Here is a 102,374-nt window from a genome sequence, read left to right as displayed (position 1 = left end):
AAATTAAAAAAAAAATGTAGTGTGGATGTCTCTGCTGAAACTCCCCTTACTTCACAAATCTTGGATTTCTCTCTCCTGCATTCCTTTGTTGCCTTCTCTGGCCTTTGAGAGTTTTGCTTTATGATGAAGTGTGGAAAGAGCTGCATTCTGGTTTCTTGTATATTAGCAGAAGCACAGCATTATTCTACTGAGACTATAGTGGGACTTCAGATTCACTCATATAAACACAAGCGAAACAAAAAGTTGTCATGAAAAACTAGAAAATTTGTCTATTCATTGTCATTTCTCCCCAGTGACCTTACCAAGATCCATACTCCTTCCCTTTCTTTCTCACAGTTAAACACCTGTATCGTGCCTGCTTTATTATATAATCAGTACTGTGAAGGTTTAATTACTTTTGGTCATTCAGGTTATCGAAAAAAAACAAGGACATCCCAGTTATGAGTAATAGCGTTCTATATTATCCTTGTTAACATTTTGTCTGTAGTACAAAAATAAAGATTGACAAAAGAACCATCAGTGATCTCATTCAATTTCACACAAGGAGTTCCTCTCTCTGCTAATTTTTCCCCCATTCTATGTTAATTTGATACAGTCCTCAGGCTCTAACAAGTTAGCAGCACTGCCCTCATTAAGGAAAGTGAACAAATCACAAGGGAACTATATTATTAAATGAATGTGTGTAGCCTCATTTCTTAGGGTATAACATGATAGAAGAGCAAAAACCTACAGTTTTGAGAGGATGGTAGAAAACACCTCTGGCAAATCACCTTCTGGGGAAGCATTTGCAATTCAAGTTGTTACTTCTTGATAAGCTGCTCATGTTCCAAATATCATTCTTTTGTGCAGATTCTATTCCAAGTGAAAAACTCTCAGACTTAAATTTATCTTACACTGCGTATGAAAACTGGGAGGAGTCTTAACCAGAACAAACCTGCTCAGAAACACAGAATGTTCTCAGTGTGTTCCAGACAATTTTACAAACATAGTCTGGGGGCCTACTTCAGACAGAAAGAATTTTTCTAATTGAAAATCAAAGTATACTGAGCTGGTTTGGGGCTCCCTTTAGCCAACAAGCTGTTTGTATATGTGGTCTTGATAAGCTTTATCTCATTGCCCATGTCTTCTTTTGGCTTCATCTAGAGCTGGGTTTCCTTGACCGGGAATGTCTGGGATGTCCAGTTGTATCATACACAAAAACATCCATAAATGGATGGCCAAGGCTGCTTTGTTTTCATTACCACTAAGCTGAGAGGGGACAAATAATACGAGAAAAATACCAGGGGTTATGATTGGGCATCAGGATTAGTAAACTTGGGTACTCTTAATGACGATGTTGTCTAGAATGCATTTTATATTTCCTGTATCTGTCTTCCAACAAATCTGTATGATCCTAGTTGGTATAAAATATAAAGGATTAATATGATAACAACCTGTCATCACTTGCTCCTGCCTGCCAAATCTCACATGGTTTGTTTATGTGCATGGTAGGCATTCATACACCCACTTACTTTCTGCAAGCTGGCAAATAATATGAGTGCACTATTCAGAAGTGGCCAGCGGAAAGAGTAAGTGCAATGTCATCATCACACCTTTTCATTCACCTCAGTACTCTGAACTAAAGCACATCCCATCACAGCTGCACTCTGTTGTGTGGGAATGCCTCAAATGAAGGCAATGTCATTTAGGGAAAGGTGGTTAAGATTGCATAGTATCAACTGCAACAGAAAATCCCTAGAGGAGGGATAGCATTTGTGGAAATGTTGGATATTTATTGTCCTGACAAAGATGTAAGTACACTGGCTTTAGCCGTGGGAACGAGGAAATGAATAAGTCACAGACAGACTAATCGTGCCATTTTCCTAGCTTTAGCTTCTTCTGCATGAGTGTCTAGAAAAGACAGTAGTTGTTTTGAAAATGCAAACTCTTCCTATTCTCGCTTTACCTGGGAGAGTTCTGAGGAGGAAAAGGATTACTGATGAATGTTACTTATCTCTGATTAGCAAGGAACAGGGTGGAAGAAGGATAAAATTAATGAGGGAGACACTGAGCACAAGCAATAACCAGACAGCAAGGAACACACAAGTAGGTAACAAACTCTGTGATAATTAGGTGTAAAAGTCTATTTCCCAGAGACAGATAATAGAAGTTCCCATCCCGAGACTGCAGTGCAGGCCTTTATGTCATTTACTGCTTGTGTCAGGGCAGGTCAATCAACTGACTGCAGCAGGTATTCCCCATCCACTGCCATCACCTAACACACAAAAAATAAATGTATGTGTTTTATGTCTGTGTTCCTAGTTTCTAAACACAAAAGATAAATGCATGAATCTATTAAAAGGCCACTTTACTCCAAATTTTATCTTCTCATTTCAGTCACTATTTCTGCAAAGTCTTTAGATTTGCCTCTTGGGACTTTTTTCCCCCTGAACTACCCAGTTAAAAACAAATGAAAGAGATTTTTTTTTTACTCAGGTTTTGTGGGGGCTTATGCTTTAGCTTCCATTTGAAAAATGAGTCTTCACTTGGATTAACAATGTCCCTTGTGGCTGACCACTTGTGATACTGGAATTGTTTGTGAATTTGTTGGTGTTTCCTTCACCAGTTACTTGTGACATTGCTCTGAACCAATCACAGTGTGATTGTGAAAACACATCATTATCTAGGTGTAGAAATCTGGGAAAGCCAGGCAGTGTCAAACAGTTGACTAGGAAATATTCTTAAAGGGTCATACACAGGGAGAACAAACCATCCCACACCAGAAGAATATAATTCTAGTGGGGACATGATTGCATAAGACTGCACAGCCAAAATGCATTACTTGGCATTGCTCCCATCTCAGAGACAGGTATTAAGCTACTTGTGCATGGAAAAATCTATCCTGATGTATTTTGTCTGCTCTCCAGAAAATCCCATTCATTTCAGAAACTTGTTAGTGTCTTGAACTCCCAAAATATTATCCAAGGATATTCTTAGCATCCAAGCAACTGACAATCAATACCAGTCTTGAAGAGCAAGATGAGAATAAAGTTTAATAGCAGTTATTCATGGAAAGCAATCTAAACAATTTCTTCATATAATTTAGAGTGCCAAATTTACAGGATTCTTGAATACTAAGGCCATCTCCATCATGATGATCCTGTGTCTTATTGAGTAGGACCAGAGTATTTCTCACTTTTTTGTGACTTTTTGAGTTATCAAGGACATCCTGGGCAAACAGCCAAGGTAATACAAGTTCCATAACAATAATCCATACTGAAATTTAACATGATGGCTACTACATGATGGCTATGCCAGTTGGAGGAAGGCAAGACCTTCCAGCTCTGGTAACTGCTTGACTTAGTTTTTCTTTTAGTGCATAAGAAACTTTATAAAGTAAAGCATATATCTTGCAAGTGGGAGACAAGGTATGCAAGGTAATCAGTAAAGAAATGGGAAGCAGAATGATGAGGTGGAGAAGCAGTGAATCCAAAAGCAGTTTGGACACCTTTTTTAGGGGAAAAAAGTCAGTAAAACCCTTATGGCTTCATCTGCACATAGGACTGTCATTGTGTGTGCCAGCAGAACAAATCAAGAGATTGATAGGAGTCCTTTTCTATTTAAAGGACAGGGAAATGTGTGGAATCAAAGAAGTTAGAAATGGAAGACTATCTCCTAGGATTGCTCTTTGGGGTGGATTCCCAGGCACGGTTGTCTACTTGAGTCAATAAAGTCTCAAGCTTTCCTCTTCTGTGTTCTCCTTCAAACTGTGGAGTTGTATGTTTGCCCTTCAGTCTTCAACCTTTTCCAATGTGTCTGACTCCATTCAGCAGATACCGTTTTCGTATATATACTTGTTTTGTTCATTCTGCAAGGTTTACTTGTCTTAGTTACTTGTGTGGATCTCATGGACTTCCAAAGATCCAGGGTAGCCACTGGCTTCACCTATTGATTATCTTGTGACACACAGTGTCCCATGGATTAAAAATGAGTAAGTTCCAGGAACTGTCACTTCCATTAGACTGCATGGATAAGATGAATCATGAAGGGTTTTTTCAGTAGTAATACATAGGTTTTGTCCAGCCTACTAGCAACCTGATATTTATCTACTGTATGCTTTCTTTATAATATCAGCAGAAGACTGAGCTCTTCAACTATCTGCCAAGGAAAATCAGGAACTCCATTTGCATTCTCTTAACTAAGCTAGCTGTTGAGACAATGCTCATTCTAACCCTACACCTACTGGTGTAGGATCACTCAAATTGGGCAGTCTTGTCAGTCCCACTGATGTTATTCTTCAGTCCAGGTGAAGGTTGTCTTAGAGGATCTATGTTGATGCAAAAATAACCAGAAAAGAACAAGTTGATTATTTTCTGAATCAGCTAACATGGCAGTTTCCCATGCTGTAAACTTTCAGGGATAGACACCATTTATTTTACCTCCCTGTACATCAAGTATAACAACACCTACTGCAGAACTATTTTTGGATTCTATTTAAACAGTAAAAATATTCTTTTTATGGGACTTCAGTATTTCCACCAGTGAGGCCAACACAGTGAAGCCCACATGGCTACTGGAAGTGTTACTCTTAGTAGAGAGTGAGACTACTCAACAAGTACATGTGAACTGAAGGGAAAGAGATCCCGCTTACATAAGGTACCTGGCAAGATGGAGCACAGAGCACAGAACGGGCCCTACTCACAGCCCTGTATTCAAACTGAGACACAAAGTTTTAAAATGAAAAAGGGTTTCAAAGGAAAAGAAATTGTTTCCAAGCTCAGATCTACTCTGAAAATACATAGCATGCTAGAGCTAATCAATATTTTCTGCCTATCACATTTCTTCCACAAAGTATTTTCAGTAATGTAGTGCAAATTTCTCATTCTGCTTTTCTAAAGAAAAAACATGAAAAGTATTTAATAGAATATTTAACAGGTATTCCAGTGAAATACACTCTACTTAAAGATCACTTGATTTTTGAGAGACCTTCGATTTCTATATGCAATGCAGCAGGTTTTACTTGAAGGACTAAATCCAAATGTTGACATGGTACCATAGTATTCTTTGAAATTACTGACTCCACCTCTTTCTCAGCTTAAAACACACAAATACTTGAGAGAAACCCACCAGGAACATTACTATGATGCTGTGTCAGGAGGAGGCTGCAGTGAGTTAGAGGAGTTTTGATCTCACAGAAAGCCAGAGTGTCTCAGAGGACTCTTCACTAAAGAACAAGAACATTTTCTATACCAGAAGTGGAAACAGAAGATGCTTAAGAAGAAATCATCCTCTTTGTTGAGTAGTCATTTGTTCTAGATGCAAAGGAAGATAATTTGCAAAACTACAATGTACCTCCAAGGTGTAAGTATTGTAAATAAGTACTGTTTAATATGTTCAAGAAGAAAAGATAGCTGACTATAATTTAAAAGGCAATGTTAAATTTGCTGTACTGACTATTCCAAATTTAAGCTTGAAATTAGTCCAGCACACCAACAGTGTCTAAGAAATTTCTAAGGTTTCTGTCACCATGGTAGCTAAGTGGCAATGGGCTTAATCCTCCACTCATTGAGTCCATAGTCAGACTTCTCCTGGCCTTAGCAATGCTGGATCTGACCCTGTAAATCCTAACATACTTGAGACCACAGCTTGATTTCTGAAACCTTTTTTACCCACTTTCCCACGGCAAATTGGGTAGGGAATTCTGTGGAAACCATTCACTTGAAAGATGTCTGGGGGAGATCTCTTTCATTCAGCAACAAATCCCTGACTGATTAAAAGAACTATGTTGACAGCCCTGCAGGAAGCCGTGCCATCCACTCCTTGGGCAGCAGGCACTTTTGGCAACATGTGCCAATTTAGAGGACAGGGAACAGTAAGGGATGGGGATCAGGAGTCAGACAAGGTCCCTGGAAACTTCCAAGCTGTTTTAAAAAGAAGGGAATTATTGCCTTGGTTAGTGCAATTCCCAGTCTCTCACAGCCAACTAGACAAATCAACCATTATACTAAAACATTTATATTGTCCTTAGTGGATGATGATAAAATGTAATTATTAGATAATATGCAGGAGTACACATAATAACTCCTCAACAAAATCACCAGTTCTATGGTATAAAGATGCTTCTAAAAGCCCAGGGCCATAGACATAAACACTTAGATTCTAATCACCTTCTGGTTTTATCCTCTTTTCCTCAAGAAATAAGGCCAGAGAGATCATGCTGTCTATCTCTCAGCCTCTCCTTAATAACTCGTGAACCAGCTGGCTGCTTTGAGCCAAACTGGCAATGTGAAAGAGGTCACAAAAGCAAGGAGTCCTTGCAAGCTCCATAAGAAAAGGTGGCTGCATGAAGCACAAACCCCACGTTTGTGCCTTTAAGAGGGAAAGGGGTGCACACTGAGGTCAGTAATTAGGATTTGTTTGAAAAGAGTTGCGGGGGGGGCGTTCTTCAAGAGAAGAGCAGAGGAAATTGCTGGTGCCTTTTGGCTCACTTCTGATGGAGATTGAAGAGAAGTGGGTTACAGACTGTGTGTGGGCAGGGACACAATTTCTGAGAAAACTAGACTTCATTAATTCTGCTGCTTGGTTGTATTATTGTTTTCTGTAAAAATGATGAGGATTATTAGACATAGCTGGTAATTGCATTACCAACATGAAAAGGCCTTAACAAAGCCACAAGGGGATGATGAGAAAAGAAGCTCCAATACCGAGAAATCGTGCAAAATGTCATACAGAAGAAGAGCCAAGATCAACATATGACTTACACTGCATGTTGACTAAAGTAATGTATGTGCTGAAAGCCCTTAAAAATAGGAAAGAGCCTGCAGGGCATTTAGAGTAAGGGTGGCACCTTCATAAATTGATGTGTATTTCTGACATACCTGCGTTCAGCCAAAGGTTGTTCTGAGAGTTCTTTGATCCCTTGGGAAGTTGGACAAACTGAAAGACCTTATGCATTGCACTATGGCTTCCTGTGGAAGCGTTAACTCAGAGCTGACCATTGCATGCTGTAGAAAAACACTGTAACAAATTTCAGTTTTGCAGGAGTATGCTTAGAGCATCAGGATAAATGCTTAGAGATAAAGCAAGCATCAGCCCTAAGAAACCACATCCTTCAGACAGATCTGAGATGAGGCCTGTGAGAAATGAGGAAGCTACAAGCTATGGAGGAGCTGCCCTTATGGAAATGACTGAAGAGTCAGATTCTTCTCCCATTTGTGGTTTGAAAAGAAAGAGCAAGCCTGTAGAAATGATGGGCTTTTTTCCAATTTAAAGGCAATCTGGGAATAAAACCCAGTTTTTACAAGTTTAGCTCCTGCTGAAAAGACTGTCTCACTCTTCAGTTGTTAAACTGTGGCTTTTTAAAAAGGCAAGGCAAGGAGGGAATAATACAAAAAGGAATATCTCTTAAATATATATCCCATCTCTTCATCAGATGACAGGATGATAATTTGAACAACTTTTTCTGTTGTATAAGTGTCACAAGGCACAAGGGGACTACTGATTCTCTTTCCTACAATGACTCAGGCAAGGATTTCCCTTCTTGTTATTAGCCTAGTTGCTATTTTTCCTCCTACCCATTTTGTTGCTTAGGAGACTGCTAGTCATGAAAAAATCTCCGCAAAGAAAACAAAACTTAAAAACAAAGAAAAAAAAACAAAACAAAACAAAAAAAAACACCAAACAAACAAAAAACAACAAACAAACAAACAAAAACCCCCACCACCAAAACAAACAAACAAACACCAAAACAAAACCCCAAAACAAACCAAAACATAACAAAACCCAAACAATTCAAAAACCAGTAAGGCTCAGTCCTGCTATTGCTATCCCAACTTCTAGAATGCTGAATGTTCATGCCTCCTAGGATCTGCCTGCACAGAAGGAACATGCTGTATTAGTATGAATAGTTGCCAAGGAAGTAATTTTTCAGGCACGGATGCAGTTTGCTCTCCAAAAGTCAGGTATAGATTTCTTTTTTGTGTCTTTGGAGCAGTAACAGAAGTTTCTCCAGCTGAATCATGTAACTGGGCAGTGACTTCTGTGGTAGAGGGTTGGTTGGAAGACAGTCATAAAACAGAGCAGCAATTTCCCTGTCAATACAGTAGCACTGTGGAGTTCTATAATAATTATACTTAATTCCCTACGTAAATATAAGAACAAATTCTTTTCCCAGAGAGGTTGTTTAGTACACATTCTAGTTCAGTAGGATTATGAATCCCCACAATAACTTTTCTGCCATGTTCTCATCAGGAGATCTCAACCTGCTTTCTAAGAATGGTCATTATAATTTCCTTTTGAAACTGCAGCCATGAGCTCTGGTCAACAATAAGAGATGCTCAAAATTCCTGGATTCTGGTCCAGACTTCTACTGATTAGAGTCATGACTATCGCTCTAGAGAGAAATAAATCAGTGTAAAATGCTGTATAACACTTCACACATGGTAAAATATGAATCCTGCATTACAAGCCCTGTCTTTTGTTATTTTCTCATTTTTTAAAAGGACTAAATACATAATATCTTGCTAATGGGTTGAAACTCTTTAGATTTCAAATCTCTTGAAAACTCCGGCTCTAATTTTAGGTTTAAGAAATCAATGTCAGGCTCCTGTTCTTGAAATGCTAAAGGTGTGGATTTCTGGCACATGCATTTAAAAAAGGGTGTATTATAAATTGGCTTCCTAGGGCCTGAGGACTTTGGAAAAAGACTTATTAAAAGTTATGCAGCATTAGGAAGCAGAACACATTCAAAAACTTCTGCTGTACAAGATGACTCATAAGGTTATACCACTGATTTCACTAGTAGCACCAGAGGAAAATTATGTCCTAGATCAAAAACACCCAGATGTTGTGAACTTGTTCCTGGGGAAGGCATATGACACATTTCACCATGATTATTTCCTTAGCTGAATGAAGTGACTGAGAAAGCAGATAATATCAGCATATCCAATGCAAGCAGCAGGCAATGAGGGGATAAGTTCTTATGTCTTGATCTTGCTCTTATTTGTAGATGCTGACACATCTCCCTTGGACTTCAGGAAAGTAGGACTGACACCAATATAGCTGTTCTTAATTTCCTGCTTTCTTTTCCAAAGCATTCTTCCTATCTGTAGCTCCCTGTGACTTTTTTTAGATTCCCTCTCCAGGAAGCTTGTTCATGTCTTCCTATCTGTTTGCCTAAGCCAGTGTAGCTCTTCTCCTTTATATAACATTTGCTTATGATCCAGTGGTATCTTTGGAAGAGCTGGTACTTTCAGTGATCTGTCTGAAGCATGGACAAAATTATAAGACTGTTAATGCCCTTTCAAAATTACTGTCCTCCCATTGGCAGGGGAAAGGACATAGATGGTTGTATGTGAACCAAAATATATGATCAAGAAAAAAACAGGACTTTCCCAAAAGAAGAAAGTAGATGAGGTTACATTCAATATAGGTGTTCCATCGTGGAGTGACAACCTACAGTTGGAGCCACAGGGTCACGACCAGCCTTCCCTTCCTTTATTGTTAGGTGGGAGAATTTATGTATTAATTTCTATTTCTGTAGCTCTTAAGACCAAAACCAAGAGGTCAGGGCCATGCTATAAAAGGTATAGTGACATTTAAAACAAAGACAGTTCCTCTTCCCTATAGATAGCACATACCTTGCAACCTAGACAGTATGCAGCACAAGGAGAGTGACACATTGCAAATGGGAGACATATGGGGGGCAAAGCAAGAGCCAAGCCAGGGACACCAGAGCAGGCTTATTGCTCAGTCACAGGCAGCGGAAAACATCCTGATTGATGTCTGCTGCAAGCTAACTGGGTCATGCTAGTGGAGGGTGTGAAGCAAATTTCATTTTCATTGCCATCCTGCTTTGCTACAGGCAGCAGGAATAGCACAATGTGACTTCAGGAGCCCACAGATAGTTCCAGTCCATACTGCCTGGAACTGACAGAACAACCTCCTTGCCCCCATCACAGGCAGGGAATGTTCCTCAAGTATGGTCGCCTTAATTCCCCCCTCATTTTAATGTAAGCAAGAATAGCTGAGTCAGATTTGAAAGTCAGGTCTTCTGGCTCCAGCTCCTGGACTTTGAGCTCTCATCTGTCAGTTACCTCCCTCAGATGGGAGCTGCTCAGCTCAGCTGGGAACACTTCACATCCATTTTCTTTGCTGATTTCCTTTGTAAACCTGTTGTGCCTCAGTTCTTTAGATAATAAGTTCTTCAGTATCCTCATTGTAGTCTTTATGTACAGCACCAAGCATGACATGGCACCAGATCCCTTCTTAGGGTGTCCATAATCTACTAAAATCCAAACAGAGCTATAGGAAGTGCAGAGGAAAGAAAAACAACTCCAAGAGTCTATGGGGAGCATAAAAAGGAAAATAAATTATCAGTGTTCCATTACCTTCTGCCATGAGGAAAGGGGCAACAGCTGTTGAAGCAGCTACCAGGAATGTCTTTAGGGAGGGTGGGGGAGATGGTATTTGTGGTTGGTGGTAAACAACAGGAATCTGTGTATCTTACAACATCATTCCTCTTTTAATTCATTTAAACATCTCTTTTGACAGCCTCTACCTTTTTTTCCCCTTTATTTTAAACAAATAGAAGCAGTTGGAAGTGTGGCCACTTCTGAGTGCCCAAAGCTTTGTTTTGGGAAGCTGGAGAAATACAGTGTCACTTCCACCTTGTCTGAAAGGGATAGAAAACATCTCAGACCTTACAAAGACTACTGCTTCCTTGTTGATTGTTATTGTGAGGTTAAGCCCTGTTTTTAAAATGGAGGAAAACTTGTATGAAAAGTGCCTGGAGGTTTTTGAACTGTTTTATAAAAATAGCTGCTTGAAGGAAAAAAAAAAAGAGAAAAAGAGACATGAAAAACAAACTCAACACCAAATCGTTTCTAGTGTATCCATCTATTGCAACAAGTCTGATATTAATAGAACACACACCAGCAGGGAGTGGGAAAATAAACATATTTTCACTCACATAAAGGGACTGCCTAAATGACTCACATATGCAAAAATAAATAAATGGATCCCCATGATAATCTGAAACTATATTTTATCCACATAAACAACTCAGCTTCTTAACTGTAACCTAACATGTTAAATTCACTCAGTTTTATTTGAGGGCATGGACAGATTGAGTGATCAATCTCTATTACACTGAGCTTTTTTTTTTATCCCTTCCTTACAGTGCCATTTTTCTTCCCACTAGACATTTTAGTTCATTTCCCTGAGCCTTCTTCAGCTTAATAGCTGAATTTCAGACTTAGAGAAAAAAAAGCTATCAAACTTCCAGAGGGGGAATGAATGTAAGTGAATGTTGTGCATGAGAGGGAGAAATACAGCAAATAAAAACGGAGTAAAAAGACAATTGTTAGCATTGCATGTGCTGTACATAGAGGATAACAGTTATATATATTCCAGTTTCATAATGGCAATGTTCAGGGTCAACCAGGTGCTGGCTTCAGATGGCGTAAAATCAAGAGGAAGAGGGTTTTTTGTCTTGTAGAACTGGCAAACAGGTATTCCCCTAGAGAAATAGAATGAGGACACAGCAATTAACTCTCCCATTCCTGCAATCGGAGTGCTAATCACATCCTTAGCAACTGCATGGTCACTATGGTACCGACAACATCTTTTGCTCAAATCCTTTCTGACTCATTTTCCCGGTAACTTTGGCCGTGGTCAGAGCACTTGCTGACACTGGGCTGAATGGTTCCATCAATCTCCATTCTGCACTACTGGACGCTATTGCCAATGAGGATGAGCTCCAAGGATAGAAACGAAGCCAGTAAGTGTCCAGAGAAACGCTGCTGTTTGCTTTTCAGAAACATTGTGCAAATGACAAACACAATGCTTCAGTACAGCCTCTCTGCTCTAATCGTCTTAAATGTGAGGCTAATGAACTTTAGCTTTCAATACCATTGAACCTCATTATACTGTAAATACCCTTCGTGTAACATCTTTTTGTGACTCAGATACCAAAAACAATAATGAATCTATCAGAAAAGAAGGAAAGGAAAAAGATACAATCTTTAAAAAAAAGAAAAGCCAGTCAGATTCATCTTTCTACAGCAAGTATGTCCTGGGAAAAGCAGTTAAAAATATAAAGGTTGTGCTGGAAAAATACTGGATATTGAGACATTTATGGATGCTAACAAAATCAGAAAATAGCATACAGGAAATAGACTAACAATCTGTCCTTGATGGAGTTGCTTAGAGCGGTTGCTGAATCTCTCCTGTAGGAGGCTCTAAACCCCATGCACTGCAGACACAAACTGAAACCAGCTTTCATTCACTGAACATGAGGGGTTCACAGCTCTAGTCTGTAAGTGCTTTGAGTTCTCCAGTGACACAAAAGAACTGGAAGCCCAGCCCTCACTGTCTGAAGTGCTGCTCCCATTTAAAGTGGTGAAGGAGAATTTATACAAGACTCCAGCCCTTTATTTTCAAATCTCAACATTCTGGTACACAGGAAGACAAATCTTACCATCAGTCAAGCAGAGAGAAGGAAACAAGTGTTTTCAGGAAGAAAATGTATGTAATGTAATCAAAGTATATTAAGTCTATATCAGGACACTATGCAATTAAAAGGAATGGGAGGAAACATCCCATGGCAGTATATTTTCAATATCTCCCCAGATGCAGGACTATGTCCTGCGATAAAACTGGTACTGATCATTTTTGGAGGCAGAAGCAGCACATGCTTTGTGGACCTAGGGTGACAAACATCTATTTTCATATGTGGGAGATAACATTAAAATGGAAGGTATGGATACTAGGAGTCAACTGGAGTAGGAGTAGTACTGACTGAGAATAAGATTAATGCATAACTTAAAAAGGATTCACATAGTGGACATCTTCTAAGTCAGCATTTATTATATACTCCTAATTGGAGAACCCCAGTTCTCCATTTTCCTAATAGATACCTGGAACAAAGATGTCCTGAATGATGTATATACAACTCCCTGATTGGTGGGCAAACATTATTGGAGTGTCAATATTTGCTTTTTTTTCCTCATTGTTTGAGAGGGTATAAATCATTTTGGATAATGCTCTGCTTGAGCTGTATTAACTAACTCACAGACAAAAATCATCTTGTATGCCTACTTTGTGCTATTTTCATTGCATTTTACTTTGCAGTGAAAACAACTGCTAGTCATGTGATAAATCCAGAACCTGAGCAATAATTAGTGTTAGTGGAGCTGGAGATAAACCCATAATTGCAAGTTTGGTCAGCTTACCCAAAGCCCTTACCACAAACTTCATGAAAAACACTGCTCACTATTTGCATGAAGTTGCAGTACCCAGAGTATGGTAATTTGACAGGGTGACTGAGCTGCAGAGCTGTGCAATAATACTTCGGTTCATCCCATATATATAGGTAACTGTATTACATATAACAGTCCCCCAAGGCAGATGGAAGTTCAATATGATTTTTGGTAATAAAATGCCTGAGGAGTCTCCTGCTGCACTTGGAAAGAAGACAGAGGAAAAGTAGATTGCAAAATTGAAATACTATGGTATTGGCTCCCTGACACAGGTCAAGAATATGCTGTTTGGAAGTTGAACACATATCTCAGATCTAGAAATCCATGGCACAGCACCAGAAGTTTCGAAAGGACAGCTTTGTTACCCGTGGTTGCTTTCCTCACTTCAATGTTTTTCCTCTACCCTGCTCTATAATCAGGATACAGTTTGACCTTGCATACAAAAAACTGTGCCTTTCAGTAGATGTTTAAATTAATGATTATTCATATGAAAGTCAGTTGAGAAGGTGTTTAAGTCCACAATATGTCTTTTTACATCTGCAGAAATTTGGTTCCATGAACAGGAACTTCAAGCATCTGAAGTAGACAAAAATCTATGTTAAGAATCTGATAAGAAACTTTTGTGTGTTCTATTCTAGAGCTTACACTTCTAAGAAACATTACCAAGATCCTGCCATACAGGAATTTGCCTTGTCATTAAACTGTTTGGTAGCTGCTGGTCAGTGCAAGTCATGTTTTTCTTTGTGCATAGTCTGAAGAGAGCAAGAGCCTCTCACTGCTCCAGTTACACAGGATAGTTCAAATGTTAAAGCCTGTATGTTCAGCTCTCTGTACATTCTTGGGACATTTCCCAAAGGATCAGATATTTCAATAACACCACAAAGTTCCTTGCGTCCTCCTTTTTCACTTCTGATGAAACTTCCTCTATCAAAGACCAGAGCTAATGATCCAGATTTAATCAACAAAAGTATTTACATTTCAAAATAATGAGACCCTCTCAGCTGGTAACTTGTTAATTAGTTCCCAAGCATTCTCCTTTTATTCTCTCTTGATGCAGTGATGCAGCTGACAATCCTTCCAATATTAGGGGAAGTTATTTGAGAAGTGTTATCTCAGAGTCCTATCTTGTTCCAGGATCAATTTGCACCAATGTGTTGATTACAGGAGAACTACTGATTTACCTACAGGTAAATGTCTTTATGTATCAGACTGTCTTATCCTTCCTAACAAGTTTTTGCCTTGTATTTTTGCATGCTTAATGTCAGCAAAGCAATTAGGTATCTGAATTTAAGCCTCTCTGCCTGTTATCTCCCTGTTATCTTTTAACAATGCTATTCTTTCACTCTGGACCTCCTAATACTTGAGGTCAGATTCACATTTACAGAAAAGCTATTTATATCACTTTTTAATTCAGTGCATCTTTTTCCCTTAATTCTACATAAGGCTCTACTACCCAGCTACACAAAGGTATTAGAATGTAAATAAGAATCTGTCCATAAATATTTTTTCTAGCACCCCCACATTTCCAAGTATGGACGGACATAAAGAATGAGGATCTGTTCCCAATTTCTGTCCCAGTGCTAGTATAGTCTGAAATACACGTGCTGGGTTTCAGTCTTCTCCAGCAGCTCCCTCAGCAACTGGAAAACTCCATCAATTAGTCCTCAGTGCAGGATATGCTTCAGCTGACTTGCTGGTAATCAGTTGCTCCAGAGCCTAGATTGATTTTGCCCTGTGATTATCAATTCTCCCATCAGACAGAACAGTCAATCTCAAAAACAAGAAGACATTTCAAGAAATAAGATCAGGATGTTTTACTCAGCACACAATTTCCTCCTATAACCCAACTTTGCAAGGTACATAAGTGTGTGCTTATCTTCAAGCACAATTAATCACCTCTTCAGCAACAGGAAGTTTTTTCTCTGGAACTGGAGATTACTTCTTCTCTTCTGCAGTTCCATACTTGTGTGGTTGTGCATTCTTTTTCTTTTTCTTTCTTTTTATTTTTTTAAAATTAATATTTCCTCTATTCTTTTTTCCCAGTCATATGTAATGCAACTGTGCAAAGTTTTCTTTCCTAAAGATGGGTGGGCAAGGAGAAAATTATTTAAATTATATGGTGGGGGAATAAGTTATAAAAATAGCAGCATATTCCAAACTTTTTAACAGGAATTTTTATTTCTGAGACACTAAAAATTCTCTGGAGGCCTAAGGACTAAGTACACATAAGACTGAACCCGGCTTTTTAATTAATTGTTTATCTTCTATAAATTAATTACATAACTTTCTGAAAACCACAAATTATCACCAAGAAGCTGCAAAAATTGCAAGTAAAACAAAAGAAAAGAAGAAATAAAACTGCCGTGAAAAACTTTATCCTTCCCAAGTCTCTGGGACATCTTTCGAATACCCATCTAATTTTAAATGTTTATGATCATGGCAAAAATGCTGCCACATGTTGCAAATGTGGAAAATATTGCCAATATTTTAAAAATATTCGAATAGAAAATTCTCATCTCTTAATCAGACATTTAGAGACAGCCTGTGTTACCTGTAATGCCAATGCAATGCTTCTGATCTCCACAAAAACCGTGATCCAGCCCTAGCATTGACTGTAGTGGTGCTTTTTGGATCTGAGTTCTAGGGAACAAAATTCTAGAAATGTAATTCATGAACTGGAGGACTCCGTTTGGGTGTATTTCCCTTGCAATACTTGAAAGTAATCTAGTCTCTTCCATAAAGATAATCTCATGTTTTTTATAAGGGTTACTCATGAAGATTCATTTTATCACAAGGCTTCCAGCTTGTTTGTCCATAGGAGGAATAAATCTTGAAGACTATCAAGCTTTGATAGCCAAATTTCTGACAAGGAGTGAACTTAGTGCCTATGTATGCGAACACCACTCATCTGATGAACACACCCTGATTAAATAGATGGTTCACTAGAACAAAGAGAAGAAGTAAGAACTGGGGAGGGCGGTTAATGAATCAAGTGTTTTTTCAAGCTATTACTATTCTTTTCTTCCTGAGTCCTTTTCCTGCACTTTAAAAAAAATTTCATCCTAGAATAATCTATCAATAGCACAAGCATTCACAACAGAGTGGACTCTGATCCACTTTCACTGTTAAGATAAATCTTCTATTGACATCAGTGAGTTTGACCCTGAAATATGCTTTTCTCATTGACTGGTCAGAGACCAGCTTTGCTGTCCAATTCATGTGATGCACACCATGCACTTATTTATTTAGGATCCAGAATGAGAAGTGAGAGTGGCAGAAAATCTGTTCTGAACTACTGTAGTTTAATTTGGATATTTGTGGGATTCAGTGGAGAGCCAGCAAGACTAACCTAGTTATGGAATAAGAATGTCAGCCATTGTCCATTAGGCCCTGGCCACATAATCTTTCAAATACAAATAATCTCTGTTGTGACTACGAAAAAACAGGGTTGGGTTTTGGTTTGCCTTTTTTTTAAAAAAAACTTTTACATGACATTTGGACCTCTCTTCCTACAAAGAGCTTGTCCAATATTTGACCTTAAACTTTGTGGAGTAGCCTTCTACACCTCCCAGATTTAATTCCTTCATTTCAGTATGTGCAAGGTATGAGATTAAGCAGCTCAAGGATGCTTAATCATGGCATTCTGGTCTATCACCCACAGAGTGGTGTGGGAGTCTTCTGCAGATATCCACAGCAGCAAGAAAACAGCTGGATTACTGTCATAATAGTTTGTGTGAGGAAGATAAAAAGAGCACTAGCAGGAAGAAGACTATCTTAGAAAATATTGCAGTGTGAAGTTAGGGTATGTCATGGGAAGGTAGAGAAGCCATCATTAGAGTTTCATCTAGAGTTTAAAACCTACTGTATGTTATTTGTGACCACTATAAGTTACTCAGAAAAACTTCCTTGCTGAGCCTAAGGCTCTGAATATCCTCATTTGCAGTTCTATAGCTTGTTCACTAGCTTCTCCATTTGATTTTGTACTTTCATTAGAAAAATTCTTCCTTTATGAATTTGAATATTTGCAATTTGAATATTGCAATATTTGCAATATTTGAATATTTACTCTTTGGCATGCTTCTTACACAGAGGACGTTGCTCAGTAATGCTGTGGTCCCTTTTATTTACTCCTAACTTCAGTTGTTTCTGGTCAGCCATTAATAGATAAATATTTTATTATCTAGTTTTCTTCATCTACTATATAGAAGGGTCTGGCAGTTGCAGAGGCCTCTTCCTACCCTTCACTCCATGACCTAACATGCCCTCACTCCAGAGATTATACTGTTACAATATTCCCTTGTATTTTAACACTCCCTCATTCTTCAGGAACACCTATTACATCAAGTTCTCCTTTCATGGTCATACACTCTGCCTTCACCTGTTATTTTTAAGCTTGTGGTATGCAGACATCGATATTACTTATTTTTGGCCATCCACCTATTTTTAAACAACTCCTCTGCTTAGCTCCCTGCTTCAGAATATACCACTGTAATTTAAGTTTAGTTATCCTCAATGTCATCCATGTTCCCTCCTTGTAGAACTGGATACAGAGTTAAGATGCTAATGGGGGGGAAGATATGTGGAAATGGAGGCACTCTTTTACCCAAAGACATGACTACCCACATCCTACCCAGTGCAAACAATTCACTGCCTGATCCTGCATGTTGCAATGAGATCAGAGCTGTGTGGCCACAAACCCCTTTCCATAATTAGATAAGGGCTGCATTTTCCCTTGGAAAGGTCCCTATTTATCACCAAGACATTTCAAAGCTCAAAAGCTCATTTTTCTTTTTTTTTCCCTCCTTTTTTTTTAAAGCTATGGGACAGCTGATTTTTCCTAGCAATTCTTTCCCTGTCAGGAAAGTGATAATGAAAAACAATTTCTACTTTGAATTTTTTTCAGCTATTCCATTACTGAACCTTCCATTGGCTCACTGGAAACTGCGAGAGAGGGTTTGATTCTTTTCTGTGGAAAGAACATGGAAAAAACCTTACTAGGTTTTTTGTAGCACAAGAACAAATTTTTTTTCATCCAGGATTTCACTTCAGTTTTGTCTAACATTTCTTTGAAAATACATGTCCCAATTTCCTTTTAAACTCTTGATTCTGTTCTGCTGCTGAAAAGGCTGTAGATGGAAGGGGAGAACCAGGAACTCCCCATGTCAATCAGCTCTATTCATTCAATAGCTGTATTTATTAGTTTCATTAAAAACATATTGAGCAGGCCTGGTTCCTCACTTCTGCACGCCTACACAATCCTGACTCCCTTGCCATCCCCCTGTCAGTAAAGGCTCTATCCTGAGGCCTCTCTCAGCTTGAGATTCCACATGAAACATGAATTCAAGAGGATATCACATGCTTTTAGGTCTTGTTGGAAAGACTTCACACAGCTTAACAGGTGTGGAGGGAGTGGGGGACAGTTAGAGGAGGAAAAAATACGTACTTGAGATGAACTAATAATCCATTTTTTAAAAAAGAGAAAGAAAAAGTCTGTGTAAAGCTTGGAAAGCGTCTCCATTGCTACTGCCATCACTGAAATGAATGTACATGTAACATCTGACCAGCACATTGCTCATAAACTATGGTTTTGTTGGAAATAAAGCACTTTGGGCTGCCATAAGACAAGGGAGCAGTTCTTGGAGAAGGCTGCTAATTTGCTACATTTGTAATGCTGAGGCATGGGTCCCCTTCAGAAAATATTATGTTCTCTATATACCTCCTCCTGTTATTAAAATCAGAACTATGTGGAAGAGCAGAACCACAATAGGAGCCTGCTACTTATGGGGCAAGAAGAATGGGTGTCAACAGAAGTACTAAAACTACACTGGCTGTCTTTTAGCACTTTTGTTGGTGTCCTTTAAAAAAAAAATTTTTTTTTGCTGTATGGCAAAATACAAAACATTTTGTAGGAATCAAAAGATCTCCATACTCACAACTGAGGTTGCAGGTTAAGTGCTACTGAAGTTGAAAACCTCCCTAGTAGCTTTAGTGGTCTTTAGTTCAGACATCAGGCTAGAGATAACTTTTCAGAAAAAGAAATTTCTTTCTGTATTCAGCCCTGAAGAGTGATCTATAAAAATCTATCTGCTCAGCCACATCTGGAACTTAGCATCTTCATCTCTTTGGAAATTATCTCTCTTTCCATAACCATCAGATTAGATAACTGCTACCTAAATACTCTAACATCCCTTTTCTTAAATACATATGGACCACAAAAATCAACACCTGCACCCTTACAATTCTTCAACAAAGGAAGAGACTGGAGGTTGCACTAATGCCCTTAAGCACTCCCAAAGATGTATCATATACAATCTCTTCCATACATACCCTCTTATTTTTTTTTTCTTAAGTGGGTCATAGTGTATTAACCCACAGTGTGTTACATAACCATTGTACTTTTTTGTCTTTTATGGCAATAGGAATTCAAAGATACAGCAAAAAAAATCTGCTTTCTACCAAACATAAATAATTCTTAGTATTACTTGCCCTGTCCTCAAAGTGTTTAATCTGCACAGCCACCCTTGACAGAGAATTCTTAGCACTGCTTCCTTTCCAGATGATTGAGCAGAGGTGTACTGGCATCACAAAATACATATTAGTATCACATCAGCGTGGCCTCAGCCAAGACTGAATATATATGCATCCTGATATTTACACGTCTTTGTGTGACAAGAAGTTAGCCCTACTGAGACAGAGAGCTCACCCAGTTCACAAGCACGTGCTTGGCCCTTCCCAGGTTACACACAGCCCCTGAGTGATGCATCACACAGTTCCAACAAAGAACACTGCAGAGAGGAGAAAGGAGCGGGGGGCAGAGGGAAAGAACCACAGCAAGCCGTGCTTTCACCTACAGTATTAGTAGTTTGCCACAGCACACACCACAGCTGAGAAGCCACAATACACAGAGTATCACCATAAAATTTCAGAAGGCTTCAGGCATCTGCCCATAAAAAGTAACAACACTTCATAAGGCTGCAAGCATCTGCCCCTCTTGGTCCTTAGCCCACCCTTTTCTACCCCTCATGTTCATGCATTGCACCTGTGCCCTCTGTTCCCTGTGGTGATTGGTCAGTGCACCTGGGCACTCTGGCTCATTGCTGTCAATGCTGCTCACCTGCTTTTCACAGCTGTACCCACTGGGGCTGAGGCTCCGCCGCAGCCCCACTCCCAGTTACCACAAACTGTGTACCTACAGTACTTCACTTACCTGGTCTGCCACTAAAGGTATCACTTCAGCACTGTGGCAGTCAACTAAGGAGAACTTGATGTTTAACAGGATATAACTTGATTGAAGGCAATACAAACCAGGAATGACATGGTTTTGTAAACAGATTAGCAGACAGGTGAGACCAGGGGAATCAGTCTGTAGCCTCTGTCTCTTTGGAATCTGATAATTTCTTTAATGCAGGTACTCCTGTCTGGTAGAAGAATGCTATCATCCCTGGTTTGGGAAGTTAATGGGAGGCTAAAGACTCCAAATACCAATAAAGATATTTAGTTATTGAATTCTACTGTGAATTTGGACTAAAGTGACAGGTTTACAGAGGCACAGGAGTATCTGGCTTGACACACAAGGTTTCTTAACACCACACTTGTATTACACTCAGAGGAGCTTTGTTCCTCTCCTCTCTGACATTGCTTAACTATAGGAGTGGGGTAGGAGAATGTTAAGGATTGTGGTACCACCAGAAAGGTAAGGAGGGAACATAAAGACATTAAAACTTTCATATCCCATATCCTACCTGTGTCTGTACACACATATAAATACATATGCATGTATGTGGGTTCACACAGAAAGCAGTGATGATGCTGATGGGGACTAGCTGCTCACTCTGACAGTTGCCAGCACACAAAATACATGTCAGTCTGGTTCCTAATAGGTTTGTATTCCCTTGCACAGCTGGAGAAGTTTGGCATAGCTAAGAGCAGCTACAATCAATAAGCCTTAAATTTAAGTGGTACAGAAAGTGGTTTCAAATAGTTCAAATAGTTCTTCTGGGTCAGCTGTGGGGCATAATGCACATAAAGGAAGAATCATAAACATCCTTGACCTATCAAGTGTTTTCACCAGCCATAATTTTTCACCAAACAAAGCAAAACAAAAAACTTCCTAAGTATAAAGTAATTTTGGCATCAGACTCTCCTTGTTTGCAGTCAGATCACACTGTAAGACAATTGGCATCTTAGTCAGATTAATAAAAATTATGGCACAGTCTGAGGGTCCCATCCTTTTACTGGATTTTTCTGAAACCAGTTACAAATTCTTTTCAGAAAAATCAACACAAAGGAAAAATAAATTTCTCTGGGCCTTACTGAAAAATTAGTTGCTATACTTATAACAAAATATATTGTACCTATGGCTAGGTGGAAACCGTGGAATCGGTTTTGGTCAAGGAGAGATGCTGTTCCCAACTTGGTGTCAAAGTCAACTCAAGTCCCCTGCAGACTAGGCTGTAAATGTCTAGAAACTGGATTCAGCATACAATTCAGTAATTACCAAATGACAGTTCAAACCATCCTCTTGAGCTTGGCTACTGTCAGTAGAAGCTCTTTCCCCACTGCTTATTGTTAATGCCTGAAATTTTGTTAAGTGTACCATCTCTAGTCTCCCTGCGGAAAGAGGAAATCAGCATTAGGCTTTCATAGCAGAATCACCCAGGCAAAATGTCTACACAGATATTAATACCTTTTTGTGTGTCTACTAGAGCCATGGAGCAAGTGAATTCCATGGGCATTCTATACTTATGCTATTTATATTTACCTAAAATGTCTGCAGTGGCGTGGGTACAATCTGGCTCTTCCACATCCTCCTACAGTTCCTGACCATACAGCTCCTCATAACATCGTGCTCTACTCAAAATCAAACTTGAGCTGAAATTTTCTTTGAATGTTTTGTCTCCATTGTCCTCTTCCTCCCTTTCTCTTCTGTTAAAAAAAAAAAAAAAATCAATAAGGCATTTAAATCTGAGTGTATATTTCTCTATTAAATTGACACAAACATACAAGCAATTTTCTCAGAGCTGTTGACTATTTTTAATCTGTTTAAGCAGTTCCAAGAAAGTCTTTCCCTATGTGGGAAGTAGGGCACTTCTAAAAAGTGAAAGGTAATCAAAAGCTTTTTGACATAGTGACTCACTGACAGTGATTTCTGATTAATTAGGGGTACATTCTCCTCTTGATCCCTACCTATATAATATAACTCCACTAACGTCAAAAGAGAAAGCTGCCCTCCTTAAGGCAGCACCTACCCAGGGGGCTGGTCTTTTGCTCAGGGGCTGAACAGAATTGCTCAGCCTCTGGATGTTTCTTTCACCTGCCCGCTGCTGTGGGTCAGCTTCCTTCTGGAGCATGTGACTACCTCTTGCTGCCAGTACCAGCCAGTGCAGGCAGTGGCAGGGGAAGGAGGAAGCCTGCCCGGCCTGGTGGCCATCCCGGCTGCTGCTGGCACAGCTGACATCTGGAAGCACCAAGTTGGACATCTGAGGCACCAAGCTGAGGTGGCCCAGCTGTCGGGGGCTGCATTCAGAAAGCAGGGCAGCTACTTCTCATGCTGCAGATCCATTAATTTTGGTCAGTATCTGGTCACAATGACACAGTTTCTGTGATCTCCTGGCGCTCCCCTCACAGACAGCTGTGGTCATCAGGAGAGCCTGAGAGCAGCTGCTGGAGGGAATGGCACCATGTGGCAGAGTTGGCAGTGCTCATGTGGACATGGAAACACACCTGGAGCCTCCTGGGGCTGCTCCAGGAGCTCAGCACAGCTTGCAACTGACACCACTGAAATCTCTTATCTTTCCCCACACAATCTCCTAAAACAGCACCCATGTCTCTGCCTTTGAGCACCCACTGGTCCTCGCTGCCACCCAGGCAGGGCTGCAGCGGGTGTCTGACAGGGCCATACCAACAATTTAACAGTAGGGACAACCAGACTATGGCTCTGTGTTGAGTTTACAAATGAAAATGTGACTTGTGGATGTCTAGATGGCTGAGTTCAATCCATGGCTCAGGACAGCAGGCACCCAGCATCAGGAATGCTGATAGAAAAACAGACAAGAAGGTAACAGCAATGTCCATCACAAAGAACATGGCAGCATTTTATAATTCTTTGATTACATTTTATACTTCTTTGGTGAAAATAAACCCCCTCCTGGCTCTACAGAAAGCCTGGACAGCTTTGCAATGGGCAACCCCAAAAGAGTGAGGTAGGGGGTGGCAGAAGAGGTGCAACAGAATCACTGTGCAGGGAGAGGGCAGCATGGCTTCCGTGTACTGGGAAAGGACCCACCTGACGGGAGGACATGTCATCCTGTGCTTCCCTTCCACCTCAGTGCTCCTGCTGCTGATGGCACCACTCCCAGTTGCTGAGGCCCTGAGCAGGGCTGGCTCCCCAATGCCAGCAGGTGCCCGATGGGACAGGCCGGCTGTGCCGGGACACCTGAGGGGAGAAAGGCGCCGTTCTGAGGGCCCCGCGCTCTCCGCAGGGCCCAGCTGTGAGGCGCCTGAGGGGCCCCGCTGTGGGCCCTGCTCCCCACAGGGCTACAAAGGGAAGCTGTCATCTGGCAACAGGAAAATATGGAAAAGGAGAAAAATGAGGAGTGGGCTGAGATGATTTGGGGAAATGCTTGCAAAATAAGCATCAGAAAATAAAAGCAGAATGGAAACAGTTACAGTTTATTAATTACCATTACTTGGGATTGCAGGGTATTTGAGGTGATGCCTGGGTGCTCCTTATGTGACTTTACATGGAGACAAAGATCTATTCTGTGCCACAGCTCATGAACTGTATTTAGGCTACACGTTGGCAGCTTTCACTGTTTCCCAGAGGATCAGGTGTTGTTCTTTGATCATAAGGGCTGTGCCCTCCTTCCTATTCCAATTTATCTTCTTTCTAGTAGCTCCTTCTGCACCATATGCCAGCCACACTATTTCAGGGTCACAGAAAAGAGGTAGAAAGTAACATTTATTTTTGGGACCAAAATATTCACCTAAGAAGGCCAAGGTTCTCATTGCTGATTTTTAGGTACTTGTATTTATTTTGTAAGGGTAAAAAGCTATTGTTGAAGGGCAGGAAAGTTCCCATTTCTCAAAGATAAATATTCCAAAACACTTTTAAAATGGTATTGTCACTCAACTACACTTCTCTTTACTTCTGGGCTTAGTACTAGGTTTCATGACATCAGCTAGACGGAATCCTGAGAGGATAAGGGCCTCCTGATTACCTCAGTAAATTAGAAACACTAGATAAGATCTTCAAACGAGAAGGCAAACATTTACTTGGAGTGGGACTCTATTTCCCAGTTCCCATACTCTATGTTACTTGGGAATCTAAACTTGAATTCTTGTTCTATCTGTTTGAGATACTTTTGTTCCGTCTGCACCTCCAGAAAGCCCATCAGAAATTCAGCAGATAAAGGTAAATTTGACTGAGTTTGGAAGAGTATTCAAAGCCCTGAAGAATTTTAACCTCAAGATTAATTAGCTGCAGCATCTTTGTCTTGTTCAGTTTTATTGCCTCTCATCAGTGAACATTAAACTGACAGAACAGAAGCAGACAATAAATCTGAAACCATGCACAGGGGTACATGAGTAAGGCTCTGTGAAAATAGGATGTGGCTGTTATGATTTCAGACAAGAGATTTCCAGAAAAGTGAAGTCCATGGACAAGCCATGGACACAGAAGGCCCCTGGAAGTAATTGTTCCAATGACCTTCGTTAGCTCTCAGTACCACAGAGGCACATGATGAGGCACTGGAGCTCTCAGTCAGTGTATATGGCTTGTGACTAGGCCTTTGGAAAGACTTCCAGCCAGGTGGTCAGGAACTGTTAATGAAAAACTGTTTATTTCATCAAAACCAACATCCTAAAAAACCAATTAAACTCAGAAGTATTACAAATATTTGCAAAAAAGCAGTAAAATAACATGATTATGGTGGCAAACCTTTGCTTTCATTCACATTTAATATTTCTCTCCTTGTTTACTCTCATTAGAAAAAGGTGAGTAAAGCCAAAAATAAAAATCATTACTTAAAAAAAGAAAATTAAAAAAAAAGAAGGGAGAAAAACCTGGGAGAGCTGGGGTTGTTCAGCATGGAAAAGGCTTTGGGAGAGACCTCACTGCAGCCTTTTAGTACCTTAATAGGGCTCATAAAAAGCATGGTGGAACTTTTCATACAGGCAGATAGTGACAGGTCAAGGAGTAATGGTTTTAAACTAAAACTGAGCAGGCTTAGATTAGGTACTAGGAAGAAATTCTTTACTCAGAGGCTGGTGAAGCACTGGAACAGGTTGCCCTGGGAGGTCTGGATGCTCCATCCCTGGCAGTGTTCAAGACAGGCTGGATGAGGCTCTGAATAACCTGACCTAGTAGGTGACATCCTTTCCCATGACAGGGGAACTGGAACCAGATGAACTTTAAGATCCCTTTCAGCTCAACCTATTCTATGACTCTGTGTCTGAAAAGTTGTGCTAAGTTTGCATATGGTAAGTTTGCATCAGATGAGCTCAACAGAAGGCTCATATACAGTTTAATCCTAGAAGTAAATGAATTATTCTTTCTTCAGAAAATTGTACCCAATAGCAGGAGTTGCCCAAGGTGTGTGACTGTGTGCTACTGAAAAATTTCAAAGAGGAGGAGTTAATTCACCTTCTGTCCTTTCCTTGGCCTCCAGCCCAGGGAAGTGTCTGACAGCTACTCCTGCAGACTAATAACCTACTTGCTCCTAAGAGGACGTGAAAATTGCATTTTCTGAAACTTCCTGGAAAACAACCAGGTTAAATGCTTACCTGTAATTGATAATCATCTCTCCAGTTGGGTTTCACACTGTGCTGCTCTTCAAAAGGTCTTTGGATGTCCCTTTCACAGATGGAGAGCAAAGGACTAAATTACACAAGAAGTATCTTTGTCTAGATGTACAGACATATACAGCTGTCAGACTGATCAAGATGCTAAAAGCTTCCAGAAGTTTTCAAGGAAGAGAGAATGTAAAGGAACCTAGACCTTGTCTTTACAAGGAAAAAAGCTATAATGTGAAAATTCTATTTGCAGAAATAATTCTGTCAAACATAACTCCATTCATACCTACATCATACTAATTGATCCACAACAAAGAGACCATTTTTTCAGCTATGACAACTCAATCACTCAATCTCTGTGACACCAGGATACCACTGTCACACTGAAGCAGACAAACCATGATCCAGTTTTGACCATTTGTAACACAAGCTCAAAATTTGGACCTGTGCTGAGCCCTTTTCCAGTGCTCAAGAGCTGTTTCTTAACATACACTCAACCACTACAAATTACATCCATCATTAAATACCTGTTACAACTTGAGCGACCAAAGCAGCCATGGGCATCATTTCTTCACTGTCTTCCAATTTGACCATATGGTTTTTCAGAAATGCTTAACAATACCCCAGTTCCTTTTGCCTTCAACTCATCCCCTGGAGTGAGTTACCTGTGGATATGTCTCTCTTCATTAGCTACAGAGGGAGTATAAATGGGCAGGCTAGAGTGATCATCTGACTTCTAGATGCAGATGTCAGGAGGGGAATCCTACCCTCTGTCTGTCTGACATAAACAATCCTAGCAGGCTCCCTATCAGGGCAAGTGAGGCATGTTGTCCCAGAAATGAAACTCAGCCAGCTGGCATCAGATGGGCCCTATAGAATGTCCTGCTGCAATGCCCACTGAGGTTGCTGCAGTGTGTGAGCACAAGGCAGCAAAAACCTAAAGGGATATTGGCCTGTCTTGAAAAAGTAATTTCATTTTATGTCATGACACTGCGAAGTAATTGTACTCAAAATAACTGGTTTAACTGCCTAAATACGTTTTTAGTACTTGAGCATCCAGGTGGATTCAATTGTGCTTGCAATTTTGCAGACATTAACGAGGGAGACTAAATGACTGAGGCGGGGAAAGAGAACAATGCTGCACTCCTGTGAGACAGCCTGACACACGGACTAGAGCACAGCACAAGCTCTCAGGAGCCTCCAAGTCTAGACCCGTTTTGACCACTGACTGACATATGTTGTAAAGCTAAGCATGGAAAATAAAACACAACTGTTCTCTGTGTCTTTTACAAAAATAATACTGGCTGAAATCTTTAACAAGTGTAAGCTATCAAATAACAGAAATAACTGACTCCAAAAGAAGCAGAATTACAAGCCAAATTCGGTCAGCTTTTAAGAATAAGAACTTCCTTCCTGAGCATCTTTTCCAAAAGCAACATGTGACACAGCATGAATATAAGCAACACTTGAACTGTTACAAAATACATTAAAAATAAATTACTTAAATTCAGAAATATTATTCTGATGGGCTAAAGCAGACTTAGAAGATGTATTTTTATGTCAACAACTGTTTACAGAACACTAGCCTTAACTCCAAAAGCCATTTAACTCTTCACAGAAGTTTTCATGAAGAAATAATGTACAAGGCACACTGGACACTGTTGGGCCAAACACATTCTACAGTTTATTACACATATTACATTCTTAAATAAAAATGCGTCACATAACATTTTTGCATAGATATCTTACAATATACGAATTTAAAAAAGAATTATGAAACAGACCAGTAACAAAAATAAATTTTTTCTTCATTAATAATTTTGTAACATTAACATACCACCATCATATAATACAAATAATATTTTTAAATCTTAAGACTTTTTGTACAGCAAAAAAACTGACAAAGTAATATATTTATATATATATATATATATAAAAAGCTTAAAAAAAATAAAATGTCAAAAAAAGGCAGAACTGAGGGCTACAAGATTGGGTACTTCTGTGATATATTAGAAATACCAGAGTAGGCCTGAGAGAACGTGACCGAGGGCATCTCCGAAATGCACTTGTCAGACACATCTGGTAAAAGAAAAATTATAGTGCAAAATGAAAGTCCTTCAAGCAATGTTGTTTTTTGTTTGTTTGTTTATGTTTTTTTTTTTTTTTTTTTTTTTTTTTAATAGGGAGCATTAATACATTTTGTTGTTGTTGTTGTTTTTGTTAAACAAAAATCTCATGTGTGGTAGAGAGCAAGAAGTTTCAAAGAACAAAAGGGAAAAGCAAAAAAAAAACCAGAAAACAACAACAACAAAAAAAAAAAAACTCAGCCTGCATTATTATTTTTTTCAACTAGACGAGCAGACATGCCAAACTAAGGCCTTGTTTCTAAGAGAAAAGCTCTTATGGTTTATATGCAGTGATTTCAAAACCAGGTACTTAAACTGGTACAAGAACCTTCCTGTAGAGGTATCTTAATTAGTTGAAGCATTTCTTACACTTCAGCTTAACTGCATAGGATGCCAATGCAAACTTGATCCAGGCAATCACATAACAGGTGCAGCTACAAAGTGATTTAGCTAGACTGATTTTAATGTAGTACAGCTTCCCTGGTAGAGACATGGCCTTGGTAACAAAGTAGTGTTTAAACCAGTGTTTTGATCTACTTCCAGAATCTGACAGATTTAAATACAGAGTGATGGGTAAAACATATGTTGCAAAACATAAAGATCAGCCCTTCAGCCATCAGGCCTTCCAGGGACTGTATGTTAGCTTTTCATTTCCCCGAGAGCCCAACAATAAAGGCTAAAATTCCCATGTTTCCGTCCATTCTAGTTCCCTTTAGCGTGTACATGCGAAGCCCTTATCCCCCTCCCTTCCCACCTCCCCTCCCAATCCCCAAATTTGCAGCCTACTCATTCACAGTACACAGCAACATGTATTTCCCAGCACTGTTGAAAACTTTCCTACAGAAGCTGACATGATTCCTAAAATGCAGTGGCAACAGCAAGTGCCCTCCTTAAACGAAAGCAATAGGCACAGTTGGCTACTACAAACTGTAATTCAGTAGCTCAGTTTGCTCTTCTGTGTAGGTATATACAGTATACTGTCGTACATCCACACCCACACAGAGACAGGGTGGAGAACCTGTTTTCTGGCAGTATATAGAAATTAGGACCAAAGCACTTAAAAAAAAAAAGTCATCAAAGCTTTCATTTTAAAAATCGCAGATTCCAACTTCAATTATTACACCAAAAATTCCATCAACAAGCATTAAGGAAAACTATAAAACCCTGTTTCTAAAATGACGCCTGCATTTGAAAGTTTTCAGGTAGGGAAATTCATTTTGAGGTGATAAAGGCAGTCTACTCCCCATCTCAACATTTTAATGTATATAATTTATATATACAACTGTATCATTATATATATAACTTATATAGCACAAGTATTCTCAAGACTTCTTCCTCTAAGGGAGGACTCTAAGGGAGGAGGAAATTCTCAGCTTTACAACATAGATCTTAGTACCTGGTAGGCCAGATCCTACAGTCCTTACAATGCTAAATCTTGCCACTGAAGCCTGTGCAGAGCTGTGGAAGAGAAAGACTGCAGCAGCCATCCCTAAACTATTAATAAAAAGAGACACAAGTGTGACAAAAGAAAGAAAAATATCCAAGCTTGATCTGGAAAAGAACATTCATGAAGTTGTAGTTTAAATGCTAATGAAAGACAGGCAAGACTTGTCAATGTTGTAGTATCTTGGGAGAAAAGTATTTCTATTTTTTCAAGACAAAGTTAAATTGTTATTGTCAAGCATTGTTTTGTTTGGGTTTTTTTTTTGTTTTGTTTTGTTTTTTTTTGGTTTTTTTTTTTCTTGGTATGTAGATATCTTTACAAGTGCAATTCTATCTGAAATCAGCAAAAAGTAGTTTAGAAGTTCTGGGTTAGAGCATCGCCCATGATATGAAAGCTCAAAAACAGGCTTACTGGATGGAATGACAGAATGTGCCAAGTCCTGAATGAAATCAAGAGTAAAAGCCCTTGATCCACTGAGTGCTGGCCTTTTAACACTGAATTATTTACAAAATTTTCCTTTTTTAAATTTAAAGATTTTGACATATATTAAGAGAAGAGGAAGGGAAACACTTAAGGAAGTTGGACTTCATCAGCTTTGCCAAAAGTACCAATTACCACCTCTTTTGTATACAGACAAATAAATTGTGTTAAATAGGAAGAGCAACCTTTATATTAGATACAAACCCCAAATTGTCTAGGGTCAGATAAAAATGAGGGAGAAAGCCTGATTCTGCAGATATAAGAAAGCTCACAGCTAAGATTTACTCAGTCACTGCAACAAACATATTGATCAGCTCCATTTTAGCTATACATCCTAGTGATTAGTTAATTTTTTATGCCTGAAGTTAAAACAATTCTGAAAGCAAGGGCTGAGGGATGCTCTTGCATTGAGATTCTTCTTCCCATCTGTGTTTGGTCAGTGCTTCCCATGCATTAAGTGGAAATGTGCTACTCGAAGGAAAACAGCAATTCCAAAAAGTCTGAGGAAAATAAGTGAATGAAAAAAATGTTCACCTTAGTAGAAATATGTTGGCTTAGATTTCAGGTCCTGGAAACCATTTCTGAGACATCACATGGGTCTTCCAGTCTAGCAAACTTGTTTCCATAATATCTGGCTAGTCCCTGCAGCTGTGACACATATCAAGGTATGATATTGCTTCAAACTGGTTTGCTAAGGGTTTGGGTTCTTTTAAGATTTCTTCCTCTCTAGGTCTCCTTCATGAAGAAAACTTATAAAGTTTAACAAGGATGAAACTCTCAGAATTCGAGAAAAAACCTACAGATCAGCCCTACAGTCTGTTTCATCAGCACAAGACTATGAAGAAATAGAACCAGTACACACTTAATAAGTAAGAGCTGTGAAATGAATCACAGAAAAATTAGTATTGGAAGGTACTTCTGGAGGTCACCTAATCCAACATTCAACCCTTTGTTTAGTGAGATCAGACTGCTCAGGATCTCATCCAAGATATTGAAAGAATCTAGAATTTCACTTCAGTTGCTAGTTTAGCCAGGTAATGTAATTGTCTAGACTGAGTACTAGCTACTGAAAAAGAACAACTCAGAGATAATGAAAAATACTCTGGGTTCTGCCATCCACTTTTAGACCAATCTCTATAAAATATATCTGATATTTTATGTTGTTCTTTATCTCCTAAGGGGAAAACCAAACAGAATAAAGATGCACTGAAGTGCTGTTTTAGTGTAAGAAGTGACTAAAATACAGCATAATGTGTCTTCATATTTGATACAGTACACATTAAACAATATATCTTTTAGTTCAAAGTGAACCATCAATGATCATGTCAAAAAAACCCAAATTTTGCTAGCCAGGCCTCAAGCTGGTGGTACAGAAGTATATTTTTATAAGCATATTTTTATGCACAGATTTGACAAATTTGATTAGAAAACTATTTATAACAGTGCTTCCTAAATTATTTTTTATTAGTCAGTTTTCAAAATAGAATCTTGACTTTAAGTTGTCACAGATAATGGAAAAATCCAGAATAAATATATTTTATCAACACTGTCACATACAAAGCATATCTCAACCTGGAATATTCTGTCTCCTCAATCACGAAAATGATTGACATATGGGAGCAAGTCTAGCAGTGATTCACCATGAAGGTAGTGGAACACATGATGGATGAAAAGAGGCTGAGAGACATGATTCAGCCTTAGGAAGAGAAGGATAAGTGTAGATCTTATTGCTATCTCCAAATACCTAACCAAGACTGTAGAGAAGAAGCCAGACTCTTCTTGGAGGTGCACAGTGGAAGAGGCCTGAAAACAGGTTTGAACATGAAAAATTCCTACTTGACACACAGATTTTTGGTTGTTTTTTTTTTTTTTTTACCATGAAAATGGTTAAATATTGGAACAGCTTGGACAGAGAGGTTGCAGAATTTCCATTCGTGAGGATATTTAAAACAGCTGGATACAGCCGTGAGCAACGAGCTCTAGTTGGAGGTTGGCTACGATGGCCTCTGGAGGCCCCTTTCCACATGCATGGTTCTATGATTGACTGTTCCGATCCAAAATATTATTTAGCTAATCACAAAAACTCACATTTATTTTATTTGCTTTCTCTGTGTACACTATTTTGTGAGACTTTTAGCTCAATCTGTTTTCATCCTATAGTTCCATGACCTTGGAAACCACAATCTGACTTTCTTATAATGGCTTCTCTTTTGCAAATAGGTATAAATCTTGCATTGAAGGAAACAAGGTAAAGCTTCTCCTTTCTACAGCTGGATAACTCAGTCCTCAACTGTCACCAAATTTATGGGTTTGCTTTCAAGAAGCTTTACACAGAGCCTTTCCTCTTTAGTCTGATTCTACTCATAATTTACAGAGAGAGAACAACTGTACAACTTCAGCAAGGAGACACAGGCCCAAAAAGGAACTAACTATAACAGACTACACAAGTTTGAAGTGTACAGCTTAAAATATCCGCAAAGAAACAAACCTGTCATTGTAAAAAAACCAATCCTGGAATGTGTCACTAATTATGCCTTTCCAAAATGGAGACTCCTTCTATAAAATACCAAAGTTATGGTTCAAAATTTTAGTAATGACTAAGACACTTGCATATGAGCACCCAAAAACGGAAGTCAAGAGATTGACTGGGTACACCATATATACAGCTGAAAAACATCTTGCTTTTCAAACATAAGAGGTGGTTTCAAAGCTCAAATTTTGGCTTCAGAGTTCAAGACCTGCTACAAAGCCTGAGAAATTTGAAATCTGCCTTTTACCTCCTTTTTACTATGTTTTTTAGGCTATTTGGATCCAGGATTTAGATGTAGGCTTCCTTTTGAACAAAGTAAAAATATATTTCAGCATTTTTTTTTACCCTAGGGCCCTTGTTCTGGTATATTTAAATAAGATGACAACAAGACCATAAATGACAACTGGAACTAAAAGACAGTCTTACTTGACTTTTTCCAGTTTAAATAGAGTCTGGTGTTTAAACCATCACTTAGTAATTAAGGTTTCTATACTACTGATAGCATGTCTAAAGGCAGATGTGTTCAGAGGGCAATGGAAGATATTTATGCAGGTTCACAGCCAATGAATATTGTACTGGAGAATTTGAGAGCATAAATTTTAGGACACTACAGTAATGAAATTCTAGGATTCTCTTATACCTTTTAAAATCTAATGCATTCACAGGATGCTCTACAGTTTCACACAGCTGAGGTTTCAGTTCCCATTAGGTATCTTCCTGAGGAGCAGCAGAGGGGCAGCACCAGTCTCTGCTGTCTGGTGATCAGTGACAGGATCCAAGGTAATGGGATGGAGCTGTGTCAGGGGAGGTTCAGGATGGACATTAGGAAAAAGTTCTTCACCCAGAAGGTGGTCAGACACCTGAAAAGGCTCCCCAGTGAAGTGGTCACAGCCCCAAGCCAGCCAGAGCTCAAGGAGCATTTGGACAACACTCTCAGGCACATGGTGGGATTCTTGGGATGTCCTGTGCAGGGCCAGAAGCTGGACTTGATGATCCTTGTGGGTCCCTTACAACTCAGGACACTCTGTGATTCTGTGATCTGGCAGGATGCTCTATTTGTTCCAACACAAACTGGATTCTAGGGCCCTCAGTCCCAGTGAAACAGCTGGGTGGAATGGCCATAAGAAGTATGCAAATACAGAAGTAGAGAAATACGAGATTGTCAGCAAGCAGTGCTCTGCAATTTTTAAATGTATACATATATATATATATATATAAGCATATATATATACACATATAGAGTATAGTTAGTTTTAAATCTTTGGAATAAATTCAATTTTTTCTTCTCTCTCTCTTTCTTTCTGACTTTCTTTCACTCTCTCTCATGCTCTTATCATGAATATTACATCATTGCCCCTAAAAGATGGTTAGATTTTGGTCCATATTTCATACCATATGGGCCAGACATCGTATTTCCCCCCTGTCCCCAAAGTGTTCAGTTGACAGTCACAGTGTTTTGTGAAAACTGTGAGGAAAACCAGCATCTTTTGAATAAATTCAATCTCTCACTGGAACCAAAGGTTGCAAAATGCTGAGAATTCAAGTGCCAAGGATCCCGGTGACAGCTCTTAAAAACATCTATTGAGATTCTTGTTTGCTCTTTTTTTCCCCTTAGAGTACAATTTTACCTCCCAAAACATAAATTAAGGGAAATATTTAACAGTCAATGAGTCAAAACAGTCAAAGAAGGGCAGTTGGCTAATACATTATAAAAGAGCAGCAACCATTTGTGGACCACACGCTATTTTGTTTCATTTCTAGACACATCTTGTAGGGATGGTCCGAGAATATACAAAATATACAACCTAATGACCACCTGCCTGCTTGCATAGGCCATTTTCATGGTCCTAAATGCAGTCTTTGGAGTCAGGGCCAGTGCCAAATAGGCTCAAACACAAGTTATGGCAATACATTTTTTAGGTGGTTTTTTTTTTTTTCCCTTTTGTAATGAAGACTTTAATCCACTTTGAGCCAAAGAAATCAAATTATTATGACGGAAGGGTGAGCATGAGACTCCACTTCTCCTTGATGATTCACACTGTAGGCCAAAATGGACCTCTAGGTTAGTAATACTTTGGACCAATCATTTGGAAATGCCTCACTGCTGTATGTAAAATCCAATCCCTTCCTTCACCGCTCACATGGTTACAATTTTTCATATAGGTATGGGCTACAGCATCAACTTGATGAACAGAAAAGCAGGACTTTGATAAACAGGCTAATGCTGAATGAAGCCATTGTACTTGGAAAAGGTTCTTGATTTCCTACTCAGAGATTGGAGTAGGATTTTTGGCTTGGGATTTTTTTTTTGTGTGTAAGATGCTCAACAAACAGGTTTAAATTAAAACGTCTGCAGGTGCTCTTTACAGAAACAAAAGGCTAATGTTTTAAATTCGTTAATAGAAGAACTGCAAGAAAAAGCAACATAATTCACCACTGAATCACCGTGGGTTGTGGCTAATATGCTCACATGATGTAGAAGGAATCCTGTAGTCATGCCTGTGTGGCCAGTCCCAGACTGATATCCAGGTGAAGACAAGGAGTTCTGAAGATCACTTGTTTGTGGAGAAAAGAGAAAAAATGTTTAAGCTTCCAAACAAGCTTTTAAAGTTTTTTGTTCAAAAAATAAACAAGAAGTCCTAGCTATGGCAATAAGGTGAGGCTTACAGAGATATTAGGTGCTGTATCTCAGGGGTTTATCCCTTGGCTACTTAGCCATCACGGCAGCAGCTTCCAGAGTCCCTAGTGCATATGTTGTGCAATAGCCAAAAAAAAAAAAAAAAAAATTAAATAAAAACAACCAACAAAAATATAATCCTCCATGAAGTCTACATAAACTCAGGCCAAAAAGAGGATGTTTGTGTCACAAGTGTCACTCCACAGTCTACTGCCATTAAGGCCACTGGTATTGACTTAAAAGGATCTCAATAGCTCAGTTCTGGGAAGAAGAACCAAAACCAAGACAGGTCAAAGTGTCTGTGAGAAGTCTGATACACTGAACATTAGGAATTCTCAGAGAAAGAACAAAAAACCCAAGAGGTTAATTTTGGCTACCAAACTGGGATTTGGTTTTCTAGGTCATTGTTTTCCCCCCATCTATTTAAAAAGAAAGTTAGTGCTACAAATATGCAACTTCAAGACGACATATTCTTCTACTGAGTTGCACTGAGAAGCAAGTTAGATAAGCCCCTCCTACTGCTGTCCACTCGCAGGGAAGCCTCCTCTGTTTTCTTTGATTTCCACTGGCAAAAACAGGAAACAAATCCAAGAGGGATGAAGTACTGTAAGTAACTGTTCTTTTTCACTGACTTCACCTCTATATCATTTCCTCGCCTGCATCTTCTCCCATCCAGCCGGGGCAAGGCATAAAAGAACTGATGTAGGTATTGAAGTGTAACTAGGAGCATGACACTGTGAGCATGTGGTCCCTGTACAGAGGATTACACGGGATCAAGTTCTCTTCTCCTGTAAGGTAGCACGTTGTAACTTGAGTTGCACTTTCATCTCACAACACTTAGCCCAGATGACATCCATGCCAAGCTGACTGATATTTAGATGTGTCTCTTCATGTGGAGGGCGAGGTGATCCGACCTGGAAAAACACCTGCAACATAATGCAAGCAGGAAATAAGTATAGGATTTTGGAAAACACAGTTTCTGCTCCTTCCTTGTTATGTACAGGAGAAAATACATATCCCAGTTTAGAGACATTCCTTGAGCTATCCATGGATCACCACCAAAGCCTGTGTGAACAACCTCTGTGACCACAGATAGGCAACTACCCTGGCTCTTCAGCAGTTAAAGAGACAACTTATCCTTTCCCTGTTCCTCTCCATCTCTCTTCTTTCACTGAGTCAGACATCAGGGAAGAGTGCTCATATATGCATCTGGACTATAAAACCAAGTATTTAGTATGTGTGTGTTTGCATATTAAAAAATAAATAAAACAAATCAGTTTTATTCAGCAACACCATTTTTGAAAATACCAACTTTCTCAAGTGCCCACTCCTTACAAAAAGCACCAAAGAATGATGCTAGTTTTGAAAGCGAAATTCTCATTTCTAATTCCAAACTGGAAGGAAATCTGGCTCAGACTTTGGAGGCTGACAATCCATCAGGCTTCATATCTCTCCCTTCCTCTCAGCTGGGAATCTGGGTGGTAATATGTGGATTCTGATGAATATTATCTCCCTGAAGGATGTTGACAGAAGATATTATGCCTATTTTGTAAGAGTGACAACTGAAAGACAGAGAAGGCAAGGAAGTTGTAAATCACACAGGTGCGGTAAAACCAGGGGAAAAAAAAGAAAGCCAGGACTTGAGCTTCCAACTTCTGTTCTTTATCCACAAAGACTTTTCCATCTCATAAGAAATTATATTTATTTTTATTTTCATAAGAAAACAGTTTTTTGTCACCCTGAACATGTAGTTGGATCCTGATGAGATAGACTCGATACCTATTAGATATGGGATTGAAAGTACCAATCCATTACACCCACCATCACAGTGTCATCTAAGATATGTATGGCACTGGAAAGCAAACCACAGGAGAAGCAGGCAGTGGTTCTGGGTGCCTACCCCACAGCTCCAAAATGGAGCCTGTCACAGTGACAGGACCGAAGACACATTTAGAAATTAAACTTCTACTAGAAACTTCAGTAGAGCATTTAAAAACAGGAGGTTTTCAAGTTCCCTGCAAATTCTGGCTTACCTTCTTTCCACCTTAAGCCACAAGATACTGGCTTGTTTATTTTAAAAACATCTACTACAAATATCACACCAACCCCCACACACCTGTGGCTTTTGAGTAAACTGGTTCTGTAGGCTCCAAGAACACTAGGAAAAACTACTTACAGAACTGATTTGCCTGGCATGTCTTATCAGTGCTCTACAGAACTGGAGTATAAAGCAGCCACCAATAATGGTCTGAAGAATATCCAAATGGCTTATTGTGAGAATCAAGATAGCTCATATATGAGCGCTGAGTGTATTTTTAAAAAAGCAGTAGTTGAGTGTTTTGTGGTTTTCAGAAAGAAGAAGCAGAAGAAAAAACTGAACAACCCCCCCCCAAAAGCCAATGCTGATAGATAAAAAAAGAACAGTCAATCTAAATACCCGAAGGATAAACACCCTAAGCAGAGAAAGGCTGAGAAAGAGAAGAACTAAAAAAATGAAACTATTTCAAATAGTTAGGGGACTTTTTGTGTCCTGCTGAAGTATTCCACTGCACATAGGATCAATCAGCATCTACAAACAGAGATGAGTGATCAAGAGGTACATTTTTAAGACAAAGAAACCTTAAAACAAGACAACTTCCACAAGAAAAGTCATTTACTCATCTTCTGTAAATGAGCAACGAGCATAGCTCTGCTCAAGTCATCTCTTCTCTACTTGCAGGGCTTACAAGGTAGTAAATACCTTCAGATTGGCAAAAATGAGACTTCAAAATAGGATGGAGGAGGCACTCCTTCAAGGTCCTACATGAGGCACAGCAAGACACACGTGAATCTGACAATGGACACTGGACTTTCAACACAGCAGGCTCTGCACAGCTAGAATTTTCTAGCCCTAGAGTGACAAAATACATCCTTGGACCAACATCTCTCTCATCAGTCTTAAACTGAGAAAGCAGCATGCTCTGGCTACAAGGGCTGCCAAAACAAAACAACAGCTTGAGTGGCTGCCAAAAAGACATGCACCAGCTGGCACTTCAGTCTAGGACTAGTCATAAGACCCCCACCCGAGCACAGCTTTTCCTCTCCAGTTGTCTCTTTTACAGATGCAACCCAGGAAAGTGTATGCTGAGTCACACCATAGCCAGATCTGTTAAAATTATAGATTCAGTACATTGCTTCACATCAGTAACTATCATATTAGCACCCATAATATTTTTATAGGTAATAAAATGGTGCCATTTTTGATAGTTTATAGCTAATAAAGTACAATACTAATTCTTCACATTCTCCTGCTGCCTAATTTGGTTAGTTCTATCTCTTGGTAAAGCTGGTGGATGTGGATATTTATTTTCAACTGTAAAACAGTCCATACAAAATTTCTGCAGCTAAATCACACTGTCAAAAAGCCTATTGATTACTGGACACACTTCTTTTATTTTTTTTTTTTCTTTCTGGGACTAGAGGCAGCAGTGGAAGAGGCTCCACAGGATAAATTGCCAAAGGAAACTACTCTTCAAAAATCAAGGAACAGGGGCTTGCTGGTCTCTAGTCCTAGCCACGACATGAGACTTTGCTCTACACCTCTGGCTCTACACCTCTTTCAGTTCCAGGCCAGCTCTGCAGATCACACGTGGGCCCATCACAGCCTTCTCTGAGGGCTTCTCCCCCCCTCAGTCTAGCTCTTCCTAGAAAGAACACTTTATGCTAGAATAAGACACTCTAATTTTAAAACTCATACAGGAATATGTGATACACAAATTCCCTGCTCCCAGACATGATTCCTTCCTTTCTCTTTTTGCTGTATCTCCTTAGCAACACAATACTGCTTGGCACTGAAGCCTCTGAAGGAGAAAAAGGGAAGGTAAGTACAATGAGAGAGAATATATCACTCAGCCATCTTTCCTACCAACTGTGGATTTTCCACTGTGGGATGTGTTCATTCCAGCTAAGTGCACTCTCCACTTGCTATCAACAAAGAAACCATGAGCACGTGTACACATATGCAGAGAGGAACATGCATCCCAACAGTCTGGCAGTAAGCTGCTGTCTCCTAAACACCTATTTATCTAGAATCAGCAAGTGCCACTACCCTGTCAAACTCTTCTCCTTGAAGTGCTGAGGGCTTGCACTGTGTGAGGAACAACCCTAGTCTGCATTTCTGAAGAGCAAAATTCCTGGGGAATGCTAACAACGAGCATAACCCTGGCATCTGGAAGGCACTAAGGACTTTCCTGGGGTGCTTTCCACACCACTTTAGCTGATTCTCCTTTCTCTCCTGCTGCCACAAAGCTACACACCATTTTCAGTACATATGATGTTACTCAAAGCAGTGGTAGTTTGCCAGCAATGACTAACAATGTGATCTGTGGGCTGCATGGTTTTGGGATAGGGCTGGGAGAGCAGAAGAGAATCTCATCTCTTTTGTTATAAAATTTACTTTTACGCAGAGGACATTAATACTTCTTTGACATTGGTCGGAAGGTGAGAGACACAAGCACATCTAAAAGCAGTCTTGGAAGGGAACTGCAGCCAGACTGTGTGAACAACATCCCCTTCTACTATCTGAATCACCCCTTCCATGCTCTATTTGCCAAGATACAGCCTTCAGCTCTGAACAACAACAGGCATAGGACTTTTGCTACATCAGTGTTGTTAAAACAGGTCCAACCAGCTCCTTAAAACCTAACAAGCCAGCATCTCTGAGAGAGTGGCCACAGCTTCTGTCAATAATGGTGAGTGCAATAAAGGGTAGCAGTTCAAATACAGAGAAACTGTTCTCCAGCTGGAACCCTGGCTCAGGAAGGCACATCTTTAAAAGTCTGCCTCCATGGCTAAAGGCAGTTTTAGGCTCATGTTTCAGTGCTTGCTTGAGGTGACCTCTGCAGTAGGTGGTAGCAAAGAGGACTGAGAATGAGAGAAGAATGAAAAACAGTAGTATGGCAGAGGGGGGCAAAGGAACAGGCGCTGTTATTCTAAAAGCTTGCAACAATTAACTGGGGGAATAAGGACAAATCTGCCTCCTATCACACAGATAGTATGGGCATAGAGTTTAACAGTACACAATCCTCAGCACTCTGGATTTTATTAATAATGTTATTCCTTCATCGACAGATTCAGCAGAAGAGCAGAAAATGCATTCGATTATTACAGGAATATATCTCTTGACTGCAGTGACTGAGTTTGCTGCTAAAGAGAAAAGCTAGGTAGAAAGGGATAATATGTGGAGGGAGAATAACAAACACTTAACAAAGGGCTGAAAGAGACCAAGGAGTTGAAAATACCGGCTGTATTTCTCTAGATCTCTGCTAAAAATATTGTTTGTCCTGACACAGAAACCCTAGGGCATGTGTATGCTTGTGTATGTTTGTGGGGCCACTCGAGGAAAGAAAAGAGAAAGGCAATGACTTACATTTAAAACAGAGAACATAATTGTTCTCATTCACAGTTCTACTTAAACAAAAGCAGAACTGCAGAGGTCCCTACTTGGCTTATCCTGTCCCTCATTCTGAGCAAACAAAAGATGATCCAGGGATAAAACAAACGATAATCCAAGAGGAAACCCTCCGTGGGGGAAGGGGGACAGGAAGAGGGGAGACAAGGGCAGAAGAGCACTTAAGGAGATGAAGCTCTTGGAAAGGCAGGATGTGAAAATGATCAAATTTCCTTCCCATAAAAGGATGGGGTCCCTTGTTTATGTTCCACACATCCTCTCTCCACGCATATTCTCTGTTGGTCTGGTGTACCCACAGGCTTCCTAGAGGCTTTATTGTATTACAAAACGTTTCCTTATCACAGTCGAGAACCTTAGTGCTGCATTAAAAAGATGGGTAATTTTCTTAAGCCTCTTTTAAAAATATATATAAATAGGATTAGCTGGATAACATGTTCAGATGCAAGCACATTATTTGATTACTCAATGGTGGATCCAGGTTTCACCCAGGGCACTGCCAATCTTCAGCTGGGGGGGTGAGTGGGGGAGAAGGGCTCATTGTTCGATCCTGTCAGTGCTGTCAAGAGTCATTACAGGGGTAATTGCTTTTGCTCCACCCTGATTTCTTATCAATTGGGATCGGGGATGTGGAGAAGTGTGTTCTTTTGGTTTTGTTTCTAAATTGAAAGAACCCAGCTTTCAAAAACACTCAGCACCAAACAAGGATGACCAGATTTTTCAGAGAAGCTCAGTATTTACTGAAGCAGCTAAAGCAGCGAGGGCTGTACAAACGAACGGCGGTGAGAGCTGCAAGGGCGGCTCTCCCAGGGAGCTGCTTGGGTGCTCAGCTCAGCCTCAGCTCCGAGTCGTTTCGAGTCCCAGGGCACTGCTGCGTGACAGGAACCTCGGCCCTGCGCACCTGTCAGGCTTTCAAATCTGGGCCTTCACAGAATGAAGGTGAAGAGTATTTCCCACTTCAAACAGATGTCAAGAGATTTAAAACTGTATGAAAAGATTCACTAATTAGCAGGAATGTGCAGAGATCACTGATCTTGGACAAAACAACCCCATGAACTTAAACAGTAAAATGTGTCTAAATCACTCTTGGGCTTTTGAGAATGGTGCCCTTTGTTGTCTTTTCTTTAGGAGCCCTGGACTCAGTGCTAAGAGAAGACAACAATCATACAGAAATGCAATGCTTTTTCTCTAGAGGCTTCCTATAGATTTGGGCCACTTGTGGCACAGCAGCTACACACTCCCCATTCCTCCTGACATACACCAATGTTTTTATGAGGCCCACCCTGCCAAAATGCAAGTAGCCAAGAGTGGTGCTTGGGGTAGTCCTTGAAGCAGAGCAAATAGGGTGAGCTTTGCCTTTGTGAGCAAAACAAGCTTACAGGATCAGGAGACAGAAAGCTTGGGGAGATGCTTTGTGGAGAGGTCCATCACTGAAATGGTCTAAGGCCCTCTGGATGTCTTCTCTACTTTAAGAGTATTAACAAGACCTGCCCTATGAACTGAATCCTGTGCTCACAGTAGACACACCAGCAGGGCTCAGTCAGGCCTACACCTGGTCCCACATTTTGTTCTGTGACGTGGGATTAGACTGCTTAGGAAGAATTCCCCATCTGCCAGCCTGCCTGGCCACTAAGGCAGAGAGGACAGGAGCTGAGCAGAGGGTCCCTCCATGGTACAGGGATTCAGGCAGTGGGACAGAAGGGGCCTCTCTGCTGGGAGCCAGGTATCTTGTTTCTGGGAGCTGGCAGCTCCCTGCCAGTCACAAAAGTCCACAGGTTTCTTAAACACCACGTTAGGAGCTGCATTACCTGTCACAATGGTTGCATTTAAAGGGCTTTGCACCCGTGTGCTTTCTGTAATGCCTCGTGAGCTCGTCGCTCCGTGCAAAACGCCACTCGCACCCTTCCCACGAGCACTTGTAAGGCTTCTCACCTGCAGAGGGGAGGAGAGAACAGTCAGTGTGGCAGCAGCATTACTGAGCACTCAAAAGCCCCGTGTCCTCCCGCCCTGCCTCTAACCCATCCGAGTAGTTTAGCCCTTCATACAATTCAAGGTCAGCATGGGATGCAAATAACCTAGGGCTTGTGATGTATTGTACTGAGGATAGTTCCAGATTTTACCTCAGCTGAAATTCTCACACAACCTTATATCTTGTTTCTAACAAAACCATGCAACTGGCCTTTGAAGAAGCCTTAAGAATGCCCTCAAATGTCTAAGCAGCTGTGTGGCTGAAGCTTGATTTTCAAACAGCTTTTCAGCTCACTCTAACCTTGCCAGATGTATTACTGTGGTACTTGAGTGACTGTACTAACACCTGAACACTGTACAGGTGTGCACCACTCCTGAGTGACCACCACTACTGCATCACATGCTTTACCCTGATTCTATTTACTCTTTGTGTGGCCAGCCTCACATCTGCTCCCCTCAAGCATTCATGCCTGCTGCCCCCAAGGACTGCACCTTTTTTACTTGCTTCTACAATATCTACTCCTGGGACCAAGAAATTATGTGTCAGGTCATCGAGTGTGAGAGGATGCACTTTTACTTCTTTGAATCAGCTGGTCCTTCAGGCTTCTTGCACTATACCTTCATCAGCTGTTATTCTGCCCCAAAATATTCACAGTACCATTGAAGGCGATGAAATGGTGTAGTGGTAAGACAGGAGAGATTCTAGTCTGCTGGTAGGAGTTGGACTCAATGATTCTTGTGGGTCCCTTCCAACTCAGGATATTCTATGATTCTATGCTCACATCTATCTTCTAATGCACATCAGTCTCTGCAGATCAAAGTCTGCCATGGTGTAACATCTGTGGAGTCATTAACACCTTCTGATGAAGAATCCCAAATCATGACTCCCTTTTCCTTTTCAGTGCACATGCATTGGTGTGCATTCAAATTTAACATCTCCCTCCCACAACAAATGCTCCAGTGCATCTCCTCCTATAGTAACTCCATGTCACTCTTCACCATGCAGTCAGTTGAGATAAAATTCAGACAAGAAATCACCTTCACTACCAAGCTTCTAAGTGGATTATTACTTATTTATTTGTTCTTAAAATTGCTAAGAAGGTAACCTTAAAAACCCACCATGGGCCACACCGAGGCTACAGTCTGTAAGACCTCTCTAGGCCAGTCACATGAAACAATCATTTGACCACAGCAGACAATGCAGAGACACAGCTTCCTATATTTATTGTGTCTATTCAGCAACTAGAAGAGTAAGATCTGGATATGGAACACCTATGTATACCATGATGATGAACTGGAGACACAAAAAGAGCAAGAAAAGTGAAAAGGGAAAGAAAATTGCAGCAAAATACATGAAAAAAATGCTATTCTCTGGTTTGTGAGTTTCTGCAGACTTCTTGTTGCACAGGTAGCTCTGCTGAACAGTAGTCATCTGCCCCAGACAGAACAGTAGAATGGGCTGAGACTGTAACTGAAGTTGAGCCATTTTATTGGCCTTTGAGAAGTTTCTTTGGCTCAGTATTTCAATTAAAGGATTCACTGGGATGAAGATGTGAAGAGGGGGCAGCAGCTGGCAAGACTACACCAAAATATCCATTTATCCTACAGTCTTTGAATGAAGAAAGGCCAGCCTGGATGTCCCTGCTGTGAGTCACAGTCCCCCATGGGAAAATGCCCAACAGGACAATGGACTGAGCCAACAATAACCCACCCCACTTAGAATGTGCCTTCTTGGTCATCTCTGCAGATTAACCTCTTGTTCCTTTATTCTTTGGATGTCTTCAGGAAAATAAGAAGTTAGAATCTTCTTAGTGAAAAAGATGCTGGTGTTTTGTTTCTGGGCTGGTTATTCAACTGTACCTCAAACACTGTCACCAGTGCTGGCCCCTGGAGCTGCAGTTGCAGCAGTTGCAGCAATCTCCCCCCAGCCCTTTGCATCCTACCTGGCACACAGCATCTGCTCTCCTCAGAAAAAAGGGATTTCCCAGGCCTGATCCTGTGCCTGTGATGGAGCACCAGTTTGTCTGAACAGTTCATGCATTATTTTAAAAAGCTGTCAGTTAACAAGCCTCAATGATAATGCAGTTCCTTGGTTCTCTGACGCTCTCTAGTGCCTACCTTAGAGTGGAGACAGCCAGGCAGGGAAACTGCCTTGCAGCACATTTGCCACACACACTGCAAAGCAAATGCAGAAGACAAATCTGGCAGGTACAGCCAGTCTGAAGGATACAGTCATCCACAGAGCAGAAGGGTGAAGAAAAAGCATCTTGAGCTTTCTGTGAAACTATAGAGGCTACTAGGATTGAAGTGGAGTTTGGCTTGTTAAAATTTGTCAAGAGCTTTGAAAATATACAGTGCTACAAGAGACAGAAAAGCCAAGCACGATTACTGGTGAATCCAAGGAATGACACATATCTCTGCTACTTGCTGCAGGGGCTCCTCTCCCAAGTGTTCCAGCTTTGGCCTTCCACAGCCCTGAGCTGAGTTTTGTTTTTCCTTTGTAACCCAAGCCCTGTTCAGCAAAATGTCAGACAGTACCTCTCAGTGCTCCAGACTGCACACTGCCATACCAGGCTCCCAGTAGACAAGGTAAATGCAAAGGAGCACAGTGACCTTTAAAGCCATGCCAGACGGCTCCTTGACCCAGAGACCTCAAAGACATTAGATTTCCTCCCCTCCTGCAGACACTCAAAAACACAAGAGGGAAGGAGAAGAGAGATCTGCCTGTCCCTACATGTGAAGACTAAAAACAAACTGCTCCTTTAATGGCTGCTTTCACCTTACATGAAGATGAAATGGAAGTGTATCTTGCCAAGGTGCACATATGTAGAAAGCATGGGAACGAAAAAGGGGGGAGGATCCTCCTACCTCACTACTGGCAATAGGAGGGAGAAAAAATGGGAAGGATCCTTTCCATGTGTTAGGCTGCTCTTCTCTTGTTCAGAGGATTAGTGGACTAAAAAGATAGATGATGAAATCTTCTTCTGCTGAAGGCAATGGCAAAACTCCTACTCGCTTCTACAGGGCCAGGATCTCCCTCTTTTTAAGAAATTAATTAGGAGCTGCAAATCCAATTAAAAATAGGAACATCATGGAGTTGTGTCACACTGACTTTTTTTCTGATTTCTCAAATTAAAAACCACATTCAAAACTTGTGCCTGCAAGCCACTCCCAGGAAGGAGGCTCTACTCCTTAAGTCACCTTTATTTAACACAAGGATCTATGCAGTCCTTAAACAAATCCATAAATCCACATTTATACAAATGCACTCAATGGAGGAGCCAGTGCTCATCCAAAAGAAGCCAATACCTAGGAACATGTTAAATACTCAGTTCTTTCAGTTCAGAACTTACTCCACACCAAGGAGCTGGCTCGGATTCCACATACCCATAAATGTACCTAGGAAGCAGTGCAGATATATTCAAGCAGTGAATTATGCAATTTTCCTAGATGAGCTGTGTTTAAAAAATGTATCATTTGCTTAGGGAAAATCTGTAAGCAACATAGAAATACTGGCTTTCAGTTGTTTCTACTTTTTCCCTTGGGAGTCAGAGACACTACCCAGTGATTCCAAGCTTACTGACTTGTAGTTTCCATGGGCAGTGCAGCAGAGTGAAGGAGAGCTGCAGTGAGACAGTGGGTGCACAGGACCCAACACCCACACTGTGTGCATTGGAAGGGTGTTATTTCTGGCTGGCCACAGCCTTGTCCTGCGGCTGGAGCCAAGCCATAGGTAAAGTATGCCAGCTGTGCACTCACACAGCAGCTCCTGGGACAGGAAAAAATCCCCACATCTACACTCTGGCCAGGCTGAACCAAAGGCTCATCTCAAAAGAGGTCACTTTATCACCAGGAAACACTCACATCAGACACATCTGAGTTGCCTGGTGAGGGTCCTGGAGAAGCAGCCTGCACACAACTCCTTGTGCACAAAGCCATGTCCTGAAACCTACTGGTCTGGAAGGGCTGTATCACCAAAACAGTCCTACAGAAATGCTATTAGCCCTCCAGATATACTTTAGGGTTTCAGTCCATCATGACTGCACACTTCTGTGAAGCAGCCTCTCTTCACTGTGGCTGTGTCCTTTGGTCCATACCTCATTTTAACCTTTTTCATGTTCCTAGAGCACATTTTATACCCTGAAACTAGGATGCTTGGGGAGTAGACTCTCTGTTCTGCTTCTGCTTATGGCACATCACCCAACTGAGCTCTTCTTCCAAAGTATCCCCAAAGCACATTTCAGTACAGTCTGGCCCCCCATCCTCTATTTCATCCAGCCTGGTCCAATCTGGTAACTGGAGGACAGAGACCTTTGAAAATTTATGGGAAACATGCAATAGTGAAGCTAAAATTATAAGTCATAACAAAAAATCCATCAGACTTTGGCAGCCCTGAAATCAGGTCACTATTCCTTTTGTGACTAAGATGAATGCAAGACTAAATATTAGGCATCTAGTTGCAAAAATAAACAAATGATTGGTACAGCTTTCTCTTGAAAGCCAAAAATTTATCATTTGAAAGTATGAAAAGTCAAGCACACAATCTCATTTACAGTCCTGTGGTAAATACACACTAGATTTCCAGCAAAACATGATGGATATAGCTGGGTTGGTTCTGTATGACCACCACACTGGTCTTTGGAACTTCCTCCATTTCCAGCCTTGGGAATTCTTGGTGAGTTTCGTCTCATGCAGCTTTAGATATTGAAAGCCATCATCTGACACTGCCACCTATGGCATTCTTTTTCAAGTTATTAGGGAGGCAAAGGCAAGGGTGGACTGTGACACATCATACCCAGGCAGACTGGAATTGGAGGTGAATTTGTCTACTTTGATGGTGCAGGGGGCCAGGCAAGCAGCTTGCTGCACACACCTGTATCTTTGCTCTCCAGGCACAAACCAGAGAACATCAGGTTTTTGCTCCAACACACATTTAAATTGTAAACCCTGTACAAACCTTCACAAGCAAATATTTCCTCACAAAACACAACAATAGGGATGTTGTCTATTCTCAAGATACAGAGACCCCCTGTCCTTGCCACTTACATCCCACAGGCACCCTCAAGGTCCCAGACATATTTCTCTTGTCCAAGAAGTAAGGCAATGTTTGCTAAGACATCTCAGAGAGGCTGTTTCAGCAGAGTGATTAGTAGAAACATTAGGTTACAGGACACAGAGGTACCTACTCAAGATCAGCTGAGGACATGATCACAAAACTACAGCACACAATGGGCACATTATACTTCTTTTAGCTGCATTGTTTATTGCCAATCCCAAGGGTTAAAAAGTCATGAGTGCACTCTTCTACAGAAATAATGAGATTTTAAAGAAGAAAACAATAATATTCAGACATCATTTGCCTTTTGCTTTGTATATAACCTAGGGCCATGGTTTTAAACCTCTCTTTGCAGCCCTGCAGGCTAGGAACATTTAATTTGAAATACAGAGGAAGAAATTTGCTCTCTATTCCCCAGATTTCAACAGCAGGGACTTTAAGAAGAAAACCCTCCAGATTTAGGGATGTGCACAATAAGATCACAGAGTTCCAGTGTGATGGGGTGAAACCATGGCTCCATCCAAGTCATTAGGCTCAAGTTTCACCCTGTATCTTTATGGAATTGAAAGCAAAGATATTATGATTATCCATCCATCCATATCTATTTCCTTACCCCTCCCGGCACTCTCCTGCAGGGCACTTAGTAAAACAATCAAGTAGTTTAAGCTCCCAGTCCTGCAGCGAGCTTCAGAGGAGAATCACAGTCAAAAGCTTTGCTGATATTCTCTGTGCTAAAATGTGGTAGTGTTATGGGACTGCTTTAGTCCCTTGACAATCCTTTTTGATTCAGCCAAAAATGTTTAAAGAAACTGAGGGGAAACCCCCCAATTCTGCCTATATGCATATTTTGAAGGTTATTCAAAGCAAACATTAGTTGCACTATGTTTGAAGAGTTCCTTAATATTATCCTTATCCTTAATACACAGCTACACAAAGCTGTTGTTTTCTTAAACATGTGGAAGCATGTTTAAGAAAACAACAGAAAAAAACCAGCATGTGTTATAATCCACTGAGAATTTTTCTTATATAGTTTCAAAATCCTAGAAAAAGTTGACTGAAAGAAACACAAATATTTCCTTCCTTTTTATAATCTGTAATTTTAAAACAATTTAAAATGAAATTAGTTCTAAAAGTCTCAATTTCTAAAAGTATGTATTGAAAGACAGTTTCAGCTACACTTGTTTCAAGATTGATGTTCCCAGAGAACTAGACAAACTGCAAAATTACAACTGAAAAAAGGAATTAAATGCAAGATTTCTTGCATGTATTTTTCTTATATGGAAGTTCTGGGGGTCTGATATGTTTGAAGAATCAAGTAGTGTTTTTTAAGAGTGTTTTAATAACTTTCCTTGCTACCCTAAGTGTGTTTTAATGATTTTTCTTGCTCCCCTTCTTGAGAAATCCTTTTGGGACCTACTGTTCCTGGGCTGGTGAGTGGGACCATGCTGTTGCAGGAGCAGCAGTGTCACTGCAGGATGAACCCAGGCATCCTTCAGAGGTCAGTGCCTGTGCGGATGCTGCTGCTGCAGACACAAGTCCCTCAGAAGTGCCAGAAGCTGGTGTGGTTTTGGGGGGGAAGCAGCCCCAACAGCACCTCGCAGAGAAATGCCAGGCAGGCATTCCTAGTTGCTCTGCAGTTTATGATGAAAGTCTGCCTCAGCACAATGAGAAGCCTAATGTGGAACTTCACATTACCAATATTTTATATTTATGTAGCACTCTTCATCTCCAAGGGTCCCTGAGAGTTTTACAAGCTACATACATGGCATACCAATGAAGCCAAGCCATAATTCTTCTAATTAGCTGAACATCAGCACACAGCACATGGCAGAACAGAAAATGTTACTGGTCACTCCTCTCTTCCTATGTAAAGTGCTATATGAGACTTAATAGAAACATATCTCAGAAGGACGTTTGGGTTTAAGGACCACTGAAAAAAGAAATCTAACAAGACAGGTCTCCTTAACATCAGTGCCTGTCTTCCCTCATTACATATACACACTTTGTCAAATATGAGACACAGAAGAGGAGCTGCCCCAGACCCGCTCCCCACTTTAACACCAGATTCGGCATGTTACCATCACATGGCTCAGGCAGCTGTTCTGCTGGTGAAGTTACAAAAAAGCTGGTGAGCAGCTGCAGTCCAGATCTCAACAACATCAGCCTCTTTTTAAGATTAGTAAGTTCATTTCTTTAGCAAAAAGGAAGAGCAGGCTATTTAATACACACATCCTCTGGAGATCAATGCTAATATCTAAGCATATGTGCATGCAACCCATCAACCAGTAAAACTAATTACAAAAATCAATTTCAGATACTTTTCTGAGCCTTTCATTCCTCAATATACTCCTAATTGATTTTTGTTGGGGAATAGAACGCCTAATTAATATTTTTATTATTTAAAAGGAATGCAAAGGAGGGGGCAATGGTGAGTGCTTAACTGGTCCGCCAATGTTTTCTACACAAAAAAAGAGAAAAAAATTAAAATTGGCAGTTTTGCCACCTGCTGGAAAAATGGAAAAGCCTTTGAAAGGGTGACAAAGCACAAGAGAAAAGCTGGCAGAAGACAGTATGGGGCAGAAGAGGAATGTGACAGGACTGTGAAATACACAATGTGAGAAGGTTGTACCTATTTTTAGAAGGGCAGGGATGATCAAGTGTAAAAGCAGTACATTTCCATGAATGATGTACAGCTCCTTTCATCCAAAAAGGTCAGAAGTGCCCTTATAGAGAGGTGACTCTGATCATATTTATATTAGAGATGGGGGGAAAGAGGTTAAGAAGGAGACCCAATGTCCAATCAGTCCTTCTACAAACTTCAAAGCTCCGGATTAGTTCCTAAGGGCCTTGCCAAGGCTTGTCTACGAAGCCAGCAGCAGTCTTCAGCATGTAGCCATTCAGGACACAAAAAGAAACCTATTTTTGCAGCATTATGTCTTACGCACACACAAGCACCTAACATACATCCACAAAGCCCACTTGCCTAGCTGAAAAGCAGAGAAAAGCAAAGCATGTAGCAACATTCAAAGAAATGGAAATGTTTCATTTTCTACTCAAGAGGCTGCATTTAACAAGCGCGCATTGCCCTCCATACTGAGCCCTGAAGGAGGGGAGGAACGCCCGGCTTTATCTCCTTGGGTCTGTGCAAGACTCCCATTGAGAGTGATAAAGCCTTTGCAATGTGCTCCCCTTTCAAACCCCTCTCCACAGCTCCTCTTTGAAGGAAGCTCCTCGATGGTGGAGCGCAGGGCTGGGGGACAGATGCTGGTGCCGGTCTGAGCAAGCACACAAGCCCAGCTTCTGCCCTATTAATTGCCAGCACATCCTCCCCTGGGCCGGGCCCTGGGGACAGCAGCAGAGCGATAGGGACACGCGAGCACCCGGCAGCAACAGCACAGCAAAACTACCAATTTAGCCTCCAGAATAAGTGAGTGTGGAGGGGGGAGGAAAATTTTAACAAATAAAAAAGAAGAAAAGGAGAGGGAAGGGGAAGGGGAAGGGGAAGGGGAAGGGAAGGGGAAGGGGAAGGGGAAGGGGAAGGGGAAGGGGAAGGGGAAGGGGAAGGGGAAGGGGAAGGGAAGGGAAGGGAAGGAAGGGGAAGGGGGGGAGGGGGGAAGGAGAGAAGGAGGAAAAGGAGGAAAAGGAGGAAAAGGAGGAAAAGGAAAAGGAAAAGGAAAAGGAAAAGGAAAAGGAAAAGGAAAAGGAAAAGGAAAAGGAAAAGGAAAAGGAAAAGGAAAAGGAAAAGGAAAAGGAAAAGGAAAAGGAAGGAAAGGAAAAGGAAAAGGAAAAGGAATGGAGTTGCTTGGCAACAGGCGGGCAGAAGCAGCTGTGCAGCAGTTCGGGCTGGCCGGCCGGCGGGGCTGGCCCATTAGCACCCCACATCTCATGCATTTCGTGCCGGGGTCTCCTAGTAACAGCCTGTGCACGCCGGGCTGTTGCGCTTCCCCTCCTCTCCTCCTGTTTCTCTCGATCACGCGAGGCATCGCTGTTTGCCCTAATTACACATTCTCTGCTGCTTCAAGCTGCCATTACTTCGGTCCCCAGAGGAGCAGCAAGAAATTTTTAAAAATGTCCTCTAATAAGGGCTTCTAGTTTCAGATTCTGTGGAGCTCTGCAAGCTCAAAGATGCAAAGCAAAGTAGCAGTGGCAGAAAGAACAGATGAAAAAGGAAAAAAAATTCAGCAGCTCACTGGATCAGATTTTTCCAGCACTCTGAAACATGTTATTTTCCCTTTGTTTTTTGTAAGTATCTTAGAGGGTGGACAATGAGATAGCCTTTAAGGGACATGGTGCATATTTGCATAATCCAGAGCAGTGAATCAAACATGTGCTCCTTGGAAACCTATGGTTTAGGTCAAGAGAAATTCCAGACTATAGACAAACAGGCTGAAAAATATGAGATGCATGTATCATGGACTGTGTTGAGAAATGACAAACAAATCTAAGAGGAACAGACTCCCCTTTTCCAGATGCTAACATTTTTAATGGTTTTGCTCCATATTTTTGCTAATGAATGTGAGGTTTGCGTATTCAAACTATTGCCATGCTGATGTTTTTCAGTATTTACCATCTTCTCCCTTTAGTCACTAGAAAATCAGAGAAAAGATGACCAAAAGAATGATGCAGACTGGCAGAGACAGCACAGGAATAAAAGACGAGGGGAAAAGAACATACATTCCTTCTGATTTCCCACTTTTGTCAACAACAAAAATGGAAAAAGATCCAGGATCTCAATCATTCAGATACTGAATATGATTTGGGGATAAATGCAAAAGGGAAATAATGTGCTTGGGTTTAAAGAATACACTGGCAAGTTCTCTCACTAAAGGCTGCCCTGGTGCCAAGGCAGAGCTACCTACATGCTGGCAGGCACAGTTTGAAGGAGATCCCACCCTTCCTGGTGCTTTCTCTGTCCTTGGGCACAGCTGGCAGGCGGCACCCAGTTGCTCCACACTGAGCAGGGCTCAGTAGAAAGGCCTTGGCAATGCTGCTGGGCAGCCCTTGGTGAACCAAGCAGACTAATCTTAAGAGCACAAGGCAGTGAGTAAAGATAATTAATTTTACCAGCTAGGAAGATTCCCCATCTGGATTCAGAAAAGGCACAAAGGATTACCTGTAGCACCCAGATCATTCATGCTGCCGGGTGAATGTAAGTAACCAAAGGAGAACGCAAAGGTATTACGACATTCCATTGCTGGGTGACACTGTGTCTTCAGGGAGAAAAATCAAAAAATAAAGAAGTTTTCTGTATGAAACATGTTTACTAACATTCAAAGCCAAACAAAGCCCAGGAAAAAATCACCTTTGGCATTCTACGGGTCTCACAAAGAATTAATGATAAAATATCACTCATATGGAAGTCAATTTACAATGGATCATAGCTTAATCAATTCAAGTTAATTTTTACCCAGATATTCACAGATAAAAGTCTTCTATTATTTTCAACTACATGAGCCAAGTTTTTAGTTAAACTTGTTACACTGTGCACAGTTATTTTCTCCCTGCCTCTCTCCAACACACATGCTCCGATTTCTAAAATAACAAACAACAACCATACTGGAAAAAAACCCAAATGTGGAAAATTTCACCCTGAAGAAGGAAAGGCTTTGCAAACTTTACAGGTGACCAACAAAATGTACAAATGGAAGTTTATATTAACTAAGCTACTAAGACCTTTCTGTGTGTGGTGAGAGTCCAGATGTACGGGAGGAAGGAATAAATCCCCACTAAGCCTCTGAATGTGCACGGCCATACAGTTGAGTACACCTTTCTTTCAGAACTCAGCTGGGCATCAGCTTTTATCTTGAAACTCATGTCTGTCATCATTAGCGTAACTAGCATGCTTGCAAATGTTTTTTCAGCATTCCGTTTTTGCAGCCAAAATTTTCAGTTCTGAGTTTTGAAAGCCAGACATCTTCAGGAACAAATCTACCTAACACAACATTTGTGTGCTTATTTGCAAATGGGGACTTCTGGAATTCCAAACTGGCCTGCAGTGTTTTAAAGATTTTGATTCTTATAAAGCCTTCTTATCATGTCTAAAGCTGACCAGTGGAAAGATTTTGGTTCTGCAGTCGTTGTCCTGAAACAGGTGGCTTCACCCACTATGCAAGAAGGGGTGCTGCGTAGCAAATCCACAAAGGTGAGTGTAGATGTGTTACCTATTGCTTTAGTGAGAATCTAAATCACCACACGTTATGAAGAGAGTAAGCCCCTTTGAAATTTTATATGGTATACTGTATCCAATTGACATTGTGGTGGTAAAAGGTGATAAAACACATGTGAAAGGTAATGGTATGTTGAGAATGATCTATTATTCCTCTTACAGGTCAGTTTGTCCAAGACCCTGCTCAAGAGGGCTTAAGATTTTTTGTCAAAATGCATGAAATTTTGGCTTTCCTCTTAACATGGGTTGACACTTTGCCCTCAAGAGGATTTTGTTTGGAAACATATCATGGCTGCTCAGCTGGGACACGGCACTGAATGCAGCTTGGATGGAGTCTGGGCACAGCTCACAGTGCAAATCCTGTGGGACACAGTGCCATTCCACTGCTGGGCTCAGTGCCTGCCAGCAGGCATAGCAGTGGGACAGGCTTCAAAATCCATCTACCTAGGTGCTTCCCAGCTCCATTTTGGCTTCTATTGCCTGTCAGCCAGGCAGAAAACATCTCTGTGACATCACAGAGCCCTGTGTGACAGCAGCCCATGATGTCACACTGCCAACACGTGCAAGCACATAGAGACTGGGCAGCCCGGAACATCACAGCCTGAACTCCGACCAACATGGCACGCCGAGGCAGCTCACATGTCAAGATGTCACCCCTGCAAAGGACCAGAATGAAGCTCATCCTGGTGGTCTTCCTGACCATGGTGCTCCACAGGCTGTCTCTGTCATTCACTGCCGCCACGTATTCGGCCAAAGAATGGACCAGCAGCCTAGACCCTTGCAATCCCAAAGCCTGGGTGAGGTTCAGGATGGGCATCGTTCCCGAGGGTCCAAAGAAACCGCCTGTTGTCACCAACCACCTGTTGTCACTGGGTGAAGTTCAGGATGGGCATCGTTCCCGAGGGTCCAAAGAAACTGCCTGTTGTCACCAAGAGCATGACTGCTGAAAGGACCAGCATCACCTGCCTTTGCAATTGCCAGGACCAGGTCAGGGAGAGGCTGGACATCACTCCTGAGTGACTGAAGCAATCGCCCATTATCCCAGAGAGTGCAGCCTCCAGCCTGCCCTATCCTTTGTGCCATCTTTGGAACCACCTTGCCCCTTGACATGAGCTGGTTGCTCTGTACAGCCTGGCAACCTGTGGGGCTGCTCAGCATGGCTTGTATTGCCTTCCGCATCTGGAGAAATGTGAAGAAACCTCAGGGACAGGGAAAGTGATGGATGTCCTCATCTTCAGTATGGACAGACTGCTGAGAAAAGAGCACCTTGAGGTGGTCCAAATTATTCATGCCACGCAGGGCCATGAGGCTTTTCTACCACCTCCACATGAAAGAGCTCTTCTGAACCAAGGAACCAAATACAATTGACAAAACCATCAAGATAAGACCAGGTTACAAGAAAAAAAACAATGCCCACTCATTAAACTAGGGAAAGGGTAATTTTGGCAGAGGGAGATTATGACCATCAACTCACGGTGCACTGATTCGAGAACTCAAAAGAAGAAGATGACTGTGCAAAAGGAACAAATAATTTAACAACAGGAAGATTGAATAATAATTAATTAATTAATAATATCAACTATGACTGGTAGCCAAGGAATTTTAATGCCTTGCTCCTGTCAAATGTTCTGTGAGACTGGCTAGACCAATTGGCAGCACAGAGGTAAACCCATATAGGCTGCTGAATTGTGGCAAGACCTTGCCACAGTTAGAGAAGCTGGCTGTAAAAGTACACCATGTAGATGTCCACATACCCAAGAGTCAGGCTACTGAAGAACATTGCAACAACAAACAGGTGGATCAGGCCGCCAAGATGAAATTGTATCAGATGGATCTGGACTGGCAACATAAAGGTGAATTAGTTTTGGCTTGGTGAGTCCATGACGGCTCAGGTCATCAGGGAAGAGATGCAACATGATGGGCTCATGATCAAGGGGTGGACTTAACCACAGACAGTATCTTCCAGGTCATCCATAACTATGAAACATATGCTGCAATCAAGCAGGCCAAACATAAAGCTCTTGTGATAAGGGGGCAGTGGTTGAAATGTAAGTATGAGGAGATTGGCACATCACACTCCCACAAACCCACCAAGACAGGCACTACATGCTGACAGTGGTGGACACTGCCACTGGATGGCTGGAGATGTACCCTGTGCCTCACACCACTGCCCAGAACACCACCCTGGGCATTGAAAAGTAAGTCCTGTGGTGACACGGAATCTGAGTCAGACAATAGAACTTATTTCAAAAATGGCCTCCCAGACACCTGGGCCAGAGACCATGGGACTGAATGGGTATCTCATATTCCCTATCCCTATCAGGCTGGTCTCCCTACCTGCCACTGGTTTTTGCTATAAGGTGGGCACTGCTTATGCCACTGTGCCCATGGTTTATTTGGGACCCCACCACCCTTGGCAAAAGCATGGACACCTCTGCTGTATTTAGGTCAGCTTCCATGAAGCCTTGTAGTTCATCTGCTCCTGCTTTCAAGTTGCTGCTGCTGGTATGTAGGTATGTGGGACTGTGTCCACATGGGGTGTGGACTCTGGATTAGGAGAGGTCCATCCAGGCTGGTGGCTACTATCTGCCCAGATATGACCCAGACTCAAACACCCACACTGTGTTTAGGAAAAGCCTCTAACCCAGCACCTGCTTTTAAGATGAAGTGCTCTTTTCCTGCCCAGAGCACTTCAGGTCCCCCAGTCATGCCCACCTCAGTCTAAAACAGCATTTCTGAGGACACATTTCAAATTCATCCCTGGCATTACCTCAAATACTTTAGAAATGACAGTGCTTTTGGACAAATGGACATCATAAAATCATAGGCTGTCATCGTTAACTTGCCAATTCTATATCCAGTGTGGGACAGCAGCAACACAAAGGGAAATTGGTAGAAGACAAATTGGTGGGTTTTTCTTCAAGTCTCTTTTTGTAATCTCTATCATTTGCCTACTCGCTGGGTGCTTCACTGGGGCTCAGGAGCGGGTGGATGGGTATAAAAAAACCACCAAATTACAAATTCAAGGAGGCTTCTCTGTGCCTTACCAAGGCAGACTACTGTAACACTTGGAGGCACCTGCACTTGCCCTCCTGCAGCTGCTGAACAGAAAACATCAGTTTCTAGGTCTACCTTGTACCAGAAATCTTCTCAAATGGCAAACAAACAAACAAACAAATAACACCTATTTACCTTTTCAAACCCAAACAATAAGATTGTCCCATGCTATTGATTTGGCAAATGATGGAGTAGAAACACAGGACTGAGAATGGATGAACACCACTGGTGTTTTAAATGGCAAGGGCTGCTTTTGGCAGGGGCCATCCTCCTGCTGCCTGGGTGGTTCTCTAAGATAATTTCATAAGTCTTAGGTCTTGCTGTAATAATGAAGTGAGGCTCTGACTCTCCACAACGAAATCACAACACTCCCCTCCAACCTGCCAAATAGCTAAAAGGCTTCAAGATCAGAAGGATGTAGGGAGTTCAGGATCAAGCTTGGCTTATTTTAATCAGCTTTGATAAAGACTTGTTATGTTTTTACACAAAAAAAAACATTTTAGAAGTCCAACACCACAACAAAAACATATCTTTCCAAAATGGCTAAGCAACTGTACTCCCCAAAAAATGCAGCTCTGAATGAAGGTCTTTCACATACCCTTCCTCCTTCAATTGCCTGGCTCTCACTTCCAGCAGTGTATTCATCTGTTGTTTCAGCTGCTGCCATTGGAGCTTCAGGATCCTCCATGTCCCTCCATGTCCCCTTGGCAGGTTTCAGTCCTGCACACAGAGCTGTGGACTCGCCACAAAGCCATGGGTCTCTGTACAACAAAACATCTTGGGCTTTGGCTTTAATTTCTCCTATGCCACCAATACTGTTCTCCCAAATGCTTTTCCCTAAGTCATTACTCAGTCTTGAATCCTGCCGAATTGGTGCCGTGCTTGGCTACTTGCTTTCTCCTTCTCTTCACTGGCTTTCTGTTCACAAACGCTATTACACTAAAACAATACAGCAATGCAGCTTCCCATTCATGTGCTGTCACTGACACAGAGTCTTTATTTTCTCTGTTATTCCTTTACTTTGTATTAATCTTCTTTACCTATCATCCAGCCTCAACTCAACTTTGTCCCCTCCAATAATTTCCAGATTTCAGGTATTTCCTCTTATCTCCAACACTTGGTGAAAGTTCTTCTCTATTATTTTATATGCCATCTCAAAAACCTTCTGTTGGTTAATGCTTTTTCTAATCTCTTGTGTCTCATCTTTTTCTTGCAAATGTAGTACTTTGTTTTCCTGCAGGGTGGATTTGTTTGTTGTAGCTACTCTCACCCAGCATTTTGGATCAAATAACTATATAATTTAAAATAAGATGTCCTGACAATGTGAAACAAACTCCACTTGAAGAAGTGCTATCTTAAGATCACATGTAGACTAGTAACATCTATTTACATGGGTATTTCCCACTTGTTTAGCCCTTAGAAACCTAAATACAGATGTGAGGTACCCAAATGCTGTTTCTCAGACTTGAGCTTCAGTTGTATCCAATCCTGGTTTTGGATGGATTAAGAATAAAAAAACTTCTGATACTTGTAAAATGCAAATCCTAGCAGAACCCCATAAGGGTAATTTTTCTTATCGCTGTCCCAATCTTAAGGATTTCCTGGCCAGTTTTTATGTGATGCATCATCCCTGGTCACAAAGTATCCATGCCATCTTATACCTTTCCCTGCAAATTACTGCAAGGAAGGCTGATAGGAATGGTTTTGTCAGGAGACAGAAATCTCCAGCAGTCTCTGGTCTGGGAGACAGTCACATCCCATGACTAATCTTTCCATAGGTCACAGGCCAGCTCACCCTTAGACTTATTTGCATTCAGACACTCTCCAGCAATATCCTGTTTTCTAATTTAGGAAGTACTGATGATTATACATGGGGTTTGGCTCATTGGAATTCCTTTCCTCTCCACTCTCCATCACATTGACAATTCATCTCCATGCATGTGTGAAGGCAGGATGAAATTTTTCCTCTCTCAAAAGAGAGAAAATGCCATTGTTTGCACTGATGTCTGCTCCACAAATAACCATGAGAGAATATGCTAGGGTTGAATTACCATGCTAGTCCTGGTTGCTCCTTCTTTAGATATTTTTACTGCACCCTCACACTGGCAGTGTGATTTTCCCAAACCTCCAGCTCACTTTTTCCTCCTGTTTACAGGCCCAGCTGCTATTTCTTCCCTGAGGGGCTTCTTTGCTGCACTCTGACAATCAGTTCCACCACTGCTCTTTGCTCCTTTACACACCCTTAACTTTAGATGCCCCAGCTTGCTTTGAGTTCAGTCAAATATTTTCATTTCCCTTTCCATACAGACAGTGTTTTTCCCTTTCCCTTCCAGATTAAATTCTCTCCCACACAGATGACTGTTTTTCCCTCTCCAAAGGTCACCCAGAAGGTGGTTTCATAACCAGTTCGACCACTCATGGGCCTTATAGTGCTGTCCTGATTCTCTTGCAGATGAGATGTGGGACAGTAATGTGGAAGATGCACCAAGTGAAATGTCGGGTCTGATGGTCCAGCAAAGTAAAACCCCAAGAGAGGATTGTTCCCAATCTAGCAAGCTGCTATCAGCCTGCATTGCTTGCAGCCCAGCCTGGCTCATCACGCAGCAGCAAGGAACAGCAGCCAGCGTCTGTCTGGTCAGCCTTACATATGAATGAAAGGAATGCAGCCTCCTTCCGCTGCCTTCCACCCCCCACCTGCTCCCAGCCCAAGGTTTCTTGTTTTCATGAACTGCAGTACATCCCTTTGATCCAGCAAGTGGACTTTGCACGTGCAAGTGGAGTGACCAGCCCACATCTGCCTCTCTGCCTGTGAACCCTGAACTGGGAGCTCTTTGTCAGCCGGGGCACTCACACACGTTTCACAGAGCCCACACTGGCAGACTGCTCTCGCATGACACACTAACAAACCACCAGCCAAAGGAAAATATCTTGCAATCATTTCAGACCCTCTGGCTCAGCCACTGACTAAACCAAGCAGCTACTAGCCATTGGCGCTGCTGGGTGCATTTGCAACCCACAGCACACTCAGTTCAGGCATGAAAAAAACAAAGCACCCATGGAGAAAAGGGCTCCTTGTCCCATGCCCTGAAGGCTGCATGGGAAAGGACACAGCCCTGACATTTATAATTCAGTCCCAAATATCCATAGCTACTCCTCTCTGTCCCATGTTTTTACCAGAGGCAGGAGCTTGCTGTGGGGAACCCCACTGAAGAGGTCAGTATGAACACAGAGATGTCTTGATTGTACCAGCTCTCATTTAAGGCATCCAACGGTCAGCGTGTTTTTAGGGAACAGAGCTTGCAAGTACTATGAAGGAGTCTGAATGACTTTGTGCTCCAGACTCAAATAAGCTGTTTAGGTAAGCCTATCACACTCCTTCCCTTGATTTACTCAGGTTGCTCCCAGGATGTAAATGTTCACAGGTATTTAGACAACCTGCTTTCCACAGACAAAATGAGAGACAGGTTTCCTGTTCTCAGGTTCTGCATCAAAGATGTGTTTTAACAACAAGGCTGCATTCAGTCCTCATCACAAAGGGTAACCATGCTTTCTACAAAGCTGTGCACAGCTAGGACATGAGCAGGGGCAGGGTGGTTTTACAGCTGTTAGGACAGGAGAGATCATCATTCCAAGCTTGTATTCCCTCTTGTTTTTTACCTTCCTGCTTTCCTAACAACCTAAGCTGTCTGCTCAAGACATGGTGAATGGAAATAGAAACACTCCCATAATTTAGGGCCATTTAAGACGGTTTAACTGGGAAGATCAGAGGAGTAGCTGATCCCACCAGGTGAGGTGCTGGGAATGTGAGGTCTGGGCTCTGCATCCAGGCAGCTCCAGTCTCATCATCTGATAAGGGTATTCCCTATCTGCCAGCAAAGGTGGACATGCCTTTCTCACCACATCGAGCACTGCTGTGGATGGGCACGCTCAGCAAGTCATGGCACCACGTACAATCCAAGGCTATTCAACAGAAAGATCACAGGGCCAGTGAGAAACCTTTCTCATTGTGAGTTAATTGTAAAATGTAAGATTTCATATGGCAGTGTTAGAGAGGAATGCTTTTGGCCTAAGAAAATTCAACCAGGCCTAAGGCTGGGTTCAAAAGCATACAAACTCTTACAAGATTTTGACGCCAAAGGGTAAAGGTGCTGGGAGATTAGAAGTTTTTGTAAGTGCTCCTCATGATTCCGTGTCCATATCCCCATTTGCATGACAACACCAGGAAAACTTCACAAGTTCAGCCTTTCCATGCTATTGTGTCATATCCCTGACTAACCTCAGGAAAAGCTGTGTAAGACCCATCACTTCCAGCTTGAGAACGAACATGGGAGTCATATCTGAACAGACAAGATCACTGGGTCAACAGCTCTTACACTCTTCATTTGTACTTTCATGGCAGCTCCATTGTCTGCTGGAAGACCTTGGCTGGGATGTCCCACTGGCCAGCCCCAGCAGGGAGAAGCCCTCACAGCAGCATTGGCGCTACAAGGAACCAACATTCTGACCATGTTGATGCTGATTTTAAAATTATTGTACTACTTTCACTGGCTTTCAAATCACTGAATCACAGGTGAGGTCACTCCTGGCAAGGCAGCTATCCCCAGTAAAAGCACTAGAAAGCCCATATAAAAAGATCAATGCCTTTTATGTCTTACTATGATTTATACTTCAGACCATGTAACTTTTACAGTGCTACCTAGTATGTGATGGATGCAGCTCTCTTAACAACCCACATATTTATCTGATTTACTGTGTTAGTCCAACGTGTTATTTTCTACCTTGCAAGAACAACCTTGCTTCTAGGAATCTGCCTGCATGATAAGATTGTGAACTAAATGTGCAGTTATTGTAAGAGACCACACATTTTACAGTAAAATTGAGAAAATGGATTATAGCAATCCCTCTGGAAACAAGAATAATCACATGATAAGACAGTGCTAATGGGAATTTATCATCTCTCATCACGTGTGAAGCTTAGAACAAAGCAGCAACGTCTGTGAACTGCATAGCTATTAATGCCAATGAATACCAGCTGAAGAGCTAGCTGCTGGGGACTATGAAGAAATGAGAGGAGGGAACCTGAACAGCTAGCCTAAGCCAATTCAGTATGCTTCAACCAGCTTACACACAGATATATATATATAACATTTGTAAATGTTACCCAAAATAACAGCCTCACATCTATCCATACATCCCATTCTCTCTCTACCTACATTATTTCATTCAAACTCCATGTCATTCTTTTATTTGTTCTCACTGTATTTTAGCACTGGAGAAGTCCAAGATCATGCGTATCTGAAGGGTATGTGCCTCTGCATGCCTATATGTCTGCATCTACACATGCTGCCTCATGCACAGATTATTCCTAAACCACATATTTAAGATCTGAAACACATTTCTCTTTCTCCCATACAAAAGGCACCAAAAACCTACCCACGCTATTTTCTATTTGAAGAAAATAACACTTGACTAAACTTTACATTTTTAAACTTGTCTTGGGGAAGTGAGTGCCAAAAACCCAAAGTGATATGCACATAGTTTTAACATGAATGATACATCTACGTCCCTTAGGTATCCTAAAATTACTCTGCATCAAGCCCCATAAGACATATGAAACCCCAACAGGTTAATGGTAGATGGTGAACTCTTCTGTTCTAGTGAATAATGGGTACATTTGCTGGATTATCATATTTTCCACTGCCCTGTTTCATAGACAGAAGCTTGGACTTTCAGAAGAGATTTTTTTTTTTCCTTTTCTAAATGAGAATAAAAAGAGATGGTTACGGGTAGGTGGCAGGACAAGATGAGAGAAGCATCCTACATAAGTACCTGTATGAGTCCTCTGGTGAGCCTTTAAGTGGGAGCTCTTTGTATAAACTTTCCGGCACCCATTAAATTGACAGCGATGAACCCTCTTCTTGTTTTCTGGGGATGCTTCTGTCCCTGTACCTCCTTGCTCACTGTCACTTTGCCCACTTTTTATTGTCCCCGCAGTCGCTGTTGCTACACCCACTTTCACAGAGCTGAGTGAAGTTTTCTTGGCTACCAGTTTCAACGTCACTGTGCCATCCACTGCTGAGAGAGTCTGTGGGGTTTTTACGAGGTGGCGGCTGAGCTCCGGAGAGGAAGGGGGGGTTAATGAGGTTACTGCATTGAGCTGGGCCTGGTTGACGGCTGTGTAGCCTTCTGTGGAAGAGCTGGTGGACTGCGAGCTGAGGCACGTCTCAGACAGCAGTTTGTCACGGGAGAGGATAATGTCCATGTTGGCGTTTTTGTCACATGTACTCGTCTCCACTGGTAAAAGGATGGGGTCCAGCCGTCGTATATTGTCCTCTGCATCTGGGGCTGAGGAGGCATGAAGGAAGCAGTCCAAATCCTCACCAAAGGTCTCAGAAATCTTCCGTGGTTCAGTCTGAAGGTATCGCTCCAACTCCAAGCATGTCTGCAGAAGGGAAAGGGAGAGGGGAGGGAGAGAAATCGCTGTTAGAGAGAGATTACAGCATAGCTGCCACCGAGGGCAGGAGAACATGGTCCAGAGGCATTCCAAGACAGCATTCATCAACACTGACATCTTCTGATGAGACAGTCACACATTGGGACACATGAAGATTTGGCACTTGTTTGAGGCTGCTCAGAGATAGTCTGGGAATCCCCACATATGGTAGCAGGTATTATACTAGAAGTGAAGATACAACAACCAGAAAGTATCCACTACATTTTCATTAACGTCTGTACATTATTCCATGGGCACCAGGGCCTTCCCAGCTTAAAGTATAATCTGTCACTTCCATATGAAACTATCCTAATAGACTCATCATTTGGCCAATACAAACAAGTCACTTCTCCAAATAACTGCTTCCTCTTCCTTCACAAACATTAAGTTTCTCTCCAAATTTAACTCAGTGTAGTTGGCTGGGGCCTAATCTTCCTTAAACAACACAATTCTGAGGAGTGGCATTTTAAGATAGGAGGCAGACAAGCTTCCAGTGAGATCACAGCTTGTTTAAAGGGCCTGAGAGAAGGAAAGGTGACAGTAAAAAAAACCTATCTACTGTCAGTTTTAGAGGGAGTTTTGGCACATCTGGTCCTGTGTACAGGATGCCAGACTTGCACACAAACACACACTCTTTTATAAAAAAGTAGGTGAAGTTGTAGTCAAAGAGGCTGCCACATAAAAATGTGCTCCTGCACCTCCACAGCAGTGATCATCAGCAAAAGGATGGGATGAGCCTCCTACATGAATGTGCCTTATTATGAAGTGTCCTGAGCTTGCCCCAATAAAGCCTTCAGCCACCAAAGCACTGCCCCAGTGTCCTCCACAGCCAACATTAAAAACTTTTATTGTTTACAGAGAACCATTTGCTGTAGTTTCAGGAGCTTTTAATGGAGTTTATTAGCACTGTTTTTCATTTCTTGCGGCTTGAAAGGATAGCTGGTTTAATACCACCACTGTGATTTCACAGGGCATGGAGAAGGAGACATTCTAACTAATCCATTTTAGAAACCTCTAAAAACTACTCCTCAGAGAACACTTCTACCAATATTAAGAAAGGGGTTTTAGTAAAAAAATTTTAATCTATGGGAGCTGGTGACCCAACTACATCTCAATCTGGAGAGTCCAGTATCTGATCGAGAAATAAAAGCTTCATATGATCAGAGGAGAGACAGAGACTTCTGCCTTCTGAGTAAAAAGGTCCCATCAACAGGAATGTAAGGAGGCCCACTGATGGCTCTCTAGGAACTGCCAGGTAATTTGAGATTATTACTTTCAAAGCTCCCACAAAGCAGTACTGTTGGTTGCAGATACAATGTAGTGAGATGACTTTCAAGTTCACCACAAAATTTGCCACACCGTTGTTTTTTTTTTAAATAACAGCTGATTATAGATCTGAGCTGTAGAGGTGGACAAAAAGCAACCGAACAGAATATATGCAGGTGAGACATGCTATACTTCAGCATGTATGTTATATTCAGAGGTATGAGACTGTCTGTACACAGGCCTAGGCATGGGACACATCAATTTTACTTGCCTTAAGCAACCTTTCCATTTTCTTTATAAGGTGCATTTCTGGGACTACAAGAAACAGCTTTAGCTGGGAGTTTGGTCTCTCCCCAGATATATCTTAATGGGTTTTGGGAAAAACTTTCCAACATGCCACATAGTCTTTCAGTAATAACCCCCACCACCAGGAGAGGCAATGCTTTTGAGTTCTTCACATCATGTAATTTGGGCTTTCTGGTCCACTTGGCCTTCATCCAATGGGGCAGACACAGGTTTAAGGGCCAAATAAATAAAAGGCTTCCAAAGGAAAGAGCAAGCATAATCACAAATTAGGGGTGGAAAGGGGGAGAGCAGCAGTAGGGAGAAGAGGCAAGGACTCAAGGCCATTAAATCTGATGACAGTGACATGAAATTTCAATTGCTGTGGGATCAGAAAGCTGCACGCCAGCTCTGGGCTGCCCATGGAGGCGAGCAGGAGGTGCTGCTCCTTTAAGGCATCACTACCCCATGACAACAATAGTGGGCCTGACAGTTTTTCCAGCTTCACCATTAATTTTCCATAAAGAGCTGTTTCTCGATGAGCCCTTTTCAGGCAAAGCCTGATGCTTCACAAACCTGTAATTATTCCTGGCTCCCCCCTCCCGCAGCCACTGCACCTGTGCCATTTCAAGACACCAGCTGGTCATGTCTTGCCTTCTGCCTCTGAAATCCAAAACCAGTGGATCAAGCCCATCTCCCCATAGAAGGGGGGAGAAAAACAACTCAAAGAAACAATGTAATGCAGTCCCTCCCACCCACCCCCCTCAGCCTCTCCACCAAGTCAATAGCAGGGAAGAGCCTAGCAACTGCTGAGCCAGAAAAGCCCTGCACCTAATCTGCGTGGCAGACAAAGCCTGGCGAGGGGTTATGGCCACAGCCCTTGCCTTACCTCCCACCAGGGCCCTACCTGCAGCTGCACCTTTTTTTTGGTGGCAGAAACAAAGAACCTTTCCCCATATGCACTTCCCAGCTTATTCCAAATACCTTATGCGACCTTCTCTTGTTGTGGTACCAATCTCCCAGGGATTGGTGAGGAAGGGTTTAGAAATCAGCCTTTCTTCACTCCTTGCCCTAGAGTGACAATTTTTAGGCCAACTAAACCCACCACGTTGTCCTGAGCACTGACCTAGACAAACCAGTCAGGCTGAGACCACCAAGGTCCCCACTCCAGGCTGGTGGACCACCAGGAGGGGCAGAAAAGTTCTTTGGTCTCCATTCCCACAAAGCTATTTGCCACTGAGCACATCAAAAACTACTGGGGTTTTTTGTTGTTGTTGTTGTTTTGTTTTGAATTTTTTTTTTTGTGGGAAGAGCAGGACCACTATCTACAGAGACACAAACCCAAACTGCTGAATTCAGATGATGGTGAATCCATATAGATCTCCACTTCCACTACCAGCCTGGCAGAAAAAGAATATCTCAGACAGGAATAAGCTGCTCTTGTCATGCTCTTCTCAAAGTTCTGCTGTATGCCCAGCTTCTCCTCACCACTTGTGCAAGAGAGGGAGCTTTGTGTAACAGATGGAGTATGCCACATGTGACATGAAGTCCCACTACCCTTTAGTTGCTACACTGCAGGCAACATGGTGGGTATTAAACTTTCTTATGCAGTGCCTGTACAATACACAGCAATAAAGACTTTAAAAATTACAAAGGGAAGAAGAAGATGGCTCCCTTCAGGAACAAAAGAAGATCCATAAGACTACTATTGGCTGTCAAGCCAGTTCCACTGGCTAGGGATAAAAAAGTGTGACCCACTAATTCAACCTATCTGCCCTGATTAATGAGGGTCATTCTCCTTGCACCTTGCTCCTCAATTTAACCAGTTAAAAGAAATGATGATTCATGGCTGACAAATAATAGGATGTGACTTTGTGAGACCCCACACACTTTAAGTAAGCCAGATGGAAAAGGACAACAGTTTGGCATGTGGACAATCCTGTCAAGGCCTTAGTCTGATTTTTCAGTTTCAGATACAATTGCAAAAAGTCTCACTTCCCCAGCAGAGGAACATTTCCATCACCTTCAAGAAATGCTGTGTGTTCCCTCCCAGTAACACAAAACATCTCTTTGCTCCCCATATTATATTATCATCCAAGTCCTCTGGGGCACATGTAGTGGCAAAATACATGTAAACTGCACACCATGACATTTCCATATGCAGTACCAGATCCTTCACAGTATAAGACAGCCACTATAGAGCTATCCTATGCCTGCTAAGGACCTACTTCTTGTTAGTCCTTTCAGAGTTTGCAGTAGCACTGATCCAGCAAAATTCAGTGCTCAGTACGTTTGTCAATTGAGAAACGTATGACCTCTAATCTAGTTGGATTCTTACCTCTAAAGCTCATTTACTGAAAGTAAAGATTATGAAACACGTTGAGTATGCTCTCTACTATGAAATACAACACAAGAGAAATCCAGTGTGTGTGCCTCTGACAGCAGAGATGTGATACATGTGTACCATTTTCAGCAGAGCTTAGTACTCACCTAACTCTACAGCCAGCAGAAATCAAGATAGTTTTGCCACTAACTGTAACAACAAGAAAAACTTCAGATTCTGCAATCCCTCCCAGACTTGCAGATACTTGATTTGGTTCAGAGTCTATATTTTAAGGTGTCTACCAGCTATCCAGGTTAAAGTTGACCCAGAACATTCAAAATCCAGACATGAAGGAGCTGGAGTCACCACTCATGATGCTGATATTTGACTTCATCTCTCTTCCCCAGAGAGGAACCAGGAGGAAGGTTCTAGCTGGGATCACCACCATCATCAATGTGCCAAGCCTCAAGTTAGTGTATCTCCCCTTTAGAGAATGACAGGGGAAAGATATGGCCAAAGACCAGGAGCCTCTGCAGGGACACAAGATGCCAATCTAGGGTCGGGTCCAGACAGCTCTGGAAAACCTAATTCCACCTGATGAACCAAAATATAATCCCAGTTCTCAGGGTATAAATCTAAACTTGCTCCAATGGAATGCAAAGAACTAGTCTTGGTTGACAGCCATCTTATGTATTGAAATTTCACCCATATATACAGACTTTTGAAAAATAACAGGTTGCTTGAGAAGCACCTGCTCATGCGGTGAAGTCTTTAAAGCACTGAAACTTCTGGGTGCTTTGCACAGGTAAAGATAGGACAATATGGCAACAGTAAAGTTCTGCCAAGGGTAAAAAAAAAACCAAACACTTATAATAATTTGAGGACACAACATCAGGGAAGGCACTGGATCAGTATGTTCATTGGCTTCCTCCATTGTATTTATGCTTAAGTGTAATATCTTGATTCTGAATTTTTCTAGCAGATCATCAGAAGTTCCTATCTCGAAGTGCTAGTTACTTCTAAGTGCCATTTTACTGCAGATATAATTGGACATCAAGCACTGAACTTGGAAGTTATCCAAAACCTAATTAGGAAGTTGGATACTTAGATCAGGATGTGACAGAAAATGAAAATGTCTAATATGGCTGACAAGCAGGTCTGATCTACCAGGTCTGTTTACAATACTTGAAAGGATTCTCTCTGTAATTTACATAAGCAAAGCAGAATTACACATGCAATAGTGAAGGTCAAATTTCAACTTCCATCATGACCCCATTGCTTTCCACTGGCATGTAAAAAAGGGGAAAAATCTCTAAAAAACAGTGAAAACCTCAAGAACTGCATTGGAGGAGAAACTGTCTTCAACCAAAGACAACCCAAAACAGTAACAGTAAGGTCAGTGCCATCGCCTTTCACTCATGCTCAGAGCAAACAGTGGCACCAGGTCCAGTATCAGTTTCATTGTGCAGCAAAACAGCAAGAGCTCTGAGCAACACTGACACTTGCATTGTAATACCACAGGCAGAAATTGAACTGGATGTTGGGCGGCAGCTCTGAAGTTAAGAGGAATAAGAGATTCAAAACTTACCTGCCTCCCCTGAAATGCCATGCTATTTTTTATCCTTAACCCTAAAACAAGATTTGAACGATGGATCTTCTTCCTACTGCCAAAAGCCTTCATTACTTCCTGAACAACAACAACAAAGCCCAATACTCTTGCCCATCTATTCCAAGATTGTCATCTGTTCCCACCCAGCTGCCAAAACCTCCAGCTTTTCCTCTTGGCAACTTTTACTGGGCAGTTGCTAGTCATGAAAAAGCTGGAGCACACCAGAAGCTTAACATTTGGGACAGAATAAAATAAACAAAGTTTTAGTATTAAAATAAGTAGTTTTGCAGAATACACTTGGGAAAAATGGAAAACTGCAGCCTGAGATTAAAGTATATAAGAAAATGTTTCAGGCGATAGCAAATAATTTCTATTGCAAAGGTTTTAAGACAAAATTAGTCACATGTCAGCATGTCTTGCCTAGGTGTTAAGTAGTTCATTGAAAAAAAAAGAGAGCTAAAACCACTTTTCAGGTACAATAAGATACTTACTGACAGCTAACTTGTGGTACATATTTGTATGCATATTCCTAATCCCTTGTATATACTAAGGAAATCAAGTAAACTGGATGTTCAACAAACAGGCTTTAGCCAAGTGCAAAAAGCAGGCACAGGACAGCCAGCAAAGAAAGATCATATTATATGCAAAGACTTGTTTTCCTGTGGTAACTTCAACATATGCCTGAGGCATCAGGCCAGTCCTCCCTAACACTGTCCAAATGGGTCATACCAGCCACCAGTCTGAAATGGACAAATCTATTAATTCTTGACTCCCCTACACAGGACTGAAGTCTCTGTTTGCTAATTTCTTCAATACAATAATAGCCTGTGCCCATTTTCCCTCTTGGTCTTAGCCCAAAGAATGAACCGTTAAGGAAGTGTATTTAGCCAAACCAGCCCATTCACTGTTATTCATGCACAACAGCATTTTCAATAAACTCTCCTACCACGATCCAGATGTCTTCCTCCCTGGATCTGCTCTTCTTATACTTATTCGAAGTGTTAGAAATGCTGAAATCAGAAGCCTCAGCTGCATTCAGCAAAGATAATTGTAAAGTAAAAATGTGGATATAAAGGATAGAGTCACTACTTTCATATAAACATGATTCATTTTCCTGTTGCTCTGGCACTTGATATAACCAGGGTTATCACAGACTTTAATCACTCTAAAGAGCAAAAGATCAAAATCAGCTTTACCATAAATTACCAATTTTCACCAGCAGAACTGGGTGGTAACAAATGTCTCAAATAGAAAAATGTCTGAACCCACAACTCTAAACAAGGAGTCAAAATCAGGCTTTGTTCCCTAACTTGGTGATAATGAAATACATCTTTATCTAACTCATATTCTTTTGGACAAGCCAAATTTTTTCACTAAAAATATGTGGTATTTGGGCCTTAAGCATAGAGAATGGCAGTGCAATGGTTATGAGATACTGAACAAAGGACTGCAGCTAAGCATGGCTGAATTTGATAGGCATCTAGATAGGAAAAAAAAAAAAAGGATGAAAGAAATCTGCAAACACTGAACCAGGGCTTTGGAGGGCTTTTGTTATTTTTTTTTTTTTTTTTTGACTGAAAAAATATCTGTGACCAGTCACAACAACAAAAAATAGCATCAATGTCAGCAAAGGATTAAGGATAGCCAAATCAAGAATTCAAAAGTGCAAGCAATCCATTGTCCTAGTATCAAAATATGATAAAAGCCATGTGTGCTTGCACACCACCACATACTGCTGCCATACAGTCAAGACAGCAAGTAGCCATACAATGACCATTTGAAAAATCACATATAAAGTAAGCATGTTTCAAAATGTTTCTGAAGAGAGTATTTATTTATATAACAACCTTGGATGGCTTTGAGTGAGCTGGCTAGTGGCCCTCACTGCAAACTTTTCTCCAAACTTCATCAAGACTGTATTTAACCTGTTGTAATCCAGTTTGGAAGTAGCTTTGGTTTAGCATTATAAACAGCAAAAAAGCACAATTAGTTCCTTGAATTGTCAGTCCTAGCTCCCACCAAAATCAAAGGATCAGGTTCAAAGCATGCCCCAGAGTGCGGTAAACTTCTCACAGGAAATGGATATGCAAGAGCAAATGGTGACGACTGTGGAATGTACAAAGCAGAGCAATATTTTAGGTCTCAATCTTCAATTAAGATTCATCCTTAGAAAGTATTGCAGAGGGGTTGCACAGCAGAATTGGATTCCTTGTAATTACTCTGGTTAAGTTCATGAATGAAAAAATGTATTCTTTAGAGACATTTTATTAACATCCAAAGGTGTCTTAACATTTCTTACTCAACAGCTGACACAAACGTATACAGCGGTTGTGTTCATGCACTCTCAGGCAACAGCATGTTCATAAGCACAGTCTGTCACAATTAGCTTATTAAACCAAACCTGGAGAAGAGATGTGATCAATACACTCAGTATACGGAACGTTTCCTAAGAATCCTGGGTTGTGAGTCATCTTGTCTGCTCTGACCTAAAAATATATTAAACAAGAGGATGCATAGCACTGAATTCCTAACCCAAAACGTGCAATTCCTCATATTGACTTTGCGTGATCAAAATTCCTAATGCAAAATGTGCAATTCCTCATACTGTCTTTATGTGATTTTTGTGTCTACCCCTGTACATGACGCCCATTCATTATCACATCTCAGGGCTCAAAAAATCTTTTGTATGTTCCCTTTTGTATTATTCTTGGCTGTGGGGAGGAAAAGGTGGGGACCTGTCTGGGAAACAGGAAGCAGGAGGGGAATGCGTTGGAGAATAAGGGCAGAACAAAAAAGAATAAAAGAGCATTTATACCATTTCTAAACGATAATAAACATATAGGACCAAAGCCTGCCTCCAGCCATGTGGGGAGCAGTGGGCTGTTTGCCTGAAGTTTAGACTTTATTGAGAGCACAGCAACTGTCCAAGTACATTTACAAAAAGCCATTTGCTGCTTTTTTCTTTGATTTCCTTTTAATCATTTGGGCAATTTGTTATCTTTCAAGAGCAAGAAGATGCGTGTGCTACTGTGATAAATATGCCAATCTGGCATATCACAATTGGGCAAGGAAAAGAGAAGACAACAGACCTGAGTTTTGCTGTTGCACCAAGAAAAAAAAAAATCAGACTAGAAACAAAGTGATGGGAAGCACAACCGGATTCTCAGTCGGGGTAAATCAGCACAGAGCAGCCCCGATTTCATGGTTCCTGTTTACATCAGCTTGGGACCTTGCCAACACTCAAAATCCATGAAATGCTGCTCTTGATTAGCACCACTTAACTCTGTGGCTTACATTAAAAAGAATCCAACATGTTTTTTTGATGGCTGGAGATGGTTATTTTCTATTACAAAGCTTGTCTGCTTTATTAGGGATAGTGTGACCTAAATGGAAAAATAGGAAGAATTTAAAAACAACAACTCTCAGACATCCTGATGCTTGGATTTGTTTCTTGTCTCTCTCTCTTTTTTTAAAGTTTGGGTCCTCTACATGAGGTATTCACAAACTGGTTTCTGCCCTTCTAGGCAAGAGTTTTCATCATCTGTCCACAAAAACAACAGCCTCCATGTCTGAATGTCCCATTGCAGGTAAATGTGCATCTCACTTTAAAGCCTGGTGCCTTCCAAAGGATACTACATTACAATCAAAGGTGTTTTTCCATTGCTTTTCATTTCTACACTCTTCTGCCAAGGCTCTTGTTCCAAAACCCTTAGCCACCGGGGATTTTGATCAGCCTCAATATCTCACAGGCAGTGGATTCAGGCTGTGACACACCCTGATAAAAGCAGCATGGCCCTCTTTAACAGCAATCTGTGAGAGCACACTGGTAAAGAGCCAGTATTGGCTCAAATGCTCAGCAGCAACCCAGGCAGCCACTCACAGGCATCTGAGATGTGTATCCCCAAAATGCATTAGATCCAAAAAAAGAGAGGAGATCTGGCACAGCCTTTTGTGGATATCATTAGCAGCACAAGGTGCACTGTCAGAACTGGACGAGGCACTGCTCACTCTCTGTGAAAGGATCACAGCTCAGCCTCATGTCAGCTCCCAGCAGGCTGTACGATACTGGCTGCACATGGCACAGGAAGGCAGGAGATCCCATTAAGAGCCCTGCCATTTGCTGACTGGAGAAAGCTCAGCAGGCCAGACCCTAGCTGCTCGGAGTCAGCACACCTCTGTGAGCCAATTGACACAACCACAGCTCACACACTGGCTCACTTTCTTCAGTCTGTTGACTATGGACACCCACCCAGTTGTTATGATTTTAATATGCTGCAATATGAAAGTGCTACTTCAGGACAAAGTTATTAATAGCAAACCAGCCAGAAAATAGTCTAGAAGGAATGCAATGTTTTGGCATTCCTGGAAGATAGGATGACTTCCCAGCATCCAAGAAACCACTAGGGTTAATTCAAGATGTTCCTATGCACAAGCCTGTCTTTTGTCACTGTATGGTAAGTCATCATGACATAATTTCATAGGATCTGCATGCTGCAGCAGTCCACAGAGTCCACAATGCAGAAAAGCCCAAAAGTTGGTACTTTGTTACTCTAAGTAGGCTGGTGAAAAACAGAAGCTGGGTGTTGTGACAAAGCATCAGAAGGAACAGGTTAGGAAAAGCTCTACTCTTCCGGAAGGACAGGGATGGAACAGGACCTGTTTAAGCCCTTCTCAGAAACCTGTTTGCCTCCAGGACCTCAGAGAGGCTCTGATTTTCAACCTCTCTTCCTCTATCAGCACTCTTTCGTTCCCTTGTTTATTCATACTGCATTTCCTCAGCAACACTCTTTACTTGGGCAGGAGCTTCATAGTCAAGGCAAGTCACTGTCCCTTTTCGGGCTCTCTTTTAAACCTTCTGTTTCTTCTAGCAAAATGTCCTTGGAAATGTATTGGAGAATACTGTGGAAAACACCAGACCCTGACTCATTTGTGTTAGCAACTTTTGCCCTAAAATTATTTGGGAGGGTCCACCAAATTAATTCCAGGTGCATCACTGAGCACAACACTCAGCAACACCTTGCAGAGATAATACCACAGGAAGGCATCTCTCCACTGGCAAGGCTCTTGGCATCCCTTCTGCCTGCACCCACACTACTGAGAGGTTCTCTGTGAGGCTTTCAGCTTTCCAGCCCCATCCTTAAGTATCCTCCTTGAGCAAACCAAATGAAACTCAGCATTGCATCTTTCCCTAAGGGGAAAAGGACCAGATGATGATGCCAGGAATTGGAAGATATCATGTTTACAGCACTACAGCATTACCCACTAAACCACCATAGAGAGCTCCAGCTCACTACTGAAAATGCATTGCAGGGAACTGCAGTCCCCCACCACACTCCAAAAAGGAAACAAACAAAGCCCACTTGCCAACAAGGAAAAGAGGAATCATATTGTAATCATTATAAGCCCAGCAGTGGATGTGTTATCTGGCATATTTCCAACTCAGACATTTAAAATGTCCCATTTTCCCCAGTTTCCCTTTTCTAGTCTACTTAAGTCCATACAGCATCTCCCAAGATAAGCCTGCCTTAGTGGGTTGGCTTTATATCACTCCTTCCCTCTATTGTCTTTCTGAGATGTGATGGAAGTCTCCAATGTCACAGCTGGGAAGACTACAGCCAGGTTCCTTGGCATGGTTTGCAGGAAGGGGATGGGCGGGAAATGAGGAAGGATAGCCTCTCTCTCCAGCTGCAGGAGAGGGCTCCTCTCATGGTACAGCCAATGATGCTTCCTGGCATTTTGTTTATCATTAACACTGTTTAACTAAAGCTGTTTTTAGTAGCCTTCAAATGTGAAGTCTGCAGCCAGCTCTTGTCACCCCCAAACACTGCAGACCTCTGTCCCCATGCTTTGGTACAATTCCTGCAATTGAAAACATAAACATTATGTTCCTCCAAGTACAAATTACAGCTTTCAGGAACTGCAATTTTATTTTGGTTATAAACATACAAAGGTAGCCTTTATGGCGGGAGAGGAGCCACATGTGAGACCAGAGACTGAGTCTTTGCTTCACAGGAACATTCCTGGGAGTACTCTGTTGCTTCACCTCCAACCAGCTCTGCTTCCCAGGTGCTTAGCTCCCCAAGCAGTTGCACTTCCCAAGCAGCTGCATGATATTAGAGCTCAAGGGAAAGCCCAAATGCCTTGTGGTGGCCTAGGCTGCTGGACGGATCAGCTTCAGATCCTGTAGTCCAGGAACTAGGACTCAGAGAGAGACAGAAACACACTCAAACTATGTTTCTTTAGCTATAGCCAGCACTACTGACAGCCTATGCATTCAGGATAATTTTCCAGGCACGCATTGTGACCTGGTTGTCACTCTGAGCCCCTGCAGGATACATGGCAGCAATTCTGAACACATGGGCTCTGCTCAGAGCACCCTGGAGGTGCTCTGACCATCACCACAGCTTCAAGGGATTTCCTCCATTTCAAGTGTCTCTAACCCTTCCCTGCTCTGCAGATGTCCCATCACTACCCAGCATCAAGCTCCCAACACCTGTCAAAGAAGCATGATATCAAATTGCTCCTCCAAGCCCCTGAGTACCCCTAGGCATTTCAGTCCTCCTGTCAAGCTTGCTAATGTGTCTCTTCTCTGCTACGAGTAATGATGCATTCCTGGAAGCAAAAACTGCATTAAAAGTCCTCTTTACATGTGAGCTAAGAGCTTTCTTTGTCTCATACCATTTTTACTCATAAATATAATATCAAGGTGATCTTGTTCTTCTCAGACTACTCATGAGTGTTCTGTAAGTAAAACCTGCAACTGGCAATTTATCAGATGGAAAAATAAAAGCCACATTCAGCTTCTACCTACACTTAAAAATGACCACGTGCAGTCTCTGAAGCAGTCTGATCTTTTTAACAAGGTCATGAATATCAGCTGAGGGCACAGGAGGAGAAATAAAACCATCCTGCACATGTTTTCCTTTCTGTGGTGGTTTTTTACTGAGGTTTTGCTCACTTTCTAAGCAAAGAGGAAGCCTCTCCTGTTCCCATCACACTGTGTTTATCCACATTCCAGCAATCAGTGGCTGCTCCTCCAGGACCTCTCCAAGGGCAAACAACTGGATATTGCCACAATGCAATTTTGAACTTGAGCCACATCCAGCTGTGAGTGGGAGTGAAGTGGGAGCCCTGTGAGAAGCCGTGATAGAGGCAGTGGATGATGGGACACCATGAAATCTTTTGAAAATATTGCTCCTGCAGGCTTAGACAACAAGCACAGCACACCCTTTGCCTAGTGAAAGGCCTGAAAAGTGCACTTTAGGAGGCACAGCCTTAGGAGCCAGAATAAATCCTCCCAGATGTCCCTGGTGACAAAGCAACCCAATTTGATCAATACAGCAGCATTATTAACACTGCGCTGCCTTACATGAGGATAGTCATATGTTCTTGCCTCTGCTGAGAGTGGGGGAAGGGGTGCAAACTCCTACAACAATTCACAGGGGAAACGTCTCTCTCAAAATCATTAAGCCTGCACAAAGAATCTCTTACCCATTTTCATGGAAGCTGCTTTTTTGGGAGCTGCTTTTTTTGCTTTTCTGCTTCACTAGTATTCATCAAGCTCGGGTGGAATCCTAGAAATAGTATGTGCTTTATGGTTTTCTCAAAAAGAAATTTTGTTTTTAACAACTTAGGATCTCTACCTTCAGGCTTTTGTTTCTGCAGCCATGAATACTCTCCATTGTGGGGGCTGGGTATAGACACAAATGTAGGTGGTTAACAACAGAAGGTAGGACTTAATGGGTAGCAAATTTTTAAAAATTATTATGAGAATTAGTAACTAAGTGCATTTGGATTTAAGCAGAAGTATTAGTAGCAAAAAGGCATATCTCTATATATATAGATACATACACATACATCTTGCTGCTGCTCCTGAGCCCCAGCCAGAGTCATGGCCCTACTGTGTTTGGCTCTTGAAAAACACATTTACAGACAGTTCTGGTAATTTGGGAATGGCAAGAGAATGGGAAAGCAAAGAAAAACAGTCTTAGCCTATCACCTGTTTAACCACAGCCAATATACCTGCAAATTTTGTAAAAACTAGGTCCTGTGTGTGCCTGGTGACAAGTTTGCAGAAAGCTAGACAGGTACCATCCCTATATGCCAGGTGACTCAAACTGTAGCAGAGAAGCTAAAGGCTAAGTGGTAGTAATAGCATGGGAGGAAGAACTGACTAATAATAAACAAAAGGAAATAGCGTTTTAAACCACGAAAAAGACCTCCTTACCCACAAAGAGAAGTGTAACGAACTGCTGGGAAAAAAACCTCCCACAGGAATGGTGCATCTGCACCAGCCACCTTTCTCCAGCACTCATCTGGGACAAAACAACACATCCTCAAAACCAGAAAACAACAGACTCACTCTCTCTTCACCAGGAACAAATCCTGCTGTTCTTTCCTTCTGCCACCTCTCTACCAAAAAACACTGAGACCATCAAATCCAAACCCTATACCATGAAGATTAAAAATGCTGAGTTTGAGCACACCAGGCCACCTCCACATTGTGCCTGGTGTTTCTCACCAGAGAAGTGTGGCGCTGCTTCAGAGCTACTGGCACAAAGTTCCTCTAGAAAGGGGTGCTGCAGAAGTGTCTAGACAGACTAAAATTAAAAAGAACAACTTATATGACACTGCCCACTGTCTGCACAGCAGGGACAGATTCTCAGAGGGAGGAGTAAATAGCTGTTGCCATAATCATAGCTAGTGGAGTCATCTTAATTTACCCTGGGCAAGGATTTGGCCCAGAAAAATATTCCTGTAAACTTTGCAGCCAAAAATTCCTCTGCTAGACCACATTCCACCAGTCAAACTGCCAGGGAAGACAATTGCAGAAATAATTTAATTAAAATGGAGATCAGGGAGCTGCTATCCTTTTCAAGCTCTGCTCTTGACTTTGTCTCTCCAACAACTGAGAGGTTGGGTGTCCCAGTTTCCCAGCCTGTAAAATCAGCATGCTACAGCTTCTCTGCTTTCTGAGGACAATGGCTGTGAAGCATCCTATCTGTTCAAAGCCCAACCATCAAATCAAACAGATATCTGAATGCTCTAAACCTCCAGGTCTTGGATGAAAGGGCATGCATTTTTCTCTGCTGAAACAGCTCTGTCGTTGCTCTTGGAAAATTTAATCTTCAAAAAGTCAACTTGCAAGTTTTGCTTCCAAGACTGTAGATGCCAGGTTCTCTGACTTATTGGGGTACTGTGAAGGATTTTTGCTGCTACAGACTGCTCAAACTTGCCAGCACAGTTCTAGAACTGAAGTAAGAGTTAGGCAGAGAGTACTGCTTTCCCACAGTTTTGTCATTTACATTTTATTTCTGAACTTCCACTTTTGTTCTGACTAGCATCTGGGAGGACAGTGAATTTTCTGCATATTCAACTTTCAGGAAGTCATTAGATGAAAAAATACACCCAGGATGTAGACCAGTGCAATCACATGACCAAGTCATAATGATGGTGCCACATGATGTCTCATTGTAGCAGGTCCTTTGTTTTCACTCCTCAATTTCTGTTAAAACATTTGGCTTTTTAGTGGCTTGTAGAATCATTAGCAATGGTACATGGTTTGGGACCTGGTTTTTTTACAGTCCTGATGTTCCACACAAAAATCCCTCACAGACACCCACAGCTTAAGAGCTTTTAGAATAAAGGAGAGGTAGATTAGTTTCTGAGAAAAGTTTTCACAGAGGCAGAACCAAGCAAGAACCCAGAGAGCCCCGCTGCCTGCAGCCAGCTGTGTGCCTCACTGCTATTTGATGAGGCCCCACTGTTTTGTTATAACCCCAGCAGACCATGCATGGAGCCAGCAGCTTCCCTCCACACAGGAGAGAAAGGGAATCACCCATCTTCTGAAATGCCAGGAAAATATTTCTTTGTCATGCAAGCAGCCCATGCTGACTCAAAGGAGCAGAGATGGTTAAGCAGCACAGTGGACAAACAACACAGCAGGAAGGCCCAGAGTCCACGATGTCCCAACAAGCAAATGGAGAGCACCTACAGCAGCTGAGGTTTGTGTGTCCCCCTTCTATCCCTCCCCTGGCTCAGGCAGGCTCCTCTGCCTTATGTGAGGGGCTTTGGCAAATCCTTTTTTAAGGTGCATGGCCAGAGTGCAGGGAACCACACTGCTCAAGGCCACTACATTGGATAGTGGCAGAGAGGGGGGACCCTCCAGAGGGGCAACAGTGGGACCCCACTACTGACCACACAGCATTTCAGGCAGGCTGCTCCCTGCCCACATTGGAGCAACTCCCTTTCTGAAGAGCTGTGCAGCCCTTGGAAGAACCTGGACAGGCTGGAGAGGTGGGCAGTGAAGAACAATCAGAAATTCAACAAAGGCAAGGTCCTGCACCTAGGGAGAAACAATCCCATGCACCAGCACAGGCTGGGACTGGGCTGCTGGAGCAGCTCTGTGGGAAAGGACCTGGGGGTCCTGGTGAACAATAAGCTGTTCCTGAGCCATCAGTGAGCCCCTGTGGCCAAGAAGGCCAATGGGATCCTGGGGTGCATTGGGAAGAGCATTGCCAGCAGGTGGAGGGAGGAAATCCTGCCCCACTGCTCAGCCCTGGTGAGGCACATCTGGAGTGCTGTGTCCAGTTCTGGGCTCCTCAGCACAAGAGAGACACGGAGCTCCTGGAGCCAGTCCAGAGGATGGCAACAAAGATGATCAAGGAACTGGAGCATCTCTTGTATGAGGAAAGGCTGAGGGAGCTCAAGGTTGTGGAGTCTCCCTCACTGGAGATATTCAAGGACCACCTGGACACAGTCCTGTGCTAAGTGCTCCAGGATGACCCTGGATTAGACCAGATGACAGACTATGGTCCCTTCTAACCTTACCCACTCTGTGATTCTGTGAAGAGAAGGGTAAAGGTGTGCTGGGTGGGCACCCAAATTCAAGAGAGCTTTACTCTTCAACTATGGTCCAGGCTAAACACTGTTTCACATCCATCAACCACAAAGCCAGTGGAGTTTAACTAACCAGCACACAGATATTTTTTCCCAAACAAAGGTCAACAATGCACAGCACCCCTAACAGCTTTTCCCAATACTAATACCACCCTACAGTTATATTTGTGCTTTTAGGCTCTTTGAAATGCTGAGATCTTTCATGACTCACTCTCAAAAGCCAGCACTTAGAACCAACTACCATCAAGTCAAGTCATCAACACCAATTTGACTTCATCCCATTTAAAGTCTGTTTCATTAAACAAACAAACGCAAATTTGGCATCATTTTTTTGTTTCTCTTTACTCTGATGGATCACAGCCCTTGTTATAAAAACATGCTTAATAAAAACAAATTGGAAAACTAAGGAAACTCATAAAAAGCTCTGATTATGAAGAAAAGCAGGGAAAAGGGCTTAAGGAGGAAATACTACATTTTTCTGTGATGCCAGCAGAAAGAGGCGGTTTATAAAGAAAACCACATAGGGCAGGAACTAAATCCTTGAGACTGAATTTGGAAAAACACAAATTAATGCATTTATGAAAGAAACAGCAACACAACGTGCACACCTAACACAAAGCAGAGATCCAAGATGGCTGAAAAGAGTCCTGGAACAGATAAGACACAGAGAAGACCAATATAGCTTCGAGGACACATTCTAAGCATCTGATACATAAGAAAACTGAAGGGAACAGAAAGATAGAAAGTATGACAAAACTCAAAGGGACATGCACCTTTATTACTATTTATCACATCTGTTCTGCAGAGTTGTAATCTCCAGTCAATGAGCAGGGGCCTTATTTCACATTTAGATAAAAAATCCATTAAATGGGTAATATAGATGAAGATGAGGAAAAGCATCACAGCTTTGTGCAACTATCAACACAGTGAATCCAAACAAAGCAACTGACTTGCTCATGGAGAACAGAGAGAATATGGGAAGGAGAAGACTAGGGCAGCAAAAGACAAGAGTGTATTATATATTCCTCCCCTAAATTAGGTTTTAGCACGGGCTTTTAAGGAATACAAGGCTTCACACCAGGTGGATTTCAAAGAACAATGGAAAGCACCACTGAGGCATACATTAAGAAATGGTACCTGGGCAGATTTTCATGATCTAACAGTGCCAATTTCCAGAATTTGCTTGGTTTTTTTCTGGGCGAGATCTGCTTATATGCAGTTTATTGCTGCTGGATGAAGACAGAGACCAAAAATGCTTTTCATCATGTGTACCCTGCTCTTCAATCTCATTTGCCTTCAAAATTAGTCAGTAAAACCCACCTGCTGAACACAAGGTCTTCTCTGACCCTTCTCTAACCTTAGAGACCAAGCTGCAGTGCAAATGTGTCTTTTTCCCCCATGATATAACATAACATGACACAACATGACACAGACTCACGTTGGATTCCAGCCAGAGGAGGAGGAAGACCCCACTTCTATGAACCTGGTCTCTCCTCTTAGACACGTTTCCAACCTGACACACAGTACACCTGTGAGGAATTCTCAAAATGAAATGTGTCTGGCAATCCATGTGTGCACACAGAGGGACCCTTCATGACTCACATTTATACTGCAGCAATTCATCATTAAAACAGAGCAAAAAGGCCTCAAAAAGGACTTGTGTGCAGAAGTGGATTTTAGTGTCAAAAAAGGCCACTCTGATAATTTAGTCTCACCTCTGGATGACAGTTCACTTAAGTGCACAAAGAGCTCCCTTGAACACTCATTTATAACCACCTTCAGGTTGGTTTCCACTGTTAGATATGAAAGTCTGGGAATCTTCAGAATGGGAAAAAATCAGAATGGGAACCTTCCTTCTATCCATGCATTGAAACTTTCAAGAGACTTCTCTCACCTGTCATCATTTCACAGATGGGTATGACTGTCCTGGGGGAAGCTGTGCCTACACCAGACATTATCCTACCTTGCACTGTTGGGGAGGCCACATTTAGCTCTTAGAGACATTTTCTAGTTCCCTCCCACACCCACATTTTCTTCATTTATAAAACCAGTGAAAACAAATCATGCTTCACCTTCAGTTTTATAGAGGCACCTCAGGACCTCTCATTCCTTCATGGAAAGAAAATTTCTTTCTGTACAGTTTCAATTATTTATTAGCTGAAGGTCAGGGTAGAAATGGTATTTATAGGATGCCTAAGGCCATGCTCACTATAAAACAGAGTAAGTCAATATAGCTACAGCACAACTTAGTGGCCTGTTGTGCAATATTTTTTAAAAAATGTACTCTCTCATTACAGCACTTGAGAATATCTCCTCCCCAACACCAGTGCAAATATATTTATGAGAGCTATAGAGCAGCAAGATTGTTTTAATCAAATCATTAACATGGGTGTGTTGTTTTCTGCCCACATCCTGATAGTTAGTCCACATCCTGACGAGATCTGGGATTTATATGATCTATTCTCCTGAAAGGTGTCAAGTGACTTTGTGGACACTGGGCCAGTGTAAATTCACTGTAACTTTGGCTGATCTGCACTCACTGACTGAAATCTGGGGATCTGAAATCCCCAATGTGATGGGGATACTATTCTTTCCATTTACAAAGAGAAAAACTATTCACAACTGAATGCCAAAGATCTCCTTGACCTTTTCTACTTAAAGAAATGGAAATGAGACAGAAATTCCCATCTTACACCATACTGGAATATCACCTGACCAGAGATGAAGCTTACTCAAACAAAACTGACTGAATGGTATATGGCATAGCTCTTGCTGCATGAAAAAATTCATGAGACAGTCCCAGTGAGGAGAAGCCTTCAACTTAGAGCATCCACTCAGTGTGCAGCTAGGGCACTCAGGACTTGGAACCAGATACACTAGAGGTATTTGGGAGTAAGAAGCCACCCACACCATGCTTCCCTTGCTCTCCCTCAAATGTAATTCTCATAAGAAATGCACTTCTCATGTGAGAAAAAGAAATCCCAGTGCAGTCTTTGTAGAGCTGTCTGCACCTAGTGGCATTCTTCTCAGCACTCAGAAACAATGCTGGGAAGTCACCCAGACAGTCACCTGTCTACCAAGTCTCTTATACCAGAAAGCAACTCTGCACTGGAATTCTTCTGTTCTCCCTCAAACTTCTGGGGTTTATTCATGTTTTAAACAAACCTCCACAACTCAGAAAGCCCAAGACAAGTTAGGCACACTCAGTAAAGAGCATTTAAACTGGGCACCCTGACACTTCTTTGCCAGCATCCAAGAAAGATTAATAAAGGAATCACTCCCAGAAAACAGAAAAGTGTCTTGAGTGAGCAGGAAATCAAGGCTGACTGAAGAGAAAGCATGAGCTTTGCAGCTAGCTCAGAAGTACAGTGTGGTGCCAAGGCCTTCATACTACCTTTTAAACCCCCAAATCACCCCAGATTTTATTCAAGCACACAGCTTCATCCAGGAGGCACTGGAGACAGGTATTTTAGCCTTTGTCTGGAAGGTTTCAATCTGTAATCAATGTAACAGCACCAAAGCTCCCACTGACCTTAACTGACTCCTTCCCTCTAAAAATGCCTCTCAGGTGAAACCAGGTTCTTCCATTTTCAAACACAGCCTACAAGAATCTTTCTTTGCACCTTAAAAACACAGGAGAGGTAAGAGAAGTACCAGTAAGAGAAGCCTACACTGTTTCCCTGTAGTAGAAAGTAAGAAACTTGTCCAGGTGACATCCACTTGCCCTGAAATTCTCAACCCTGAAAGAAAAGCACCTTATGAGTTCTTCCACTGGGTCACATCATTTAAAGCAGTCTGTCTTGTCCTCCAAGATACTGGAGACCTCCAAAACTCTAAATGCTTTCTTTCTCTGGTCTGACCAGACAGAAACATGCCTTACTCTCCCTATTTGACTTGAACCCCCCTGCCCTTTTCGCACGTTTCTTAGAACCCCAACTCACAGAGACTTTTGCTTACATCAGAACCACCTTTCTCAGCACCAAAGGCAAGCTCCCAGTTTCCTCAATTGTGCAGGAAAACCCACTAACATAATTCAACACTACTCTGAGAGATCAAAATGCAAAAGCAAATAGAAGAAACACATACCTTGGTAAGGATCTGATGTACAGCAACCTTCAGATGATCAACCACTCTGAGGTGCTGGCACAGCTTATGAACAATTAGCGGAGGACTGTGACACCATCAGAATGAACTGGGACAGCAGCATCAGATGGAGCCAGAAAAGAGGTATTTTACCCAAACTGACTGTATTCTCAAATCAGTCCAGTGCTCTTTGCTTCCCCTTTATTACCTTAAAATGCAGACAAATTTTAAAATAAAAACAAGAGACATTGAAGTTCATCCCCATCCAATCTAGACACTAATGAGGGAGGCTTTTTCCACTGGCACTGACTTTCCATTGTGCAGCAAATGCAGCCTCTCCACCGTCCACGTGTCAGAAACAAAGCCACTTCTGGCCTGATGCTTTCCATATGAAACACTAGATCCCATCTTTCTTCTCCCCTCTGCCTTCCTCCTTTCCATACTTAATTACTCACACAGCAGCTGTACTAGGTTGCAGATGAGCGAAATGTTTTCTTCAAAGCAGCACAAATTTTCCAGGCTCACAGGGAAGGCCAAAAGAAAGAAAAGAAAAAACAAAACCCCAACAAGAATTATTTAGTACTTTTCACCAGCTTGAAGCAGGCAGCAAGCTCTGCAGGCCTGGCACACTTCAAACCGCTGCACAGCCACAGGACAAGAACAAAGCCCCTGAGCCACTCAGCCCACCCTGTGCCCAGGGATGTGGGCACCTCAGATCCAGAATCCAGCAATAAGCCAGAGGTGCCAAGGCAGGGCGAGTGCACTGACTCCAAACCAGCACAGCACCTCACTGGCAGCAGCTGAGCAAAGGAGACAGGAGAGACCAGAAGCTGCCAGGAGACAAGGAACACGTGTGACTGCACTGCTTTTGTGCATCTTGTGTATCAACAGGCGTTGCCACGGCCCTGCCCTGAGGAAGGGAGAGCAGGCACCCAGGTAAGAAACCAGAAGTATCCAGACACTGCTCACAGCATCATGTGTAGTGTTGTGGATGCAGTTCTCCAAATATGCAACAGTCACAGGATGCAGAGAGTCTGGATACCTTTGACTAACCAAACTGGTAATAGCTGGGGAAAATTAATCAACTTTTAGGGGTGCAAGACCTGAAATGAAAAGCTAAAATTGACAACAAAGTGGAAGATGTCACCCAAACTAAGTCTCTCACACTGAAAAGTGCCAGACCCTCAGGAAATTCTAATAAGCACAACTCATTGAAAGATTTCGACCAAATGTTCTCAGAAAAGAAATACTTTTTTGCCCAGTCTTTTATTGGAATATATATTCATTCTGGAGTCAACATGTTATCCACTGACATGTCACACATCCAAGATGTAATCTGTAAGGGCAGACTTGAATCACACAATGCAGTGACTCAAATCTGGGTCTCACACCTAAGTGCTGTGATGTGTGTTTTGGGTGTAAAAAGCAACCAGACAGGAGCACCTCTCACCCTCTTCTACTCTGCCACCCAGTGAACAATTTTCACCATGGCCTTTGGTCACTAGAACCTTTGTTTTCCAACCAGCCCTGGTGAAAAGCAAAGGCAGGCAATTAAAGGCAGTCCTTACTTCACCCCCACCAGCACAAAGCAATTCAGCACAACGCTGATTCCCCTCCTGGGCTGGAGCAAGGCAAGTCAGCAGAAATTGCAAATGTTCAAAACCCAAGAACTTTCGTTATGCATGGAAGTGGACTTTGCCCACTCAAGAGTCAGGATTAAAACCAAATGCTTAACACCATAGTAGCCTATTAGTAGTGAAAGCATTTTTAAAATCTAACTTACTTGTTCTGACACATGCCTTTTTCCTCACTGCACAACCTAAATAAACATTTATTTTCACTGTGATTCCCAGTCACTTCAGTGGTAAAGTGACTTGCAGTGACAAAGCTGCAAAGGCAGAAGGTAGGCCAGATGATCCTGTCCAAAAAACACAAACCCTGTTTCCAGGGCTTTTTGGATTATCTAGGTGGAGATCCTTCCATTCATTGCAGTTTCTGTCAGAATATGCTACCTTACAAAGGTCCTTTACGGTCAAACATCAACCCTATGTCAGCATCCCCTTAAAACAGACCTTCTGAGGCTACAGGTTTAAAGGGCAGGATTTGTAAATCAAGACTCTAATTGGAATGTCTCAGAAGAGCCTCTCACAAGCCAGTGTCCTTCTCCTTCGCATCCTTTCCCATAAATCACTGTCTCTCAAGCTTGCCTGTGTCACTGTCTACTTCTCTATCCCTTGTAGAGTATGAGCTGTTGACCCCATGTATGATTTAAACTCCAGCTTTGCACTCAAGTCCACAATGCTGGGAAATAACAAGAGGATTAGGACATGTGACACAGTGCCTGTAAGCATCGTGTTCAAAACCAGTATGACACTTAAGTATGGCTGGTGGGCCTTCAGCAAGCATAAATGACGTAAACATCCCTGCGTAAACAACTGGGACTCTGGTGTGTATTGTACAGTACATTACACACCTCTTAACAGTCCTCTGAAAAGAGACACATGTAATGAATACACAGTTGCACTGAGTGGAAATGCTTTGTATTGGAAAGGATCCCTCACATGCAAGAACAGGGAGTGGATGGGTACCTACTTCAAAAGGATTAACAGCTTCAGAGCAGCTTAATAAATCAGAGTTGGTATATTAAACCTTTAAAAGGAAAAAACTAATTAAATGCCTTCTGCCCAACCATCCTACACTCAACTCCAACCCCTATTAAAAACTTGAGAAGGGTCAAATCAGTGCCATACACAGGTTGCCACAAAGACAGCCCAGACCTCTGGGAAGGAGCATTTAAACTTACCTTTCAGAATCTTTTGATTTTTTCATAGAGGCAATGCCCCATCCCACCGACAGCTTCTCTGCACAGGAGCTGTCCTGGCGGCTGGTGTGGCAGGATCTGGGCCTGCAGCTCCAGAGGGGCTGACTGCCCATGTCCCCACGGCTTCACACAACTCTCCCCTGCCACGGCCACTGTGCCTAAGCACCACGAACCCGCAACAGGAATCCCCAGAGCAGCAGATCAGAACACAAGAGCTGCCAAAGCATCTTGTAACTGAAGAACTGAGAAGCAAAGGTTTGGTGTCCTGATTAAATCCAAGATGTCTAACTATCTTTGAGCATAAAGGCTGAAACGTGAACTCACAGGCAGCTTGCTCTCACAGGCAGCCTAATAACCTGAGCAGCCAAGCAGTCTTCCTCACCAGCTGCTGCCAGAGCAGGAATGGTAAAACAGCCTGGTGACCAAAGCAATACATGAGCTTTTTCTGAGGTACACACCTATAAATGCCACTTTAATTTTCTCAGTGCTGCTGGAATCAAGTAAGAGTTAGAAAACCCAGGTTGTTTGGGATTTTTTTTTTAATAACAAAAGACAACAAAACAAATCTTCAGTGGCTCAAATGCAAAGAAAGTATAAAGAGTATCAAATTAAAAAATAAAAGGTCTGTGACTTTAAAGACCATCTCAGTGTCTTTGGAACCAGGCATGATTTTTTAACTCACACTAGCAATGTTGGGAGGAGGCTCTTTTCCTGGCAGGTTTGTTTGTTCAGAATCCGCTGAACTCTAGTTTGAGTGAATCCACACTAATTTTGACAAAGGCAGAAGCACCCATAGTACAAAAAGGACATGGAGGAGAAGAAATTCAGTAATTCAGGTGAGTGATTCCTGCAACATCAATCTAAAAGGCACCACAAAAATGGCACTCCCAGCTCCTGAGTGCTGCCAGGAGTTTGGAAACTGTGGGGACATTGTAAATGTAGGGAATGAACAGGAGGCACTTGAGAGTCCAGGGAAGCAGAAAGAGGAACTCAGCACTGCTCTTGAAAACACTTTTATTATCTCTCCAAAACTTCAAGTTTAGCATCAAAAAAGAAAACCACCATCAATTACCAATTCCTGGGCATAACTTTTAGTGAGGTTTTAATCATGATGATCTAAAGTCTACAATTTTTCTTCCCCTCTTCAAAATGTGACAAACTTGATAGGAGATGAGGTGTACTACTAACCCATTGCTTAATGTACTAAACAGCAGTATTGCTCAGTCAGTGAGCAAAATCCCTTTGTTTCATTAGGACAATTGCAATCAAGGTCGTTCACATGCAGCTAGAATCAAAGAGAAGCAGCTTCCTTCTTGCTTCCCTATAATGTTTCCTAACTCAGAATGGAGAAGCAATACACTGAATGCTTCTCAGAGGAGAATCATTTGACAAAGCCTCAAAAATCCCCCAACAATACCCAGAAGATACCATTTGCCTCAACCCTGGAAAGCTTAAGTATGAAATTACTGTCTGGAACTGAAAACCTTCTGCCATTTCTACATGGAAGTGTCACGCTGCAGACTAGCTATGTATCATGATTTTCATGTAGCCTATTCTAATTTATGCATTGCCTATTCAGTAGGACATACAGAACTGTACAGGCTTGAGGAAGGGTAGATTTAAGCATCCCAAACAAGTAAGAGAAAATATTTTCTAGCTGAGTACCCACATTATGATTGTGCATTGCTTAAAGGTATTTACCCCATTTCAAAATCACTTGATACAAGTCATTCACATAATCTGCTATTTTAAGACCTGCAATATGCATTTCAGGACTCTATGCTTTCAGAATGTCAAGAAATAATCACTTTTAACAACAGATTCTATAATTAAGAAATCATGTAACAGAGATAGCAGTTTCAAGTTTGTCTTTCCTCTCTTTGTCCATCTCTTTCTGTAAGGCGACAGGAGCATGCTTTCAGCACATGGAGCAAGCAGAGGGACTGCAGGTATAAATGGAGCAGCATTCAGAGTCCGAAATACACTGCATTACACATGTGGCTGTTCTTGGAAGTCAACCATTTCTGAAAGTTATTCCCAAGAGGCATGATGTACTATAAGCACTTAAGAAATGTGTTACACTGTGACTGCAACCAAGATGAAATAGCAATATTAAAAGAGATGGTTTAGTTTATGTAGTGGCCAACTATGCCATTAAATTAGAACAATGAAGACGATGGGGAGGCAGGAATGTTCTTCAGTGTGATTTATTCCTTTCCAGTAGGAGTGGAAATTTTTCCTATAGGCCTGAAAATGACCCCATCTGCCAAGCAAAAGTCAGCATTAAGATACAAGAATTCTACTAGATTAGTCACCTTGGGATACTCTGCTCTCATACAGCACAGGGATCTCGAAGCCCTCTTCCAGGATGAGTCAAAACTCAGCCTTCTGAGCTCCACAAAAACCATTAGGCCTTAGAATTAATGTTGTCAGTCACTTCAGAAAGAGGGAAACTGAGGCTTGAAGAATTGATTAAAAACAGGCAAAGAAGACTATATGAAAAGATCAACAGAGAAACAAAGGCTTCCTCGATCCTACGCTTTACAGGAAATGTACATCTTTCTTGAAAGGATCATTGTTTGCTGCAGCTGAGAGCAGCTGGGTCAGCCAAGGCAAAAGGAAATGTTATCAGGCAATGGTTATCAGCAAACAATATAATGCCATTTCCACTTCTGCCAGCCAATTAGACCTGTGCTGCCTGCTGACACATGTGGGAAAGGCTATCTCCTCCAGAATAAACCAGATTTTGGCACCTAAGCCCTGCTGTTTTTATACAGCTGCATCAGCTACACAGGATGACTCTGTGCATCCACCTGCTCTTTGTGCTCCCATATTCTGACATTATGGGATCTGCCGTGCTAGACACTGCCCTACACTCCCCATGAATGTGAAGACAGCCCCAAAATGTCCTGATCAGACCCCTGTTTCACTCCTGGTTAATAGACAGTGAGTTCTGAGTCCACCAAGGGGCCTATGGAGAAGGACAATAGGGATGTCTAAAAAGTCACCCCTAGGAAGAGGCATATCTGATTACAAAAGATGCCTTCTGCACCCTGATCTTTCAGTGATCCCCTAAATGACATTGTGAAGGCCCAGCAGGAAGAACAGAGTGAAGCCCCATGTCCACCCCTTCCAAATTCTCAGCTCTGCTCTCCCCCTTTCTGCAGCCTGGCACACAAAGTGGGACCATGTGCAGCTGCACAGGCTATGCTCCTCAGAGTTATCTTCCTCAAAAACAGCCTCCTACCCACTTCCTTCTTCTGCAGAGTAATGAGGGGCTCTTCAGCCTGGTGCTGCCTCTCCCAGCAGTCTGGTTCCAATCTCGGGGATGCCACATGAGACAGCCACCCCAGAGCAACAGCATATGTGGCCAGAGGTCCTCCTGCAGCAGCGCAGCAGCCACGCAGGTGCTGAAATCTCCCCCCGCCCTGGTCCTGAACTGCAGAGTCAGCTCGCAGGGACAGAGAGAACTAGGACGGTTCAGTCAGAGTCAGGATGAAGCACCAGGCAGAAACACGAGGTACCAGCCAGCTGACTTAGAGCAAACGACTCATTTCCTAATGCACACAACCCGCCTCTTCCTTTAATCCCTCCTCAGTGCCATGGAGGCTAAACACTGCTGAAAAGATAAACAAAGTTCTCTCTCCTGATGAAATTGTGCTATTGATTACTCGTTAAGATTCTGATAATTCCCCACTCCAAGAAAAATCCTCTTCAAAAGTGTTTTGCCTGAAGGAGTACACCCAAAGCTCAGAGAGGAGCTCAGCTTTTGTTGCCTGCCTAACAATCAAGCTCTCCTTTCCCAATATGTGTTTTAAAAAAACATCAAATACATCACAGTTTCATTTCCAGCTTCCACTTCAGGTATTTCCACTTCCACAATGCAAACTATGTCCAGGGTGGAATAAGGGTTTCTTTGTTTGCATTCTTGCCTTCTAAAACAGAAAACTACACAAAAGGAGACAATTTGTTCCTACACAAAATCTGTTTGTTTTGTACATATTGCTGGGTTGCACTCATTCAACTCCAACACTAATTGTCAAAAGCACAGATACCAAACTTGCTCACGTTCCTCTAGCAGTGGGAAGGAAAAACGGGAGATCAGCTGACTGTGTGCAAGCATTTACCAACCTGCCTGTGCTGTCAGTGCCCTCCGTGAGTGATGGGTGTTTCACAATCCAAAATACAAGCAACTGGCCCAGCTGTATATTCCTCAGCCAGCAGCTACCAGACTGTTTTCCAGGCTCAGGAGAAAAGGAAGATAGGGCTGTGTCAATGCTTTCACCCCAAAAGGCTTGCTCTGATTTTCAGTGGGGCAGGTGCATCTTTCACAGTATCACGGTAAGCATCGTTTGTCAGAGCACCACCTGGCACTGACTAACCTCTGCACATCACACACTAGCAGCTGCTAATCACAGAACTGGAGCTCACAATGTGATAAAGAAGCTTCCTCTTAACCCACGCATTTATTTTCCCCCTCAACCCATGCCTTTTTAAGATACTGAAGTAATCTCCTGGGGCACTGCTCTGCTGTTGGGAGAAGCACTGCCCTGGAGCCTCTGTAGCACCACTGGAGCAGAGGCAGAACTTTGTTCAAGTGTTTTTACTCAAAATTAAAGCTGCTGTTTCCGACTTCTGACACATCCTATAGGAATCTGTCACTACCCTGTCAGCTCTCTTCCCCAGAGTCTCAACTAGGGCCCTTAGTTTTAAAGGATACTTTAGAAATACACACATTCTTTGTCTCAAAGTTGCTACATTTTGCCTAAAATAAGTAGATCCCCAATATTTGATTACATTGCAAGTGATTTAGAAGAATTAAATTGGGGTCTCTGTGTCAGTGGGTCTGCCAAGCTTGTGTGTAACAGCATGGTCCCCGCACAGCCAGCTTCAGCTGCTCCCACCACTGACACATCAGTTTTGCTGCCTGTTGTTTGCAAGGAGAGTCCAGGCAGCAACAGGGGAACAAACCGTAAATACAGGATGCATTATGAAACATTGGGCACTGGTTGCAGGATTTCAGAGGAAATAAGGGGAAACGTAGCAAATTATTTTCAGCTTCTTTTTTTAACATATGTGGAGAATCAATGGGGTTTAACCAGGAGCATGACTTTAAATTCTGCAGTGGTAACACTGGGATTGGTTAGGTACATGCTACTGTATAAAACAAACTGCTGCTCTTCCACACATAAAAGAAGGCAGAAGGAGACAGAGTATCACTCGCAGCACTGCCTGAAGCATGCTGGCTATGTCAACACACTATGTCGCTTTGGACTGTTTGGACTGTTAGTAATATGCAACCAATCTAACAACAATGCTATGAAATATTTTTTAAAATTAAATTATATTAACCTCTTCAGTTTAATTAGCAAGTTAAAAATATAAAAAGAAAGCAGATGTGACCATCATGGATGTGTGCGCTGAATATTAATAACGAAAAGCATCCCCTCCCCCTTGGAAGATAAAGCAAAGTTGCTTCGGTCATTTTGCAAAATAAACCCTGAATGTGTTCACCCTGTAGCTGACAATGAACCTCTGCTTTGTGTGCACATATATACAAAGCTGAAGCCAAAATGATTTTACTATGGGTAAACCTTTGAAGATCCAGCCCCAGTCCAGCTGGCTGACAATGCTACAGCCCGAGTACTCCCCAGAAGCTCTGCCATCCACATTTCTACCCATACACACTCCTAAAGAAAAATTAAATGAATACCCCAAAACCAACAGGCTACTCTTACACTAGCCAAGACTCAGGTGAAGGCTGCAAGATGAAATCCTGTGGTTCATTATTCTCACACTGATAGTGCCACGGGTCCGTGCGCTGCAATAGCACCACATGTCATCCCAGCCACACTCTACTATTTCTACCCACCAGCAGATGTTTTTTTTTTTCTTTTAAAGAGACACCAGTTTCCAGAATTTCACCTGGTGTATCATCTCTGCCAGAAAATCATACCAAGAAACAGGACTACCTCACGACATTTGGTCGTAAAAAGAAATGCTGTCTTTCCTTTTCCCTCAATATCCCAGCTGATAACTATTTACACTTAACAACTGGGTTCATAGTGTATTTTATACAGCTCTTCTCTGTAACCTACTCTTCCCCTTGGTCTCACTTGTATTCATGCTGCCAGTCATCATTTTAATGCATTCATATTAATTGATTTCCATCTTTATTCTGTCTGCATATTAACCCTACAGTGCCTCAAAACACACTGGTTTACTGGAACCAGCCTAAGGCGTCATTGTTTCAAGACAGCAAGAAGTGTGCGTTTCTACTCATCTTCCAAGAAAAAAAGAGAAAAAAAAAAAAGAAAAATGATCACATTCCCAGTTACTGAACTTAGCCTTAAAGCTTTTGCTAGTGCTTCCACACACCTGCCCACCCTCCACCTCCGACTTAAGCTACGATTTTTATTGACATATACTAATTACCTGAAAATAAGAATGATCTATTCCATTTCCACCAGCTGCCAGTTGTCAGCACTGGCTAGAAGTGAGTAGGCTTGCTTAAAAGAACAAAACAAAACAAAATAAAAAATCTAAGCTCAAAAATAAAATAAATAGTAGCCATCATAAAAACAAAACCCTAAAGAATGCCACCGGATCTCAGGTACTGTTGGGTGTGCTCAGAAAGGACTGAAGGCAGACAGATTTGAATGGACTGCTCAGTTTGTCACGGTAAAAAATACAGAGATTTAAAGGTCTACCCACGCGGCACAAAAAAGAACCACCAAAAAAACCCAACCCTGAATTAAAGAACAAAAATAAAATAAAGTCAGAAATGCAGCCTCAATGCATCGACTGTCTGCGCTTAAGAGATTTACAGGAGTAATTTAAATGATTCACCTGCTGCCAGTTTTCCTCCAAGGATGGCAAAGCTGAGAAGTAGCCGGTGTCGTGGACAAGCTGGAGTTCCTGGAATATACTATAACTAGCCAAGACATCCATGCTGCTGCTGAGCAAAACCCTTTCTTTCTGCTTTTGTGTGTGTTTGTTTGCTCGGGTGGGGGGTTGTTTTTGGTCATAAAAAAAAAAAGGAGGAGGAAAATCAACCAATGATAGATCCAGCGTCCCTTTGGCTTTGTTTTGTTTCAGTCACACTTTAAAAAAAGAGAGAGAGAGAAAGAGGATCAGCGCGGAGGGACGGCGAGGTTCGGGGGCCGGGCCGAGGAGGACGAGCGGCGCCGGCGCGCACCGAGCACCCCGCGGCCGCCGCACCGGGGCACGTCCCCGCCGCGCTCCGCGCAGCCCCGCGCCGCGGCCATGCGCGTTCGCGACCGCCTTCCCCACCGCCCCCTCCCCTCTTTATTTTCGGGACACCACATCCCACATCCCGCCCCCCCTCTCCCTCACGCCGCTTCCCTCCCCGCTTCCCTCTCACCCTCCCTCAGCAAGCCCGGCCCGGCCCCCCCGCGCGCGCAGCCGCGCGGCCCCACTCCGGCAGCGCGTGGCCATGTACGGTAAACGGCGGGGCGGGAGGGGCGGGCCCGCCGCGCGCCTGAAGACGCTGTGGCCCAATGGCGGAGCCGCGAGGGGAGCGGGGGGCGGGGCCGGAGAGTCGGCAGCGGCGACGATTGGTCAGGAGCGCTGCTCCCGCCCCTTCCCCGAGGCTCTCGAGGCGGCGCGCGGCGAGCTATTTTTAGGGCGCTATATAAGAGGGCGGCGAGGCGCGCGGTGGTGGCAGAGCGCGGTGCGCTGAGGGGCGGCGCGGTGCGGTCGCGCTCAGGCTGTGGGCGCCGGGCGAGGTGCGGCCCGGCCTGGGGCTGCCCCGCAGGCGGTGCCTGCCGGTCACCCATACCCTCGCCCTTCCCCCACTGTGTGCACCCCTCTGCCTCTCCCCAGCCTCTAGTGCTCGAGTTCCCGGGGCTGAGGATGGCCAGCGAAAGATGTGCGGCTTATGAGGGTGTTGGAAGGAGTAGGAGTGGGAATATACCCGAGCAGGAGCCGCCGGCATCAGGAGCACGTGCACGGTGCCTGTGTGGGCAGAGCACAGGAGCCTGGCTTCTGAGTGCTGATCCAGTCCCCTGGAGTCCACGTGCGCTTACTAAGGCATCTATCACGGCATTTAATCAGGCTGAGATGTGAACTGAGCCCTCTCTGAGTGCTAGTTTGGGTTGGCTAATGAACTGTTTGACCTTAAATGGTTAGTGTGGCACAGAGCTTCCCCAAAATTGCTCTGGCACTGGGCACAGTTGCATTTCTGCTTTTGGAAGGATTGCAGAACTGAGTGTGCTCATTTGAAGATGATGGGGATGGGGAGGGGCTTCCAGTAATAGAAGAAATATGTTGTCTTTGTTGCCCTCAAATTCAGAGGGCCCTATGGTCCCATCAGTTGCATTGCCAGGGTTGTATCTGGCCACCAGGCTGCAGGATGAAGGTCCCTCTGGTGCCCTTTGATCGTGGGTTGTCGGCACTGTAAGTTGGACTGGGTACCAGGGCAAGCAGATGCTGCCAGGGTTTGTTAAACTATCTCCTTGTAGAGCAGTTGCATCACATTTCCCTTGCCATGACTAAGATATCTCTTCTCGCTTTTCCCTTTGCACCCGGATGAGCATGCCAGGGCCAGGCCTCGGCTGGTATCAACCGGTGCAATGCCATTAGCACAGGCACATCTCTTCCCAGGTGTCCCAGTCAGACTGATGTGAAAGTATGAGGCTGCAGGATTAGTTCACGGTATGTTTTGTTTCTTGGCAATGAAGACAAATTGCTTTTTCCAAAACTGGGTCCATATTAACAATTTTGAAAACTGTATTTGAAGAAGGCTTGTCAGAATAAACCTCTACAGAAAGCCCAGATAATGGCTGCACCAATCCCAGGTTCTTGTAGGTGCTGTGAAGAAGAATAAGGCAGAGTAAGAACCTCTCTAATCTGAGGAGTCAAAATGTAGATGGAAAAGGGGAAATGAAGCTGTTGGTGAAGAACTGCAGTAATCAGGGAAGAATTGGACATAGGCAATTTTCTCAAATAAATGGTCTTACTACTACAAAAACACTCTGTGGTTGCATTGAAGAAACAGCAGGATGACTTGCAGGAGCTGTTGCTCAGGTTCTGACCTGAGGCTGTGGGTCTGGATGGTCTAAGGGCAGCTCCCTTGAAGTTGAATGTCTCCTGTGAGCTGCTCGTGAAAACAATGCCATCCCCAGCCTTCACCCGGGGAGCCATAGGTTGTCTCAAACAGGACCATTCCTGGCATCTTTAGCTTACAGAGAAGCTGTGTGTGAGGCTGGACATGAATAATAAACTACTCTTTCTCATAAATATACCCATAAATGTGTAAATGTATGTGTTAGTGGGAAGATGAGAGGGAAGGTTAGCGCAGCAAGCACTGCTGAAGAGGTCTTGCAGACCATCGTTACCCATTCCAAGCATGCCTCAGTCTGGCAAAGCAACACCTTCCCTGGGCACCTTGGGAAGGGAAAACTTTTAGACTAGAGCAGAGAACTTGACAAAAGTGGTCAGCTGTGGAAAGAAGCAGCATTTGGATATCATAACACACTCCTGTACTGAGAGGGTTACACAAGAAATACCTGTTTCAGAAAAAGCTGTCTGTAAGCATTTATCCTTAACAGCTTGTCAGAACAAGGCCGAATGCATATGCAGAGGCTTTTCTGACCTAGGCAGAGAAATAAAGGACAAAAGCAGTGAAGGTTTATGCTCTCAGCTACTTAAAATATCTAAATGTCTTAAGCTTTTTGTCTTTGAATTCTGTAATTCCCATAGCTGAAAAACATTTTGGTGCTTTATTTCTGACCTTGTTTAGCATAACTACAATTTTAATATGTAGAAATTTTAGTGGTCTGATGTCCAAGCTCCCCTCTGGCTTGGCCTGTGCAAGCTATGTGCAAAGCTCATGCTTTGGTTTACTGCAAAGCTTGATGTACAGGCAGCCCAGGAGTCCTCTCTGCTTGATAGTCACCTCTGCTTGCCTCTGAGAAGCTCTCATTTGAATAAATTAAAATCTTTCTAGTTGTCTGTCTTATCCTGAGCTTTCTGCTGAAAGCATGCCCTGTAGGAACTGCCAGCTTTCCACCCTCATGGACGAGGTTGTTCTCAGTTGTGGAGCTCAGCTGCTCTACACCAGCAAAGAGCCCAGACTGTGCCCAGGCTGCACTGTAGCTGGTGGCCAGATCTGATGAACAGATGCTGCTCTGCTTCTCTGGCTGGCTTCAGGAGGAATTGTGTCTGAGGGCAGGATTTTGGCTGTGAGCCTTGAGGTGAAGAGCTGGGCTACAGATCTGGCCACTTGCCTGGGTGGTTTCCAGGCAGACATTGCATTTTTATAGTCTCAGATACTCTGCTTTGGAGGTCAGTCGAGAAAGCAGAATGGGGTTGTCACTTGGCAGAAGCAGAAAAGCCTAGACAAAAAAAAGAATGTGGTGGTATGCTGGGTATAAAACTGTTAGTCCAGCACCGGAGGTGGCATCTACCTGTGCTAACCCAGAGGTAACGGAGCGCGATTTCTGCCAAGCTCTCGTTTCCCAGGCTGTACTGACCTTTCTCCTGGCAGATCGCCACTTTCCCTGCTCTGGCCCACCACGCTACCCCATCACAGAGAGCAACGCAATCAGATGTGGAGGAGGAGCCATATCTCCCCACTGCTACACAGCTGGGCTCAAGGGCATAGAGGACTACACCAAAATTCAGGCAAAGGGTGCAGGCCAGACTTGCAGGGAGTAAGGATGGGCATTTTAGCCAGACCACAGATTCGTCCTATAACAGGTAAAGAAAATAACTTGCATGACGAGAAGACTTCATCATTCCTGTGACTTGCTGAAATGTCAGGAAGACGCAGGGAAGTGGTATGGCTGGTTGTGCTATAACACCAGTGCTCTTTGACACCTGGAAAGGGGAAGTAGTTATATTTTTTACATTAAGGGGCAATGAGAGCAGTTAGTCCTAGTGAAAAGAAAGAAAATATTTCCCTGCTCCTTCTGTTCTTTCAGAGAAAGAGGAATGGTATCTTCACTGTTTTCTCTGAGAAGCTTGAATTTATCACTGCCATAGGTCCTCTGGCAACCATGTTTTCTATCCTCTCCAAGTAAGGAGTGCAAAATCACTCCCAGCACTTTACTGGGTCCCTGCAAGGCACTGATGTGCACAGAAGCACAATTTTGGTAGCTATGATTGCTTTCCCTTGTGATACTTGTGTCCCCACTGTCCCAGAAGCAATGGCAAGGGATGCTTAGTGGGGACCCACCAGAGAAGGCTGATTTGCAGGTGACTTTCAGATGCTGATTTTGTGTTTGCTTTGGCTTGGGCAGAGACAATATGCCATAAAGCAATCAGGGAGTATATCAATTCATAATGTAAACATTTCACTGAATACACCTCCTTTGGTAGCAATGATGTTTCAACAGCTACACCGAATAATTCTGTACACACCTCATGATGCAATTGTAAACCCTGTGGCCTTCTGCATAGTCAACAGAAGTGGTAAAGCACTTTCTCCTGCAGGGACAAATTGGTCCAGGTGTCCAGGCTACCAGTTTCTTCTACCATGATATTTGCATTTAGACTGCCAGCTACATCTCTTCCTCTCCTCCATCTCAGACTGAGCTAATACAGCTTCTCTGTGCTTAGAGCCTGTGGCAGCGTCATTCAGAGGTGTTGATTCTTCAGGCTGTGTCCCTCCTGGAGAGGAAGAGGTTGTGCCTGCAGGTTGGTAGGGTTGAGGTTGCCATTGGTTGTAAAGCCTGCAAAGATCAGAGAGGGGGAAAAATACTGATAAATGCACAGGAGCATGCTTGGATTTGCAGTTCAGCCTCTTCAGAAATGAATGTAGAAAGCTGCTACCGGGGAAGTGGAGGGTTTGTGGTGGTGGTTTATGGCCAGGTGGCTGTCAGAGGCACAGCGGAAGAGCTCAAAGGTGACCCTGCTGTTCAACATTGCCCCTTCCCAATACTCCAGCGTGTCTGTGCATCTGTATCCCTGTCCACATCTGATGAGAAACAAAATCCAAACAAGCACAAAGCAGCAAACATGGAGAGAACTTCCTTTCCAACAGTGAAGCACTTTTCTGTAGGCCCCAGAAATCCCCGGTTCCTACTCCAGCCGGATACCTCACTCCTTCCAAACCTCTCATCGCCTTCAAACCTCTCATCTCCTTCAGACCTCGTATTCCTGGAGAAAGGTCAATGCTGTTGGCCCAATGCCTGCACAGCAACATTTCAGTGACGTAGAGAGCTGTTCAGTATTTCATTGTTCATTCTGGCAGATGCAGCCCAAGACACAGGGAACAGAGGTTGTTTCCCTTCCTGTCTCCATGCTGGGGAGCAGCATGGCTCTAGCTTGCAGCCATCAGTGGCACTTGACTCTGCCTGGACAGGACACACTGAAGCAGGGTGGTGGCATCTCTGTACTGGACATGAGTGGGTGGAGGTGCCTCCTGGTCTCCAGTGAGTCACAAGCTGTTCCCCAGCTCTTCAGCAACAAAAGGGGACACAAGAGTATGACACAGCAAGGTCCTGTGCCTCCCCTGTTCCTGGAAAACATGTGCCTTCTCTTTCAAATCAGTGCCCCGTGGACATTGCAATGGGTTTAATTGCAGGGCAGCTAATGAGCACTCTCCAGGATTAGAGATGGAATGGGTCTAACCCAAAATCATAGCTTAGGGCACCCAAAAGTCTCAGTGGACTTTACAAGCTGATCACTCGCCAGACACAGAAGGTGCTTGATGGGAAAACATGACATGCCATCCTGAAGCAGAAGCATTATCCAGCTGAGTTCTCTGGGCTGAGGGAAAAAAAAAAAAAAAAACAAAAAAAACCCAACTGATGCTTCAAGGGAAATTTAGAAATCATAGTTGAATGGGTCTGATCCAGATCTGTCATGGATTTTTTTGACCTCCTGTCCTGAAAAGGCAGCGAGCATGCTCAGCATGTAACAGGATTGAGTTTCCACTGTGGAGGAGGAGTCTTCATCTGCTGTGGTTTGTTCATGTGCTCTACGGTTTTTGTATTTCTTTTGTAATAATTTTTACCTTATGGCTGTGGCTGTTTGCATTAGGATCAGTCTCTGTTTCCCAGTTTTCAAATCCAGAACACAAAGCCATGCTGAAGAAGAGCACTGTGGTTGTGTATGTATGATGGTGGGGCAAAGCTTCCAGAGGCAATCAGGTGCAGCAACCCCAGTGGAACCAGTGGGAAAAGCGATTTCCTTTGTGTCCCACCAAGAGCTCAGAATCCAACTGTATCTAACAGCTCTCTCTGCTGTCTTTCAAGTCCTCCCTTCTGCCCAAAATGATCTGTAGGTTTCTGAACCTCTTGGCAAGGGCAATTATCATTGCTATTCTGTTGGTGTTCAGCGCTTGACATAAACAGTCTCAGATCATATTAGTAAGCTCTCAGGTGCTTCTACAGTACAAATAATAAATAATAATGAGCTGCAAGGAAGCCCTCTGAGTCTCAAGTTCAGGCTGGACTCCTACAGCTTCCACATGAGATGTCCATTCTGCGGACCTTCTGGGCTGCTGTTGTCGTGCAGTGGTGCTGCTGGAGAGTGGCTTGGGAGATGCAGTGCAGCTGTCAGCAGACACAGCTGTGTGCTGCATCTCTGAATGGTGCCCTTTTAGTGAATGGGTCGCATCACAGTTTGGTAGTTTATAGGAAGTCTTACCATAATATATGAGAACATTAGCATGGTTCAGTAGCTGGTAACTGGGGACTGGCTTGTGTTATTACACATATTACTCTGGACAAATGTTCGTTTGACTTGGCTTCAGCTAGCAAGAGCTGAAATCGCAGCAGAGGTAGCATACGCAGCAAGAGGAGGCCTGCTGTGCACAGCTCTCCTGCAGCACTGCAGAAAACACCCACAGCACGTAGGGCCTGTGGGAAGAAGAAGGTTCTCTGGAAACAAGCTTATAGCAGCATCACTGGGGGTTTCTCTCTAGACTTTTTGCAGAGGAAGGAGATGCAATGCATTAAGAGCAAAGCCTGTCTTTGGCTGGAAGCTGCAAGACTCATGGTTCTGTTTTCACATCCTCTTAGGGTTTCCCTTTAGTCCTGTTCCTACGAGAAGCTGCTGAAGGTGTGGCTCTCACAGTCAAGTGCAGATGTGTGAATTAATAAGGAAATGTTGGCATGCAGGGAAGCAAGCCCATGCTGCTCGCCTGCTGGCCAGCTTGTTGTGTTCCCCCACAGAGGTGCATGAAAAGTAAAGTACCTGGCTTGTCACAGCAGTGGCCAGGATTCACACAAAGATACTGCAGTCAAACTCTGCTCTGCTGTATGAGTTGGGCTTTGCCAGCTCTGCTGGCATGCCACAGGAGCATCACCTGTGTACCACAGCATTTCCCCCTCTAAAGAGCATCTCACTGGGGACTCCTGTTATGAAAAAAGATGGAAACATCTTTTCCTTTGGGCAGCCTCTTCCCATCCCAACAGCAGCTGCATCTTTGGGGCTTCTCCGTCTCTGCACTCCCATCCTGCTTGAAGAGGGACCTTTGAACAAGGCCTTGCAACACATAACCTGTAAAAAAAATTTCCTCACAAATGAACTCTCCTGGGGTCTCAGTCCTTGTCTGCTGGGCAACTGTGAACTGCTGAAAGGAAAACAGATATTGTTCAAGAGAGAGAGTCAGTCTTTGGGCTTCTCTCTCACTACAATCTTTGTTTCTTGGCTTTGATTTCCCTTGAGAGTCTGCATGGCTCTGTCTATAGCATGAGCAGCACTTAGCAGATCATCTCATACTCATTCAGCCTGTGGAATACTGCATTGCTGTGTGAGACAGCTGGAAAAAAGGCAGTAACTCCAAGAGCACTCCGTTATTCCTGGGGCGTTGGTTGCAGAACACAAGAGTTTGCAGGTTAAACATGAGCAAGAGAAAGCTTAGTCCAAAGTGACAAATCGTCAGAACCCAGAAAGAAACCCGTATTCTCTCAAATTGCAGATAAATGCACAGTGACTATCATACCTGATTTCCTCTGAGCTCTCTCTGGCTGCCCGACTTGATTTGGTAGTTGAGGAAGCTCTGTTGGACTATCCTGTCTTCTGGGACAGTGCTCAGCAAGGGGCCAGCAGTTTGTCATCCCTGCCCTTTGTACCCACAGCAATTCCTGCTGACAGTGTGTAACTGTTATTACTGGTAAAGCCACAGGGAATGTTATGAGATTATTTTATAAGGAATGGGGGAAATAATTTTAGGAAGTGGAAGTTGCCTGCAGAAGCTGAGCTGAGAACTTGTTCTGAGGAAGGAAATTAAGAGGTTATACAGGTGATAAAGTGGTAGCCAAGAAGATCCGAGTCTTACTCCACAACACTTTGCTTTGAGAGTTGGTTTGTCAGTGGCCAAGTGTAGAGATGCTGGGTCTCATCATTCCCACCAGAGCTTTGCCAAGCAGAAGACAGGTGCCTTTCATGCCAGATGGATCCCTGCTGATTTGCAAAACCAGGAGCTGAGAGACAGAGACACAGAGCTTTGGAGGAGCAAAGGGTGAAGTCTGTCCAGAAACTCTTCAAGATTCTTGGAAGCAGGTGAGCCGGCTCAATGGCTTCCTCAGTCTCTGACATCACTTTTCCTCTGCGGTAACACAAAAGACATCACTGAGTTTTTGACAGATGTGTCTCAAGGGCTTTCGTGGCCTGAATGAGTGACATACAGTGCTGCCATACCCT

The 102,374-nt window shown here is 42.5% G+C and overlaps 1 protein-coding gene and 2 long non-coding RNA genes across 6 annotated transcripts; 1 reads left to right on the top strand and 2 right to left on the bottom strand.

Annotated features, from left to right (window-relative positions):
- Positions 1 to 21,768: 21,768 nt before the first annotated feature.
- Positions 21,769 to 23,758, bottom strand: LOC128790379 (uncharacterized). Its single transcript, XR_008431731.1, has 3 exons — positions 23,524 to 23,758; positions 22,000 to 22,163; positions 21,769 to 21,848 (listed from the first exon to the last, which is right to left on the bottom strand). It is a non-coding gene; the product is annotated as an uncharacterized LOC128790379 (long non-coding RNA).
- An 11,337-nt stretch (positions 23,759 to 35,095) lies between these two features.
- On the bottom strand, positions 35,096 to 94,206 carry KLF7 (KLF transcription factor 7). Of its 4 annotated transcripts, XR_008431904.1 has the most exons (6): positions 94,141 to 94,206; positions 93,606 to 93,859; positions 62,810 to 63,422; positions 42,542 to 42,665; positions 35,925 to 36,213; positions 35,096 to 35,165 (listed from the first exon to the last, which is right to left on the bottom strand). XR_008431904.1 is itself a non-coding variant. In XM_053948133.1 (5 exons), the coding sequence occupies exons 2-5, from the start codon at positions 93,705 to 93,707 to the stop codon at positions 36,162 to 36,164; spliced, it is 891 nt and encodes a 296-aa protein (XP_053804108.1). In that variant the 5' UTR covers positions 93,708 to 93,859; positions 94,141 to 94,206; the 3' UTR covers positions 35,802 to 36,161. The 4 variants fall into 4 exon arrangements, 2 of the variants coding, with proteins under 2 accessions (XP_053804108.1, XP_053804107.1); XM_053948133.1 differs by lacking the exon at positions 35,096 to 35,165 and having other exon boundaries at positions 35,802 to 36,213; XM_053948132.1 differs by lacking the exons at positions 35,096 to 35,165; positions 35,925 to 36,213 and adding an exon at positions 41,635 to 41,717.
- On the top strand, positions 55,732 to 59,678 carry LOC128790928 (uncharacterized). Its single transcript, XR_008431906.1, has 2 exons — positions 55,732 to 55,776; positions 59,433 to 59,678. It is a non-coding gene; the product is annotated as an uncharacterized LOC128790928 (long non-coding RNA).
- Positions 94,207 to 102,374: the final 8,168 nt, after the last annotated feature.

This window comes from Vidua chalybeata, chromosome 7 (assembly GCF_026979565.1).
Source record: "Vidua chalybeata isolate OUT-0048 chromosome 7, bVidCha1 merged haplotype, whole genome shotgun sequence".
In the NCBI taxonomy this organism is placed as follows: Eukaryota; Metazoa; Chordata; class Aves; order Passeriformes; family Viduidae; genus Vidua; species Vidua chalybeata.
The sequence above is the reverse complement of the archived record's forward strand: the minus strand, read 5'-3'. Positions and strand labels throughout refer to the sequence as shown.

What these genes read in the sequence shown, in the direction of transcription:
- KLF7 (XM_053948132.1), bottom strand. Translation starts at nt 93,707, where the DNA reads ATGGATGTCTTGGCTAGTTATAGTATATTCCAGGAACTCCAGCTTGTC. An exon ending in TGGAGGAAAACTGGCAGCAG is followed by an intron (nt 63,423 to 93,605) that starts GTGAATCATTTA and finishes TCCCTTCTGCAG; the next exon opens with ACATGCTTGGAGTTGGAGCG. An exon ending in AAATGCAACCATTGTGACAG is followed by an intron (nt 41,718 to 42,541) that starts GTAATGCAGCTC and finishes CTTTTCATACAG; the next exon opens with TTTTAAATCTCTTGACATCT.